This window comes from Diospyros lotus, chromosome 1 (assembly GCF_014633365.1).
Source record: "Diospyros lotus cultivar Yz01 chromosome 1, ASM1463336v1, whole genome shotgun sequence".
Taxonomy (NCBI): Eukaryota; Viridiplantae; Streptophyta; class Magnoliopsida; order Ericales; family Ebenaceae; genus Diospyros; species Diospyros lotus.
Genome location: NC_068338.1, coordinates 32296266 through 32440028, shown reverse-complemented (window position 1 = coordinate 32440028; position 143763 = coordinate 32296266). Strand labels below are relative to the sequence as shown.

Here is a 143763-nt window from a genome sequence, read left to right as displayed (position 1 = left end):
ATACTTGTTCTTGGAAACGGAACGTCTATAGCTTTTTACCTCTCTTCCTATAAATAACAGTGTAATAACAAGACTTATACTTATCCCTCTTCATCTGCAACCTATTTCTAAAACTAAGTTTTCATCCCATGGATGAACAAACACCACCGAGGAAAAAAAGGACTGGTGAGTGGACAATCCCTCCATCACCAAAAAGTTTGGAGACGATGTACTTGAAACTCAGGGAACAACATGATGAACTGAAGAATGAAAATTCGATACTCCTGAGAAGGATGATAGCTGATTTTGGGGAAGACGACGCGAGGGAATTTTCGCTTGAGACGTTTCCATTGATGAAGATGTATGATCTGTTTATGGAAGTTCTGCAGTCTATCCAAGAAGATAAAGATCGAAAGGATAATGTCATCCTGATCCCTGACACCAGCTCTGATTCTGTCAACCAGTGAAATGCTTTTCGTTTTCCCCTATTCATCTTTTGTAATGCCGAGTTTCTCATCGTATTTTGTAATGGGATCATATTTTGTTATGCTTGCGACCTCTTGTGAATCTAATTACAAATTTGGCTATTTTATGGTTTTGTTGTGTAGATTGTCTTTTGGCAAGAGTTGTTTCTCTGTTAATTGTCATTTGCGGCGGACTTAAAAATTAATGAGTCGACGGACTTAAAATTATATCAAGAAAACTTAAATGAGGTCCGCCCAGAACAATTAGGCGGACTTAATTTTTTTTCACGTCCGCTAGCAGACTTCAAATCAATTGAAGTTTGCAATTAAAGTCCGCCCAATAGTGTGCTGGTAAGACGAAAATGCCCTCACAAACTTAAACCATGATATAATGAGAGAGAAAGAGAGATTGAGTGACTATGAGGAAGATGACGTGGTGGGGTGATAGAAGGGTAAAATAAGATTTATGAAAAATGAAGAAAAATTTTGGTGGGAAAAGGCTACAAAGAGTAAAACCCTCACTGTGAATAGAATTTCCCTAAATTTAAATACACACACACACTCTCTCTCTCTCTCTCTCTCATTCTTTCTCTCAAAGACCCGCTCGATATCCGTTGAAAGACCCAGCGACCGTTCGACCCGCCGGCCACCGTGCCACGTTTTGTCCCTTGACATTTGTGAGTCGCCGACCATCGTGCTACGTTTTGTCCGTCGACGTCTGTGACCCGCGTGGCCCGCCGGCCAACGTGCGACATCTGTGAGTCCGCCCAACGACGTCCATCCTACCACCGTGCAACCACCAGTCAGGTAAGGATGTAGTTTATTTGTGTTATTTTTGGTGATTTTTGAGCATTGTTATATCCTAAACCCACCGAACCAATGAAGCCATTGCATTGTATCGGAAACTAGAAATGGAAGACGATCGGAAGATGAACGAGTTTCATTGGGCGGACTTTATAATCGAGTTTCATTGGGCGAACTTTATAATATAAAGTCCGCCCAATGAAACCCGTTCATCTTCCGATCGTCTTGGGCGGACATCATCCCATATGAAGTGCCACCAACCGGGCATTAGGCGGACTTCAAATGGGTTTAGAGTTTAAGGTTTTGGGATGAGGTTTGCCAATTTCAGGTGGGTCGATGATGTCCGCCAAGCGGATCTCATATAGTATAAGGTCCGCTGACTGCACTCTCACCCTGCAATTAAAACACAATAAAAACAAATCATAATAAAACTTTTATATTTTTTTTTTTATTTTAGTGAGAGGTTTATACTCGCCAGTGTACGAGTGCAGTTGTAGTCCAAATTTAAATTTATATTTTCTGGATGAATCCAGGTCGTCCACTGAGAGATTTATTTATGGCAAAAGAAAAAGAATGTCACACACACGCACACGCATTTGGACAAATTGACAACAAGATTTTTTATGGTTTTGTTTTTAAACAACATATACTAGAAAATAAAGTAAGGCAAAAATTGAAATAAACATTAAAAGTAAAAATATGAATTTGGATAGTACTTGAGTTAAGACAATTTCAGTACCAACCCGTTGATTCCCAAATTTTAGCATAAAAGATTAGCAACATTAATTTAATTTCAGATATGAGGGTTTGTTATTAAATGCAATTAAAGATGATGATAGTTCTAGGTTAAGCAATCCCCATACATGATATGCGGGATTCTAATTTAAGCAACCACCATAAATCCAATTGCAATTAATACACAAAACAACTAAATTAATCATCCGGGTTTGAGTATGATAGCGTTTCCAGTTCTAGTAACTCTCATACATGGCATGAAAGCTCTAAGTTAGGCTTACGCTCCAATCCAAACCTAGTGATTTTTCAATAATTAATACACACTCATACTGAAATTTAAATTAATGTTACTTATTTAAAACGCAGCTTTCTTTGGGAATCATTGGCGTTGGACACTGTCCTTGCCTTAACCCAAGATTAGATTTAGCTACTCATCTCCATTAAATTAATTGACAGGAATTTAAATGACATAATTTAAATAACAGAATTTAAATGACAGAATTTAAATGACAGGAATTAAAATAGAAGAAACTAACCGGCCATTTAGGCGGTAGATAATTAAAATACAAGAATTAAAATTGCAAGAATTTAAAGGCATAAACTAACCGTCCATTTAGGCGGTGAACAATTAAATGATAAGAATTAAAATTACAGAAATTTAAAGGCATAAATTAACCGGCCATTTAGGCGGTGAATAATAAAGTAATAATAAATGACATAAGAATTTAAAAGAAGAAAGGAAGTAAGTAAGATCACAAGAGAGAATACTAAAGAAAAAGGGAAAGAACAAGAACAATTCTCAAAGAGAGAATTATAAGGAAACAACTAAACTTTTATTCAAGAATAATAATCACACTTACAAATGCAATCAAGTGATCTATTTATAGGCCACAAGATGCAATACAAACCACACAATTTCAATTATTCAACTAGACATAATTATATCTAATGGGCACTCACACACTTAAAGTTAAATGGATTTTAGCTATAATACACACCTAATATTAAATGGATTTTAGCTAAAATACATACCTAATAAAGCACTCATAAAGTTAAATGGATTTTAGCTATAATATCCACCTAATAGTTAAATGGATTTTAGCTAAAAAACACACCTAATAAAGCTCTCACATAAAAAATAAAAATAGATTTCTATAAATTGGTTTTTAATCTTCATTAGGATTAAAAATAATCCTTGGGCCTTCTCCAAATAATATCTTCCATGGGTTGCTCAAATTGGGCCTTAATTCTTCATGGGCTTGAATTCTTCATGGACTTTAATTTTTCATGGGCTTGATTTCTTCATGGACTTGAATTCTTCATGGACTTTAATTTTTCATGGGCTTGATTTCTTCATGGGTTTGAATTCTTCATGGATTTGATTTCTTCATGGACTTGAATTCTTCATGGGCTTGAATGCTTCATGGGTTTGATTTCTTCATGGATTTGAATTCTTCATGGACTTGAATGCTTCATGGCTAAAAATAAAAAAAATAATTTAATATTATTAATAAATTATATATTATATATATGTATTACACATGGCACATATATATATTAGATTATATTAGATTATATATATATTACATGCATGCATATAATGATGTATATGTATTATATATAATTTTATATATTATTATTATTATTATTATTAAATTTTACTTTAAAATGTCATTTCATTCATTTTTCAATTTAAACTTGCATATAACCATAAAATATATATTAATATCTAATTTAAACTATTTTTAAGATCAAAAGAAGGGTATAATTATAACAAAATTTTTATAAAATTAACCACTAATCATCCGCCAAGCGGATATATAGTATAATGTCCGCTTGGCGGACATCATCTTCGATGAGTTCCCGCCCAATACCCGGGTGAGCTAATTTGATTATAAAATGAAGTCCGCTAGGCGGACCTTATATGGAATAAAGTCCGCTAGGCGGACATCATCGGGTATGAGTAGCGCATGATGTCCGCCAAAAGGACTTCATATTGTATGATGTCCACCAAGCGGACTTTATATTCGATTAGGTCCGCCAATCGGACTTCATTTCCTATGAATTTACCCAATACACTGTTGGGCTCAAAACTGAGAAGTCCGAACAGCGGATTTTATATCGTATGAAGTCCGCCAAATACTGGTATTGGCGGATTTCATACCGGATGAAGTCCGCCAAATACCGATATTTGGCGGACTTCATACCCATCTTCATTCTTATTAATTCAAATTTTAGTTTGTTGATACTGAAATTAATATGCTATACTAAAAAATATTATCCATTTGCTGTTTTTGTATTGTTTATTGTTTTTGCTTTTATTATACAGATGGATCTGCAGAAAAATAAATATACTTATATTCACGATCAAAGGGTACTGCCCCCTGGAACATGGGCTACTACACACTGCGGGATCAACCAACTGGGGCCAATTCGACTCGCTCTCAGCCGTTACAACATGTTGGAAGCATTTTTGTCAGGCCCACTCGGTCATTTCTTGCAGGAGTTCCTCCTAATTAGTGGACTTCAATTCGGCCCCGTAGATAAGAAAATTTTGGAAGCGGGGCCCGTAGGGGATGACAGTTTACGGACACGACTATTCCCACATCAACAGTTGGTGTCCGGGCAAGACATAAATTCCGTACTCACTAGAGAGAATCTGGCTGCAGACGATGTCTTGAAGCTGGGTTACATTTTTGTGGTGAACATGATATTGTTGGGGCACGATGAGCGTAAAAATGTGCCTGATATGTTGTGGACTATGATTGAAGATTTAGAAGCATTTCAGGCATTCCCGTGGGGTACCTATATATATAGCCAGAGTCTGTATTTCCTTCATCTGGCTACCAAGGTTGACAAGCTGAGTGGTAAGGTTGGAAAGAAAGTGAACATTTATGGATTTGTCTGGGCATTTCAGGTACGCTCAGCTACATATTACTCTATTTAAATACATAAGATCATTTATTGTATATGATTGTTTTGTTATCTTTTGTTTTATTTTTTATTATAAAACTTTTTTTTTTTTTTTTGTCTACAGTGGTGGTTGATTGAGACATTTCCCTGGATTCAAGGAAAATGGGCTCAAATAGTACCAGAATCAGGCATGATACCTAGATGCAGGAAGTGGCTATCTAGCAAGAGGCCTAAAAACATTAATTATGATGAATGTCTTAATAAGGTATGTGTGTAACCCAACATAGCCTATTATCGTTTGTTTTTTTTTTTTTAATATATAATATATGACCACCTATTATAACATTTGTAAGCACAAGGATTGAGCCAAACGCTTGAGCCCACTAAGGCAGAGAGGGACACGGAGTTTTGGAGGTCCTTTCACCCCCTGCACTGGGTTGGTGTTGATGTCTACAAAAATGGAGGTGGAGAGGGTGATGATCATGATCATGATCATGATATTGGAGGCAAGGAGGTTGGGGAGGAGGTTGATCCACCGAGGGTGGGCAGGGCTGAGGATGCAGGCAAGAAAGGTGGGGAAGAGGCGCAGGCAGTGAAGGCAGGCAAGGATGATGGTGCAAAAATGAAGGCGGTCAGGGGGTGGAAGGGGAGGATGAGGGGTATATTAGTGGTTATAATATGTCAGAGGCGAGACTGCCCGAGAGTACGCATCATGGCTATAATATGTCAGAGGTATGTTCGCTACATATTTTTTTTTGTGTGAAGAACAATTGTTTATTTATAATTATTTTTTCATTTTTAGTTTTTTTTTTTTTTCATTTTGTAGATGACCAAGATGCTGACTCAAGCACTTCAGTTGTTGCAAAGTATGGACTCTCGGTTGAGGCAATTTGAGAGGAATCAAGAAGATATGGATTGTCGGTTGAGGGAAGTACTAAGACATCAGGAAGCTCTGTTAGGCATGGACGCTCGGTTGATGCAAGTTGAGAGAAACCAGCAAGAACTATTAGTTGTGCTACGCATCTCGACCGTCTCTGACCCCCCATATCAGCAGCCAGCTGAGGAGGACCGAACATCCCAAGCAGATGTAAGCCCCAAATTTATCATATTTACATATGATTTTGAAGTATGACCATCTTATAATGGTTAATTAAAAACAGTTGCCGGAAGACGTGGTTATGAACGGTGGACGAATCGCGCGTGATCGCGCACCATCGCAATATTGTCGCACACTATTCATTGATCTAACGCAACATTATAGGAAGAGGAAGAGGATTAAGAAGAATGTCCCGGAGGGGGTCAAAGTGGATCCAATAATAGACAGGACTTTGTTGCCCCCCCAAGTGCAAGAGGGGACAGGAGAGGATGATCCTCCTCCTTATAGTGCATCGGGCTTGGACAATGAATTATTCCCCCCCGGATGGATACAATCAGTATATCAACTCAAAAGAAGAAATCGAGTAAGTATATATAACTAGTACTTTAATGATTTACATTGGCAATGAATTATCACCCTAATAATAATTGTTGGTTATTATAGGCGGGACACTGGTTTCTTGCTCAATCTATTACCGAGTCACCTCCAAGATTTAGAGCAATTGACATCATGGATGGATGGGTGCGTGATTGACATGTTTTTGTGTTGCCTTCGACGTAGGAGAAATGAGGAGTCTGAGCATCCTCCATATGATACCAACTATGCGGTGATGCCAACATCGTTTTTTGTGAGTGCTCAGCCCATCTAATTTAGCTATTTTTTATGTTCATTTGTATGTCGCCCGTGATAAATTTCAAACATTTGTCTTTCAGGGGTTGTTCAATTCCTTACTCAGTGGGAATGATAACTCGACAGCCCAATCAAAGCTGCTCGATTATATCTCAGGAAAGGCTGGTGAAGACATCGCTTGGTGGCAAGTTGACTACGTAAGTAGTATTTAGTTTTAATGATTGATTTAGTTAATTGCACGTGACATATTTTGTTACATGTAGGTCTTGGTTCCTATTTCTCAAAAGAACGAGCACTGGATCGCTGCCAAAATTTGTTTGAATGAGATGAAAATTGTCATCTACGACTCCCTGGCACGGTCTGAAGATAGTAGGAAGTACAGGTTCGAGTTCATGAAGCCATTCGGGTACCTCCTACCCACGATCCTGAGGCGCAGTGAATATTACAATCATATCTCCACGCTTGCGCCTCCATGTAAAGAATGGGAGCTGGAGAGTCTTGATCCGGCAAAGGTGAACATTCCACAACAACTGGATAGGTACTGCAACTTTTAAATTAAGTATTACAAAAGGCAATTGATTACATTAAATTGTTATCATCTAATGGTTTGACATTGAATTTTTTTATTTGTAATATAGTCACAGCTGTGGCTGCTATGTAATAAAATTCATTGATGACATTTTGAGACACAGAGAGGATCGTTGGGTCACTGATCAGACGAATGATGATACCCTTGCCCTTCGGAAGAAAATTGCATATTATCTATATAGATATAGTAAAGTAATTGATGATAATTGATGTTCGGTAAGTATTCTTAGGCTTTAGTTTTAATTCAATTGTTGTATCTTGTTTTATATAACAAACTATCTTTTCCTTTGTATGTGTAGTGGCCAGTGGGCATTATACCCAATTGTATTCCTGTTTCCTTTGATGAACGAACGAGGGAAAATGTGAGAATTTAGGATGTGAAAGGAAAATATTCCAGTTTAGTGAAAACCTCATATGGGTCTCTCCCCCCCCCCCTCTTATCTTTTTTTGCTTTCTGTTTCTCCCAGTGGGTTCTTTTTTACCACTTTATATTTTGTATTATTTTCTATACTTGTAAAACTTTTCATCATGATGAATATTAAATTGTAATTTACCTACAGCATAATTCTGTCAACGCAGTTGGCCAAGAAAACTTGCCAAATGCCATCGGAGAACTGCATGTGTTCTACCTAAATTACTTCTTGTAGTTAGATAGGTGGTATTATTATATGGTGATTTCTTGTAATTTTCATTGTTTCTTCTAGTTAGCTGTTGTAATTTTCATTGTTTTAATTTAATGTATTATAGGTATTTAAAATGAACCGGAAAAACATCCAATATTGTTACTGATTTTACTGTTCATAGAAGCAGAATGTTGAAGTCCGAAAGCAGACTTCATCTTGGTTTAAATCCACCTGGCGAACCTCATATTAGTTTAAGTCCACCATGCGGGGCGGACTTGATATTGTTTTAAGTTTGCCTAAACTATCCGATCGGACTTCATATTTGTCAGTCCGCCCATCAATATCCGGGTACATCGTATTGTTCGGGCGGACCCATCAACGATGAAGTCCGCCAGGACGCTCCCTTATGCGGATTTCATAATTGCCATCAAGGATGAAGTCCCCCCGGACAATTTGGAATGCCACTACTGCAACTATTTCGTGTTTCAAATAATGCATTGACAACGAAAACCATTATAACTTAAAGACTATCAACTATCAAAACAGAAATGAAGCTAAATGCATAACAATTTCTAAACTTCTATATATACCAACCATTCATCAAATCTCATCGCAACAACAATTTCATAATAGCTTGGCATACATTCGAGCAAATTTCTTTGTTTCAAGCACTTAATCATAAATAATTTCTAACATAAATCACTACATCAATTACAACTTTTCAAAATAACATTCCACTTAAAAAACCAAAAACTAATCCAATATACATCCTAAAATGAACAAATTTAAGCTGCTATATGCATAAGTGTCCTCCATTTTACCAGAGTTTGTATTTAAATCCGAGACAAAAGTACCGATAGATCTAACACTAGAACTTCCTTCTTCATTCTGATTTCCATCAAAGAAAGCGTAGAACGCAGCAACAACTTCATCCTTAGTTTTGAATGACTTGTATAAACTTCCACTAAAACCAATCACATATGGTGCACATTCATCCCAGCTGAAATATACCCCAGGTCGATTTCCTTTGAAAACAACATAGAACCTCTTTCTTTTTTCTTTCTTCCATTTGCAATTCCCAGCCATAGAATGGACAAAATCAACACCAATGTCGTTGGAAAGTGTTTCTTCATTCAACCTTCCTTCAAAGAAAGCCTGGTGCGCTTCAATAGCCTCTTCCTCACTTTTGAAAGACTTGTATAAGCTGCCCCTAAAACCAAGCACATGTGGTGCACATTCTTCACATGTTGAATAAATTCCAGGTATCATACCTTTAAACACAACATAGAGTCTCTGTTTCTCCTTGTTTTTTATTTCCATAATTCTCTAAAAAAATAAGGAGATAGAGAGGAAGATATGGAGATAGAGGTTGGATGAAAAAGAAGCATAGGATAGAGAAGAAATATAGGTTGGACTTGGACGAAGAAGAAGCACATAATAGCTTTTTGGGGAAGGCCATTGTTAATATTGATATTCTTAAAATTCAGTAAATAAAGTGAGGGAGAATGAAGCACATAATAGCTTCTTGGAGAAAGCCATCGTGACTCTTGGGATTCTAAGAATCCATTAAATCAGGGGGGACTGCAGATGCAGTCCACCAGCCCAGCGGGCTACATATGCAGTCCGCCAACACTACATTTGGCGGATTGCATTTAGATGTAGTCCGCCAATTTATGCAATCCGTCAGAAATTGGGGCTTATTTGATGTCTTTAGTGCTTTCATGCATCAATTAATTCGAGCAAAGTAGAATAATCCGTATTTAAAGCCATTGTGACTCTTGAAATTCTAAAAATTCATTAAATGAGGTGAGAGACTAAAATTTAAATTTAACAAGGAAGAGAGAGAATGGAATTTTGAATTGTGAATAGAAAGGGTATTGTTGGCAACCTCCAGATGTACAGATATATAGCATACGTTTTGGGATTAGGTAGATAATTCATGGAACACATAGCATACGTTTTGGGAATTTTTTTTTTTTTTTTCAAACGGACTTTATCTGTGTTGAAGCCCGCCCACACTGGGCGAACTACATCTTAGATGCATATCCTTGCATCTGCTAGGATGTTAGCGGGCTGCATCCCAGCGTCTTATAGTCCGCTGGGATACTGGCGGGCTGCATTTAGATGCAGCCTGCCAGCGGCTGCATCCTAGCAGACTGCATCTGCTGGGATGTTGGCGGGCTGTATCCCAGCTGCAGTCCGCTGGGATGCTGGCGGGCGGTGGCTGCATCCCAGCGGACTGCATGCTGGCAGGCTGTCGGTGCATCCCAAATGCAACTCGCCAACGATTGCATCTTAAATGCAGTCTCGAAAATTGGGATTTGCCTGAATTATTGAGCGGGTTTTATTATTGATATTTTTGTTATTTGATATTTTTAATAATTTTGTGCGTCAACTAATCCGAACAAAGTAGAATAATCCGTATTTAAAGTCATTATGAGTTTTGGGATTCTAAAAATTCATTAAATTAGGTGAGAGATTAAAATTTAAATTTAACAAGGAAGAGAGAGAATGAAATTTTGACTTGTGAATAGAAAATGTATTGTTGGTAAATAAAATGTTAAATGACATTCTTATCCTAACATTAATAATTGAAATGACAAAAAAAAACAATTTTATCTGGACCGATTCTATTCAAATAGCAAGGTCCTTTTAAAATATACTAACCATTTAAATTGTTTGAATGCTCAAAACAAAATGCACTAAATGTCAATTGCCTAAAAATAAGATAATAATGTCTACTTATTGCATCTTAATTATATTATCTTTACTCTATGATAATTATTATTTAATCAACAATAATAAGATATAAAGTTTTTTATCTCATCAAACAAGACAAATCACATTAACTATAAGCTCTTTCATCATTTTTATTTATGGTACGTATCTTTTCATACTTTTATAACTCATATTTTACTTAAAAATATTTTTTTTATCATTTTTTAAAAATATATTTGTATACCTCTTTTTCTAAAATTTATTACATTCCATCCACTGATGATTTGAACCTTTATTATTCTCTTTCTCACTTAGTTAATCACTTTAATTATAATTTATACAAATTAACTTTAGTTAATTTGATATGTTGATTATTTTTAATCCGAACTGTATTTATTTCTTACCTTTTGAGCTATGAAATGTCCTTAATAACTTTTTATTTTATATATTTTATTAAAAAGTATTTAAATTAATTTATAGTTCAAATTCTAAAAAACAAAAATAATTTTATTCTTAATCTTATTAGGAATAACATCATTCTTAAAATTCTTATATTTTGCACCACCTCTAAGGTTGACCCTTACAAGTAGCTGTTATGCTTGCCAAAGATGAAAACAAATAGCCAAATCTGAAAATTTAGATCCAACGAAACTAGCTACATTTTCCCTCGTTAAAAATTTGACAAATTTGACAAGTCTTGCCACAATTGGTGATCAAAATCTTGTCATCCCTCATCGCCATCTTCCCCCCCCCCTTCGAAGAGACGTTGAAGAAACGGTGACAACGGATCCAGATAAGATGAGTTACAGGCATAGAGGACAAATTGTAGACACTAGATCCAATGACGGCAAGCAAAACCAGTTGCTGTGGCGACGTCTTCTTCAACAAGAAACACATTGAGTATTGTTTTTGATTTTTGGATATTTTATATTTATTTTTGTATTGGATGAGTGATATTGTGTATTTGATTATTTTATATATTTAATTATTGATTTTGTGTGTACATGTATTTAATTATTTTGTATATTTGATTATTAATTTTGTATATGAATGTATTTAATTATTTTGTGTATTTGACTATTGATTATATATATGCATGTATTTGATTATTTTGTGTATTTAATTATTTATTTGGTGTATATGTGTATTTGATTATTTTGTATATTAAGTTAAAAGATAATCTCATGTTTAAATTAAATAAATTTCTAAACAAAATCTGACGGTTTTTGGAATATGACTATAGTTGGAATTTTAATTTTAAGATATTAAAATTTTAAATATATTATTATGGAATTATTTCAAATAATTTGGTTAAATAATTGTTTTAAAAAAATATTAGTAAATTGATTTAAAAATATAATAAATATTATTAATATTTAATATAGTAATATTTATTATTAAATTATAAAATATGTAAGCACCCCGCCCGGATATCCCAAGCACCTGGATTACCCGAACGGGAGCGCTTACGGGAGGAGAAAAGAATGAGACACCAGACAAAGACCACCCCGGCATGTATACACAAAAAATAAGAACAGCAGAAGCAAAGCTCGAGACATGCATGCACTATGGGTACCCCGCTAACACAACGGTCACAAGATAAATAAATAAACACAAACTCCTGTGCCGACATATACAAGACTCGAGAAAACACCTGGCACAATACGAAATAATAGAGTAAATTCTACTCAGACATCAGAGTTGATAGGGATTGACGAGACTGCCTGTACACCACATCGACTCTGTCGTTAACGCTGACTCCCTTGCCATGGCCAACGCCGCCACTACCTGGAATGATGGAAAGCAAGGTGAGTCGAGAGACTCAGCAAGCATAAGGAAGAAAAGGCAGAAGGCTACACAAAACCAGAAATCTCACCCCAGAATAAACCCCCAGGTACACACAAGTCATGAGACACTACAACACAACAGCTCAATAGCATAACAAAATAAAAGCACATACCGGTCCTTGGGGCCCACATAAGACACTTGGCACCCAAGTCCCATACCAACCTGCCGCTGCCCTGAAAGGCAACAAATATCTGCAACAAACCTGCGCGCGCTGTCCCAGGCCGGTACTCCCGTCACCTGTATCCGTCGGTACTCCCGACAACAGAGCCATAGGCTCCCTCGAAACGGTATTCCCGTCCGAGAACTAAATACTACCAGTATCCATGCAATGCACATAGAAATGCAATGGCGTAGTGAGCATCAACGTGATACAAGGCGCCCATACATCCAGGCATCAGGCCATGCTCCGCCCACATAGTAAACCACACGCCATGCATATGCTCGGGGTGGATGCAACCTAACCAAAATAGAATGTTCGTGCTCAAGCATACTCAATGAATGGATATCCCAATATGCATCCCGTACCCATGTGCATATCAAATCATGAACAGTAATACAATGTATCTAATCATGCAGTAAATCACTTACCGGCAGAGATAGTCAGCAATGCCCGGCACCAGTCAACGGCCAGTGACTAGGGGTGTCCACCCGACGGTCCACATCAGGGCAGTACCATAGTCTACCCCAACGTCACCAACAACCGACCCCTGCCCCACTGCTCAATAGCTCTAACCGAACCATAAATAAATCCGAGAAAAACTATAAATAAGCCCGATAAAATCATAAATAAACTCGTCCGTCTAGGAACCTAGTCCTCAAATTGGTTCAGCATCATTCCCGAAAGGAGTGGGGGCGGTACAAACCCCCATAAGCTCACAACAAATAAAACTCTAGAAGCCTCAGATTTAATTTAAATTAAAACAAATGAATAAGAATAACAAATAAGGTTAGGAGCCGAATTAGAGTAAGGGAGAGAATAAAGTACAGGAAATCACGGGGTGTTTCACGGGAATTAAAGATCAAGAAAAGAGGGTTAAGAGCTTGCCTTTACACGGCCGTTCCTTGCTTTTCTTGCGCACCCGTTGCGAAGTAAAACGTTCGCTGGCAATAAATAAAATCGCGGCTTTAATTAAATAAATCTACCGTGCAATATAATTAATTTAGCCGTCTAAAATCCCACGTAAGCGCACCACAATTAAAATCTCAACGAGTCTTATATTTATTTTAAATTAAATCACGCTAATAAAGCCAGCTTAATAAATTAAATTTAAACCAAACGACTCAAATGTCCATAATTAATAAACGAATCGAAACAGACGAAGGAAAGGTATAAAATACAAGAAATCACAGGGTTTCTCACGGGAATTAAAGAATACGAGGAAAGGGGTTGGAACTTGCTTGAAATTAGCTAATTTCGACCTCTCTTAAACTCCCGAGGCAAATTAAATCATTTCCTAGCAAATAACACAATCGGGACCCAAATTAATTAATTTTAATTGCGTAAAATTTATAATTTAAACATGACATGCTTCGACTAATTTTTACCCACGTACCTGATCACTTCCTTTGCCAAAAAATCCCAAAATCCCTTTATTTTTCATATTTTTCCTCTTCTTTTATTTTCTTCTTTTTCTTCTCCTTTTTTTCTTCTTCTTCTTCCGCGCCCACTGCTCCAACGCCTTCTCCTTCTCCTTCTTCTCTTCTTATTTCCTTCTTCCTTTCTTCTTCTTCTTATTCCTACAACAGCGCACCAGCGGCCGCCTGTCGCGACCGAGCTCCACCAGTCGCCACCTCGACCAGCACTGCCCTCGCCCGCCCCTAGCCGGCCTCCGCGTGCCACCGCGCTTGCTGCCACTGCCGCTGCTCGCGTCGTTACCTCTCGGCTGCTGCTTCCTCGCTCGGCTGCCATGGCCGAGCTCACACGGAGCTTCCATGGCTACCAGCTCCCTCTCTTCCTCGTTCTATCTCTCTCCCTCTCTCTCTCTCTTCCTCTCCCGATCTTTATCTCTCACTCTCTGCTCACTCCCTCTGTCTCTCCTCTGCTCTTCTTTGCTTTCCATTTGACAGAAATGGCGTAGCCTCCAAGCATCGCCCACAGCCACAAAATAATACACAATTTAATTAGTTTAATTTAATTTAATTAATTTCACTTATTATTTTTATGAATATATATATGTATATGTGTATTTATATATTATTTTAAATTAAGTTAACATAATTTACACATTGATTAGTTTTGGGATATTACAAAATAAATAATATAATTTTATGCTTGTAAAAATTATATGTAAGATAAAATAAATAGAAATGAAATTTATTAGATTATTCCCGACGAACAGTTATTTTGCTTGGCAAACCATGTAATAAGGAGCCAAACTCCAAAATCTAGCCATAACGGAGCTCGCTAAGTTTAATTCGCCTTGCAAAAAATTTAGCAAGCTGGAAATCCCTCGTCACAAGTGAGCAAGTGAAAATTTTGAATCCCTTGTCGCCATCCCTCCCTCCCAGCGGCCATTAACGACCATCAAATTTGTCAATAACCAGACATAGGGAAGACTGGATCATCTTAAGAAGAACCAGCAGAAACGACAAGGGTGAGAGGTCGGAGTTGGATGGAAAGAAAGATGATGAAGAGAGTGATGTAATAAGTGGTGAGATCAACAATAGGATTGCCCCCATAAAATGTCGTTGAGGATGACGAGAATGATGTGGATGAAGAGAAGACCAAGATTTCTCGAGGGGTTTGTGAAATTTTGATATTTTTTTTTATCTATTTTTGTATTAAATAATTAATATTATGTATTTAATTATTAATTTGTATATTTAATTATTAATTTTGCATATGTGTATTTAATTATTAGTTTTTTTTATTATTTTATGTATTTAATTATTAATTTATATATTTGATTATTAATTTTGTGTATACATGAAAATTATGAATAAGGTAAAATAAATATAATTTTATTTTATTAAAATAAATAAATAAAATAGAGAATGAAATAGAGATTCTGGTTACAGCACACACAAATTTTGAAGAAAAATTATATTAAGAAGTGAATTATTTATAATATAATAGAAAGTGAGATATGAAGGTGAGTTGGAGATAGTTTTAATAAATAAATAAATAAAATAAAAGTCAAATAAAGAGTATTGTTAGAACAAATATAATTTTTAAAATAAGATTAAAATAAAAAATAAATTATTTATAATATAAGAAATGAATTGTTGGTGAGTCAGGCTAATTTCATTACCCAATATTTGTGTTACACCGTAAACCTAGTCGTACAAAAAGCCGGGGGAGGGGGGGGGGGGGGTGGGGGTCAGACGTGGATCCTCACCCGACCCGCTTTGTATATCCCAGCCCATCAAGTCTCCAATAGGGTTTGCAAATAAATTTCGCCCAACTCCAGCCATCGCGGCCATTGTGCAAATATCTGACTGCCATCATATCGCTAGGAGAGAACGGTGGAGACTAGGGTTTGTCACTGAATCACCATGAGAGCTAAGGTAAAGAGTTAAAACTGTACTAGATGGATTTTGATTTTGAGTCACAACCAGTTATTCGAATCTAACTTTAAAACCGATTGTTGTGTCGTTTTTTTATTTCAGTGGAAGAAGAAGCGCATGAGGAGGTTGAAGAGAAAGCGACGAAAGATGAGGCAGCGATCTAAGTAACCTACTGGCTTTTCCAATAGCGTGGCTGGCTCTCTCCGCGTCGTCATGTTTCTTTTCCTTTCGAGTTTTTATGTTGTTAGGTTTTTGGCTTGTCAAGGACGTTTGGCTATGGTTTTATTTTCAATCGAATGAATTTGTAGCCAGATTTTGCGATTATTGCCCTCAATGAATTTTAAGCGATATTGATACAATTTGTTTCTGTTTAAATCATCTGGGTATCGTTTTGGGTTCTCACTTGTATAATCATTCTTATGCCTTCACTTTTTGATGCGTTTGCCTTGAATGCGAAATTGCTCTGAGATTTTATCTTCTTGCACGCAAACGAATTGTTCTGGAAAGTGGCAAAATCTCCGATGCCAAGGATTATGGCTTGTTTGTGAGTATGATGTGGTGTTGGTGTTTGGATTTTTTTTCCATTTTGAGTAATAATTTTCGGGGATGCTAATGTCTCATTGAGTGACCAGTGCTCTTGATTAGGTCTCTCTCTCTCTTATCTCTCTCGGGTCATGCGAGTGTTTCTTATGTAGAGGTGGATCATCTAGGTTCTAAACTCAAAAGCGTGAGATTGATTAGTGTGCTTACAATTAAGCATGGAAATGTAAAAGGGCCTTCTTCCACAGAGACTTAAAAAATTTGGATGTTTTGTAGAAATTTGCATATGTCATCACCTTAATTACTTGGTTTAAAATAAACAACTGCAGAAAGAGCATCCCTGTTAAAGTCTTGATTCTTTCTGATTTAAATTGATTTTAGCTTTATGTTTGTTTCATTTGTAGGCGATATAACCTGCTTAGCAAATTAGATCTAAAATAAGTTCATACTAATAACAATGCGACATTTATTCGGTTTCATGTTTTTAAGCATTGAAGTGCACTCAAGCAAACACTATGTTGTATGAATATGGGTGGATAATGCAAGCATAACTTGATAAGGCCGCATGGTGGCATAACTTGTCAGGCACACACCAATCATCTGTAATGGGCTAGGTGTTTTGGAAATTTAATATGGTTGGAGGATGGGAAAAAAGTAGAACAAAGTTTGGTATGGGAATACAGTGAAGTCATCGTGCATTGTTTCACATCCATCTCATTCCTATTTCAGTCTGACTCTTTGGTGACCCTTAGATTCTAATGTTCCTCTGCTAGTTTTTTGCTAAGGCACATGGTTTTGTTGAAGTTACTTTGGTACGATCAGTTCGCACTTCACCTATTGATTTTGCTTACTAAATGTATGAAGTCGTGCTTTATGGATGGAACTCGCAAATTTATATGGTGGTAGGGCGCGCACACTTCATTTTGTACAAATAATTGTTTTTGGGTCTACAACACTTACAGGTTCGCTGGAACCTTCACCTTATAGGCACTAAGAATAACCTCTCTGCTAAACTAGTCTACAATTACCCTTTGTACTAGTAATTTGCAATAAGGTAGTCTTTCACCCTACATACTGTTAGATCCTTTGTTTTCTAGCAAAGTGCTATTGTTTTTGTTGACAAGTTCCAACCTTCCGTAGTTCTTCAAATGCATGCTTGGTTTCTGCATCAAAGCCACCTGCAAACTGAAAAAGCTTTTTGTTATTAGAACAGGTCGAGGGAAGATTTCTATACAAAGGTCTTGTCTACCTGGTGTACTCGAAAAGCAAATCGAACACCTTGTAGCAGAAGGTCTTCTTGTGAAGATTCATTGTTCTGCAGTTCTTTGGCTACCCTTCTCATGTATGCCTTTGTCAATGTCAGTGAACTTAGCTTCATCTGTAAGTAAGTGCCAACAAGTTCATAGCAATATACTTGAGGTAGTGAGAGTCTTTATTGACAGATAAAATGCAGATTTTTTTTATGAGCGATTAGGAAGGTTGGATTTAAATTGGCAATGGTCAAGGGATTATGCAAAACATGTTATTGAATGATGAGTGGACATGGCATACCCTAAACGTAACAGATTGCTGTTTGAAATTTGCTTGGTAATGTAGCAGATCTCACTAACTTATTATACAATTGGTGGTAAGGTGGTATTTTCAGCCAAGCCTACATGCTTCACAATAAAACTCATCAAAGTACCACCTACCTGCCCAATCAGACCACCGTCTAGCATCCATCCACAAGGGATACAGAACTCCCGATATCTTTTGCTGGTACCTTCTCTGACTCTTTCAATGTTGTTAACACTTTGTTCCAATCTGCGAGAAATGGGATTTATCATGTAACTAAAAATACTTAAATTTAGTAATTAAGCAATAGAACCCTAGAATATACATGCTCGCCTGTCTTGCAATGTCTGCATCCTTCTTAGGGACTCTATAAGAAGCTGCTTTGGATTGTCCTTGAATGTTGAAACTTCGGAGTAAAGATTTTTCAGGTCCTGGTATGTGAAAGCAGCTTCTCTTAATGCATCTGCTTTTCTCTCTGGCCATTGTGGGAAGTGCTTCAATACAGCTCTTTCATCAACCAGGTGGGATAGCTCTCCATCCAGCCATTTTACAAATGCCTCCACATCAGACATTTCTGTAAAAGCTGCAGTCTCAACAGCCCTTGTTAAGAGTTTTATAGATTCCCCTCGAGTTTCCACATCTGACTTTATCTGCTTATGAAACCAATAGTGTCAGCAATATATGGAATGATTTGATAATTAAGAAATATCAAAGGGACTTTGCTTCGTTGCCATACTTACAGCCAGCAAATGAGTTGATCTGTTTTCAATTTCTCCTATCATGTTCCTTGGATTTATGTCTGGCATTGTTCCTGTCAGATTTGTTTTGTTCTCCTTCTGGGAGTCTCTCTTCATAATCATTCTGTAGAACTCTATCACCTCTGGCACGCGACGCACTGCTTTTGATCGAACTAGCAAGTTTGAAGGTAGTGGCGGCGGCGGCGGTGCTGGTGCTGACAGGACTTTGTGTGAATGGGTGGAAGTAGTTGGCATTTGGCCTGGTGGTTTTGGTACTCTCGCTGGCTTTCCCTTTTCAATGGCTGATTCCAGAAAATCTTCAACTGGCTTCAAATTCTCCACTTCAAGCCTTCGATCTGCAATTTCAAGTAGAGCTGATGGTTTCTGTGGATACTTATCTGTGTTTCTGCCATCCATAGAGTTCTGCAACTTCTTCCACAGCATGGTTTTCCTCTCATTATCATGTGCTTTGAGTGCGCCTACTTGTGCTTTTAGCCGGGCCACTTCCTGTTTTAGCTCCTGATTTTCTTTCTCCAGCAAATTGTTCCTTGCCAGAGTTGCTTCGAGTTCTTTTCTGATAAAGGATAATACTCTTGATTCATCGTTATCTATCGGCATTCTCTTTCCCTGATCTGCTTCAAGTGAAAGTCTAGCATGGAGAGGAGTCGTTATATTGGATTTGCTTGATTTTACCATTCAAGTGTGCCTTACCTCTCAAGGAAGGTATTCTCACCTAAAGCCTGATACATTTCATAAGTGCCCATAGATTTATGAGAAAATGGTTGATCAAGATAAGATAGTTCAGCTCTCAAGGTGGGTATTTTAGACAATTGGCACTCCTGATCTAAGATTTGTGGGTCTTTTTTTCTTTGTTTTAGCCTTCAATTTTAGCTGTTTGTGTAGGTGAGAGATTTCTTAAGTTTTCTAGCATTTGTTGTGTGTGTGACCTGGCTGCCCCCGGGTAGGCATGTTAGGTATTATTTAATTCTCCAGTCAAATTGACTTATGACTTGCTAAAAAATTTATGTGGGGGCTGCTTAGTTCATGAAAATCGTTAATTCGAGTCTCACCTACTTGCTGGAGCATCATATAAGGAACGGTATATCTTGTTGTATCTTATAATCCTTGTTTTTCATGTAGTATGGAGCATAGCTTTCCATGAGGTTTGATTGATTGCAAAATACTAACATTCTTTGTAGAACTTCCTTTCATGAATGCCCTGTTGTCCAAGTGGAAGCCCCAGGTTGGAAGTTGCAGGACATTAGGTCAATCTACTATGATTTCTAAGCCCATATTGGTAAAAGTATGCCAATTGATTTTGTGTTCCTTCTTGTTTTAAAATTCACAGCCTACTTTTTTGCTTGTGAAGCAATTGAAGGGGGGAAATTGGAGAGGCAAAGAGATGGCGTATAGCGATGGATGCCGACAACAGAAAATTAAACAAAAAGAGAAAGGTCTTGATTGTTACGGCCTATCAGAATGCAAGCCACCCGTTTTTACTTATTTTTTCTATTCTTGCCCTTCATTTTTTTAGTTTATACAAGAAAATGATGACGAGTTTGGGTAGGACAACCAGACTTTGTGTTAATGTTTGAATTTTGTTGCTAAATCTGGCTCTAATGTCAAAATGATGAATGATTGAATTTTGATTTATTAGTGGTTGGAGTAGAGCATAGAGATATATTGCTTGTAGCCTCATTAGTGTGGTGAAGAACCTGAAATTATTTGGTTGAGAAGTTCCTTTAAATGCTTTACTGTTCCCCCCAAGGTACCCCTAAAATCAGTTGGTTAATAGGTAGAGAATTGGACATACCCTTTACACCTTTAAAGTTAATATTCTCACCCTCATGGTGAAAAAGGGAAAAGAAGTGTCTTAAAAGCTGGAGTAGGGGTTGGTAGAAGCCAGCTTGGAGGTTCTTAAATTCTGCTTTTCTTTTAGTGTCCATGGCAAACTTGAGCCCTTAGGAGTCAATTGCCTAATGGCAGGGGAACCCTAGAGGGTGATGTATCAACAACTTGCTGATAATTGAAGAACATTAGAATAATGTAATACAGCATGGCTTGATGGGCATTTATCAAGTACAGTCCTAATCACCGTAGGGGGCTGACGAATCTCATACTTTTGGATTTAGGATTTGTGATAGGAAAATGATTTTTTTTGTATCCTTAATTAATGAGAAATTGCGGCTACTACCCTTTGGATTGCACCTGGTAAATTTAGCAGGTATATGCAATAGCTCACAAATCAAATGCACCAAGTACATAAAGATCTGTGTATGAATTTGTCTCTAGAAATGTTTGAACTCTAGTTGTATGGAGACTTTTACAACCATGAGGGGTGGAAAATTATTTTGCCATTTTCTTGTACGCCACAAATCCCTTGTTCCCCATTCATTGCCTAACCCAATAGGGATTTTCACTAATATGCTGTCAGCGCATGGTTTGGATCTTTCCTGGCTTGACAGTTGCACAGACTGGTGTCAATCAGTGAAACTTCAATCTTATTTTTCTCAGTTTAGCCCCATCTTACTACTATGTCCAGATTTTTGTCATTTTCTTTTTACTTATAAATTTTTGTTAAGTTTGATTATTAAGAGCGACCATATTGGCAATCAATTTTCACGTTTCAGGCATATAGCAGCTAGACAAAGTTTTGGGCGTATTTTCTTTATACATTGGATCATAAAATGGTGAAGTTTTCTGTACTTGCTTACTTTTACGCATCATATGGGCATCTGTTTAACCCAGTTTTAGCCTCAGTTTTGATTCACAAGCTGGGAGGAAAGGGAAAAGAAAAAGATAAAAGAGAGAGATGCTTAATCTTTTTGACTTTTGTATGATTGTCTCTCTTCGTCAAGAACACCACCAAAAGAAAAAGATTACAAATCCACTGATTCTGCTGGCAGTTGATGCTACAGGGAACCAGCCTCTGTGGTCCTCAAAAGGTTTTGCATGAACAAGGGGCTCTGATGTTCAAACACCAGTTTGATTAATTATTCTACAAAGATTTAAAATATTTTTCCACTTTCTGTTTCGATCTTGAGCTGAAGCCAAGGGTAAAATGAAATAGGAGTATGGATTACTAATTAAATGTTCAAATTTTATAAATGCAGACTAACTAAAACACAAAAAGTTAACCAGGATGTTCAAATTTCACCATCACAAATACATGCAAATGCAAATTGACATACCCTGATGGGGATTTGAGGCAAAATCTTCAGTTGCACCTCTCCCCAATAAAGATTATATTTTTTTTGATGGGTTTTAATTGGTTCACATACATCTCTTTCTTCTTCTTTTTTTTTTTGAATTAAAAAGACTTGATGGTTAGTTGGACGGTCGGTCCAACTAACCTATTAAATTTGATTTTAATAACTATGCTTTTGTATAAATGTTTGTAAAAAAATTAATGATAAAAACATAAATAAATAAATAGTATATTTAAATAGCATTTGTTAAAATGAACGAGATAAAATTGTATTAAAATAAGGTTAAAATATTTTCTAAATTAAGATATGAAATGATCAAGATAAGATTTCAGATTTTTTATTAAATTATTTGTTAAATTTTTTAAAATACACTAAGAATTGCACTGTTATGAGATGAGAGAGCATATAAGTTATTCTTTTAATTGTAAAATTCTAGATAAATTTTTTTCTCCCTCCCCTAGATAAATTTATTTATAAAATTTCAAATAAAAAATCATTTGACATCTTTTTAGTGAGTTGCTCGATAAATTTGACAAATATAATAGAAAATATTTTTATCTTGAATAATTTCAAAATCCCACTTTTTTCATTCCATATATTGATTAACAAACACTAGCATTAGCAGGAAACCAAGAATAGACATGTTACCAAAGAAGAAGATGCTTCAACTATACAATATATCCTCAGCATTTTTCATGGACATAAGCATAAAAGCAGAGCATTTTTCCTTCTCTGTTTAATCTTTACAAGGTCTAATTACATCACATGCACGTGTAGCAGGAAATCTGAAGCTCTCAGCTAAAGACTAAAATTGTATCTGTATAGATGATTCTGTAATCAATTTGTCATTTCAATGGCTGTGGCCTCCATTGCAATGCTGCAGGCAAGCTCTGTTTGGATGATGAATTCCGTATATATTATTATGCACACTTTCTCCAGAGGCTAGACATAGTAAATCATGCCAACTTCCAGCAAAGAAGTGTAAGGCACATCCAGAGAAACATCAGGTTCCCTACAGTTTTTGCTTAGGAAAGCATAGACCACATCAATGGCAAATTTCCTGAAAACAGACGATGATTTCTTTGCCTGTGCATAAGAATGCCCAAGGATATGGGCAATGCCAGACTCCCTAGCCCTCAGTATCTGCATTGACTCGTCTTTTAGAGACGAACCCTCCAGGTGCCCGTTCCCTGCTTCCATTGTGTTGAAATCGTGTATAGAGCGAACCATTTCTTCTCCGTGATCTGGATAGGAGGAGGGCAAGGCTTGTACAGGAAGATCCCGGGCTTCAACGTCTGGTTTCCCAAACTCAGTAGGTGATCCTGCCAGTGGTTGCAGCTCGCCTCCTTGTCCTTCTCTTTCAACAAATTGTATGATTGTGCACACCAATCTGTTTTCAAAATCATAGTTCTCCTGCTGCAGATCCTTGTAACCGTACCTGACAATGCACTTGAACATGCTGTACTCTTTTGGCCCCACCCTGCGTACGAGAAACCTATCTTTTTCACCGATATATGGAACTTGAACAGATTTGATGCAGATGAATATTACCACCTGGTGGAAAGCAGGTAAGTTGGTTATAAAATGACCAAAAACAGCAGGGACACCTGTCACCAGATTAGTGTAAACAAGTCCAATTCCAGGGACCCGAACCATGCCAAGGCTAGGCCCTAAGGACAGTATCCTAGTCATCAAAACCTTGTTTTCAACATCAAATTGGTGTTTCTTCAAAGTTCCATAGTTCCACAGAAACATAACAGACATAAAGATCGAAGACAGCACAAGCGGGACCCAGCCACCATCAGGAACTCTAAACAAGGCTGCGGAGAAGTAAAGAAGTTCCACTGATCCGAAAAACACCATAAATGCAATGGTTGTGAAGATATTCTGCTTCCACACAATTACCATCACCATTGCCATTAAGCAAGTTGTCACAAACATGATAGTCGTGACAGCAAGCCCTACAAACATGGCAATGCAATCCACTCTTAGTTAGACCACGAGGGCAAAAGAAGGCCTAAATGATAAATTCAACAATTTTCTTTTTAAACTGAAGGTATAGATTGATACCATATGCATGTCCGATCATGTTTGTGTCCCTTAATCCAATTGTCACGGATAAACAGAGGCACATTAACATCCAATTAATCTCTGGAATGTATATCTGCCCGCATATTTTACTTGAAGTGTGTACTATTTTGACCTTGGGAAAGCAACTCAGTGCACAGCACTGACTTATAATAGAGAAGGTAGCTGATATTGCAGCTTGACTCCCTATCACAGCAGCAAAAGTTGCCACTATGAACACCGGCCAGAATATTGGTTCTGCTGACGAGTTATGGTGTCAATGAGATAATAAACAAAGAACAAGACACAACTATATGGGTATCTCAGGAAAATCTTGCCTGGTATTGCTTTGTAGAAACTTCTCTGGATATCTTGATGATGCCTAGAGAGGAATGCGGCCTCACCCAAATACGCAAGAACCAAACAAGGATACACAAGAAATGTGAAGGCTATCTGGATTACAGAAAAATCTTACAATGTCAATATTGTATCTAAGAAATAAATGTGCACAACATTACTTTTGTACTTGAAACACTTACAATATCAGATTTTACAGTTCAAATTACCTTAATTGATAGTGCAGAAAAGTGGCCCAAATCAGCAAACATTGCTTCCACACCTGAGACAAAATTTGAGGTAAACAATTTCTTGTAGCTTTCTCCAGCAAGCTTAATGCTACATTTGTAACATAAATGTGAATCAAGATACCTGTGATTGAGAGAACCACTCCGCCTAGGGCCACCCAACCTTCAGTGCCTGTACTTCTGAGGAACTTCAACATGTAAGAAGGAGAAAGTGCATGAAGTATACATGGATTCCACTTGAAAATATTATAAGCTCCTATGCCACCAATGCAAAGAAGCCAAGCAGTGACAACTGGTGCAAACATAAAAGCAACTCTGTGTGTTCCATGATGCTGAAGAGAGAAAAGTCCCACTAAAATGATGCATGATATTATGACAATATAGTCTGGAGAGAAAGAAATCAAATGCATCAGATATTGATGGCATTTAGTACTAACATTTATGTTGTTGCAAAGGAAATAAACTTACTCTCATGAAGTCCTGCAAATTTAACTTTAACACCTGAAACTGCTGAAAGAACTGTAAAAGAAAGATCATTTCTTAGTTGCAATCATAAACTGAATCCTGAAAATTCAGCTTTTCTAAAAGGGTCGATATAACAATGCTAAACGAGCATATACAGGAAAGGAAAGGTCCATCTTCATTGCAATTTGAACATTCAAATCAGGATGTAAAAGGAAAGGTCCATCTCAGGACTCATATATGAAGCACGTCTTTCTGAGAGAAAGACAAACAGAGAGTTATTTTCACTTTTGCATCATAAAATTTAACCCTAGCTTATTAAAAATTTAGAAGACAGATGCAGTTAAGCGTGATTGCTCCAAATGTCCATTTCAGCTAATGCGATCTTTGATCAATATCCTTTACCTCCAATCATCATTAGAAATTCAATTTGACCACATGAAAGAGTAAAATTAATCTCAGGTATTGGCTCTCAGATTCTGGATAAGGACATGTCTCCATGAGAAAAACCACCAAGTAGAACTTATGAAGACAATCTGCTTCAGAAAATTTTGAGAGATATTCAACTCCCTAGATGCAACAAAGAACAACAGAATAGAGATTTACATATTAATCATAGCGGCAAAAAATTCTAATAAAAAAATTCGAGATATGACATAGGTATTCATTCAAGAACTGGATTCCTACAAATAGATGATTTATTTTATGTGAGTAGGCAATAGCCTAGATTATTAATATGGAAATCAGAGCTTCATATCTATACATATATGTGTGGGTACATATATTGCCAGGGGAGGAAGGGGGGTGGATGTTTGGTTGGCTCAGTTGAAGGATTAAGGTAGGCAGTTCAAGTCTGTTCCTGATAGCTGATCAACGGTTAGTTGCAAGAAACAAACTATCATGAGTTGATTCAAGAAAGCTTGTAATCTTATGGATCCAGGTGAGCAAACAGTATTGAAGAAACTACATCAGATTCAGTTACCTGATATTGCAGGGGTGAATATTCCATCATCAATTGCCATACATGTTCCCAGCAAAACAAAAATCAATAGCCCCTTACACAATTTTGGGTGCTTCTCAAAGAATGACTTTAGAATGGAACTCTGCCATGTTTCTACTGGTCTTTCTATAGCATATGAAGATAGTGCCTCATCTGTTTCTTCTTGATTGGGTAGAATGCTAAGCCTTGCATGTCGGCAGAGTAGAGAGTACAAAGCAAAGGTACCACCTGCATGACGGAGGCAAAGTCGACATAAATGATTTTCTCTTGCCTTTCTCCAAGTTTTAAGAACTAAGATTTGAACAAATGAAACTCAGGAGAATGCAATCAATTTGCAAGTAAGGAAAAATGATGCAGAAAAATGTTCCTGCATGATGAGAATGAAAAAACAGCTAGAAACCAAATGGTTAGCATGTCTAACACTTAACTGAGGGAAGGAAAGGTTGGGGGGGTGAGAACAGGACAAGTAAGGGTCTCAGTGGACCTAATGATATGTTAGACTAGAAGTAGAAAATACAAGTAAATAAAAACTAGTAATAACTGTAGACATATGGCAATTTTACAAAATTATATATACGTCATCTTCCTGAAAATACGAAGAACCTTGGCAGTTCATCATTCTGAGCTGATAGGTCTGTCAACCATGTGAACCTCTTCAATGAGAAACAATATCAGAAAATGCTCTAAAAAAAGGTGCATTGACTTTTTATTTTTATTCGTCATCTTCAGTTAAACTCCAAATTTGCAGGGAAACAGTTTCGAAGTCACTGGGAATCAGACCTAAGTCTTGCAAGCATAAATAAACATGTTAATCTGCCTTTCTACTTCCTTCTTGGTAATTTCTCATGTTGCATTAACCATTAGAATGCAGGGGTGCCAACTTTTAGGCCAGAAACTCAGTTTGTCTTCAACGAGCCTGTAAATAAAACAAGTGTATGAGAGTATACGCACCTTCACCATTGTCATTGGCTGATATCACAATGAAGACATATTTGAATAAAGCAATCAGAGTGAATGTCCAGAAAATAAATGAGAGCACTCCAAAGATCTCCTCATCATCTTCGTGGAGGCTCAATTTCCCAGAGAAGGTGGTTTTGTATACATAAAGAGGGGAGGTACTGAGATCACCGTAAACAACTCCAAGACTCTGGTAAGCTAATGTAAGAACTGTGGAACATGATACCTTCTTCACATTCTGATTAAGAAGAAATATCAATCAAAAATTTAGAAAGCAAAAGGAATCAAGACAAAGCCATGGAATCAAATCAAGACAATGCCATGCTTTTGATTGTGATTGAACCATGTGAACTAATTTGTGTAAAGTAGGGAAAGAAGCACGAATGGTGTTGCATACTTTAGGTCCTCCCATCCCACCCCCCAAACCACACAGACATTTTCCTTCTAGTTGGATTCCAAACTTAATCCCAGCTGGGTACTGCTGTTACTGTATACACAAACAAACCAATTAATTACTGAAACTTTGGTTGCATGCTAAATACTTGAAATACCATACTGCAATTAAATGCTGACAATTCAGCTTCAAATCAATCAAAACAATAATTACTAGTACTCGACTTTCTTCCTCTGGAAACCATGCTATTCTTTGTAGATAAATCCATAAGCAGCAGTTTCATTGGAACCACCATAAATAAACTCCACCCAAAACCTCAAAAATGAACCGAAGCCAACAAATTACACAAAACACCATCCCCACCTATTATCCTACTACCTTTTTGCCTTGGGTTTCCATGTGCATATTTTTACCAATGTCCATCTTTGCGCAAAACACCACTTATCCCAGAGCATTCAACTCAAAACCCTTGCAGGAAGCCCAACATCCAGAAACCCACAAAATGACTGGCATCCACTAGCCCATTCAACACAAACCCAGAAAACCAAAACAAAAATGACAAACAGCACAATGCAGCAGTACATTGGAAAGCATAAACAGCAAATTCGAACAATACTGGAGAGACGGAAGGAGAAGGAATGAAGCACCTGTTGAGAAATCCCATTTTCTAGAGATTCCAGCGATCTTCTTGCTTTCATCATTTGCCAAAAAGGGGACTTCCAGGCCTCAAGGATTTGAATGATGAGATGAAGACCCCAGAAGGAATGTGAGTGGAAACCGAAGAGAACCTGAATACTCCAAAATATATGAGAGAGAGAGAGAGAGAGCAGCAGCAGCAGCAGCAGCAGCAGTAGTAGTAGTAACAAAAGCAGTAAACGGGCAAATGGTGCGTGTGGGCAAGTAAGTTAGCAGAAAGCAAAGAAGTTGCAGAATGCATTCAATGCTTGTACGGTTCCAATTCTACCATTATTTGGGACTCGTGTTTCCTTTCCTTTCCTTTCTTTTCCTTTCTATTTGTGGGACTCTCTGTTTTCTTTCCTTTTCTTTCTTCTCCAACTCTAACTATTAACACTTAGCAGAATTAGTTTCTTATCCACAAAAAATACACTGAAAATACAACTAAATTTCCAACTCTAAGAACTACAAGGACACTTTCTGTTTGTGGGTAAATTACTAAAAAAATATTAAAATTTTAGCTTTTTTTTATTTTCAGATTGAATTTTTAATTTTTTTCAATAATTATATCAATTTTTTTCATTTTAAAAAAAGTTGAGATGGGAAAAGAGAGAAAATAGAAAGAGAGAGAAAGAAAAGTAGGAGGAAAAAAATAAATAAATAAATCAATGCATAACTAAAAATAAATTCTAATAATTAAATTCTTTAATCGACTTTCATCTTTTACCGTAAGACAAGAAGATCTTATTTAATATGGACATATATATATATATATTTTTATGTTAACTCTTTTTTTTGTTTCTCCCTTTCTCCCTCTTTTAAGATACAAAATTTGAAAGTTTAAATCCCATTATGATGGGTTTCTAAAAGCCCCTTCTATGGAGGATCTTGATTGCCTTTGGCCGTCGGTGACAAGGGAGAGTGAGAGAGGTAAGATGATTCGACCATTGTCAAAACTAAAGGGAGGAGAGGGGCTTTGTAAGATAACAATCAATTGTCATCCTATTTCCAGCTCCACTTTTCTCCATTGATACAGTAACATTTTATTTTACTATAAAAACTAATAGTGCTGCTTCACAATCAAAACTAAAAAAATAAGTTAGGCATAATTATTGAAAAAATTAAAAAACTATCCAAAATTAAAATTAAGCAAACAGTTTTACCCTATTATTTAAAAAGTTTTATTAGCCTTTTTCTATAAATTATGTCCTTTATGTATCATGTTATTATCTACATATCTTATAGTTGTTTCATTATATACAAAAAAAAAAAACATGAAATAAATTTATAATAAGGTAAGTGTGTTATTCTCGTATTTTACTTCAAACGATTTGGGACTTTAATAAAATTCTCCTCGGTGATCTTCTACTAGTTTATTAGGGCTTGAACCCAACTCCTTCTCATATGCAAACAATCAAGCTTTTGTCCTTTCAAACTTGTGAAGGGGTGGTTTCTTTCCACCTGAAATCCTTATTCCTCTCAAATTATTGATGGGTCTCATTAATTTTATTTATTTTATTCCCTCCATTTGGCTTCTCAATCTTTCCTACATTCTTTTATTTTTTTGCCATCACTTGAATTCAAAATTAATCTTAATCCATATAAAATACAATTTTTTAAAAATCATTTCACAATGTCAAAATGCAAGACCATCCCCATGGCTATTATATCCATATTACATATATTTGACTGTTTATTATATTTTAGACTTGTAAAATAAATTTGAAATACATGATGTCATTTTTTAAAGTTTTGTTGTTTAAAGATCTTTAGGATACAATTATATATATATATATATATTAGATTCGTAGAATCAATTAATTGGCCACAATAATGTTAGAGTTTGGACCACAAGGGAATTAGTACTTTGAAAATGACATAGAATTAAAAATCCAAACCTACCCTTCATTGCGATGCAACAATTGGGAGGTAAATCATATTTTTTGGTCAAAGTGGGATTTTAATTCAGAATCATGCTTAGATATATAACTATTTTATACATCTTGGACTACATATAAAAATATTATGACTAAAATATCCTGTACCTCACATGCACTTCACACGTTTCTATGCACCTCATGAGAGGCTTTTTTATTATTAATACATCTTTATATAGTCTAAAAAATACACAAAGATATACTCATAATATTTTTTTACTATTCATTTGCACTAGGGTGTCTACATCAGCTTCACCTAGCTGTTCAGCTAAAAATATTAAGTAAATAAATAGTTTATTAACCAGATTGAGGTAGGAGTGTTTGTGCCTCATTCAATCAGAAGTCAAGGAATGCATTCTCTGCCCATATCTTGTGTGGGGTCCCCTTGGCTTCCTCTTAATCCTGAAGAACTGCGGACCATTCTTTCCCTTTTCTATTTCCTCTGTTCCCACTGAAAAAATTTATTCACAACTCAAATTATTACTCTCCACGATTGGTTTCGTCAAAATTTATCATCTTTCAAAAATCTTATTTTACCCTTCACAATCACAATTATCTTTCTTCCCTTTTACTCCCCACAGCCATAGCCACATCCACCCATATGCTCCGTCAAAATTTATCATCTTTCAAAAATCTTATTTTACCCTTCACAACCACAATTATCTTTCTTCCCTTTTACTCCCCACAGCCATAGCCACATCCACCCATATGCTCCATCTCTCTTTCTCTCTCATTGCACCAATCTCTTTCACTCTTTCACGATGCAATCTTTTTCACTCTCTCACACTCATCTCTCTCTGTGTTCTCGAATATGCACACACACACACATATATATATATATATATACACACACACAAACAAACCTATATATATACACACACAAAAATATATAGCCACAACCATCAACAGAAGGAACCCTAATTTTGTACGGTCGGAGAACCTTGGGTTCCCAACTACTAACAGTCGGGAAACCCTTATGTTCCCCGACCTCTATGGGTCAAGAATACATATTTTTTATTATTTTAATTAAAAAAATTATTGTAATAAAAAAAATTAAAAAATAATACAAATAAATAATTTTTTTTAAATATATGTACCTTTAAGTAATTCAATAAAATAAATTAACTAATTTTAATTTTTTAAGTACTAAAAATAAAAATATTAAATTTTGAATTAAATTTTTTACTTCCATATCATTATTTGAATAAAATTTTATAGTGAAAATCGTATTTGATTATCATCAAAGAAAGAAATTTTTATTTTTTTAGAATTAAATCATGAATGATTTTTTTAAATCATTCATGATTAGGTGTTGAATTTTTAATACTTTACAATTTTTAAAATCAATTAATTTATGTTATTGAATTACTTAAAAATACAGATATTTAAAAAATATATTTATTTGTATTATTTTATTAAAAAATTTAATTTAATTTTTTATTTTATTACAATATTTTTTAATTAAAATAATAAAAAAAATGTTCCAAACCCATGAGGTCGGGGAACACAAGGGTTCCCCAACTGCTGGCAGTCGAGAACCCAAGGTTCTCTCGGCCGTGTGCAGTTGGAAAACCCAAGGTTCTTTGACCGTGTAAAGTCGGGGTTCCCTCCATTGATGGCTGCAGTCATGGTGGCTGGCGACGACTGTCATGGCTGCAGTCATGCATTTGTGTGTGTATATATATATATATCTGTGTGTGTTTGTGTATATATTTGGGGAAGAGAGAGATGGGTGTGAAAGAGAGAGAGAAAGAGGTGGATGCAATGAGAGAGAAAGAGAGATGAAGCAGATGAATGGCTGCAACTGTGATTGTGGTTGTGAGGAGTAAAAGGGGAGGAAGATGGCTGTAAAGGCTAAAATAGAAATTTTGAAAGGTATTGGTGAATTTTGAAGAAAATGACTCAGGAAAGCAATAATGTGAACTGTGAATGGGATTTTTCTTCTCACGGGTGCACAAAATATATGCACATATATGTATGTGTGTGATCCATTTCATGGCTAGACATTTGATTTCAAGGTTCACTCATCATTGACGACAGAGGGGAGGTTCAAATTAAAAATTGAGGTTGTTAGTAGATGATTTGATCGATCATCAGAAAGTGGGTTCGGGTGAGATTGAAGGCCAAGATCTGTTTCAGTCTCTCTTTCAACCAAACAATTATTTGGGAGATTGGGACTGAAAGTTGACGCGACCTGCCCTTTTTCTCATAAAAAATTAAATATAGACCGTACAATAAATAATTGCTAGTACATTGTACAGATGCATTAATCATGAGCTGGAACTAGTCACTTAAGATAGATGGAAAGAGTTGGGTAGGGTCCTATCAGGATTGTCAACAGTCCGGGCGATTTGAAAGAGGAGGCGTGGGGGGCACTCCCATAGCCCGCATCGGGCAACATATCAGTTCTTGGCGTTGCGTTCTATATCAAGTATTTAACAACTCACATGGACAGAAAGATATTGAACTTGGGAAGTGTTAAATAATAGGTTCATGGTTTACACGGATAATCATGCTGCCAGTTTTTAAACAAAGCTATGGCATATCCATCCATAAAACCCGAGAGTGCCAAGTAGCGAATGCTGCAATAGACCATTGATCAAAACCAAAGACTGAACGAAACACAACACACAACATGATCAAACGCCTAACCCCCCTTGCAACTCCAAAGAACCTTGCGTAAGCGTAGCAATAAAACGATATGAAAATGATGTGAAGCAAGCGAATAAAAAATTACATCTGAATGGAAACCATGTTTATACATCTACAATACTGCAGAGTAAACCATTTTGAGCAATGACCTGACAAGCAACTTACATGGGGATTGAAAAAAAGGAATTTTTTAAGGGTAAAAAATAAACACCTTGAATCAAGTGACTGAAACCATGACATGGAAACAGAACCCTTTTTGACCCCACTCGGTTGGAGGACTCATCCATATCGTTACCACCCATAAATCAGAGACCACTGCATCTGAAAATGATATAATACCTCAAGATAAGGGTAGTGAATAAGGCCATACCGTAAACCTCAAACAATATCGACATACTCCAAACTCCACCCACGTGTTGCCACAAACGTGTCCCCACCTTATGTTGAAGAAATAGGCTCCTCGCCCTTTTTCTCTGCCCCCACCTTCTCACTCTCAGTTTCAGATTCCTTCCCCTTAGCAGCAACAGGTACCTTTTCACTATCTTCGAGTTCGGATTTATTTTCTTCAACACTCAGCTTCTCAAGTAGCCCCGCAGCGGTAGATGCATCTATGTTTTCATCTTTCTTCCTCTGAGATTCAGCTACCTCTTGAACCATTTCCATGAAGGTTTTGCAGTCTAAATAACAAAGGGCACACTTTAAGATAAAAATGTCTGAAGCAATGATCACCAATACCAGAGAACGAATACGAGTTGGCCTGCAGGAACATTTATGCTATATTTGGAACCAATATTAGCAAAAAGAAAGAAAACAGAGAGGGGAAAAACATAATGAATGTACATGTAAAAATGCACGTATAGAAATACAGTCATTAAGTGAACTGACATGCCTATCATCATTGCATGGCGTAGCTTGTCCTCAACAGCAGATCAAATTAGATTGTAGAATAGTAGGCCTAACATGCAAAGAAGGTAAAGGCTGAAAGCGACCAAGTCATAATGCATGTAAGAACTACTGCATTAGCATACATCTTTAGCAACCAATAACTGATAGTTTAAGTTCCAGAATTTACACGGTTTCAAGGTACTTTTCAACAAGTGGTCCAACACATGATGCTAGTCCAAGCTTACAGTTGAGTGAGCGGATGGAAGCATTCATCAAGTATCCTAATTCACTTTTTGGTCCATCACACAGTATTGCCAACTAAATAACTAGATCAGAAATCATGCAGTGTTCCAAAGAAAAGTTAAATGAGACTTCAAAATTATGATTGCACATGAAAGTTGTCTTCTTTTCTCAAATGGAAACTTCTTTCACATGATATATATGGGGAGGGTTCTATCACTCTTCCATGTTCAAATCAATTGCACATGGCTCAACATATCAACTATAGAATAACATAAAGAAATAATTGTTGCATCAATAAATATGATAATACAAAATAGCAAGTATTAGCTGACCATGAATGACCAGACCATCAAATCCATCTTTAATCACCGGAGCAAATAAAATTTAATAGGTATCATAAAAACAGCAATCTAGGTGTTTCTCTAGCATCCCAAGAGCTACCTAGGTAAAACTCTATGCCTCCACTCTTTTCAGCTATAAAAGTAAAACATCATCAACGATAGCAAAGTCAGGAAGTTGGTAGTTTCTCACCATAAGCTTGGTTTTAAGATAAAGATCATTTGAAGCTGACGAAAAAAGACTTTATTGGTTGCAGTAAAAATTGTTGCAGCAATAAATACAATAATACCATACAAAAATTATTAGGTGACCATGACCAGACCATCAAATTCATCATTGATCATTGGAACGAATGAAATTTGATGGGTATCATAAAAACAATCTTAGGCGTTTCTCTAGCATCCCATGAGTTACTTAGGTAAAACTCTGCTTCCACTATTTTGCCAGCTATCAAAGTAAAACATCATTTATTGGCAGCAAAGCTGTCAGTGGGGTCTCAACAGACAAGCATGATTTTAAAGTAATGCTCACTTGAAGCTGCCAAAAAGAATTTACTGGTTAAGTATTAGGTAAAGGAGAATCTTGAGTTCACAACAACTCAAGGTCCTGGGGCCCTAGAATCATTGGTCTTCAATGAATCACAACAGATAAAATTGAAGTGCCAAAATAAGATACCATGAAATGTGAAGCCTCAATTTTTCAATTTAAGAAAAGTGAATTAAAACTGAATAAAAAGAACTAATTTAATTTAACCAGGACAGGGACCTGGTTGAAGCAAGAAATGGGCCGACATAAATGGCCAGCCCACCTCCATTTGAAAAGACCGCTAGACGTGGGGCTTGTGCAAACTCAGTCCATGTGGAGCCCATTAGGGCACCCATGTCCTGCCATTTAAAAGGCCCCCAAAGAGGGTTTAATCTTCATTTGGCTGCTTGTTCTTTCTTTCTCTTTCTCACGCCAGATCTTTCTCACTCTTTCTTGTTTATTGATTGTACCGCCCTAGTTCTTCGCATCATCTCTATGTGATGCTACTTCTGCACACGAATGTGTACATGCTCTGGTTCTGTGATCTTGAGACTTGATTGTGGCATTCTGGGGCACCTTAACCTTCCGTGTGCTCTGTCATTCACACTTACTACAGTTCACAATTCACGAAATCTTTGAGCATAATGTAATTATACAAGCAAGAATGGCACCGCCCCGTTGTTATTAATACCATACCAGATAATGAACTGAATTCGTCATTGGTTCAGTAAGGTACTAGTATTGGACAATACTGCATACCATTTGGATGTATCTTTGACTCAATGCCAGACCAAACACATGTAACATAAAATAGAGTATGGTGCCTCATACAGACATGATATGGTCAATCAAAGTGGCAAAATTGGTAAGGAGAAGAGCCATGCCATTTGAAATACAACAATGACAATGCAAACCTTAATCCCGTTAAGTGGTTTTTGATCTGACAGGTTATGTGTTGGCTCCATGCCATTTGAAATAAATAATGCAAAAAAATATGAAGGTAAAAATGTGAAATATAAGCGAAGTAGTAATATTTCATGTCATTAATTACAGATATATTTATTGACACGTTCTTGCCATGTTATTTTCTATAACAATTTGCCACATTCAGGCTGTATTTTTGCTTCCTGCCTAATCTTATCCTCAGTCCCTTTGTAGCAACTAAAGACTGACAAGAAAACAAGATGTGTAAATGTCAAGATTTCCAATGAATGAACAAAACATAGGAGCATAATAACAACTTCAATGCAGAACTTAATTTCTTTATGCCAGAAAAGGAAGTTTTCACATAAAGAATACTAAAGATCAGCAGAAACACATCCAAAAATATACTTCTAAATTCTTTAAAGGTCATACAATCAACAATATATATCATTTCTAATATAAATAGTATAATCCAAATGAAGTAAATAGAGTCAAGTCCAAGAAGGCTCTCTTGCCTCTAATTTCTCTTTACCTCCCCACAACAGCACTCTTTCTTCCTTCCATGAAAATGTTTGTTAAGATAAAGATGAAGAAAACCAAAAATCAGACATACAACAATACCAAACTTCAAGAGAAATATGCACCCCCCATCAGGGAAATCACAGAGGGCGTCAATAGAGCAAATAGTGATATCTACATCTACAAATGTCAAAACAAACAGACCTAATCTGACACCAACTACAGAATCATATATTGGAGAACTCTCAGCTATGGGAAATAACCTTAAATTTTAATGTCTAGATACATGGGGAGTGAATGGTTGTTTACGAATGCAAGTCTCTAGATACATGGGATAAGAAGTGAAGAGACTCTAGATATGTGTGTGACGACTATTTTCTAATATGAGTGTTCAATGTGTGAATGGTGCATATATGAATGAGTCTATAAATACCTAGCTTCTAAGAAGCTATGAAAATGCCATGTGTTTTTGAATGAAGTTATTTCTAGTGTGTTCCTCACTCTCGTGTAGTTTCTTGATGCATTAACCAATAAGATAGAGTGAGAAAACAAACTTCTTCCAAAATATTCCTCTTTTTCCAACAAAGAGATATCAGAGCAAGAAACTTGATCCTATCATCTAAAGAAAAGAATCACTATTGGCTGGCGCATATGCGCAAAAATAGTGTGCGCTACAAGTTTGGTGAAAAGATAACCTGTTCAGATGGTTGGTTGTGTGGAAGTCTCTAGGCAAAGGAAACCCATCAAGAGAGTGTGAATTCTAAGATTGACTCCACAAAAGTGTGAAGACAAGAGGTCTTCCTTGAGGACACTGAGGTGTTAGCAACAATCAACCGTTTGTGAAGTGTCAAAAAAATGTAAAAGTGAAGCTCCAGTTTTTTGCATAATTTGGTTCGATATGGTGCTCAAAGAACTCAATAAATTGAATCTGTTCCCCACTGTATACAACTCTGAAAAGTCTGGACAAAATCTTGCGCCTCAGTTTGTTGGATGCGTCCATTATAACAATGGGTTTAAATGGACATTCCAGTCTAGATTTGAGCCTGATACCAAGAAGAAAGAAGAAAACAACATTGCCTTACACGTAAATCAAAAGTTAAAATATCATTACAAGATTGTGATTGAAGATGCCAACTATTGTGAGCTATATGCCATGGATACAGCATCACAACAAGTTGGCAGGTGAGTTATTAGGCACAAGTGATGTAGCTGTCCCAACACAAGTGAATTGGGGCAGCATCAATAATCGTTGAAATTCTTTGAAGTAAAAGAGTTCAGCATAAGGAGAGAAGAAGAAATAACTTTAAACCTTAATGTCCAGATATATGGAATGGGAAGTCAATAGCGCCTAGATATGTATGTGTTTAATGTGTGAATGGTGAACATATGTACAAGTCTATAAATACCTCGTTAAGAAGCTAAGAAATATAGAGTCGTGAGTTCTTGAACAAAGCTCTTTCTATCATGTAGTTTAGTTGATGCACTAACCTAAAGTGATATTGTTGGAAATATGGCTAAAGTAATATGTTGGAAGCACGATGGGCTTTGATACCATCTTGTTGGAGGAAGAGAAGTATTTTGGAAGAGGCTTGTTTTTCTCACTATATCTTGTACGTTAATGCATCATGAAAACTACACAGAGAATGATTAACACAATAAAGATAACTTCATTCAAGAAAACATGGCACTCCCCTTTACAGTTCATAGCTTTTATAGACTCATATACGCATACACCATTCACATATTAAACATACACATATTAAAAAGGACTCATCACACACATATCCAAACACTATTTATTACCTATTTCGTGTATCTAGAGATTCACAATCCAAAACCACCATTCACTTCCCATGTATCTAGACATTAAGATTTAAGGTTGTTCCAAGATCCCCTCTGAATGTCAATGACCATTTGCTTTGAGATATTCAACTCATGAGCCACCTTGTTGTGACACTATACCATGTCACAAGGATTGCTTGTGTCTTATCAAGCTCATACATCATGACATATAGCCCTTGAGAGTTGACATCTTCAATCACAAGCATAATGATATCTAAACTTTTGGATTACACAAAGGGCAATACTGTTTTTTGCTTCCTTCTTGGTATCTGCCTCGAGCCCAAACTAGAATGTCCATTCAAACCCATTGTTATAATGGACACAAGCAACATACTCATGGAAATTTGGTCCAAACTTTTGACAAGTGTGTACTGTTTGAGGGGGAAGAGGGGTAGATTCAGCTTAATGAGTAGTTCTTTGAGCACCATCTTTGACAAAACTGTCAGAAAAATCGGTGCTTCACTTTCCATCTTTTCAACACTTCACAAACGGTTGGTTGTTGTTGTCACCTTAGTGTCCTTAAAGACAACCTCTTACCTTTACACTTTTGTGGAATCTATCTTAGAACTCACTCTCTCTCTCTCTCGACAAGTTTCCTTCAATTGAAGATGGCATGCAACCAGCCCCTCAACAGTATCTTTTTCCACCAATCTTGGAGATCACACATACTATTTTTTTCACACACGCTCTAATAGTGATCCTTTTCCTCTAACAACAAGATCGAACCACCAGCTTTGATGCCACATTGTTGGAGGAAGAGAAATACTTTGGAAGAAGCTTGTTTTCTCACTATATCTTGTAGGTTAATGCAAGAAAAAAACTACACCGGGAGAGAGAGAGAGAGAGAGCTTCATTCAAGAACACGTGGCACTCCACTCTACAGTTCATAACTTCTTAGTTAGGTATTTACAGACCTGTACATACATGCACCATTTGCAGGCATAAGAAAATACACTCATTATGCGCATATCAAGGCACTCTTCACTTCCTATTCCATGTATCTAGAAACTCATAATCCTAATTAGACACACACTTCCATGTATCTAGACATTAAGATTAAGGTTATTTCCAACATCCCCCATAAACTTAAATCTTTTCCTTTAACAAATGTCAACTATAATTGATACTCCCTCAATTCACTTGTGTTGGGATAACTACATTATTTATATCTGATCAATTGGTATTCGTGAGACGTACCATCTGCTTTAATGCATTTAACTCGAGCCCTCTCATCATAACACTATACTCATGTCTCCAAGATTGCTTGTGTCTCATCAAGCTCATGCCACATAGCATATAGCTCTCAGTAGTTGACATCTTCAATCACAATCTCACAATGATATCTTAACTTCTACATTACATGTAAGGCAAGATTATTTTCTGCTTCCTTCCTGGCATCTGCCTTGAACCCAGACTGGAATGTCCATTCAAACCTATTTTTATAATGGATGCATGCAACAAACTCAACTGCATGATCTGGTCCAAACATTGGCAGTTCTTATGTGCAAAGTTCAAATTTTAGAGTGTAAATTCTCGTCCATGAAATGCTAATACAACAATAACAATAATCCCAAACCTAAATTCCATTAGGTGGGAAACCATCAAATGCTAATAATTATATGACTTTATTATAAAACTTCTACTAATATGTTTTTTTACATAAGGCTTTGTTTGAAATAGAGTTAAGTAATGGAAATCAGTAGAATGAAATGTAAACTATTTTCTTCTTGTTTGAGAGAGTGGGGGATAGAAAGTAATATAAAAGGGTAAACAATAAGTTAACATTAATACCATCTTAATGGAAAGGTAGAGTTTTGTTAAGTCTAGACTCTAGGGCAAATTTAAACATCTAAAAGGGCATTCAGGTTAATATTGTTAACGCACAAAATCTAATTTTTCATGGTTTTAAAAATATTGGATGAGAATAAGAAGATTCAAAATAGATTAAAGGATAAAGAATTATCCTTGTAAATTATCATGATGCTTTGTATTATCCGGTTGTTACACAGTTGTATTTAAGTTAATTTAAGTTTGTATTTTATATATGTTTTATCTCCTAAAGTTTAGGAGATAGTTTTTCCTAATTTTTAGGATTAGATTATTCCAATCCTTTCCTACTCTATAGGAAAGAGATAGAGTTGTATCTTGTATATATTTCCTAGCCCCCTCAGTTTCAAACCAATCAAGCATTCTGTTTTTTGCTTGTTTCATGGTATCAGAGCATTAGGCTCGATCAAAAGCAATAAAATCATCATCCTTCTTTTTTTCTTCATCTCTCAAGATCATGGCTGATGTTCACCAAAACCCTACCCTAACAGAGGCATCCACTACCAGCTCTCCAGGCCATCTTCCTTCATCTGGTATGGTTTTCTCTTTTCCAAATCTACCAGCTACCCCAAATCGATAATCATCCTCTACAAATTACTTACCATAAATTGAATGGTAGTAATTTTAGAGAGTGGTTCCAATCTATGCTACTGGTGATCAAAGGGAAAGGAAAATCCGGATATCTAACTGGTGAAACTCATGCTCCTCCTGCTACAGCTGCTACCTATGGCACTTGGGAGGCCGAAAACTCAACCATAATGGCATGGTTAATCAATTCTATGGAGCCTAGGATTGAGAGAACTTACCTATTCCACAAAACAACTAAAGAGATTTGAGATTCGGTCCAGGAGATGTATTTCGACTTGGAGAATTCATCTCAAAACTTTGAAATAAAGTTGGCCATCAGAACGACCAAACAAGGCAACTTAAGTGTTACAGAATATTTTAATGTTTTGGTTGAGTTATGGCATGAAATAGATTTGTTCCAGACCATTAGTTGGGAATATATTGCTGATAGCATAAAGTATAATAAGATGATTGAAAAGGATAGGATATTTGATTTTCTCCATGGGCTTAACACTGTCGGATTTTAGGCACTAAACCCTTGCCATCTCTCAAGGAAGTTATTGCTGAAGTAAGAAGGGAAGAAAGCCGGCGAAAGGTAATGCTCAACCAACTCGATAATACAAATCTAACCCATCAGAATTCTGCTCTTGCAACTATTAAACAAGGGGACATTTTTTCCAAAAGAGGTATGAAAGGAGAAGCAGTGGTGTGACCACTATAACAGACCCTACCATACAAAAACCACCTGTTGCAAGATCCATGGAAAACCTGCCAATTGGAAACCTAAACACAAGAGAGAAAACACCTGATCAGCATATGTGGCTGAAATAGCCGATGAGATTGAAAGCAAGACTGATCTGAATGTAACAGAAGAACAGATCCATGTCCTTTACAGACTGTTAAACCAAGGTATCACCCCTGCCAATCCTTCTACTCATCAATCCACTGCATCAGTAGTCCAGAAAGGTAATTCTCATATTTCTTTGTTATCACAAAGACTTTCTAAGGATGTTTAGATAATAGACACGGGTGCATCTGATCATATGTCCAGTTCCAAAAGGCACATGACTGAATACAAGACGTGTGATACATTAATTGAGGTTAAAATGGCCGATGGCACAACCTCTCTTGCCCTGGGATGTGGGACTATTTGTCTTTCGAAACTAAAGCTTAAATCAGTGTTATATGTCCCTAGATTGAGTTACAATCTATTGTCAGTCAGCTGGCTCACTAATGACATGAACCGTAGAGTGATATTTTTCCCTTCCTACTATTTGTTTCAGGACCAAGCATCGGGGATGATGATTGGCAGTGCTGAAGCTAAGGATGGACTTTATTAGTTGACTGGAAACATTTCAAATTCTCTCTCTTTGAATAAACCTGTTCTAATTGTTACAACCAATGCAGAGGCTATGTTATGGCATAAACGGTTGGGACATCCCAGTTTTCCTTATCTTAGATTCCTGAATCCTCAAATTTTTATCAATAAAGACCAAAGTTTTTCTTGTGAGCAATGCACTCTTGCAAAACAGTCCAAAACTCATCATTCTATTCACCCTTATAAGCCCTCAACACCATTTCATTGATCTATAGTGATATTTGGGGACCCTCTAAACACCCTAATATATTTGGTACTAGATGGTTCATTACCTTCATTGATGATCATTCTAGAGCATGTTGGGTGTATCTTATGAAGGATAAATCAAAAGCTAGTTGCATATTCAAACGTTTTTCACAAATTTGTTTTGAATATGTTTCAAGCTCATATTCATATCTTGCATACCAATAATGGTCGTGAATACTTTTCCCATGACTTGACTAATTATTTGTATGAACATGGTATTTTGCATCAAAGTTCTTGCCCTTACACACCACAACAAAATGGTGTGGCCGAAAGGAAAAATAGACATCTATTAGAGGTGGCTAGGGCTATGATGTTTACCTCCCATGTTCCTCATTCATATTGGGGAGAGATTGTTCTTACAGTCGCTTGTTTGATAAATTGTCTTCCCTCTAAAACTTTACAATTTAGAACCCCTCTTGATACTCTTGAGTCTTTGTGACATCTATCCTCATGCACCATTTCTACCATCTCTTGATCCTAAAATCTTTGGGTGTGTGGTGTATGTTCATAACCACAATGTATCCCGCACAAAATTAGATCCCAAAGCCCTCAAGTGTGTCTTTGTTGGGTACTCTCCTTTTCAAAAGGGATACAAGTGTTATTGTTCTGTTACCCGCCAATTCTATGTTTCTACCGATGTCACATTCTATGAGAACCTCTCTTATTATTTGGGTACGGCTTCTTCCGCCAACTCTCATGACCCTTTGCCTCTCCCTTTACCTCTTCCTACTCCTCTGCCGGCATCCTGTCAAGGGGGAGAACTGGCATCTATCTCTAACAATGTACTGGTAGAATCAAGCCCTATAGTTCCCACTTTCTCAAACTTAGTTCCCACTCCTTCTTCTCAGCCTAAGACTGTTCCTTCTTCCTCTCCTAAGCCCCAAAATCAAAATTCCCCACTGTTTGTGTATTCCAGGAGACCCAAAGAACTTCCACAAACTCAGCATGGTCAATCATCAACCCTTGAAGCTAGTCCAATGGAAGGTGATAGTTATTCAGGGGATGCATCAGCAGGGGATAACATTGGAGGCAGGGAGGAGACTGAAAACAACACTGATAGTCATGCTCCTCAAGGAGATGGTTTCAATTGGGCAGTTAGCTCTGAGAAAAGGGGTAAGGTCATACGTTAAATACCCTATGTCAAATCATTTATCTTATGCAAAATTATCTCCCAACTTCAGAGGTTTTATTGCCAAACTTGATAGTACAGAGATTCTAAAAAATATCCAAGGAGCTTTGGATGATCCTAAGTGGAAAGATGTAGTTATGGAAGAAATGAAGGCCTTGATTGGGAATCATACTTGGGAGATTGTTGAGTTGCCCCCAGGTAAGAAAACAGTTGGATGTAAGTGGGTTTTTACTATCAAACACAATTTCGATGGGAGTATTGAAAGGTATTAAGCTCGATTGATGGCCCAAGGGTTTACTCAAACCTATGGGATAGACTATGAGGATACTTTTGCTCTTGTAGCTAAACTCAACTCTATTCGAGTACTTCTTTCTATAGCTGTTAATCTTGATTGGACCTTGTTTCAGTTTGATATTAAAAATGCGTTTCTCAATGGGGATCTACTTAAGGAGATTTACATGAAAATTCCCTCTGGTTTTGAAAATAAGGTGAACAATGGAAATGTTTGTAGACTCAAGAAATCTTTATATGGGTTAAAATAGTATCCTAGGGCTTGGTTCTAGAAATTCAACATGTCCTTAATCTGACTAGGATATGAACAAGGGAAATCTGAGCACACTTTGTTTATTAAATCCACTAAAGATGGAAAGAAGTCTATATTAATTGTTTATGTTGATGATATTATTGTGACATAGGATGATATGCAGGGAATTAAGGCATTAAAGAAGCAACTGAGGGCTGAATTTGAGGTTAAAGACCTAGGGCATATGCGATACTTCCTAAGAATGGAGGTGGCAAGAAGCAGAGCAAGTCTGTTTATCTCTCTGAGGAAATATATTATGAATTTACTCAAAGATATCGAGATGATGGCATGCAGACCAGCTGGAACACCATTAGACAAAGGCTGGAAATATGAGAGAAGGATGATGATATCCTAGTGGAAAAGGAAAGGTATCAAAGGCTGGTAAGAAAATTAATCTATTTATCTCTTACTAGGCCAAACATAGCCTATGCAGTAAGTTTGATTAGTCAATATATGCATTCTCCTACCAAAAGACATATGAATGTTGTTTTTCATGTATTAAGATACCTTAAAGGGACACCTGGGAAAGGTTTGATGTTTAAAAAGACCAAGGATTGAGGAATTTAAGGGTTTATTGATGTAGATCAGGCAGGCTCTTTAGAGGATAGCAGGTCCACAACGGGCTATTGCACTAAAGTATGGGGAAATGTGATAACATGGAGAAGTAAAAAGCAATCAGTGGTGGCTCACAACAGAGCCGAGGCTGAATTTCGAGCCATAGTCCAAGGAATTTTTGAGGTTATTTGGATAGAAAGGCTAATGGGGGACCAAAGGAAACCCTTGACTCAACCTACAAGGGTATACAGTGATAGTAAATCTACAATCAGCATTGTAAGGAATCCAATCCAACATCATCACACGAAGCATGTAAGGATAGACAATAATTTTATAAAACGAGAAATTGATGGAGAAGGGATAAGTCTATCCTATATTCCAACTGCTGATTAACTAGCAGATGTGCTCACAAAAGTCATGGTTAAACCAATATTTGAATCCTTGATTAGCTAGCTAGGAATGACCTGCATCTATTCCTAAACTTGAAGGGGAGTGTCGGACGAGAATAAGAAGATTCAAAATAGATTAAAGGATAAAGAATTATCCTTGTAGATTATCCGGATGCTCTGTATTATCCAGTTGTTACACAATTGTATTTAAGTTAATTTAAGTTTGTATTTTATATCTGTTTTATTTCCTAAAGTTTAGGAGATAGTTTTTCCTAGTTTTTAGGATTAGATTATTCCAATCCTTTCCTAGTCTATAGGAAAGAGATAGAGTTGTATCTTGTCTATATTTCCTAGCCCTCTCGGTTTCAAATCAATCAAGCACTCTGTTTTTTGCTTGTTTCAAAAAAGAATGGATAGGGAGTGTTTCCATCCATTTCTATCCCATTACTATCATTGATCGCAAGTGAGAAAAATCCTTTTCCATTCCATTCCCCCCCTCTGAAACGTGTTGTAAAGAAGGACTGTCTCTCCTAAACAATGAGAACCAACTCTCGCTCACTGCCATTCCATCCCTCACAAACACAATGCAGCACTCTACGTATCTTTATATTCACAGATAACAATCTACATATAACCAGATCAGCAAAAAATTGATAAAGATACTTACTCTCAACAGATGCAAATCTAATGCAGAACATTTCATCCTTCAACTCGCCATCAGCGAAGTCAGCCGCATGCCATACGCAAGACTTGTCGTTCCCGGCGTGCTCCTGAACTGACATTGTCGGCAGAACTGGAACATCATACATTCACGTATCGAACCAATTTCAAGATCAATTCGATCATAAGTAAACCTCAGGCAAAAATACGCAACTACGAAAGAGATACCAAAAAAGAAACAAAAAGACAACAAACCGAGATGATTGGCGCAAATCTTGAGAGTCTTCGATTGCCGCATAACTAGTCGAACCTTGCCCGTCTCCTTATGCTTCAAAAGCTTCACCGAACCAGCGCCTCTCTCCTTCCAATGATTGCCATCCTTATCGAACCGGTAAAGCTTGGCTTTCCTGATAAAGCAAGGAAAAAGGCATTACAAAATCAAACAGAAACAAAGTACTACAAACCCTGAAATTTAAGCAGATCACTTAAAATCCGATAATATGATGAGTACAGATCGAGGACGGCGTCTTCGTCTTCCTCGCCAGTGGTGACGGAGACCTCCTCGAGCTTGACGATCGGGGCAACCTGAGCACCGGTGTCTTCGTCTTCACCGGCGGCGGCGGCGGCTTCTTCCTCTTCTCTGTGCTCCGGGTCCGTGCTCGCCATCGAAATGAACGAGAGCCTTCGCTGAGACTGTTCTGAGAGAGAGACTACAGAGAGAATTTGAGTCGGTTTTTAGCAAAGCAATGGAAGGTAGGCATGACGTACATGACGCAAGAAAAGGAGGAAATGTGCTCGGTGTCTGTGACGCTTTTATTTTTTACATATTAAAAATATTTTTAAATCATTTTTATAATTTTAAAACATTTTATAATATTAACAAAAATATCATAAATATCTTTTCATTTCCGTTTACAAAGACATTAAAGACATAATAATTTCATTTCTAACTTCAAATTTTAAATTTTTTCCAAAATTTATTTTTAAATTTTGTTTGAATGTATTATTGAATTTATTTATGTTTATTTTTAAATTTAATATTTATTTTTTATAATTTTATATATTAAAAATTATATTTACAAAAAAATATATATTCTTTTATTTACACTTTTCCTTACATTTTTTATTTTTTTTAAACACTTTTTTTCCATTTCTATTTTCTATCTTATCTATTTTCCTTTTCCATTTCACCTAAATAGCATGGTTAGATTAATTTAAAAAAAAAAAAACTGTAATAGCATGTAATAGATATATACTTCAAAATTCAGCACAGCGCATATAGATGTAGTTAAAAAAATAAAAATATTATTGGTTTAGGGTTTTTAAAATTCATAACTATAATTAACAATTATAATATAATATTAGTTTTATATATAATAAAGTATTAATTTATATATATATTTATAAAATATCCTTAATTAGGTATTAATTTATTTACAATAATGTTTGATAAACAAAATTATGATATTAAAATATATCATATCAATACTTAAAGTGGGTTAGAAGAAATTATTGGTGTTATTGAGAAAATTAGGCAATATGGTGTATTGTATAACAACACCAAACAAAGTTTGAAAAGTTAATTTTACTAAGAAGTTAGTTATTGATTATAAAAGTAGCTGGAATTCTATTTTTTTAATCCTTACTGTTATTTTAAGTTATAAATGATATATTTTTAAATACTCATCTTAACAAGAGTTTTTATATAATAGCGAGCAATCTCCTAGTGATTGGAAATCGGTTAGGGATATTTGTGAGAGATTGAAGGTGTTTCATAGTATAACTAAATTTTTATATTTAAATTTAAAAAAAAAAATTAATTAACAATATAGACAATAGAAAAAGATCAGAAACATCAAAGTTGAATAAATAAAAAATTGTATAGAGCCCACGGCTAGGTCGTGCAAATTAAAAAATCATCAATTTACTTTGATTTTTTCTCTAACGTCGAGATTAGTGCGAATTCTTCAGATGAAATTTTTACCGTCTAAAAAATCTTTTTATCAAATTGTTGTCATAAAATAACATCACTTCTTACCTTTTTTTTTTTCGTTGCATTGTTATTTTACATATTACTATTTATTGTCTAATATTAAAAAATGATTCTTGGACTTGAAGAGTTGAGAGACCTTTTCATCTAAATGACACCTCATTATTTATTACCTAATATTGAAACATAATCTAAACTTGGAGAGGTTTGTCATCCAAATAACACCTTACTATTAATTGATTAACATTGAAAAATGATTCGTAAACTTTAAAAGTTAAGAGTTTTCTATACTAAATGAAACAACAAATAAATAGAAAATAAATTCAAACAAAAAACTATAATAAAATATAATTAGTAATTTTACACCTCAAAAATATATAAATAAATAAATTTTAATTAGTGATTTTAGAGCCCCTTCTTCTTGGGGCGTTCGGTATAAGCTTTAGTAATGTCTTTTGCTCGCACCCACTATATAGAGATGAAACTAAAATAATTGAAAATAAGGTAAGAAATCAACTTGGTAGGCATCAATTTGAACTTCTAATTGATGATCCAGATTCCCATATGACTAAATTTGATGTCTTTGTTTGACTCAATAAATTCCAAATATGAAATTCCAAATATGAATTTTATGACTATCTTCAATAAAGCTTAATACTTAGTACTCTTTGAGTTTTATATATTGGGTTGATGAAAGAATATATACCTTCAAATATCTTCTTTTTTTTTTTTTGAAGATTTAGACGTGGATGAGGTAAATTAAAATTTTACATAAAATAACTTCAAATTCTTATATTTTCTTGTAATTTGTCATATATTATTATAATGCTTTAACTTGATATATATGTATATATTTTTAAATATAATTTTACAAAACTCATGCTTTATCACAATTTCTTGGTAGAAGTACATTGAAGGCTTGCAGGTGGACAAGTTTCTTTTTGAAATATTTAAAAAAAAATTGTTTCTTTTTTTTATATTTTTAAGAGATAAGTGTTGTTTTAATGTGTTTAAGAGTTCAATTTTTTGGTAATTTAACGTGTTTTATAAGATAATTTTAATAATTTATGTTTTAATTAAATTGATTGAAATATGAATATTTATTTATTTAATCATGCTTTTGTTAAAATAATTTTATCAACTTTAGATATAATTTAGGCAACGGGGATTGGTGAAATTTTATCCCCGTTGATGAGAACATGTATAGATATATACAAATTTTTTTATTACTAACGAGAACGAGGGTGGGTATTGAAGACTCGAGTTGAAAACAAGAAAAGGGAGTGTTTGGTTTATTAATTTAAAAATTATTTTTAAAAAACTTAAAAATAAAAAACTCAATAATAATTGTTGATAGAAGCCTAACAAATGAGTTAGATTTCTCATTGAAAAATTAGCTTTGAAAATATATACCAAATGCTAAGGACTTTTTGTAACTGCAAGTTAACTAAAAAATCCATACCAAACTAAGGTTTAGTAGACTTACAAAAATCTTTCATGAATGCATAAAGAAAAAAAATTAGTATACATAAAGTTATCAAATAGTATTAAATATATATTTTTAAAATTCATAGTGAAATTCAAATAATATATTCAGTTTTTATTTTTCTAGCTGAAAACAAAAAAATCAAATAAAAAAAATAAAAAACAAACATATTAAAATTGACAAAATAAAAAACCAAAAGGCTCATAAACACTTCACCATTCAATAATAGAAGTGCCTATGCCGAAAGGTGTGCTGTGTCTTTCATTATTCTATTATTATATTTTTCCAACTTATTGGGCTGGTAGTTTCAAATAAGCGGGTTGGGCCTTTCCCCCAGAAGTGGGCCCAGTCAGAGACCCAACTCATCCAAGATGAAGCCCGTCTTCTATTGTTCAAAATGATTTTTCTTTTTTTTTGGACAATGCTGCTGGCTGGACACCAACGAAAAAGTTGGACATTCATTGGAGAATTATTGGGTTCACATAATTAATGGCAGACGGCCATCTGTCAACTATTGGTCTAATAATAAGTATTAAATTAAATATTAAAATACAACTAAAATTTTACTAAAAAATTAATTAAGATTGAAGCGTGACGCCACATGAAGACGAAAAAATGCACAGCAGGCCTGAAGGTTCACGGAAACCATCCTAGCAGTACGGATTGGGATTGGGATTGGGATTGGGCAAGGGAAGGCAAGGAATCTGGCGGTGGCGGGGAAGAAGCAGAATCCGATCTGGATTGAGTACTGTTGGCAGGGGCACCACTTCGGAGATGGGAGATCTGGGTGTCGTCTGTTGCGCAGTGAACCATAAAATTATTGTTCTTGGGGAATCTATTCTATATTCATGATACAAACATATATATGGCTTGGAATACATTAAAAGGCTAGGATTCCCAACTTTTCTGTTATGCCCTTCTGCTTCTTCTTCTTCTTCTTCTTCTTCTTGTCAACTCAAGCCACATCTACTCTACTATAAGAGCCGCACGTTTTTATTTTTTTTTAATTTATTTTTTTGTTGAGAAAAAGAATCTCGTCACCAACTCGTAGTGGGTTCGAAGTAGCTCACCACTCATATTTATTTATTTTTGGTAAAAATGATGTTTTCTTAAAGGTGAAGTATTGATCTTAACAAAAAAATTAGTGGAAGTGGGTATCGTTTCATCTTACGCGGCCAAGCCAGAGAAGCATCTAGAGACGGGGCCAAGTTCTAGAAAGAGGATTACTTAATTAGATAACCTCAAATTTGGGCACGAAGGAAGAGGTAAGGTGGTGAAATGAAATATCATTGAAAAAGGGGGCGGAGGAAGTTGCTGGAAAGACTAGAAGACTTGCTGGAAGCTTTAGCCTTTATGTGGGAGGGAAGCTTCTTGAGGTGGTTTGTAGTGACAAGGAAGCGTGCCGTGTGTTGAGGAGCATCTTCCTCGTTAAGTAACTGGCACTGGCTCTGGCTCTGGCTCGACTCGAGTTAGCTAGCCCGAAGCCTCTGTTTGTGGGCCAAATCATCACGTGGCGGCAGACCCCCGGCTTTCGTGTCGTGCCAATTGCGAACGCAGCTTCTTGCTATGATCCGCCCATGTGACTCCAGGCAGAGCTGGCTCAACTAATTTAGGAAGTTTTAGGAGAAAAAATTTATTAGTCTTTGCAAAGAGTATTAATTTTTTTATAAAAAAATAAATGATATATATTTTTATTAAAATTATTTACAATTTTATTAAATAAAAAAATTAATTAATTACAAAATACGATAATATCTTAACGATAGTAAATTTTTAATTAAAACATAATATTTGAGAGATAAAAAAAGTTAAATAATCTATTATAATAAATAAAGAAATGATAAAAATTAAAAAATAAAAAAAAAATTTAGGTTGCAATTGAAAGATTTATATTCAAAAATAAATTTACAATCTTAAAATAAAAAAGAAACAATGAAAATTGAAAAAAAATTAAGAACAATAAGAGAGGAGAACGTAAAAATTAAGAAAAAAAGTGGAGAAGACAAAACATTATAAATTGATTGTTAAGGTTAGGTGTACGTGAAAATTTAGATGAAAAATTAAATTTTATTTTGAGTTTAATTTTTTTAATAAAATATTTATTATTAAAAAAACACAAATATATATAAGTTATAAATTTTTGAAACTTTCATAAATGCAGGACCTTAAACGAACAGTTAGATAATTTTATGGTCGAATTGGGTCTATTTCGAGGATTTGCTTCATTGATTTATCATGTTTTTATTTCTTCACACCCTCCCCCACCCCAATCCTTAATTAACTCCATAATATTTAGATTTATGATCTCATTTTATGAGATTCAAAGTTATAATTGTTTTTATTGTATTTTTTTAAAGTTGGGTTTAATAGAGAGTGCAGATATTAGTAGAGATGGTTAGTGATAGTGCGAGAGTAGTGAGAATAAGTTTCATAGTCCCATATTATCTGCACAATTTTTCTTTTGATTACCCCCAACACTACTTGCTTTCAATTGAGCCGAAGGTGGGGGGAATTGAGGCTCTATTTTTCTTATAGAGCCTCTATTTATTATTTACCTTTAAAATAACACACTTGTCGTGACAGCCCACCACCAATGACAAATTCTTTTACGGTGTTCAACAATTGACTTTTCATTTCTGGGAAAGTCAGTTGTTATTAATGAAAAGGGGATGGAATTAAGGTGGAACATTGTCACGTGTATAGATTGAAATCTGAAATAAAACCCGAATGGTATATGCTGTGTTATATCCCATAACAATGAGCTACATGTTATCTCAAGGACGGACAATAAAAATATCATTAAAAAATTTACACCAGCTGTAAATTTCATCCGACAGCTCGAGCCCAGCTTGTCCACCCTGCTGTCGCAAGAATTATTATTAGAATATTCCGAATTTGGCCTTCCAGTTTGTGAGGCGTCGGAATATTCCGACTTACTCTTCTCTTCCGTTTCGTCTTCTGCTGTCGTAAAATTTGGATATTCCAAAGATGTCCGTTCTTCTTCGTCGCCGCAACAACACGAATCTGAATCTTCCTCTGCTCCGTCACTCGTCGCATTTCTCACCGTCAGCCAACCATCAGATTCCCAATTTGCCCCTGTCCTTGATGCTAATTTTCCGATTCTAGCTCTGGCGAGCCGAGTGACTGAGTCAGAAGGTTCGATCGATTGATCTTCTCCTTCGTCGTCGTCGTCTATGAAGTCTGAATTCAACCAATCGAGCACGCAACGAGGCGAAGGATGGGCTTTGGAGCTCAACGGTTCTGATGATGATACGAAGGGGTGGCGCAACAACTGATCGCAGTTCCATCGCTCGGTTCGGTCTCGTCGGAGACACTTGTCAAGGAAGTCCCGACCTTGTTCCGACAACCGAGCGGGAAGCTCCGGCATCTCGTTCGAGTAACCAACTCGCCGCAGAGTGTCGGCGCCGTGGTCCTCCCAGGCCGTCCTGCCGGTGACCATCTCGATGACGGTGCAACCCAGTGCCCACACGTCCGACTCCGGTCCCTGATATTCCCGGCGAACTACCTCCGGCGCCATCCACAGCGGGCTTCCACGCGGCGGCCCCGCGGCTGGGAACGACGTCGCCGACCCGAAATCCGAGAGTTTCGCGACCCCCGGCTCGGATCCCAGCAACACGTTCTTGCCCTTTACGTCGCAGTGGACAATGCCCAACGAGTGGACATACCTCAACGCAGAAACAAGGCACCGAGTGTACGATCGAACAGAGCCCTCGTCCACGTCACCGCCGGAAAACTTTGCCAGGTCAGCAGCTGTCCCACCTGGGAGGTACTCCAAGTGCAGGTTCCGAAACGCCGCCGCGGCGTCCTCCATCGTGGCGTCGTCACCGAGATAATCCACCACCCACGGCGACGAAACCCGCCGGAGAATCCGAATTTCGTTCTCCAAAGCCAGCAGTTGAGCCTCCAAGCACGACCTCACGTCAACGGACTTCACCGCAAAACTCCGGCCGTCCGATTTCCGGACCGCCAGGCTCACCGTGCCGTACGATCCTCTGCCGATGCAGTTCCCCCTGACCCAACTCGTAGTTCTCTTCACTTTCTCCATTTCATGAACCCACAATTTTAGAAACACCACTTTTTCGTTTTGGTCTGTCTCAGCTTCAGAATAGACCGGCCCGTTATATATATACACACGCACATGGACATGGCCGCGTGCTTGTGCGTGGAAGCGTGAAATTGGAGAATTATCCTAAAATGAGGGCCTACGATCCCGGGTTTTATCCTTATCCATGTTCGGATGGGCAGATCTCCACCGTTGAATTCGTAAAATAACCGGGTTTTCGACAGGCGATGTTAGTCTACGTCATGCGTTACTCGGCCTTGAACATGTGGATGTGGTGTTAAAGGTCGCAACAGCGACGGCTCATCCGAGCCCATGCTGAGCTGGAACTGAACAACAGCCCGCGGCGCCGCTGGATGGGCGATCGGCGCTGTTTCAACGGCCGCGATGCGTTCAATTGGATAGGCGGAGGGAAAAAAATTCCGGAAATTGGAGCACCACATGGAGTGGGAAGCAGGGTGGGGGCCGCGAAATACTGAGATGGCAGGGTATGGTAGGTCCACGTGGCGGGGAAAGAGGAGATGCCAGATGCGTGTCGCGATGTGGCCACAAATACGACTGGGGGGGGTATCTGGAGAGAGGGAATTGGGTCGACGTGCACGACCAAACTCCATTGGTATATGTATATTCAATAGCACAAAAATACTGAAATAGATCTGGAAACAAGCAAGGTGGTATTGTTGGTGTCAATCTTGCTCCAGACCATGCCTGCCTTCATATTATTGTCAAGGAAAAATATTATTGGTATATTCATTTTGTATATTTTGAACTACATAAGAAGGTATTATGACAAAAAAATATCTCATAAGGCGCATAGAGCCGCGTAAGGCGCATATGAGGCGTAGGATATTTTGGTCATAATACCCCCTTATGTAGTCTAAGATATACAAAATAGGTGTATACCTAACATGATTCTATTGTCAAATTCGTTATCACTACAACTCTACTACTACTATTACAACCAACCAGCCACCTATTGTTGAAATTTTCATGTCAAAAACAAATTCATATATAGTCACTATGTTTACGGACTATATATATATATATATATCGTGAAGATATATTAATACTTTTAATTTGAAGTTGGAAGTTGGTTTCCTCCTTTTAATGATAATATTAATGCCTTGTTTCAATTAATCATTCAAGATTCTCACCAGATGTTTTTCTTACAATTTTTTGGGGCAACACCAATATATACGTGAGAAACAAAACAAACAAACAAAGGTCTCTTAATATTAATATTGTCGTTGTACGTAGTAACCTTTGCAACGCGTCAAATTTGGAGCCATGACATTCAGAGCTGAGGGCAATTAATAATTATTGTGAGAAAATATTGGTAAATTTCATTGACATTTACTCTTTGTTCAGCCTCTGGTGACGACTATTTTATGTAAAAATAGTCTTTTATAAGAACCATTTTTCATACAAAAGCATTTACAAGTTTAATACATCCATAATTAAAATGTAATTAAAATCCATAAATAATACATCCATCCATTAAAAGTTCAATTGTAAAATTTAATTATAATATCTAATACTTTTTTTTTTTGGTGTGCAAAAGTTATTATTTAAATTAATATATTAAATTTAAAGCATATATTAACTCTTATAATTTAAAGCGAACATGGTATTATCATGTTAGAAATTAATGTTATAATATTTTAGAACTTCTACCAAATGGACGGGATAAAGGATTGCAAGAAGACAAAAGGTATTTAATTCCCTTATATAAAATTAATAAAATATATATTTTAACTTCTATATTTATATTTATATATATATATTTTATTTAGACATTGAAATTTTTTATTATTTCAAAAACATTTCTGAACTTGTAATTTTGAGTTAATTGCACTCTTAATTTTTTTGTTATTTTAATTATATTCTTTAAATTTACAAATCGATGCATTTTATTTAAAAGAAAAAAATCAAATGAAGAAGAAGAATAAATCTAACTCATTTATTCTCTCTTCTTTTAAGTTGAATCCACGTGGCAGTAACCAGCTTGATATTCATTCACAACAACACGACCCTCCCTGGGATCTTTACGGTGACGTGGCAGAGTAGTGAGAGTCCAGGAATGGCCACGTGGCGGAGCAAAAGGAAATCGTGGGTGTGGTTGTGGAATGGATAAGCGAGAATATTATAACAGGAAGAATGGGTTGGAGGGAGAAGAAGAAAAGGAAAAGAGGGCAATGGATGTTCACATAATTAAGACCCTTATTTGCGCCAAATGGGAAGGGAAGGTGTAGGAAATTAGGAAAGGAGGAGTGGGGGTTGTATTTAAATTATGATGATATATTAAATATTAATTTTTTAAGAAAATATATATCATAAATAAATAAGTGCTCGATCAACTGTCGCTGTTATTATGGAATATGAATGAATACCCAGAAACGAAACCAACCAACCAACCCACCCAACCCATAATGGTTGTCTAACTTGTGAATGGAAGAAGTTATCCAAATTGCATCGCCTCAATTCCAATCCCTTCTCTCATGTTAACATCGGCTACTAGTAGTGGGCTAGTGGCTGTAGATGACTGCAATTCTCCAATGAAATGACATGTTCACAGTCATTTTTGCTGGAATTTTGCTTTTGGTGGATTCCCCCAATAATGCCACCGCCTGTTACTATTATTATTATTATTATGTGACTCAAAATTTCTGAAAAGAGTTTAAATCGTGAATAAAATATTAAAAGTTAAGAAATTTGTTTTACTATTAGAATTCTACCTCAATTGTTATCTTTGGAGAGGCCTAATGAGTGAATAATAAAATTCATATGTGAGATGTGAATATATATGGTAACTAAAAAATTATGTGAGATTCAGCTAGGTTTAAGAAAACTTGTAAGGGCGGATTGGGTGTTGGAGGGGGGCTTGTCGAGGGAGAGCAAGACATGAGGGGGCATACGAAATCAGGCGGCCGACAAGCACAGCTTGCTCTAATCCTCCAAACACGAGATATTATTGGGCATGCAAGCCAACCAGTTAAGCTCAACCCACCCCCCATCAGCTTTAGCTTCTTCTTCCATGTTCATGCATCAGCCGCTCAAAAAAAAAAAAAAGGTTGCTCATTATTATTTTAGTTGAATGTTGTTTGATCATACATATGCTTGATGACCCAAGAATCGGGTTAAGATTCGGGTGAAAGGGATGCATGCAGGTTTCAAGTCCAACGAATACTTTGTGAATAAAAAAAGCGGCAAGGGCAACAACTACAAGGGCGGGCGGCGGGCGTGATAGAAAAGCACCGAACCGAAAATCCACCAAGTTGGCTCTTGCAGCAGACAAAGGCCACGGGCCACAAACAGCGAAATTGGAACGTGTAATGCGGGAAAGAAGCAAGGCCAATGCACTTGACCCTGCGATGTCCGACGATTTTGATGTCTCAGAGCTTGCAGGCGCAATTATGTTATGGTCATGCATCCTGCCCTGGAAAAAGTACAAAATCCAAATGACAGCTGTGTTAAATGAGTGGGGGCAATTGCAATGGTCGGCAGTCTTCGCCTCCTTCCGGCATCCTTTTCTTGACAAAGATTTGGTCGGCTTTTCAAAGTCTGTTGACCACTTCCTTCTCATCTTCTTGTTCCTGTTTCGGTACACAACCATAGGCTTTCCGCTAATCATTTGCTCCATCTAAACCCAGGCAGTGCGTTCGAGACCACCGCGACACGACACTCCCGCACTTCTCCGGCGGCGAAATCGACGGAACGGTGACTTTGACGTAAAAACGGTATACCTTTCAATCTCCCACACTCATTTTTGTGCTCTGTTTTTTTTTTTTTTCCTTAAGCGTGTTCTTTTTTTCTTTTAAGTTTTGTTTACGCACATATATAATTGTTTGCCATCACATAAATTTTGGTATGCCAAAGGGGGTGTTTGGCTTACTGGTTTAATTGTTTATAAGTTATTGTGTTAGTTTATAAGTGTTGACATTCAGATTCAGCCGACCGTAATTCGTAGGCCCACGATGAATGAACAAGTCCAAGTACAAAGAGAAAGAACAAAATAGAAAGGATACAAAGAATTTTTACGTGGTTCAATCAAAATAATGCATACTCCACAACTGTTCTCTAGGCATTCCAATAGAGTAACATTATGGTATTATCCGTCTTCTGCCTTTACCGTAGTGTTATTGACCCCTATTTATAGTGAAGGGTGTTTACAATTGCATAAAATATGAAAGTGTAGAGATAATATCATGGGGGACAAGATATCTTTATCATCTACATAAAATCGGGAGTAGGGCTCCGTATTACCAGGGATATATTTTGCCTCACAAAAGTAAATGGGTCCCTGCCTCCGGTTATTTAACAATCTTGTTGCTATACGAGCTGAATAGTTTGACTGACGAACTATATGGTTAGGCCAACGAGTTAAAAGCATGGTTGGGAGCTTGTTGAGTGTATCGTTGAGAGCTCGCTGGAAGCCTTACTAGGAGCTTGCAGGAAGCTCGCTTGGCTCCACGATCTAAGCTCAGATCTCAGCGACGTGTGAGCTTGCTCTGATGAGCTCGACTTGGTTTACTGGGCCTGAGGCGATTGAGTCGATACCGTTGGATCAAGTCCAGCCCATAAAGAGTAGTGCGAAGAATATGTATAACAATAAGTTACGTAATTTATTTTTTTTATGCGTTTAACAATATTCAGGAGATTAAACGCTATTATGCTTTTAAGTTATTTCAACGATGTTTGAGAAAAATTGGTCCCAGCTTTTCCAAATAAGCTCTTGAGAGTTTTTTGTATTGACCAATCAGAATACAAATTTACCCTCAAACAAAACACACATTTCCAACATCTATTTTCTTTATCCCTTCGCATTCTCTAATCCCACTAGCATTAGACCCATCTTTAGTCACCGTCATCGTTGTCGTCTTCCATGTCTATCGCCTTCGCCTGTCATCCGTCGCCTCCTCTTCTCACCGTCGCCCCCAGTTGCCATTCTATTCACTATATATATGTTAATATATTGCAACCCTATTCAATTGGCCAAACCAACCAAGAGAAAGCGCAGTAAAATAGAAATAGAAGAACACAAAGCTTTACGTGTTCGGATCCAAACGAATTCTACTCACGGCAAAGGCTCATCCGTCTTTAGTCAATCCACTATATGAATATAAACAAGGGATTTACACAATACACACACAAAATCCTCTCGGCCACTCTCAAATCAGAAACCAAACTAAGAACAAGAAAATAGAACAAACCAAAGTACAAAGCTCCAAATACCTAAGCAACCCAGCACTCATACCTCACCAATCTCTCATAAAGAAAAATCCCAAGTAATACATACTTACCATGAGACGAGATTGGAACAACCTTACCGTCTTCTTATTTGTTCTGATCTGCAGAGAGCGCATTCGATCTTCTGTGTTTTGTTCTTGCATGTTGCCTCTATTCGTGCCTTCTATTTGCTTTCATACCCTTTGCCTTTCATTTGCCCTAAAACAACCATATATATACATGGGCCAATGGATACATAACAGAATTTAAGGGCTTAACATAAACATGAGCTTGGGCTTCAATTGACGGCCCACAATGAAATCGGCCCATATATATATCAAACCCACTTTATTTATATACATGTACACAAATTCAAATGAAATAAACCCATATGAAATGCAAATGTAATACAAATAAAATACATCAATATATTTTGAATCACAAATATTAACAATATATATAACATATATATTTAATGCATATACATATATATATTTAACTATATATAATATATGTTTATATTTTTTATTAAAAATTAATATTTTTATAAATTTTATTTACATTATTCAATATGTTTATTTTTATATTTTTATCAAGTTCTGATAGTTTATCAATTCTTTCAAATCAAACACATAATTATTAATTGATAGTTTGAAATCATATTTATCCAAATACGTTATCGGTTTAAACGTTACCTAACTTTTAAGTTTTATATAACTTAAAAAATTATTAAAAAAAAGAATAAGCCAAACACCCCCTAAACTGCATGATAATAAAAAATTTCAGAACAATTAAACATGCTATCATCTCATAAGATTGGACAAAAATTGGTCACCATTATGAAAGTAGACTCTTTTGAGTACAAAGGCTAACATTATAAATAAATGGTACAAAATCTTAAACTCTCAATTATTTCCTTATTTACAATCTTCAGGCATCAAAGAGTGAGTTCATCACATAATCAATCGGGACGATATTGACTCTTCAGTTTGTGGGAAATGATTTTCAGTTTTTCATCTCTAATTTTTATATAAAAATAAATTTTAAAATTTCATTTTCTATAAAAAATTTAGAAAACACATTCAAATATAAAAATTAAATTTTATATGTAACGTGGGTTACAGAATGAGTCAAGAGACAATAGAACTTATTTGACTAGTTTTGTTAACTTTAGTTTAATTTTTATAGTTAGAACAAATTTATAGCTTCTCATTTTGTGTCCATCCTTACTTAGTATTGATGACTTCTTGCGGTGTGGGCTTGTGCATCACCAACAACCACCGCGCACAATAACAGAGATTCCATAATGCTAGTTTCCTTTGAGAAGAAAATTAAATAAGTTTCTTTATTATTTCCTTTCAGATTGTAAACGAAGAAAGATCTGAGAATAATCCAACTGAGAATTTATTTAGATCACTGACTAGTTACAGAGCTACAGGCGCGACTAGTTCCAGCAGAAATGGTCAGAATTAACTATACTAGGCTAACTCCCAGAGCTTCCACTGTCATCGTCAAAAACGAATATGATCCCTCCCCCCCCCCAGATAGCGACTAAAGAATGAATGAGTTGGTGAGTGAGCCTTGCAATTTACCGGCGAGAGAAGCGATTGCAAGCAAAGAATCTTCAGTTTGTTAGGCATCTATTTTAGCGATCGTACTGGCCCCGGGCCATCAAGTTATAAGCGTCCCAATAGAACCAGCATCACACTAATGTCGTCCATGCAGCCTCGCGAGGAAGAGAGGGCTGTGAGCCTCCTACAAGCCGAGAGCAGTTCTGGCTTGTGGGTGCCGATGCACAGAGGCCGGGCAATATCTACCGCTTCTTGATTACTAACCTGCAGGCCGACAGGAAGAAAGGGTCAAATAAAATAGCCTTGAATGTTGTTCTTTCTTTTTTTTTTTCTTTTCTTTTTCATCATCAATTAAGCCTAACAAGATAAACATGGTTGGAAGAGAAAATCATAAATGGCATTCATTGGGAATGATGCATTACCTTATCCCACAAGCCATCAGAAGCAAGGATTAAGAACTCAAAATCGGGTTCCATTTGAAGCACTTTTGTTTCTGGCTCAGCTGTTACCCATTGTTTTAGGTGTCGATCACCAATTCCTCGGGACACAGCCAGGGATCCCTGAATTCTCCACACTCCATGGCAACAATCCACATAGCCACCCTAAAAGTTATATCAAATAATAGGAGATGAATTTCAAGAAAAAGCTCAACTCAAAATGAAACGTGTACAATTAAATTAAGCACACTAGCTGCTTACCGTGGCCTCAATTCTTTCCTTCTCATCTTCTCTAGAAGGCCGGTGATCGGAGGTAAGGGCCTCGGCAGTTCCTCCTCGGCTCAATACGGCACGGCAGTCACCAGCGTTGGACACCACGAGATTGCCATTCCTTATCAGTGCTGTGACACAGCATGATCCACCACGGAATTCTTCCCTCAGGAATTCAGAATCTGTCTTCAAGTACCCATGTTTAACAGCCTCCTCTATTTCTTTTTCATCTCTTCTTTCAACTTCATGTAAAATGTTCTTATCCAATTTCTCTGCTGCAAATTCAGCAGCCTTTGCACCTCCATGCCCATCAAAAATGCCAAAGAAAGCCTACAAAAACACAAGACATAGCATATCAGGCTCCTTTCCTTAAAAAAGGATGATTATCCTGCTTCAGCAACTATATATATGATTCAATTGGTAGACAACATGAATTGGGAATTTCTCCATTCTCTAATGCATAAAACATTAATATGTCATTGGGATCCAATTATCTAATTGCTCACATAGTTCCCAAATTTTGCCTACTCTACTACTCACCAACGAGTCAATTGTTGAATAGACGCGGTGGCTCCCATTATAGGTTGCCCCCAAATGTTTTTTAAGATCTGTATAGGTCCTTCTACAACACTGCCGGCTTAATACGGTTTGAGTCTGTAACGTTATTATGTATGTGATACGCTTTAATACATACAACCAAAGGCTACAGCCAAATCGTTCCAATTCTAATAATATGCTTTTTCCTTCTGATCCCATCATAAGTTCAATTCTGAACTAAAACTTAACAAGAAAAGCTAACCAATTTCTTTTAAGAGGAAAATGGAGTACAAAATATAAATGAAACTAAGACAAATAAAGAAGTCAGATTAAAATTACCTGTTTGGGATCTCCTTGAAGATTGACGACAGCCGAATATCGATCCTCCATGGCCTCTCGCCTCCCCCTCTTGCAACACACGGAGTACCCGTCCCCATCGCCGTCAAACTCCACCACCGGCCTTCTCTCCCCCACGGTCGTCGGAGTAGCAGCACCGCCACCGGAGAATCCGACAGACGAGGCCGGAATATCGAGCCTCGCGGGCCGCTTCCTCTTTAGCAGCGACGGCGGAGACGAAGCCGAAACCACGGCATCGATGGACGCTCGGTTGAGGCCACTGGGGGGCTTCTGGAGCCTGAGTCTCAGCGGCGAAGACGGAGACGACGACAGAGAAGAGGAGGAGGAGGAAGGAGACAGGGTTAGGGATAGAGTTTTGTCGGGAGAGGAGGAGGATTTGCAGAAGAGAGAAGAGGGAACCCTGGACGGTGAGAACACCGGGGAGTTAGAGATCGCAACGGTACACGACATTCTCCGATGCGCTCCTGTTTAATCTAACGTTCGAATTTTCTGATGTTAGGGTTCGATGCGTTGTCTTTTGGTTTTGTTAGGAGAAGAGGAAAGAGAGGGCGTTTATGCATATATATATATAAAAGAGAGAGAGAGAGAGAGAGAGAGAGAGAGAGTTTGGATGGTTGCTCAGTATCTTCTTCTTGTGAGAATGGGAGCGGGAGTCAAAGTGGGGTCCACCGACCGTCCGTGTTTTGAGCCATACAAAATACGATACAACACGACAGCGTATCGTTTTTCTCTCTTCATTTTTGACTCCTCCATTCCAAATCTGCTCCTTTCCAACTTCAAAACAAAAATATCTTAGCAATCTTATTCACACACAAACACGCGCATACATACTTGTTTTTATTGAGTTATTATTATTGTATAATAATAATAAAAATAACACAAAATTGGAAGATAAATTTATAATTACTAATTTGTTTATGCTTATTTGACAAATTATAAATGTAAAGTAGTAGTTCATAAATTATATATATCATATAAGTCAATTAACGGTTGACACGCTTGCTTACGTCTTCTAAAAAAAATTATTTTTTAATACTTAGTATGAAAAGTATACCAACTTACCCAACCAAATAAAATTATTTTGTTTGTTAGTTGTAAATTTATCTTTCTTTTTTTTTTTTAGAAATTATATATATATATTTTATAAATAGTAGTAGATTTAAAAAAATAATTTTATCATGAACCAATATTACTCGGGGTAAGAGGTGTTGTATATGGAGAGTGGTTTATGTATTATTATTAGATTACTAATATATTTTTATTATTAGTGCTTATAAGTACCCAAGAAATATGACTAGCCTGGAATGCCACACTAGGGATATATATATATCTCAGCTTTGTGATATTTGAATATTTTTACTAGTTAGTAAATTATTTTAAAATATGATGTGTTTATTATTAATTAATAAAAATATTATAAAACGGAATAGATTTATAATCAAATAATAAAAAAAGTATTTAAAATTTAAAACAAAATATAACAAATATAAATACTTTGTATTTGTTAACAAAGATTGTTACGAGGAAGGTATTATGGTTAAGAATATGGAGCGGAGGGGAGGGGGGAGGGGAGGGGGAGAAAGAAATAGAAATAAAAATAGGTCAAAACACGTAATAAGAATAGAGATGCTAACTTACGAGAGAGGGAGAAGAATTAGAAAGAAGGGAAGAAAGCTTTGACTCTTGAACTCACTGTTATAACCCTAAACGAGCACAGGTGGCGAAAGCAAGGAAGGTGGGCAGAAGTAACCGTTGTGAACGCACGCAAAATCAATTGATAAAAAAAGGGCCAGCTGGCCCACCTCTCATTCGTCAGCCGCGGTTACCGTTGTGACACTGATACTTCTCTCTCCTCCCTACCCTAAACCTAACAGCCACGGCCACGTCATCATCATGCTTCTTAACGATCAATTAATAATCTTGATCTTCTTCCACCCACCCACTGTCATCACCCTCCAATCCATGCATTCTCCTCGTCAACACCTAATTTGTTTTTTTTTTCTAACTCAAAATGGTGGGCTCAAACAGTGCGTTTAGTTGGGTGAAATGGCTGTTACAATGTTCTTTCTTGTGTTGTGTACTGTTGCCTCTCGGGTATTTGATTGACGGGTCGTTCTATTGGGTTAGAGAGTCTTAACTAGCGTCTCATCAAATAGAAGCAAAATAACGAATTTACCTCCGCCCATTTTATAAATTTACAGAACAGGCCACTGTCTCTGCCCCTGCTCTATTCTCTCCTCTCTTATGGTCGTCGTCGATCGATTGTCGGCGAGACGTCGATGACAGTGAAATAACGACAGCTCATATGGTCGTCGCCCATCAATTGTCGACGAGGCGACAACCATGGGAGGGAAAAGAAGAGAACAGGGGCAGGGCAATCTATGAGAGGGGAAATGAGAGAGTAGGGCAAATTCATCTTTTTACCCCTTTTCAATAATCCGATCGATAAATCCGTCCGTCGAGCTCTTTAGACTTTTCCTTGACTGACAAACTTGATTAATTTAGAGACTCGCAAACTTAAAATTGTATTCCATGGAGGTAAGCATGCTCAAAAAGTATATTTATATTGAGTGTAAATAGCTTAATCAATGTATATATGTACACTATTTTAATAATTGATCACAAATATATTAAGAATTATTTTAATTTAATTGTTGTGACACTCTAACTCTTGAGCTCATGATCGTCACACATATTTTTGATATGATTTTTTAGTAATTAAATTAAAAATAATTATTTATAAATAACAACTCTAATATAATTAAGATTTTTCTTCTTATAATTTTTTCATATTACAATCAAATTAAGACTTAATCTCTATCATATTCGAATTCAAGAAGTTTAACAGCCTCAAGTTCTTGCTAACTTGAGAAATAAGATCTTCTAAGTATAGATAAAGAATAATGACGAAGAACATATAACAGTAAATGGGTGATATTTGTTATTTATGTTTTGAGAATCACAATGAAGCAGTGTTATGGTTTGAGATGTTATAAATAAAAAAATAAAAACAAAAATTTAAATAAAAATCAAAGATGTCAATAGAATAGATAAGAAGGGTATTTATTATTATGTTTAATTTTAAAACCTGCCAGTGCCATGCCGACAACTCAAAGTTGGTCTACGTTTCAAGCAGTCATCTCATCCGTGATCTGGCATATAGACTGACATTCCTTGTAATGAAATTTATTATTCTTGGTTCTTCAATGAAGTAACCCGCGGGGCACCACATGACCAATCCGCGGATTGTCCGTTTGTTTCCACACACGTTATTATTAAGCAAAGACTAAAATTCTTTTTAATTTTGACTATAGTTGTTTTTTTTATAATTTAAATTATAAAATATTTTTAAATATCATTTAATAAAATATATAAGAATAAAACTCTTATGAGTATTTCATGGATCACTTTTTATGGGTTAGAGACAGTCTAGAGGACTGGCCCAATCTCTCAAAACCCAACAGGGCCAAGGTCGAAGTTGTCGGAGCAAGGTCGCACGTCATCGAAACCCGAGTTCAGACTGCGAAATCATGCGAACTCCCAGTAATACTTTCAGCTCATTGGTCAAACTGTTCACCTCGCATAACAAAAAGATCACGGAATAATCAGATAATAGTCATGGATTAGGCGTCATTCAGGCTGGACCATTCGAGCCCGATCTAACATCTCCCTCTCGGCCCATCCCGATGCCATCCTGGCCCTACACCAACCTACAACAATATCATTGCAACTTCCATTGGGTATCTGCACGCCTGCCTCAGATTTCATTCTCATTAATGATAGATCACATCCATATTAACGAGGGTCCTATCAACACTATGTCGCCACTGACGTCGGATACTCAGTTTTATCACTTGCAAACATACGACGCATGCAAAGTAGAAGGACATCACCTCCTCTTATATGAGCCAGTTCTCTTAAGAGCCAAGGTATATTTTACTCTTTAACATACTAATATACTGTCTTTTCCTTATTCTCTTACTCATTCAGACGTCAGAATGCTTGCAGGTGCCAGTCGTCTCCTGGACAAACCCATCGCCAAAACCTGTGTCCCATCACTGCAACCCTTTTTCCAATCGTTCCCCTTTTTGGTCAAGAAGGAATAATGGCCAAGTCGCATAAATTCTTTTGTGTGCTTTCTCTTCTCTACTTTCATGTTCATCTTCTCAATGCGAGTAAATAAATCACGATTGATCGATTCTCAACGTCAATAAAAATATAATTATTATAAAAAATAAATACAATTTGAATTAAAAATAATCAATTTTTTTTAATAATAATAATAATAATAAATCAACTATTAGCACGTCTTCCAAAGAAGCCGGGCTGGCCAGGTCAGGCCAGGTGGTGAGGTCTTCTGCTTTATCTCGTGTTGTATAAATATACGAATCAATAATTTGATTACTATACAATAATGAATTCAAGTCAATATCATATGTGGAAACTTGACGCAATTATATTCTTCTTGCCATGCCCTTGACGGATGGATGGATGGATTAGGATTTTCCCCAGGCGCGTTTCTCACTCACACTTTCACACCACCCACCTCCTCTCATTGTGAAGTCGCTACGTTCACAATTGTTCTGTCTATAGAAAACAACACCTTTTTTTTTTCTTCATAGAATTTTTTAACAAAAATTTGAGAACAAATTAATTACAGAAAAGTTTTCTAATTTCAATTAGAAAACAGCCAGTTTCATTTTAAATTTTCCAATTTCATACGTAATAAATATTCTTAGATTTTTTTTCTTCTTTATTGCCAATTCAAAGACAAAAGACACAAAAAATGTTAATTTATTGCCCTTTCCTCAATCTTACCAACACCTCACCTCCCTTTTGCTGCATCTGCATGTACCACAACAAACAACCTTCCTGTAAAGCAAAACCAGCTTACGATCAGCCCAGGCCCAGATCCATTTGACTGGTGAATTTTAAAAACGAAGTCAGAAGGGCACGTCAAGCCTACCTCGCACCCCGGCCCAGATGGTCCCAGGCCTCGGGACCGCATTGGGCCCAAACTACTGAAATTTGCACACTGCCTCAAAAATTTCTGACATCTTCCCCAGCCCACACCCACACACAGGCAAACTTCACGCACAATGAACATGGTGTAGTATTTGACGCAGGCTCCACAAACAAATGAAAGAACTTTGATCATATTTTTGACTTTCATTTCATGGGTTCCGAGTTTTGAACACGTTTTCATAAAACTGGAGACTTTTTACTCAAGAAAACATTATTGATGGTGAAATCATGAAAAAAATGGAAATTTATAATATCTATCCTCAATTTCACGGAAGGAATTTTCATGTTTGAAACTATGAGCCATGAGCTCCTGAAATAATGTAGTTCCCCAACGTCCAAATGCGCCACAAAACTAGCGACACTGGATAGCGAGGGGAACGAGCTCTTATAGCTTCACTTGCGAGCTTCGCCAAACAGACCAGCGCAATTTTGGCGACATTGTGAAAGCAAAATGATTCAAGTGAAGCCTCCGACAGTTTTCACTCCCAACCAAATGAAAAGATCCAAGAACTCGGTAAAAAACAATCGAAAATAAGCGAAAAGGGTGAAGGATATATGGTGAATCAAAGAGGCAACTCAGTCCCTTAGATGTTCGTAAAGAGTTTGCGATCATATCCGCAAAATCATTACAGGTCTGTATTGCTCATCACCGTTGCACTGATTGATTCACTACCTGCCCCTGCCCTAGAAAGAATCACAACACACACAGGCGCACACATACACGCGCGCGCGCATATAAGAAAAAGTTAAATTATTTATGTAAATATTAATTGGAATGGTGTGAAGAATATAGTTGCTCCAGCGTTCTCCAATGGCGGACGGGAAAAGAGTGCCGTGGAGTGATAGAGAAAGAACAACACGATCCCTTTCGCTTCAAGGGAACGAGTCGGTCAAGAACAGATAAATCTCGCCGACCAGATTGCGAAGCTTCTTTATCTCTCCATTATATAATTCATACACAAAAAACTCTAGAAAACCCAAATAAAAAACGAGAAACAAAAATCGAAAGATCCAGACGAGCGACCGAGATTGAAAATTGATAATAACAAAGGCACAATAATCGTTGGGCAGTGGAGTAATCCACGCGAAGCCAGGCGCCGCCGAAGTCGACTCAGAAACCCTAATCCCCGGACGAGCGCAGCTCGTTGGCGGCTGAACCTGGAACGAGGGGGTTTGCTTTTATAAGGAAGGGATTTTGAGATCCGACGGTTTATGTTATGTCGTGCAGATGTACGGCAAGGATTTATTCCATAATTTGTGGCCGTTCCCAGTTATAAAAACCCTAATGTGTATGTGAGGCCAAGAGTAATGCTATTCGCCACCAGAAAGCCACCGCGATGTAATTAAAAGGGAAATTCTATTTACAATCATATGATCTCTATAACTCATTTTTAATATTTTAAAAATATTTTAGGATAAAAATTTATATTTGTCTTTCATTTAAACATTTGACGTTCAACCATCCATCATTACTCTTCAAGCGCGTGAACTCAATTTTTCAACCACCATCGCCATAGCCACTTTCTCACTCACAACTGAATGTCGCGCAATCATTATTATTCAACACCGAGCAAAGTCACTATTATTCAACACCAAATATTGCTCAGCCGAGTTCTTCTTGCCATAGTCATTACTATCAACGATAGATGATTATTATCTGTAAATGTTTAACAAATAAGATAACGAGTATTCTTATTTCAACAAAAAGAAAACACAATTTATAACATCTATCACTAGTTTAATTACATAATTTATATATATATACACGACGGATGAATTAAAAAAATAAGATTAATTAAAAAATAAAAAATACACTGCCTTGAGAGCTAGGGATGCCCTGAACCCTAGGGTTCGGGGCTTGGGGGATGTCCCGAACCCCAAGATTCGGGCCTTTTGGGGTTCCTTGAATCCCAAAGTTCGAGAAATCCCTAACTGGCCGAACCCCAGCAATTTAGGTGTTTGGAGAATCTCGAACCTCAAGATTTGATAAGCACCCCGAATCCAAAGATTCGGAAAAAATCCATTATTCCAAACTCATGAGTTCACGAAAAAATCATTTTTCCCGAAATCATGAATTCGGGAGAATGCAATTCTCCTGAACCCATTGGTTCGGGGCAGGAGAATGTAATTAATTCTCCCAAATTCAATCTAATTCAATTATATAATATATATGTATTATATAATATTATACTATATAATATGTATAAAGAATGCAATAGTATCCATTCTCCCGAATCCATGGGTTTGGGAGAATGGATACTATTATATGTATATCATATTATTATATTTATATTATACTAATATATATTATAACTATATACATATATATAATGATTTTATATATAAATTATTTCAAATGTATATAAATTATTTCGAATCATTGTGCCTGAATTTTTGGATTAATATTATATTTATTTTTTTTGAATTAATATTGCTTTAATCTTTTTTTTTAGTTAATTTTAATTTTTGATACCAATATCTTAACTTAATATGATCCAAATTCCATCGTGTAAAATTAGATAAGTTCGATTTCAATTTTGTATATCATTTACTTTCATACTTTTTGAAAAACCACTTACCCCCGAAGGGTGAGATTTGGGGAATCCCATACCCCCGAATCTCATTGTTCGGGAAAGTCCATACCCCCGAATCTCGTTGTTCGGGGGGTTAGGGGTTCCCCGAACTGCGAGATTCAGGGAAGCCCTCACCCCCTAAACAGTGAGATTCGAGGGGTGAAGGGTTCCCCGAATCTCGCGGTTCGGGGAACTCCTAACCCCCGAATGAGGGGTATTACCTAGTTCTGCGATTTTGAATAACTCCAATGAAGAGGGTGGGTGAGGCAAGCAAAATGGGCGAGGACGAGAGGTCTGCAGTGGTCTGAAGAAGAAGAAGAAGAATAACAGGGTTTGATACGCGAAGAATGAGAGCATGAAGAAGACCAGGATTTGATGCAAAGAAGAACAACTTGGATGCGCATGGGGTGTGTTTTTTGAGGGATGAATATTTAGAGGGTATATTTGGTATATAAATGGTTGGACAAAGTAATAAATGTGGCTGCAAATAGTAAAATTTAATATTTGATGTGTAGTGGTTACGAAGAGCAAAATTTATGGTTGCAAATAGAATTTCCTAATTACAAATCTACCTATTGTTGCAATTACATATATACCCTCAATTTAAATGTACCCTCAATTCAGTCGCCTCCTTGTCTCTCGCGTGCGAGGAGGGGCGTGGTTCAAAAAAATTAGGGTACCATGAAAATCGGCCAAATTGAACTGAATGAGACCAAATTGGTCAATTTTTTATTTTTGCGGTCGAAAATGATTTGAACGCTGTACAAATCACACAGTTTGCGGTTTGTATAGTTGGCGGTTTGATTTTAAATCGAACTGTCTAATAAAATATAAAAAAATTCAAAAAAATTTATTATTATAAAAACAACCCTCAACAGGTTAATTTGATAATTTATTTATTTTTTAAATAGGTTAATTACATAATTTATTGCTAAACAGATTATTTTCTACTTTTAATGTTAAAATGTTGTATGTTAAATTACATTATTTTGTCTTTATTTTCTGCTATTATTTATTTACCTTTGATTGTCTTTATTTACCAATATTTGTGTCTTTATTTATCATTTTTAAATAGCATTTTTAGTGGTTTAAGGTTCACTTGTACCAGAATTTCAAATTATCGTAAATCGCATCAAATCATATTGCAAATGCGTTGCGATTTGGTGTGATTTGGCCACACCCAAACCAGATCGCAGTCTAGTTTAGTCGAAAAATCGCACTAACAGTTTGGCATGCTGAAAATGGTTCAAATCGGCCAAATTGCACCGCACACACCCCTACTCTCTTTCACTGGCTCTTGCAATTCTCTTCTTCTTCGGTAGTCAAGCTCGTCGTCTCTTGCTCGTGCAACCGAGCCTCCGGAGTTCTTTTGTCTCCTTTCGATTGTTTCTTTCTTCTTCTCCTGCTTGTGCGACTGCGTCTTTAGCATCCCTTTTACATGCTCCGACCCCCTCTCTCTCTTCCGTTCATTGCACGTCTCAATTGGGCTCGATCTACAAGGAAGTAAATATTTTAAACCTATTCACAATTATTTTCAACACGGATTCATGATATATATGTATATACGCGTAATTTGGGTGTAGTTGAAAGTTTAAACTTAGATCTATAGAAATTTGACCCTTGAATCTTGTTGGTTTTTTGGTATGTTGGTTGATGGGGATAAAGGTGTTAGGTGGTTGCCTCTGATTGCCAAAAACCACCAGCCACAGTGGCGGGTGGCGACTGTCAATGCGTTTTTCTGTTTTGACTGAAAATTAAATATTAGATATACGAAAATCTGCCATTAATCTGGCCCACATTTGTGTATGTTAAACCCTTATTGACTTGGGATTTCTATTGGAAGGCTCTCATAGTGGGAATTTTCGGCGAGTGATGGTCATTGACTATTGTTAATGGTGATGGTAGTGGTTGGTTAGATTGTTTTTGCGCACACACATATATATATATATACATACATTTATATATTCCTTTTTCTTCTACTTTAATTTTTCTGTTTGCTTTTGATATTTTTTTTATGATGATGATGATTTGGGTGTTGAAATAGAAATTATAATTGATATATCAATAAATTTGTAATATAATGGACATTATTCTCTATATTTTTTTGACTATCAATATTAGAGAGTCATTGATTATGATATTCTTTTTTAACTTAATTCTTCAAATGCTCTTATATGAAAACTCTTATTTACTCTTTATTATATTTAGTTACTTAGAGTTTCTAAATCATCTCACATTATTTTATATGACTACCATGTATTTGTTATTATCACTCAACTCCTCTAACATCTTTCTTTTATTATGTGTCTTTGCATTGTTACTAAGCATTATTTATGACCATAAAAGTGAAGTTCCTCACTTTAAGAGATTATGTAGTTCAGTTCTGAGATTTTTACAGAAGAGATTAATCATAAAATCCAACAAAGAGATTCAAATATGGAAACCCTAATCGGTTATATAGCGGCTAAAGTCCAAAGTTTTTTAGGACCAATTCATATACGGTCTCAACCGCTAAGTTATGTTCGTGGGGTTGTTACTAAGCATTGTTATATTCACATTACCACGATTTAACATATTTATTCAGACGATACCTAAATTTTTAAATAGATGTAAAGTAAAATCAACCTTATTAATAAAAAAATATCAAAATAAACCTAAAAAAAGTAAAAAGCGCCCAAAGCACCTATGCCTAGGATCATAAACCCACAAAAATAAGAAGACCACCTGGGCGTGACTATGGCATGAATTAGTAGAAAGGAAAAGGGGATAAAAAATAGAATAATAATAGAATAAGAGGTGGAAACGTTCTTAGAGACACCATTTGCGATATTTCGCTGCAGATCCGTCTCTCATTTCATTCAGCAGTTCGTACTGTTCGCCTTCGTCCTCTCTCTCTCTCTCTCTCTCTTTCTCTCTCGCTCGCTTTAGATCCAATTTTGGTAGGATGAGGTTTTGATCTTGCTGTCAGTGCTTTGTTGAAACTACCGCTTTTTCCCGAGCGGCTTAAATTGGATTCTCTGTACTTTGTCTTGATTTGGGTGGATTCAGCGATTTGGGGACAGAAATGCAGTTCTTTGGAGGGTCGGAGATCAGCCCATCGCCGCCGGCACCGACGGCGTCGGGAAACAACTGCCACATGATGTACGTGTTCAACAGGAACGGCGTTTGCTTGCTCTACAGGGAGTGGAATCGCCTGCTCCACACCCTCAACTCCCAGCAGGACCACAAGCTTATGTTCGGCCTACTCTTCTCTCTCAAGTCCCTAACTGCAAAGATGGATCCCACTAGGTATTTTCGAGTTTCAATATTATTCCGGTACGATTTCGCATTGACATGAAAATTTTCGTCTTGGATACAATTTCATCATGTGTTTGCTACTCTGATTGAGCCAGTCTTGTTTGGTTTTGGAACGTTATTTTTATTCTATTAATGCCTAATTGCGGTGCCAGATGCTGTTGTTATAGATCTTTGTTGGGGGTGTTATGATTTCTACATTTTTCATTTGGGCAGTGCAGAGAAAGGAAATCTTGGGGTGCCTCAGTTGCCTGGACAAGGGTGCTCATTTCACAGCTTTCGAACAAATACATACAAACTTAGTTTCATGGAGACTCCATCTGGTATAAAGGTCAGTAAAGTATTGATTTTGATTTGGTTTTATATATCTCCCTAGCATATACATGCGAGTTGCTGCGGATGTGAAATTCAGTTGAAGCTGCAACATGCTTCATCTTGTAAGATCTCCAGTTTGATCATTTAGATTGAGCTCAAAAATATAGATGTGACTATAATTCTTGGAGAAAGAAGAAATTGGATTTGTGGATTGGCAGAAAAGTGTTTTTCAGTATATAAATATACAGAACATAAAATTATTTTCAGATCAATTAAAATTATTCTTTTAAAAACACTTTTACAAAAGTGATTCTCACGACAACAAAATTTTACAGCATTTAAGACGTATTGGTTGGGACATGCCAATCCCTATGTGAGAATGATTCTGTTTTGAATTTTATACGCACCACAATTTGAGGAGACTATAGAGCCTAGAAGAGTAGCAGTCCAAATGAATGCACTTAATTTTGGTTCTCATGTTGTTAAGGCTTATTCTATCTTTTCCATGCATTGGTTTCTAAGAAAAAGTGAATATTAAAAGGGAAGTCTTTAGGCTGCTAACATCAATTGGTAAAATTGCTATCTTTTACCCATAATTCTGTGATAGGAATTTTTGATTGCTGAGGTTTTAATGTTTTCTAGTAGAAATTAGATTATGTTGTTTATATATATATATATGTATATTAGTAATGAGCTGATTACATGGATCTCTATCTTCTGAGCTTTGATTAACCTGTTTGAACCTTTAATGTGAGAAATCTCCCTGAACTGCTAACAAATGTGAATGTGATGTTAGCACAGTGATTCCAAGTACTCTAATTTTTCTGGTAAAAGTTTGAAATTATATCATAAGTGAAAAACTATAAGCTTTTTTTTAATCTTTTGGGTTATGTTGGTTGTTTCTATTAATTTAACTGTTTATGGCTTGGTTGCTCATACAGTTTGATTGTTTATAAAATGGAATATCAACTCTGGCTTTATTTTTGTGTTATAGCACTTATTTGGATGGCGGAAATTCTGTATGGGTATTTAACCATGTTAATATTGAAATATTTTTATACCATTTTCGTTAGGGATGAGAGTTACTGTTTTAGTGGGATGGTTATATTTATCATCCCACTTCACGAAACTGCATGAGATGAATTGTGAACCTCCTGAATAAATGGCTGAAGATTTCATACACCATGTAGTTTTGATGTACCAGTTTGTTTGTATGACTTTTTGTGCAGATCATCCTTGTTACACATCCCAGAACTGGTGATCTAAGGGAGTCCTTGAAGTATATCTACAATTTGTATGTTGAATATGTTGTTAAGAATCCACTCTATACTCCAGGAACTCTAATTAGGTGAGTGATAAACTTCTTCTTTATGTTGTGTGACTTGTATATGGTGAACCTATTAGCTGATATTTTATTTTCTTCTCTTCATAACTGTCTCTTTGAAAAAGAAAAATGCAAGGGAAGGTTGCATACAAATACGACTCTCCCCCAACCTTGACAAAGCAGGGAGCTTTGTGCACTGGGATCATGCTTATATATATGTGTGTGTGTGGTTTTGCTGCATGCCACCATTTAGATTTCTGAGTACATGTTATTTTAATTGGCCTGCCCTTCCAGACAAGCCAAGTAACGTCTTGGCAATTATATTGTTACCAAAATATAATCAAATAAAGAAAATACTTGGATATTCATTTCAAACAACTTTTATTGTTCCTAGATTTGAGCTGATTAATTGTTTACTTTAAAGTTGTTATTTTTCTTTTCTAGCTTGACAAATGTGATATTTGTCATTTATCTTGCAAAAGTTACCTGTTCATTATACTCCCAAAAATATTAGCTATTTTACTAGTTAGTTTCTTGATCAAAAAGGTTTTGAAACTTGCAATTTGTTTTAGAATATAAAATAGAGCAGAGTTAGAGGCAGATGCAAACTTGAGACTTCATGACTCCATTTTCTAGAGGACAAGAAATAATTTTTCTTTCTGATCTTCTTATGTGTAAAACTATGGTTAGGTAGCTTTATAGCTTGTTTAACTATATATTTCCAGAAACAATTATGTGTGGGATGCTTGTCCCGAGAAAATATGATATTATTTGCCTATGCTTTTTAACTTTAGCCATCTATAATTGTTGTACATACAACTTTAACAAAATGGAAGCGTGATATTTGTTCTCTTGAGGTCATTAGAAAACCTTTGTTTTTAACAAACAAATTAACAACTGAAATGCTTGGGCCATGAAAATGACCCCCTTGTTGGGTCTTCTAACACATACTGGGATGGGCAACCGAATTGGGAGAAGAGTTAAGAAAATCTTTACTTGGTATATGAAACCAGAATATCAATCAGTTTACTGTTTAGTTGGCTTAGAAATTGGTAAGGGCCTGTTTTAGTGAGCTGTCAATTTTTAATTTTCAATTTAGTTTTAGTTCTTGTTTTCAGTTTTCTATGTTTAGTTTTCAAAATTTTAAAATTAAAAGCTGAACATGTTGTTTGGTATAAAAAAGATTACTTGGGGGTGAGCAATAAGTCAAATAATAGACAATAGTTGAACGTTGATCTATGGGTGAAGCATAGAGATGTCAAACAGGTTGAGCTACATGCAACCACCCTGGCTTGATCACTGGGGACAACAATTCTGTGGGATTTTGATGGGATTTACAAGATTAATTCTGATAGCAAACGCCTTAAAAGTTAGATCATGACTAGCGTAAAATCTTGTAGCCATTGTGTGGCTAAAAAAATAACTTGATTCAGATATACAAAATAAATTGATTTTTAACTTTAAGGTGAAAGTTATTTTGAAGTTACAAAATATATCATAGTTTAAAAGTAATAAAATAAAATCATCTTGTAGTCAAGGCCCACGGGCTTGTTGGACTGGGTTGAGCAGTATGTTTGGGACGATTGGAAAGTCCACTATTTGTAGAGGTGGCTACATCAAGGAGGATGCTGTTCACGCCAGGTGATTGGCTGTTCGAGGTCTGATTATCAAGTAGTGGAGACAACAATGGCTAGTAGTGGCAGCAACAACATTGTTATCCATAGGTGTGCGGAGATTGTAGAGATGTGGTTGTGTGTAAACATGGCTTTGCAGCTTCTCTTCCAGTGGCACCATAATTCAGCATTTTATCCCACGAGAGCACTGTACTAACCACCTTGATAAACTTCCACTTCTAGCCACCATACCACAAACCCCTAATAATCTAATGTAAAAAGAAGCCTCAGTGATAGGCAAAAGTATATTTTGCTAAAACCCAAGGGGGCATCTTAAAGGTGTTTTTTGTGTACACAATATGGTACAGGAAATGCTGACCCCCAACAAGGAAAATGCCCTAGGCAAGGTAGGTCCTTAATGGCTTCCGGCCGAGGCCATTGGAGGAGAAGGTCCGAGGCCAGGTAGATGCTGTGAGGATGAGGAATATGGCAGGGACTTAAACGGTGTTGACTGAGTACTAGTGAAGGCTGGATAGATGTGTCTACTCCTGACTAATGTGAGATGAATTGTCTTCCATACATATGCACCAATCAATTAATTTATTTATTGTATTTTAAGGCTTAATCCTGCAAGGTGGGTTTGGCTACATATCAATGAATTCAATGAAAATATTTTAAGGTGGGAGATTGTGCACATGCGACTAGTCTGGAATTGGCAAGATCACATGATGATTAAACAATTCTTCATGTACTATTATAGTTCACTTGCTTATTCATTCTTTCCTTATCAATGATAGTCAATGGACCATCCACTCCAGTTCTTGGTATTTTCCTCCTGCTTTTTTTTTCCGTTGTTCCGCATTTACTGTATTTTCTAAGAACGGGTAAAGCGTTCCAAACTATTTTCACTAAAATAGAAATGATCAAGATAAAACCTACTCCTAACATTTACTAGAACAAAGTAGGACATTCTCCCCTTGAAGCCTATTATGTGTGTGTGTGTGTGTGTATATATATATTATGACCTATCCAGAAAGAACTGATATGATCATGACATTTTCCCCTTGAAGCCTATATATATATTATGACCTATCCAGAAAAAAACTGATATGATCATGCTGAGCCATGGTTGCCCTCACTGGTTGGCCTCAAAAGGTAACTTTTACTACCTTTTCTTTACCCACCCATCACTCTTGTCATCGATTGTTGTATATCCATGAATATTTTGCCCTTGGATTTGCTTTGAACCTTTTTTTGTGGGTTTAAATGTAACAACTTTGTTGATTGGTGAACTTCTGTTTTCAACCTATCTCCTATGATGACATGTTATCAGGTAATATAGATTGTTTTGGCTGATTTGAAAAATTCTGGTCCCTAATTGAGACTTATTTTAGACGTAGCTCTTTTCACATCAGTGGATAAAAGTGAAAAGCCACGTAACTGAAAGCACACCCTGAACTGCCTAATGTGGTTTTTTTTTTTCTTTTCCTTTTTTCGTTTATACTAGCTATCTGCTGACCCAATTAGGACTCGGGATTGTTGTTATTGTTCTTGGTTTATACTAGGCACCTGATGTGATTGTTGGATGGTCAACAGTCACACATGTACCCTTCATCTACCGAATTAGTTGAAACAATTCTAGGTCCATGGCAATTGGGACAGGCCTTGTTTGTTATCCAAACAATAATCTAAGCTTAATCCCACTACGTGGGTTTGGCTAACAGGACTGCTATTTGATATTTTATTTAATTGCCACGAGAAGTATTTTTTTCCTTTTTGGTGGTTGTGTAGAGTATTGATTGATCCTAACCGGAAGTAAGCCGTATTTGCTGGTGCAGGTGTGACCTATTCAATAAAACACTTGATCAGTACGTACGAGGCCTTGGATAAGTTTTGAGGTGCCTTTCTGCTTTCTGATTAGACTACACCTGCACTGGCCCCTCGGTAAAGGATGCACGTCTTGTCATGTGAAGTTCACCAAAGCCACTTGTGGAATGCATACCATGAATCGAATATGATTCATTAAAGTTGTAAACTTGTGAGATAAGGATATTCTTAATTTGTTGATATTGGCTTAGCGTCTTGAGGCTGCGCTTCCGCTTTAGGAAACCTCAGCTTCTTCACTCAAAAAGTAGCAGACGATGCTGCATATGGTTGTGGAAAAAATACTTAGTACTAGGGATGATCGCTTTTGTGTAGTCCCGTCGCTCGTGCTCTTTAGTTCAGCATAGGAGATAAATTGTTGGTGGAGACTTTGTTTTATTGAGTAGGATAAGGAATTGAACCCATGACTTACTAATGCGAATTCCAGTTTAACGTGACCCACACTTGATTTGTGCCCTAAAAAAACAAAAAAAAAAAAAGACTTGCATATATGGCAAGTGATCTTGGGCTGTAATTCGTTAATTTCTTTCGTGTCTTGCTTCATTTATATAGCATTATTTATTTATTTGAGCTATGACATCAAATAAAGATAAGGGAAACCACACACAGGATAAAGAGAGGAATCAGTCCTGAATCTGGATAGCGGGTCTGAATACCCAAAAAGTTCTAGAATAAGGAACTAAGCCCAAATGATAGGTCTCAAATCATTGTTTTATTTTCAGCTTCAATCATTGAGCATTTTGCTTTTGAAAAATTCTTTGATTCGTTTGAGTAATGGCTTCTCGGGCAGGAGTAATTGGGGGGGGGGGGTTGTTGTAGCGAACCAAGTCGGGAATGGTCAACCTAGTGTTGGCTTCAGGCATAGGTCGCTGTATGGCTTAGGGCCTCAAAAAAATGAGAAGAGCAGAGACCCAAAACAAGAGATGTTGGAGAAAAACAGATGAGAGCCAAAGGAGACCAGCATAACAGATGTAGAACAGCCAGAAGAGACGTTGGAGGATGGCAGGAGATGCCAGAGAGAGGGGACGATAGGAGATGTCGGCACTAGGGACTAGGGGACACTCGACGTCGGAGGTGGAGGACGGGACGGAGGAGACGCGGTCAGTTGGTCACGCACGCAGGGGGGAGAGAGAGAGAGAGGGAGCTGATGGGTCAACCACAGTGGAGTTGCATGCATTGTGATTGGGTGTTTGCAATGTTACAGAAGGATATTAAAGTGTGTCTAAGTTGATTGAATGATATGCTCTTGTTCGTTTCGTTTTGTTTTTTTTTTTTTTTTAATATTCCTAGGTTTGATTGACTTTGTTCATTTGAGAACCACAAGTAGACTACTAAACTCTCTATGATTTTGATTTTTTTTATAATATAGAAAAATTAAAATTACTCGACAATGATAATTTTAAAAAAATTGTTTAAATCTTGATTTTTTTTTTTAAAATATGACATGATTTGATTGTTTATTTTTAGAATTAAAAATTTAAAAAAGGTATAACAATAGAAATAAAAACATCTCTTGTTTTATTAAATTTTATAATTTTTTTTAAATACATGAATAATTTATAAAATATTATTAATTATTCTAGTAAGAACTTTTTAAAATTAAAATTAATAAAATTTTATTTACATTTAATTATGTTGATTAAGTAATTTAGTTATATTGTTAATTAAAAAAAATTATTTTTTAAATTTGAATATAAAAATTTAATTAGTAATTTTATATTTTTAATTAGTAATTTTATATTTAAAAAGTAAAAAAATAAGTTTTTAATAATTTTTATTATATTAAATAATTACTAAAATAATTATTAGCTAGTGTCTACTTAATATCATCATCCTTTCTTTAATAGTTAATCGTCGACGGAATCTATTTCCTTCCTATTTTTAGTACCACCATGCCCTACTCCTAATTCTGCACGCGTTGATTTTCAAAGCCAACTATGAAGGTGGATTCCCTTCCTCGATTTGGTTGCGGGATGTGGACGTAAAGCCAACTATGGAGGTGGGTTCCCTTCCACAATTTGGTTGCGGGATGTGGACGTCTCGTTTCTTTCTAATTAGTACTTAATCCACATAATAGAATGACTCATGATTTGGTAAATTATTCTCTTTTCTAAGTTAAATATTTAGTGTATCAATTATGTCTACTTGAAGGTGGCAATAAGGAAAGAGCTATTGTCTCAAAATATAAATTGAGTGGCTGGACAAGTATAAATTGAGTGATCACATAAGTGATATCTCAATATCATTTCAATAAATATAGAATTCCATCTTTACAAGTCTTTATTGCTCATCACGGTTGCATCGATTGATTCACTATTGTCCTAGAAAGAATTACAACACATGCATATAAGAAAAAGTGAAATTATTTATGTAAATATTAATTGGAATGGTGTTAAGAATATAGTTGCTCTAGCGTTCTTCATTGGCGGATGGGAAAAGAGCACCATGGAGGGACAGAGACAGAACAACACGATCCCTTTCGCTTCAAGGGAACTAGTCGGTCGAGAACAGATCAATCTCGCTAACCAGATTGTGAAGTTTCTTTATCTCTCCATTATATAATTCATACACAAAAAACTCTAGAAATCCCAAATTAGAAATGAGAAACAAAAATCAAAAGATCCAGACGAGCGATCGAGATTGAAAATTGTTAATGACATAACGATAATAACAAAGGCACAATAATCGTTGGGCAGTGGAGTAATCTACGCGAAGCCAGGCGTCGCCGAAGTCGACTCAGAAACCCTAATCCCCGAACGAGCGTAGCTCGTAGGCGACTGAACTTGGAACCGGGGGGGGGGGGGGGTGGGGTGTCTGGTTTTATAGGGAAGGGCTTTTGAGATTCGACGGTTTCTTGCGGATACCTACGACAAGGATTGTTCCATAAGAGTTATGCGTGTTTTAAACCTTTGCGAAAGGTTTAAAACAACAAGCTTAGATAAAAGTTTGTGTTTATTTAATTAATGTACATTGTGATATGTGAATTATTAGGAGTGTTACGTTGTAAATAGACAATGGTTACAAATTCTTGTAAAAAAGACCTTACTAACAAATTAAATTTCAGCATTAGAGACCCTTGGACACTAACATCGTCCAAAAGCCAACAGCCACCTAATTCTTTATAACGAATGTCATAGGACAAATTAAAGATGCTAAAAACATAATAGAGCACAACTAAGTGTCGATACAAGCAAATATACCGCCCACGGCACACCTAATACCGCAATGCATCGCAGCAACAATAAATTTGCAAATCAACAGCAAGAAGTCACCCATTAAGGTAACTAGCAGCAAGTTCATCTAAAACAAAAGTAACTGGCCGCCCCAAAGCCCATCATAGGCAAAGACCAAGTCTAAGATATGTATTCATTGGCGTAAATGGTAGTAGCAGACACTAGTAAGACCTTCAAAAGTAAATAAAACTACTGAATAAAGAATAGCAAATAATTGTCTCCACTGTCTAATGGTTTCCATTTGCCACTGCCCCATACTCTTCATGAGACTGGTAACCCCTGCTGCTGGGTGAGCTCCCCATATCCATACCATTTGAACTGCTCCACCCATCATAGTTGGTATTTTGAGCATTCCCGTTGTTGACATTACTCTGCAAATTTCCACCTTGGTAATACCTGCTCTGCTCATTTCCCATGCTTGTGTAATCGGATCCATTCGGCATGGCTCTCATATTTCCATAATCTCCCGGTTGCACATTCTGCATATTTCTGTACGGAGCATCATGATACTGTATTCCGTTTGGTTCTCTCATACCATGATTTTCCACTGGAGGTTGAGTACCCCTATTGTAGAAGTTCTGGTTTTGAATGGATGGTGGTGTGTCTGGAGCCTCGAAATTACTATTTTGCACAGGATATTGCATGGTTCTACTCTGATGATTCCAATTCTGAGCTGGTAAACGCGGGTTCCTATTCAGAATGTTACCATTGCTTGCAGGAGGAACTACATCCATATTTCTGATATTTGGATGCTGCATGCTTTGTGGTGCATGAATATTCTGGACGTCCGGATTTGGCATCTGAGGTGACATATTCCTATTCTGAAAATCATTATTTACCACTTGAGGTGGCATCCCCATTCTCTGGCCATCCGGATTCTGCATTTGTGTCGCCATCCCCGTTCTCTGGCCATCGGGATTTTGCATTTGTGTCGCCATCCCCATTCTCTGGCCATCGGGATTCTGCATTTGTGTCACCATCCCCATTCTCTGGCCGTTGGGATTCTGCATTTGTGTCGCCATCCCCATTCTCTGGCCATCGGGATTCTGCATTTGCGGTGGCATCCCCATTCTCTGGCCGTTGGGATTCTGCATTTGTGTCGCCATCCCCATTCTCTGGCCATCGGGATTCTGCATTTGCGGTGGCATCCCCATTCTCTGGCCATCGGGATTCTGCATTTGCGGTGGCATCCCCATTCTATGGCCATCAGGATTCTGCATTTGCGGCAGCATTCCCATTCTCTGACCATCCAAAACCTGCATTTGAGGCGGCATTCCCATTCTCTGGCCATCGGGGTGGTTCTGCATTGGAGGTGGCATCCTTGTTCTCGGGCCATCGGGGTTCTGCATTTGAAGCTGACGTTGCACATTTTGATTTGAGAAATTTGGTAGTGGACGTTCCTGATTTTGATAACTTGGTTTTGACATCAAATTCTGGTTTCCAACAGTTGAAGCCAGGGAACTGGTGTTTTGTGTTGGTGTAGTAGGTGGATTTGGAGCACGTTGCATACTCATACCCTCTGTTCTCTGAATGTTCCTTCGTCTGTCAACATCTCTTGTTCTATCCCTTCTGTTGTTCTTTCTCATAGACTCCTCATGATTCTTGACCCACAATGCGTGATACTTAGGGTCGTAGGGAACGGCTTGACCATTAATAAAAGGCTCACCTGCAATGCATAACAGAGTAACAGTAAATAAATAAAAATAGACAAATGGATTGAATAGAATGAAGAGATTAATAAGATGCTTAAGGAGCACCAGTTCAACAGCATAGACATAATTGGCTCCTATGTATTTTAAATCTCTCACGAAATAAGCACAAGGAAAAGATAACCTTCATTCATATTTTATGGTTGCTTTTCAATCATTAGAGAAAATATCAAAAAACACCCATTAACAATTAATGTTTATTCTATTTTTGGATTTCTAGAATCAAGAGAAAATCCTCATAAAATTTTAAGGGAAAACTTGTGCACTCAAAAACACTCAAATACGATGAATAAAATTCATCTTAGTAACTCTTTTAAGAAATAAAAAATTATATTAATGTTTCTAAAGCTTTATCTTTCAAAGAAAATATATAACAATCGTCACAAGTTTCTACAAAATCACAATGCTAGTTTATTAATCAATCATAAAAGTATTCTCATGCATTATATTAATGTTTTTCATGAACAAATTTGGCTCTAAATCACTTAGTTTTCTTACATCAGGTAATTTTTTGGACCACATTTCATGTTTTGGTTTCAAATATTTGCAAATATGAGAAATACCAAACAACAATGGGTAGACATTGGGTTGGGGAAAAAAAGAAAACACAACAATGTTCTTTCCCTGTGAAAGAACATCAAAGTCAAGATTCAAAGTGGAAGATATTAAAGACTCAAACTAACCTCCATAATCCTTGTTCTTAACATCCAAATAAGAATCTGGAAGAACCCATCGAACATGTGGCAGCTCTGCACTCAGAATAACTTACTAATCAGACCAACAAAACATATCTCAATGATTGTGAAACCAAAAGAGCATATGCATCATGTCTAGAATGCTCAATAGTCAACACCGTATCCCATGAGTTGAACTGATAACATGGACTTTAATGCTTGCTTACATTTGTTAAGTGGGAGGTTTCTCCATTCCATTCAGCATGAGACAAGCAGTTTCTTGATATTAGAAGCCTATTTTTGCATCTTGTCAATATTTTATATAGTAATGATTTTCTTTTTAAAAATTATAAATGCCAACAAATAATTCACAACTTCCCACAAACCACCAAATTGAAGTAGATAGCATCTTCTGCATAATTTACATGCCAACCAGACAGGACCTATGAGCTAGATGGTCAATTTATGGAAAATACTCTTTTTTATTAAATCTGCAACAAAATTCATGCAATCCAAAATTTAACTTTGGAAGTATATAAACTATAACCCCAAACTTTTACTATGCCCGATAATAACAGCTTTACCTGTTCAGACTTCAGATCAACTACACAACCTGTAACCACTAACTGTATCTGGTAGTATTGTGTGTAAGAAAACAAGTGGGATTTTTGGCTTATTAGCTTGTATACATGTTTTCACAATAGCTGAATGTAAATGTAGATCCATTGAACGATTCCAATAATTTATCACTGCTCCTTCAAAAGAGGAATGGATTTCTGCATGTCTAGTATGCTAGAGAAGTATAGCATTTTTTCTTAGAATTTCAGGACCATCGGGTAATCATGTCATCCAATGTCATTTGCCTTCGCTACAAGCAGGAACTAGTAGAGCCATTCCTATAAGTGCCAGGCCTTGAATAGCCTAAAGCTCATTCCATGATCACAAAGTATCAAAAAGAGCTTTCAAAAATAAAAGCACAACGCTGTAACCTCATCCATGCAACAGAGTATGCTGAAGACAGAAGGTTTATTCATTTATATGTACTATCCGTCAGGGACAAAACATGTTTTTAAACTCTTTAGGGGTTTATGAAAGTAGTTGTAGAAAAAAAATCATCTGTGTAACAGAATTTGATGACTGAAGGCCTTTTTAATTTTTACATGTGCATAGACACACACACACATGCAAATTTGTAACAAAAACTCTTTCGCCTCGACACTCCAGGGTTTTACAGAAGTTAATTATGTAACTTACAATACGTAACTAAAGTTCTTAAAAGCAAATTAGATATTCATACTAGTGACAAGGCTTCGAAAGAATACATACACACACATATATATGGAAAGGATACAAGACCCATACAGAGTTTTTCAGTTTGGGTGTTACCTAAGTCATGAGAAAACTTCAGCAAGATGAATGTTTAGAGATGTGTGTCTAAAACAATAATGAAAGAGTAAAAATGATTTAAATAAACGAGAACGATTTTAAATAATAAACAGGACTGTTTAGTTTTTAAATATTCTCTAAAAGTGCAGCACCACACCACACATATATCATAAATATACACTAAACTTACATGTCATGCTTAGCCAAGAAAAAGAAGTATATATTCGTGAATAAATCAAAACAAATTCATAATGCAAAGGTGAACAGATTTACCTTTAATCTTGTAGGAAAGCTCCTCGGGAACAAGGCAACCAAAGGCAAAGTAGTGCTTCGTCGAAACCGAGTATATCTTCATCCGAGCCTCCTCTTCGCTGCATTGCCATCAGAATCCAAACTCAAATTATCAATGCAATTCAGAGTCCGAACAAACCAACACGCTAACACAAAAATATGCATACGCAACGCAATTCATACCTGCCAACAACCTGAGCCAAGGTTTTGATGTAACTATCTATGATCTCATCACGAGTAAGATTGGGATCCGGCGGCTCGACCACAACGAGCCAGTGCTCGAAGTCGCAGCCGTCCAGGAGTATGGTCTCCTTGGGTGGCCTGTTACTCGAATCGTTCATAGCCCGTGTAGCCATGAACCTTGCACCAGTTAACCGATACATCAAAGCGCCAGTCGAAATTGAGCTCGAAGGCGACGAGCCGTTGCGACAGACAAACAAACATCTGATATCAAGCCGGTTCTGGTTCCGCGACTGTAACAAGGAAGATGAGAAGAGTCTCGTAGGGTTACAGTTTGGAGCCGTAGAATGTGAAAAGGAGGGCTTCGTGCTGCGATGCAGAGAAGCTAGGGTTAGGGCTCTGCGCCGAAGCATTTTTCTCTTGCTCGTCAGCTCTTCTTCTCCGATTGATCCCTAAAACCCTGAATTTATCCAGCCCAGCCCAGGGAAGACTAAGAGGGTTCTAGAGTTTTCTTTGTGTGCAACAAAGACTGGAGGCTATTGGTACGAGTGCTGGGAGAGGAAAGATCCTGGCCGTCGATCAGAAACGCCGGTATGGATTGACAGACGATGAATATAAATTACACAAATCGCTTTTGGGGCGCTTAATCTTTAAATTATTTAGTTTTAATATGTATAATATAAGCTTCAAATTTTAATTTTGTTTAAAAATAAAAACTTAATAACTATTTATTTTGGCAAATAGTGTAGAGAAGGTTAGTTAAAAAATAAACAAAATTCATTTATATACGTTATTGTTTATAGAGTTTTATAAATAATGAAATTATTATAAACACACACCTAAGTGAACAAATAATTATTTTCGAGAAAAATAATAAATTAATAAATGAGTGAGCCAAAATTTCAGAAATTTATGAGACCATTTGGGCTTAGACAAAAGACCCAAAAAAGAATAACAACAATAACGGCCATGTCCATGTTCCATTCTGCATTAATTAATTAATAATTATAGTTAATACACAAAAAGAGAAGACGCCTCCTTGCAAAATATCCAGGGCTAGGGCTAGCTGATAGCTGCCAACTATATACATAAAAACCAATCACTAGCAGCCAGCATGTTTATCATGCAAAACAAAACTGGAAGCAAATCGGCCGACCTTTTAACCTTACCAAACTGTCGGCAAAGAGGCAAAACAACCAAAATTGGCCGATTTCTTTTAATCTTACTTAACTGTAACTGTTAAATAAAACTACTACCAAAAGTTTATAAGAAGATCATCATCATCATAATCATCATCTCAAGGGGCCTCTCAGCTTCCACAAGCGGAAGCCAATATCTTCCTTCGCTTGTAGCACTTGAAAAGGCCAGTGCTGCTGCTGCTGCTGCTGCTCTTCTCACCTTCCCCGTGTTCGATTGAGCACGTCCCACAGATACCACCATTTTGGCAGTTCATGCATTCGGGAGTTTGTCGCTTCTCCTATGAATATGCACGCATATCCAACGTGTCACAAATATGATGGGATGAAAGTTGAGCACAAATGAATAAAAATGATTGAAATGATTAAAAGGGAATATAAATTCCAGACGAAAATTAAAAGTACCGGCAAACCCAGGGGGGCTGCGCTAATGCTGCCATCGCCGCCATCACCTGCTGCAGGTGCTCTGTGAAATTGCACTGTCAATAAATTGGCCAATACCTTCTAATATGTGCGCGCGCGCGTATTTCTATTTTTAGTATACATTTTGTGGTCAAGATGTGATATGGATTCCCAAAATCATATAAAAAAAGGTGGTGTCTATTTGAATGCTGAATAGAACGGTTGGCTTCATAGTTTTCTTGTTAATGCTAGAAATCAACCAGGTGGCAAGGACAAGGACATTGTGGCAGATGAGTTGAAGGCACATGAAACATATCGGAACAAGATGCCTATATGGTTAGAGGATTATGAATTGTAAGAGACGACAACGAACTATTGGCAAGTTAGTTCATAGTTTCTAGTAGAATAAGAGGCAAAAGACGAGGTCGTTGAACGGGAACGAAAAAAAAAAAAAAAAAAAAGAACACGATCACTCTCCTCTTGTATTTCTCTAGACCTTTTCAAGTCTCCCTCTACTCGGAGCTTTCTTTTTCATAGCAATTCCAGTGAACATTTCCTTCATTCCAGAAAAGTTGCTGTTATATTGACTCTCATCCATGGCTCACAATACTAGACCCAAAACCCTCGACAAAGCTGTCAATAACTCCAAGAATCAACAGGAGCTCACTCTCAAAAGCTGGTAAAGAATTATGCATGATAAGGGATCAAATAGAAATTCTGACTACTTAATTTCTAGCAGAAAGGCATGCCCTTCATGTTAGATCTTGACACGACCCTAGGGGTATATCTGTAATTGGAAGGCAATAATCTTGTATCAGCCGATAGTGCTAACTAAAGGGGGGGTTAGGCAGTTGGGGGAATAACTAACTGTACAACAGCTATTTGTTTTGCTGTTATGTTAGTTGGATGTTTGAGGTAGTTGATGTATGGTTGCTAGAGGCTCTATAAAGAGACCTACGGCAGTAAGGAGGAGGATATGGAAGATAATATCAAGATCCTCTCTTTCTCTCTCTCTTGCATTCTGTTCTGTTCAATTTCCGTAATTGCCCAGCCCTAATCAAATGGCTTGACAATTGGGGTATCAGAGCCAGACAATCCAGCTGTGGTGTTACCGGCGGGGATTATCACGGCGAGGAGGGTATCGGAAGTGACTGGAGACGGCTGTTCCGGTGCAATCAGAGAAGGGCAGCGAACTGCGGGGTATAGTGTGTTTGTGGATCAAGGCGGAATGGTGGAGGGTACCAGACTGAAACAAGTGGAAGTTAGGATGGAGGCTTTGGAGTATGGGATGTCACAAACCCAGGAGGCAATGGTCCAAAGTAGGGAGGACATGGCGGAATTAAGGGAAACTGTGCGAGGGGAGTCGGAGAAACACCGAGAGGCATTGGAGCGATGCCAAGAAACTATGGATCAGTACGGGCAGAGGCTCAACAGCATGCTGTCTTCCCTGCCCCAATTCCAGTTGTCATCGGAATTTCCGCCAAGGAAGACCTCTGATCCAATTCTACCACACCAGGGCAATTGTCCAAGATCGCAGGGGGTTCTTGAAGTAGAGGACCAGCCTACGAATCAGGAGACAGGTGAGAAATATACAGACTTTGACTCATAATCATCCTCCTATGCCGAGATTGGAGATTCCGATGTTTGAGGGGATGAAACCAAGGTGGTGGACAAGGAGATGTGAAAGATTCTTCCAGTTCTATAGGATCCCAGAAGAGCAGAAGATCAATTTGGCTGCGGCTTACTTAACGATGCGGTCGATTCTTGGTATCAAGGTTGGATCCAAGATGAGGGGAATCAGGGTAGTTGGGCAGATTTTGCTGAAGGGTTGCACGGGTTGCGCGAGCGATTTGGAGAAAGAAGCATGGCCGATGTGATTGAGGAATTTAGTAAATTGAAGCAAGAAGGGTCGGTAGTGGAGTACCAGGCCAAGTTTGAAGAATTGAGATTGATTGTGTGTACTGTGCAGTTGGGATTGACAGAGAAATATTTGGTATCCAACTTCATTAGTGGGCTGAGGGAAGAATTGCGGTCAATGGTGAAGATGATGATGCCTGCATCAGTGAGGCAAGTAGCAGAAAAGGCTCGGCTACAAGAACTAACATTAGAAGCCATTTTCAAGAAACACAAGGTTCCCTACAAGCCGGGTTTATTGGCAGGGCAGCAAGAAGGTAGAAGCAATGGTGGAATGGCCTAGTCCTAAAATAGTGAAGTGATTAAGGGGTTTCTTGGGATTGACTGGTTACTATCGGAAATTTATTCAACGTTATGGCCTGATCAGCAAGCCCCTCTTGGAGCTGCTCAAGAAGGAGGGATTTCAGTGGAACCCTAGAGCGGAAACAACTTTCCTAGCTGTAAAGAAGTCCATGACTATGGCCTCGGTGTTAGCTTTACCTGATTTTTCCAAACCCTTCATAGTGGAGACTGATGCGTGTGATACTGGGATTGGAGCTGTTCTTGTGTAGGAGGGTTGTCCATTAGCTTTTATCAGTCAAGTCTTGTCCCAAAAACACTTGGGACTAAGTGTTTATGACAAGGAATTGTTGACTGTATTGGAGGCAGTAGACAAGTGGCGCCATTACTTGGAGGGCAGTCCGTTTGTGATCAAAATAGACCATGAGAGTCTACAGTTTTTATCCCAACAGAGGCTGCATACACAGTTATAGCGAAGGGTGTATCCAAGCTCATGGGTTTCGATTACACCATTCAGTACCAAACACGTGGTGGCTAATGCTCTGTCAAGAAGGGAAGAAAAATGAGACTGCCAAGCCATCACAGCTGTAATTCTAGAATGGGTGAAGGAATGGGAGGCAAGTGTATGAGTGGCTTAAGGAGATCGTAGCACAATTGGCAGTGCAGCCTACTGGATCTTCAGGATACACACTCTCTAATGGGCTGGTGAGGTTCAAGGGCAGATTAGTGGTGGGGGATGACAAACCTGTCATGGCTGGGCCGTAACAATGGTTGCTCTCCTAATTCAGTTTGAATTAGGAAGATGCAGTAAGGTTAGAAGCAGAGTAAGAACAGAGAGAAGGAGAGAAAGAGAGTTAGAGAGAGATGAGAGAAGGTAGAGGAAGGATTCAGAATTCTCTTCTGATATTTGATAATCTCCTCCAAGAGAGCTCTGGGGAGTATATACAATCTGTTAAGGGGGGACGCTGCCACAACAAATCCCATCCTCCCCTTCAGTTGTAACCACCTATTTTGTCCTATTCTAGCCTTTACACGTGGGTACCCTCCAGGCTAACAAACTCATATAGTGGAATTACAGCAGTAAAAGAAATAGCAAAAGTTACAGCAATAAAAAAAATCAAAATTTTTGTAACCCAGGATGTGTCTTGTGACAATTCCTCCTCCCATAACATATTTCTTGTCCTCAAGAAATCCTAAGGAGGCTGGAAGATCTTGAGAACTGCTTTAAGTAAATTGGGCAAGTACTCACAGGTGTTGCTACCTGTTGAACTGTTCTGCCACTTTACCAAGACTTGGATGAGTGGGACTCCCTAATTGTGAACCACTCTTCTATCTAGTATGGCCTCTGACTCTTCCACCTTACTCCTCTCCTTAGGAAGTGAAGGCAATGCTAGGTTCACCTGCTCTATGCCTACTGACCTCTTCAAGAGAGAAACATGGAACACCGGGTGAATGTGGGATTCCTTAGGGAGTTGCAAACGATAAGCTACCTTCCCAACCTTGGCCGTTATAGGAAATAGCCCCAAATACCTAGGGCTGAGTTTGGACATTGGCCCTTGGGTGATAGATTTCAAATGAGAATACCTCAACCTTAGATACACCTCCTCCCCTACTGCAAACTCCCTATCACTCCTCTTCCAATCAACAAATTGCTTCATTCTATTCTGAGCTAACGCCAACTCCTGTTTCAGCTATTGCAATACCGTTCTCTGCTGCAAGTACTCCTCAACTAAAGCTACAATAGTGTTCCCTTATAGCTTGCAAAATGGGAGGTTTGTACCCAAATAGAGCCTCAAATGGAGACATCTTCAAGGAGGTGTGATGGTTAGAGTTATACCACCATTGGGCCAAGGAAAGCCACCTATGCCAGCTTTTAGGTTGCACAATACAAACACATCTCAAATAAGTTTCTAAACTCTGATTCATCCTCTCAGTTTGCCCATCCGATTGAGGGTGATAGGATATAGACATATCCAACTTGGTCCCCAATGCCTTCATAAGTTCCTGCCACAAGAGGCTCGTGAAGATTTTATCACGATTTGAAATTATAGACTTAGGAATCCCATGCAATGCCACCACTTGATCCATGAATACCCTAGCCGCCTCTTAGGCTATTTATAGGTGTGCTAGCCCTATAAAATGGGTAAATTTGGTTAACCTATCCACCACTACTAGTATGTTATCCTTCCCTTATACACTAGTCTAAGCTTGATCGAGTACTAGTAGGGGTTGTAAGAGGCCTGGATAGGCCACATTTTCATACTTACACCTCTTACAGGTCTCACAAGCTAGCACAAACTCCCTTACTTTTACCTTAAGCTTGGGCCAATGAAACAGTTACCTCACTCGAAGGTAGGTGTTTTGAATCCCAAAGTGTCCCCCCCAAGGGAGACTCATGCAGGGCCTGTAAAATTCTCCTTTTGAGATCCTCACTATCACCAATAACAATCCTGCCATTATACCTCAACATTCCTTCCACCAACGTGTACCCGTTAGCTTCCTTAGGTCCCACAACCAACCTTTCTAATATTTCCTTCACATTTTCATCTCCTTCATAACTGTCTATCACTTCTTGGCACCACTCTGGAATTACAGTGGTTATAGCTGTAGCACTCCCTTCCTTGTGGCACCTTGAGAGTGCACCCGTTGTCACATTTCCTTGCCCTTTTTTGTACTATATTGAGTAGTTTAAACCCATCAGCTTGGCCATTCCATTCTTTTGCAATTGAGTTTGCAATTTCTGTTGTAATAGAAATTTCAAACTCTTATGATCCGTCTTGATTATGAATCTTCCTCCTAAATAGTGTTGCCATTTTTCAACAGCCACTAGTACAACCAAAAATTATTTCTCATATATGCTGAGGCTAAGGTGCCTTAGGCTCAAGGCCTAGCTTAGGAATGCCAATGGCCTACCTTCCTGTATCAACACTGCACCAATCCCTGCCCCACATGCATCTATCTCCAATACAAAAGGTTTGCTAAAATGGGGCAACGCTAAGACAAGTACTCTACTCACAACCCTCTTCAAGCTTTCAAAAGCTTCCTCAACCTCTTACCCCCAGCTAAAACTCCCTTTCTTTAAAAGATCCGTTATGGGTTTATTGATAACATCATACCCCTTAACAAACCGGTGAGAGTATCTAGTAAGCCTAAGGAATCCCCTCAAAGCCCTTACCATAGTTGGCTTGGGCCAAGCCAACATGGATTCCACCTTCCTTGGGTCGATGCTCACCCCATCTCCTGATATTAAGTAACCCAAATACTACACTTGATCCTGACCAAAGGCACATTTAGACCTTTTGAGAAAGAGCTGGTTAGATCTAAGGACCTCAAAGGTGGTTCTTAGGTGAGTCAAGTGCTGGTCCAAGGTTTGGCTATAAATAAGGATGTCATCAAAGAATACAAGTATGAATTTTCTTAGATATGGTTTGAAAATTCAGTTCATAAGGGACTGGAAAGTGGCTAGGGCATTGGTGAGTCCAAAGGGCATCACCAAGAATTCAAAGGGCCCATAGTGTGTCCTAAGGTTGTTTTATAAACATTTTCAGGCTTCATCCTAATTTGAAGGTAGCCTAAGTGGAGGTCAAGGTTGAAAAAGAATTTGGTATTGTGTAGTTCATCCATTAGGTCTTCCACAAGAGGTATAGGGAAATTGTCTTTGATGGTCAAGGTGTTAAGTTGGCGATAATCCACACAAAAACGCCATGATCCATCTTTTTTCTTGACTAATAGGATAAGGGAGGCAAAAGGACTTTGGCTAGGTCTTATGAAGGATTGGTTTAGCATTTCCTTCACCATCTTTTCAATCTCTGTTTTTTGGATTGGGGAATAACGGTAAAACCTAATGTTGATAAGTTTAACATTGGGTTTGAGATTAATTGCATGGTCTAATACTCGAGTAGGGGGAAGGGTGGTAGGTTCAACAAAGAGGTCCCTAAATTCTATCAGCTATTCATTAATAAGGTGCAGGGGTTGTACCTAGTCTAGCTTTCCTTGATGAGTGCTGACTGTTAAGTGGAGTTCTCCATGCATCGCCTGGTTAGGTCCCTCCTCCACTGCCACAATCAAGAACAATTGTATAGTTGTCACCATTTGTTCTTGAAGACCCTCTACAACCTCTTCCCAATGATCATTTTGCATGTCCCGAACTCCTTTCCCCCTAGTAAGAGTCATCTTTCTTCCTCCATTCTCAAAAGACATCTCCATTTGATTAAAGTCAAAGCTTATGGGGCTCACCCCTTTCATCCAGTCAACCCCTAGAACCACATCACAACCTCCCAATTGCAGTAGCCTGAGATCGGCCTAAAACTCCTTCCCTTGCATCTCCCAACAAAAACCATGGCAGGCTGATTTTCTTAGCACTCTACTACCATTAGCTATTATCACACTCAAGGGTTGGGTTCCCGTGAGTGGACCAACCTCCTAACTGTGCCTTCATTTAGGAAGCTGTGGGTGTTCCTACTATCAATCAAAATCATAAGGTTGCAGTCTTTCACCTTCCCCTCTACCTTGATAATCTTGTTATTAGTTACCCCCTTCAAGACATGTAATGATATCTCTCCGTTGCCTTCTTCCCCTGACTCCCCAACCTCCTAGTTGTGCCTTCATCTGAGAAGCTATGGGTGCTCTTACTATCAATCAAAATCATAAAGCTGCAGTCTTTCACCTTCCCTTCTACCTTGATAATCTTATTATTAGTTGCCCCCTTCAAGGCATGTAGTGATATCTCTCCATTATCTTCTTCCCCTGACTCCCCATACTCTTCAATCCCTTATTCTTCCAGCCTTTCTCCAATATCTCTTTCTAACAATAACAATTGACGCTTGCATTGGTGTTCGGGATAATATTTATCCTTACACCTAAAGCATAAACCAAGCTGCCTCCTTTGCTCAATGGCCCTTCCTCCTGAGCTTGATCCCCCCCAAATTCTTCACCCTTGTGTTGCCCTTAATCAACTCATGATTGTAGCCTTTCCCCCCCGATTATCCTCGATACACTGCGCCATCATCATGATCCGATCCAACCTTGTTCGCAGGATGGCGAACTGTTTGAGCATTTCTGCTACGTTGCGGTTTATTGTTTGAATCTCGCTCCTCATTGTGTCTACCTTCTCCTCCAGGTCCCCTACCCTCTCGGTTAAGTTCACCATGGTGATCGACGAATGCTCTGATACCAAATTGATGAGATTCAACACAATAGGTAGGACTTTCCAGAGAATTAGGTGAGTTTTCTGCTATATTGCAACTCTCAATTACAAGGAGAAACAATGGAAATAAGCAACAAAACTGGGCATTCGAGAGGCCCAGGACTCTCCTACCAGAAACTCCAAATTCTTCACAATTTGTAAGTTTTGTAGGTGCAATTTTACCCCTTTGCAAATACCAGCCCCTTGCACCGCCATTCCTATCCCCATGATCACCCCATAACCGATAGTTTCTGTTCTTGGCAACCCCAACCGCTGCACCAGTTCTACAGCTATAAAGTTGTGCGTTGCCCCTCCATCAATAAGTACTACCACTGGTTGCCCTTCTATATCCCCTTGTAGCTTCATTGTTTGCGGTGTTGTCAACCCCACCACTAAATTCATGGAGAGTTCGATGACCTCACTGCCATGCCCAACTTCCTCTTATTCTTCTCTTCCATCTCCTGTTTCCACCTCAGCTCCTTTCTCTTCCCTTTCTTCATCATAAATCATCATAACGTGCAGCTCCTTGTTCTTACACCTGTGGCCAACTGAATATTTCTCATCACAACGAAAGCATAATCCCTTTTCCCTTTTGGCTTTCCACTCGGCCTCACTGAGTCGTTTAAAAGAGCCATTGTTGCCACTACTAGCCGCTAGCAGCTTGTTGCTCACCTGACCAAAGACTCTCGAATGAGGAGTCGGGCTTCTTGATTGTATGGGAAGGGTTCGAACAACGTTGGTTGTAGAGTGGGTAGGAAAATTGCTCCTCGCTGGTCCGAACGCCCTACTGCAGCTGAGTATGGTTGCATTTTTATCCTCGATACACTGCGCCATCATCATGATCCGATCCAACCCCCGAGGTTGCAGCACCCTGATCTCCGCCTTGATTTCTGGCTTAAGGCCGTTGATGAAATGGCCTTCCAAGAACGCCTCGGAGATGTCCGACACTGGAGCGGCCAAAGTCTCGAACCTCAGCCGGTAATCCTTGACATCACCATCTTGTCGTAGAGCCAAGAACCTCTCCTCTAGCGACCCCTCTTGAGTTGAACGGAATCGATTGAGAATTCCCTGCTTGAGCCCTTCCCAACTGCGGATCCCCCTGCGCCTAGACTCCCACTAGAACCAAGTGAGGGTCCCTGCCTCGAAGCATAACGCGGCGGACTCGATCTTCTCATCATCGAACAACTGGTTGATCGAGAAGTACCTCTTCGCCCTGAAAATCCAGTCGCCCGGGTTGTCTCCCACGAAGGTTGGCATTTCCAGTCGCCGACCTCTCCCTTCCTGATGCCATGCAGCACTCATGCCCCCCTCCATTCCTTGGTTCCTGCCGCCCCCCGGGGTCACTTCGGAATCTGGGGTAAATTCCGTTGGCCATCCACCCCCATGGGCCTTAGCCTTCCTCTCTCGTTCCTATTCGTCCCACCTTGTTTGCAGGATGGCGAACTGTTCAAGCATTTCTGCTACGTTGCGGTTTATTGTTTGAATCTCGCTCGTCATCGTGTCTACCTTCTCCTCTAGGTCCCCTACCCTCTCGGTTAAGTTCACCATGGTGATCGACGAATGCTCTGATACCAAATTGATGAGATTCAACACAATAGGTAGGATTTTCCAGAGAATTAGGTGAGTTTTCTGCTATATTGCAACTCTCAATTATAAGGAGAAACAATGGAAATAAGCAACAAAACTGGGCATTCGAGAGGCCCAGGACTCTCTTACCAGAAACTCCAAATTCTTCACACCCTTCTCTCCCTTCTAACCTCCTTTTTATAGGTTGTTATCCCTTAGCCCATGCACATGCTGGTTTGTTACACAAACCAGCCAAGTGCCTATTCTACCCCTGACGCACATGCTAGCCGTTACTCCCCTTCGTTGTGTCACCCATATTCCCTTGATCCTTGTTATGCCTTTGGTATGTTTGCCGTATTGGTGGCCTAACAGTTGCCTCCTTTGCTCAATGGCCCTTCCTCCTGAGCTTGATCCCCCCCAAATTCTTCACCCTCGTGTTGCCCTTAATCAACTCATGATTGTAGCCTTTCCCCCCCGATTAAAAGTTCCCAATGTCACAGCCTTTTGCTTCCTCATCAAGGCTTCCACTACCATCTCTTGCAGTCGTGCACTCTCTGCTGCTTGTTCTATAGTTCGGGGCCTAATCATTTTCACCATAGGTCTTAGATCATCACCGAGGCCACTCAAGAAACTAGATACGAAGTAAGCCTTCGAGAGGTGTGGGTTGTGGTTAATCATTAAGGATCTTAGTTCCTCAAACCTCCTTAGATAGGCCCTTACTTCTCCAACCTGCCTTAGCTTGTTAAACTCTTCTATGATATCCGACATACTTCTCTCTCCAAAGCTTTCACACATTTTATCAGAAAATTCCCCCCAAGTATAATTCTCCCTCACTCTAGTCTACCACTGGAACCAAGCATTTACCACATCATCAAAGTAGGCAGTAGCTAAAGTCACTCTTCTACCCTTTGGTACACTATTCCAGTCAAACATCTGCTCACATTTCCTCAACCACCACCTAGGGTTGGTCCCTTCAAACACATGGATCTCCATCTGAGGCATGGGAAACCTTGGATGTTGAGGATTGCCTTGTACCTCACGCCCTCTGTCCATCATCGCTTCTACTTTTTCTTCCGATTCAACCTCAATTTCAAAGGTCCCATTCATCCAATTCATCCTATTGTTCTGTAAAATCGGCTCTCTTCTATCCCTAGGAGGAAAATCAAGAGCAATTCTTATTGAGTTCTGGCAAATGAACATCACCATGAATTGTTGTAGTTGTGCTCCCATTTCCTCTCTCATTTGCGTGATATCCTCCTGCATTTGAGAGAAAGCTCCGTCCAACCTCCTTTCCAACCCCTTGATTGAGCCTTCCCCCTTACGATCTACTCCCACGATCACCTTGTGGTTTCGTTCGAACCCAAGCTCCAATTGGTCCACTCGGTTCTAGAACTCAGTCATGGTCGAGTTGACTTGTTGTAGCTGCGACTCGAAGTTCTTCATATGGGTTCCGTTCTCCATCATACCACCACCAAAAAGAACTTCGGCCGGGATCAAGCTCTAATACCAAATTGTCATGGTTGGGCCGTAACAATGGTTGCTCTCCTATTCGGTTTAAATTAAGAAGATGCAGTAAGGTTAGAAGCAGAGTAAGAACAGAGAGAAGAAAGAAAGAGAGTTAGAGAGAGACGAGAGAAGGTAGAGGAAGGATTTAGAATTCTCTTTTGATATTTGATAATCTCCTCCAAGATAGCCTTGGGATCCGTTAAGGGGGGACGCTGTCATAGCAGATCTTATCCTCCCTTTCAGTTATAACCACCTGTGAGGTTTTTGCATGGATGATTCTGTCTAGAAGATGAAGAAGACATTAGAACCCGTTATAAGAATGAGTGCGACTGGAATTTTCTAAGTTAGAGAGTAGTTAACTTAGATGTTTATTATAAGGGATATTTTAGTCTTTGCGTAGGCTAAATAATAGGTCTTGTAATTAACGCCCCCTATGGTCTATAAATAGGAGGCCAGGGCTAGGTAGTTGGACATAACAAACTTCATTCATTTATGTTTCTGAATACAAGTGAGATTGTTAAGAGGAGAGAAAAGGCTTTGAGAGAAAGTTAGTCTTTGTAATCTCTTATGTGCGAGGGTAGTGGACTTGTGTGATAGAGAGTTAAGAGTTCTTGTAATCTGTTTTCATCGATTTCTGGTGGAATTGCTCTCGGGATTTGCAGCTGGATGTAAAATTGATCCTTGATCAGTTCGAACCAGGATATATGTGACGCCCCGGCCCCCATTACTAGGTGCCACCATAATCCATGATACAACCTCGGCCTATCTTGAAGGACGGTTATGCCCTGCCAACGTAAAGTATTAAAATAATATGAACGCCTTGGATGGGGTCCAGGCTTCATCGCCTTCGTATGGTAAAGAACTCGGGTTTAAAATGCACAAGTGTGGAAATTCACCCAATTCTCGTACCCGATTAGGCTCTTAAAATATAAATCCAATTTCAAATAAATTAATGCCATCATGCCCAATAAAATACTCCAACCGTCAAGCATACCTTATAATTCCGACCGTGACCAGTCAGTTCACACACACTCTGAATTACTCATAGTGGGAACCTTAACTTGATCTTAGCCAAATTTCATTTAAACATAAGCCGTCACCCGTAGTTAAACACAAAGCATTTATATATTACATAAGTGATGCAAGAATTCAACTTGCATCCTCACCGTTTGCAATCATGATTAACTGATGTCTCTTCCACCAACACCGCCTTCCTTTCTTGGACCCAGAGCCATCTATTGGGTTAATGGGGGTAAAGGGATGAGTTCGGGGACTCAGTAAAGGCAATATGCAGTGCAGTAAATTAATAAGCATAACATCATAGATAAAAATGAAATGCAGCGTGCATGCAAGCCTATCCACTGCACCCTGGTCCGGATTTTGGTGGCCCCACTGATTCCATTTAGGATCCCATCTCGAAACTCACACGATCCATTATCTATAGCCTCATGCCTAGGCACTTCCTCAATGTCTTATGCAAGTCATGACAAAAATAATTTACACACAAAGCATATTAAACCCTTACATTGATCAATCTAGAGGAGAAATCGGGAAAATATCCACCCGACGTTGCCTTCTAAACTGCCACCTCGTGCCCAAATTCCCATTTTCAAGCCTCTGGCACGTTTCTCGAACCACAAATTAATTTCCAGAATTTCCTCCAATTTTTATGAAGCCACCGCTGGCCTCCGCACTGCCGTCGCCGGCCATCTGCCCCTAGCCGGCTGCTTCTAACTGCATCACGACCGCCATCGCCGGCCACCTCCGTCGCAACAACCCACGGCCAGCAGCTCCCACGCGCAACTAGCTTTTGCGCGACTGCCATGGTTGCTCCAGCCACTAACCCCGGCCAAGCCAGCCTCCCGTGCCATCGCAACCACCGTCAGCTGCTTCTGCTGCTTTGATTTGCACCATCGCCGACCACCGCAACCGCTGCTACTCGCCTCTGCGTCCGCCATGGCCGATCAGCCTTGCTTTCCCTCTCTCGATCTCTCTCCTCTGCCGAGCCCTCATCTCTCTCTCTCGCGATCCCTCAGACTCTGCCTCTCCTTTCCTCTGCTTCTCGACCAAGCTCTCTAATTGAGAGAAGGAATATCTAGTTTTGATGCTTGGCCTCCAAGCACATGCATCGCCATACATACATATATATTTCACACTTATATAATTCATTATATAATAAAAATTACATATAACCCATAAATTAGTTATTTTAAAGTTAGGGGTGTTACAATATATCTTGCACCTACTGATTTGGTTTGGTTGTATTTTTCTTTGTTTAATTATGTTCTTGCATTTCTAGTTTATATTGATTTTTGGGTGAGGAGTGTTGAGAGATTTAGCAAACTAAAAGTATTGGATTGAGTTTCTATGAGCTCCTAATCCTAACACCATCTCTTTTGTCCTATTCTAGCCCTTACACGTGGGTACCCTTCAGGCTAACAAACTCATACAGTGGAATTGCAATAGTAAAAGAAATAGCAAAAGTTATAGCAATAAAAAAAAATCAAAATTTCTGTAACCCAAGGTGCATCAGGATACACTCTCTAATGGGCTGGTGAGGTTCAAGAGCATACTAGTGAGGGGGGGGGGGGGGGGGGGGGGGGGGATGACAAACCCCTAAAGGAAAGATTTCTCAAGGCACTTCACTATTCTCCATTGGGAGGCCATTCGGGAGTCCGTGCTACTTATCATAAGGTAAAACAGATATTTTTTTGGCCTAAGTAGAAAAAAGAAGTGTTAGAATTTGTGTTGTCTTGTGCAGTGTGTCAACGGTGTAAGTAGGAACAAGTGGCTTACCCAGGGTTGCTCCAGCCCTTGGCAATGCTTGAGCAGGCATGGGAGGGAATCTCCATGGATTTTGTGGAGGGTTTACCAAGGTCTGAAGGCAAAGATGTCATATTGGTGGTAGTGGACCGCCTTACCAAATTTGGGCATTTTATCAGCTTATCTCATCCATTTACAGCCTAAGAAGTGGCACGGATATTTCTAGATACAGCAACAAAGATCCATGGTATACCTAAGACCATTGTATTGGATAAGGACAAAGTTTTTACAAGTTCATTTTGGCAAGACTTATTCAGGAAGATGGGTGTGGGATTATGTATGTCTACTGCATACCACCCATAAACGGATGACCAAATGGAGCGGGCCAATCAATGTCTGGAAGCATACCTGAGATGTATGTGTTTCACCACCCCCGAGAGCTAGAATAAGTGGCTACCGTTGGCACAATGGTGGTATAATTCCAGTTACCATAATGCTATCAAGCGAAGCCCTTTTGAGGCTATGTTTGGATATAAGCCTACAATTCTGCCAGCCATTTCAGATTCCTCACCTACTATGGTTGTAGTGGGACACTACTCCCAACAAAGGTAGTAGATGTTAACAGTGCTTAAGAAGGAATTGGCTATAGCCCACAACTGTATGAAACAAGCAGTGGACAGAAAAAGGAGTGAGAGGTCCTTTGAAGTTGGGGATAAGGTTTACCTCAAGGTTAGATGGTTTCTGCAACATCCCTATACCTCCCTACCAGCTTTTAGCCTTAGTCTGAAATATTTTGGGTCTTATTCTATTGTAGCCAAGGTTGGTCAAGTGGCATACCTGGTTGCAGCTTCCAGAAGGAATGACAAACCATCTAGTTTTTTATGTTTCATTGTTGAAGAAGGCTAAAGAGTCCGTTGTTTCTACTAGCCTAGACTTGCCCCTTAACGTGGAAGAAGTGGAGGTGGTTGAACCCCATGTTATCGTGGAGAAGAGGGTGTTGTATCAAGGAGCCCTACCCTTAACTCAAGTGCTGGTTTAGTGGTCCCATCTTCATCCGGATCACACTACTTGGGAGTACCTACTAGATCTATTGAAGCAATTTCCCTGGGTTGTAGGCCTACTCTGAATTCTCGAGGACAAGAATTGTTAAAAGGGGAGGGGATTGTCATGACCCTAGGGGTATATTTGTAATTGGCAGGCAATAATATTATGGGAAATTCTATTTACAACCACAATTTTTGTTCTCCGCAACCAGCATAAGTAAAATATTAGTTTTTACCATTTGCAACCATCTACATTCCAAACATATCCTCCAAACACCAATTCCTCAAAAGACACCCCCCATGTGCATCAAATCCTCTTCATCTTCAGACCACTCCTCACATCAAACCCTCTTTAAACCACCGCCCTCTTGTCGTCGCCCTTTTCGCCAGAGTCGCTTGCCTCACCCGTCCTCTTCGCTAGAGTCCCTCGCTTTCTTGCCAAAATCGCAGAAGCTAAGTAAATTTGAAGATTTAATTTGATACTGTTGGAGCTGGACATCTAGTACATCTCCATCGCCATCGTGTGATACTACAAGAGCTAGACATCTGATACATCTCAACTCTCGACATAATCAAGTTCAAGTTCAGTTCGACTAGTTCAACCACCAAGAGCATCGGGAATTACTTATAATTGTTATTAGTTGTTATTTGTTGTATTACTAGAATTATAACTTTTGAATGTGGATTAAGTTATTTGTAATGATATTTCATTTTAGTATTTACTGTTAGATTTTATTTTATTTATGAAAAAATGTCACAAATTTAATATAAATTTTAAAGAAATAAAAATAAACATAGTTTTATTACAATTTATATTTAACTCAAAGAAAAACTAAAATTAAATAAACATTAACTCAAAAAAAATATATAAAACTTTAAAAAAAAACTCACTTTACTCACATTATTATTAATTAAAAAATTAAAAATAAAATACCCCCGAACTTGGAGGTTCGGGAAAGCCGAATGCCCCTAAACCCTGGGGTTCGGGGAATGCCCCCGAATCTCGAAATTTGGGGGGTTCGGGGATTCGAGGTTTGGGGGATGCCCCAAACCCCAGGGGGTTCGAGAGTCCCCGAACCTCTCATTTATATATATGATTGTGTGTGTGTGTGGATTTTTGTTGCAATCTTGCTAGCTGTGCATGAAGTAAAATATAGACAAGCAGAGAGAGATATTAGCTGTTCAAGCTAGCAAGGAACACATGATCTGGCAATTAGACCTTCAATTAATTAACATCCCCACCTTCTTGTTGGGAATGGGATTCCCTCCAGACATCTAATAATTAATATAAAAATTAGCTGATTTATTATTATAGAATAAAAAATATCTCATTAACGATCACATATTCATCACTTGTCAGAGTTTTTTAAGCAATTCAAATAACTATTAAAGTATTATATAATTTTTGTACAGAAAAATCTCTGAAAGTGCTTGGCACCATTTTCTTTTAATTAACCACACCTAATTTTGAAAGATACAAATTCCGCACTCAACGCAGGCACATCAAATTTGAACAGTAGCTAGGAGAAGCTGCTAGCTAATTACTTGAGTCCCCCGAACTGAAGGATTCGGGGGATCCTCGAGTTCCCAAATCCTTTGGTTTGGAGACTCAGGGAGTCCCCGAATCGTTGGATTCGGGACATATTGACTCCCCTGAATCTAAGGATTCGGGGGATCATTGGGCTCCCGAATCCCTCGATTTGGGACACATCGACTCCCTTGAATCTTCATCTTCGATTAGGATACTCAAAGTGCCCCGATACTCAACCTGCGTCGCCGGTTGATTCAGTGTGATTAGATAAAAAAAAAAAAAACTTCAGAGATACAAAAAAATTTCAAAACCTCAGAGATTTCATCTTCAATCGATTTTTGTTGTTTCTCGTCGGAATAGGAATACTTGTTACCTTCTTCGTCAAACTCTAGGCATAAACATTTGCGTATAATAATCTTTCATGGATGACAATAATTGTTAAATGGCTATAACAAGGAGAACTAGGCTGAGCAATGTTTGGTGTTGAATAATAGTGGTTGCGTTGGGTGAGTAAAGTGGTTGTGGCGATGGTAGGTGAGAAAGTGGGTGCACACACTTGAGGAGTAATGGTGGGTGGTTGAGCGTCAAAGATTTAAATGAAGGGAAAATATGAGCTTTCATCTCAGGGTATTTTAGGAATATTAAAAGTGAGTTGCGGAAAGAAAAAAGTGTGGTTGCTAATAGAATTTCCCTAATCTTGTATGAGTCGTTAGTGCTAACTAAAGGGGGGTTAGGCGGTTAGGGGAATAACTAACTGTAAAACAACTATTTGTTTTGTTGTTATGTTAGTTGGGTGTTTGAGGTAGTTGATGTATGGTTGCTAGAGGCTCTATAAAGAGACCTACGACAATAAGGAGGAGGATATGGAAGATAATATCAAGATCCTCTTTTCTCTCTCTCTTTCTCTTTTGCCTTTTGTTCTGTTCAATTTCCGTGATTGCCCAGCCCTAATCAAATGGCTTGACAATTGGGGTATCAAAGCCATACAATCCAGCTGTGGGGTTACCGGCAGGGATTATCATGGCGAGGAGGGTGTCAGAAGTGGCTGGAAGACGGCTGTTCCGGTGCAATCAAAGAAGGGCAACAACTTGTGGAAATCTTCAATCGGCTTGTGGTTATCTTCATTTTGACATCATTACTTTAGCCATATTTAGGACTCTAGAAACATATGTGAAGGGTTTCATACTTGCCATTTATCGTCACATCTCTATGAAAACCTTTTCTCTATTTCTTCTTTAAAGCACCGCCACATACTTCGCATTCTCCTGGTAAACCTTACAATAATTGGACTGACATTAAGACACAAGAATTCCATATCTACATCCATTGCACAACAATGCAATCAACTGTTGTTTACATATCCTTCAAATATAACCATCTAGGTATTCTAGCTCATGTCATTAACAACGTTTCTATATATGAAGGCATACATGCTTTCCGTAAATAAACACCATGGATCATACTCTTCTAAAACAACATAGTAAGGTTACAATATCCGAATCCCTAAAAATACATCATCTTTCACTATTTCCTTTGATTATACAAAAAAGCTACAAAAAAATTTCCACAGAAAACATAATTTAGCTCCAGCAAGAAGAGCTTTTCTTTGCAAAATATCTGGCTTCTTGACTTAAACATGTTAAACATACAACATGAGCTGTCAAGCACAGCGAGAGGTTTAATTAAAACAATTAATCACAGAGGAAATGTCATTACATGCTCATGTGCTTTGATTGCAACATAAATCGTATTATTTCATATGCAATGCAACTAGCTCTCTTTTTGGGAGGAAGCTTTTCCATTTGCACCCTACAGCGTGCCAGAATTTTCTATCTTGGGACTGTCACCCCTGAGTTCCCACAGCTTAGAACTGGGTTGAAATCCATCATCAAAGGTGATTACTCATGCATCTCCATGCAATTTTTCAGAACATTAAACACACACATAAGCATGCTTTTCGCGTAAACATGCACATTCAACATAAAGCATAACATCTCCCTTATCTTTGTCTCTAAAACTTGCTGTAGCAGTTGATGCTCTCTTTGGCAGGAAGTTCATTCCCCCCCCACCCCCCCCAACACACACAGAGAGATAAATATATTTCATTCAAATACTTCTAGTTCTAGAGACTAAAGTGATTTATTGCATATAAGGCTCATATTTGTTGATCTCCTAATCCTAAACTAATTCTGGCCATCCATTTCATCTCTTGATCCAATGGTTAGAAATTAAAAGGGGTATTTTAGTCTTTTTATCCTCATGTTACACTAGTCAAATCAATCTTCCTTACATCGTATTATGTCACATCCTCTAACTTTATGTTGCAACAATCCTACTTTATGCCATATCAACCAAAAAACTTTATGTCACACCCCAGGTACTAAATCCACCGTTCTGACGTTTATCATCCATCATTCATCACTATCTGCACAACAAATATAATTCTACCAAGACCTGAGATATACTGTCCAGACCTAACTCGCATATCTTTACTTACCAGATTCTTATTTCTCCATGGGTGTGACCACTAGACTGACTCATCTAAACAAGAGGAATTCAAACACAGCATTCATTGTGACATTCATCTATCCCTGAGGGTCATTATCTACCCTTTACAAAACCCTTGGCCTAACAGTTGAATATTCATTTGGCTGGTGATCAGGCAATTTCATCAGTCAACTGTTCTGCCAACTGATCAATCCACTGGTTTTCAACCCTCGCCAGTTGTTCTGTCAGTTGACTGTTCTTTTAACAGCCACTTTTCCTGCTTCATTCCCACTTTATTTTCCTTGACTTTTCTCCACTTGAGTCCTTACTCAAAGCATCATCAAACTTACTACACTGTTCCCAAGCAAAACACCAGACCAATATCCTCAATATTGTGATTTATTCACTAATTAGTCTCCAAGTCTTAAGTATATTTCTTGAGGACCAGAGTATTACAAGAACAATCACTCTCCTCTTCTAATTAACTTTTTCAAGCTTCCCCACACTTGAAACTTTCCTGTACTTGACAAGTTAGTTGGTGCATCAAGATGAATCTTTTAGGACACGGATTTATAAAGTTTAGGAGAAAAGATAATGTTAAAATAATCACTATTCCTAATTTTCTTAATAGCCTTAACCTTTTTACACAGAGCTGGAATACATAGCTCATGAATCATAACTTTTCTATGCAAGTTAACAATCATTTCATTGTTATGAATTTAACCTATAAATAGGAATACAATGTATTAAACAAATTATTAATATTGAATATAGATTCCTGCCACCTATTCTCTCTCTCTCTCTCTCTCTCTCTCACACACACACACACACACACACAAACACCTTTTTGCTTCTTCTCAAATTCGTCTTCTTAATATTTTCTCTTTCTCTTCAATTTTCTTCAATGCCTTTTGATGTTCAGCACTACTATTATAACCAAAAGGCCTTATTGAATCCACCTACAACCAAAATGTTTATAGTTGTGCACACAAGAAAATTTACCCAACTTACTGAATATCTAAAGATAACAATACCACAAGAAACCAGGTTACAGAAAAAATTTGCAGAATAAACATGTTCTATGCTAACATAAGTTCAAAAGCCTGAGAATAGCAGGTTATTATCTGTTTTTAGTACCTTTCATACAATGTAAATTCAGTAAAAACAACATTCCTATTCTAATTTCCTTGTAAAAACAACTACTAGATACCATGTTTCAATATGATGGATCCACCCCAGGAAGAGCAATTCCCAGGACATATTGTCCTATCTTCCAGACTCAAATATATTTATTTAGTGTTGTGCAGTTGATTTGAGTATGATAACAGTAACAGATGAAATGTCCAATCTCTTTATATACACATATATATGTATCCATTTATTTATCTCGTTTACCATTCTACTAACTTTCATGAGACGAGACTGAGTACATACTCAATTGGTCCTTGGTCCACAATTTCACTCTCCTCGACTTGGTCCACTTGGGATACTTCGGAAACAGCACTATTCCCATCCAAATCTGTATTATCAATTACAGCTACAACATCATGACTTTTTTGCTGGTTTCCTACATAAAAAAAAAAAAATAAAAGAAGTGTTAACATGGATGTTGGTCTAAATAATGTTCTTAACCATCTCTAAGGTGGTTGTGGACACACCACATACTTGTTAACAGGTTGGATTCTGAAGTAGGGATATTTGCCAAGAGTTTCTGGCACATGATAGTGCCCTGGAAATCAAGGAAAGTGTAATCCAGTAAGTTTAATCTCTCTGATGCTGTCATTTTTGAAAAACCAAATGAGGTAGTCCAAGTGTTCAGAACAGCAGGAACTGCGGGCAAAACTAGTCTCTCCACGCCAAGTTCCATCAGCCGCTGGAAAGCAAAGTGGAAAGTAATGGTGAAAAATGAGAAATTAACGATTAGATATCCTAGCTTATAAGTATGCAAAACATGTAAGAACATTGCCCTTCCCACATATGTCAAAAAGGCTTTCTACTGTCAAAAAGGCTTATCCTGCTGGGACTCATCATATTTACCATTAGCTTTTGGCAATTAAACATGTATAGTGGACCTGCTTTTCAAATGATATCAGCAAAACCAGAGAAGGTTCAGTTGCAAAGAGCAAGCAATTAAAAACTCTGAGCATGATGACTGGGTTTCTGGGCAACCAGGGGGATGAAAAATAAAACAGTAAAAAGAGATCACAATCACAGAGAGAGTATTTCAGCTCAAGGTGCTATTAGCAAGCCAAAAGTGAAGTTTGAGGCAGCAGACATCCCCTTTGCAAACATTCAAATTGCAAGGTGAGGTTATTAACCTCAGTACTGCAATATCATAAGCAAGAAGTAGATGGCGTGATAAATCGAACTTAGATTTATTTTTTAAAAGAATGTTTACTGCAGTTCTCTAGATGTCCAAGTTGATTGGCATTTATAACCAATTCTTAACATTTCTAAGAATTCACTAAAAGCCAGACGCACAGAAAGAAGATAACCTTTTCCAGCTCATTCATCAAGATGCGGCACATGCCAAGTCGGCGATACTGAAACCTGGTAGCAACAAGTGGTACTTCTGCCACCTTTTCTCCATAAACCCTTGAGAAAAAAAAAAATCCTATTAGATTACTGTAATCAAATAAAAAACAAGAAGCACAAGAACCTGAGGTTGTCTTTTCTTTAATACCTTACATTAGCTACTGTAATTAATTCATCATTTCGCTCCAAAAGTACAGTATAAAACCCTTGGAAATTCAAACGATTCAGCTCTGACCTGGAGAAGAAATAATAAGGTTAGGCTTGGAGCAATAAAAAAAGACCTGGTGGATAAAGGATAAAGGAAATTACATAGAATTTTTGGAAATAGAAGTTGCTGAACTTTATAACACAAACAGTGACAACATTGCTATGAATGGCATCAAATATGGCTAATCAAGCTGGAAACTGGAGTAGAGTTCATTCTAAACAAAGTTATTGCCAGATATCTCTTCCACCAGAAACTAGTCAGATTTTAGGACTGGGTACCCAATTCAACAATAGAACCTGCATGAGGAAAAGGCCCATTAGGGCTACACCCACTACCCTAATATTGTGTTTAACGATAGTCGCATACGTTCTGAAACTTCCAAGAATTCCCACTGCATTTTTCCCTCCCATTCTCTAGAAATCTCTCTGAACACAATCCAAGAGCATGGATTCGTGGTGATTTACAATTTAAAACAGTGATTGTTCTAGTAATAATCATCAACCATGAGCCCAGAAGAATTATTGTTGGTAAATGCGGAGGTAGCTTTGTAGTACAATCCCAAGTCTAACTCTTGGCAGAAATCAACTCCACGAAGGAGATGATTTTCTTTCTTGTGATAGAGAACTAATTGTTATAGTACTATTAACAGTTGTCTATGATAGGCACCTATATTATGACATTGGTCCAAATTTTTCATTCACGGCATCCAAGAAAGCCCAAAAACTCCCCCCCCCCCCCAAAAAAAAAAAAAAATCTTCTCAACATTCAACTTTCCAGTAAGGTAGGACTAGGAGGTTATAGACTCAAGGGCAACTGCAATTCAGAACCAAAAGCAGTTTGGCATGGATAGGTATCTTTCTCTTGAGGAGGAGACAACAAAAGAGATGGATGGTTCATAGATCAGGTGAACAGAGGATGTTGATATACGACTAACTTGTCTGGATAGGCAGTGGACGGGGGGAAGATCATTCATGACTATGAAATAACAATCAAATCTTGACAAGACCAAGGATGCAACAGTCCTATTAGTATGTTATGATGGGGGAGGAATTCTATAAGAAAGAAAAGAGAAAGAAGTTGAAGTTGGCCAAATGTTAAAAAAAATAAAATCCTACAACCTACAAAATGGGCCATGAAAGTTTTGTACAGCAATCAGAAAAAAGTTGGTTAATAGGTACAATTGAGTTAAGCATAATTCCTTATTGCCTAAACTACAACGTGGTGACAGTCAGTTCTAAAACAAAAAGGCATCCCAATGCACAGGGCTCTCTGCTTTGCTAGAATCAATAGAGGTTGCTTTTAGACACAGAGTTACCTTGCTTCGCAAAGAGACTGTTTCCCCAAGGCAACCCAATGGCCTTTTAGTCACAAAAGAATGATCTTATCATTACTACAAAAGCCTCGCCCTCTGACAAAGTTGATTCTCTACCAAAAACCAAACTGAAAGAAGGAAAAATGGCATCGAATGTAAAGTAGAAAAAAGAATATCTCAGCAGTCAGACCCATTTGTTTCCTAACATTAATTGCAGAAAAATACATGTTCCCTAATAAGGGGGAAAAAAACAAAAGCATAATGAATATCTTTCAGCAAACAAAATGCTGGTGTAATCATGCCTTGCTAGAAGCCTAGAACAAAAAAAGCCACAATTGTAGAAAAATCAATAGAAGCATAGTTGGAACTAACACAATTATCGAATATGATTGTTGAATTTTTAACCACCATCTCATTTAAAAGCTTAAGTTGTTAGAGAGTTAAATTTTAACTCTTATATTATTATTTTACTCTCAACACACCCCCTCACAAGTGGCCAAGGTTCAGTATATAATTAGTTTAGACACGTGCAACTATTTAAATATTTGATTAGCAATGAGGTTTGAACTCAAAACCTTTGTTTGCTCTAATACCATGTTGAATTGTTAATCTCCATCTCATCTAAAAGTTTAAGTTGTTAGATAAACGGTTAACTTTATATTTTATATTATTATCTTACCATCAACAATGACAAGCATTTAATAGATCAGGTTAGAATGGAAATGATGAAATGCAGAATACCTTTCAAATTAAGCAAGTTCAAAGAACAAAATTACATCAAATCAGAAAAACTATAAAAAAAGCAGTTAGTACACAAAATTTGCATGAAATTTTCTATTTGAATCAAGCAAAAAAGGTACGACCATATTTTTCAATATGACATAACAACACTATGAGAATGACTGGATTGGCAAAATAAGTGATCTTACCATCTACTAAAAATAACATCTTCCACAAGATCTCTCCTGGTAAGAGGTTCTTTAACAGGCTCAAAACACTCGTGCATCACAGAAAGAGCAACACTAAGTTTGCTGAAGTTCTCTGTTAAAGCTTCCTGATCATCATGATCACCATCTTCATGTTTCACATATTTCAACAAAGTCCAAGTTAAATTATCAATCCCAACTGAGACAGATTTTCCCAGAAGATTGTGGAGACCCAGAAATATCTGCAATAAGAACCAATGCACATCAAAAGCCAAATTTTCCATCGGAAACAATGGATGCATCCAAGAGATGTATCCAGAAATTCTGCAGATTGATACAAACACAATTTTGCCATGTACTTTGCTATTTTGCATGTTAGACCAGCGAAATTGGACAAGGAATGATTCAAGCATCAGGATCTTATTGCTTTTCATATGAGGATGTCTAATTTGTAAAAAACTCAAAAGACCACATACTGTAGATTTACAAATTCTCCAATAAATCTAACATAGAATTGGAAACAAAACCATGCAAATGCAAAGTATAGCACGGTTGGATAGGTGCAAAGGGACATAAACCAAAAACCTTAGTAACATCACAAATATGGGTTATCACTGCAGTGACTGCACAAAGGCACATAAACAATAAGAAGTTTCAGAAGTAAAAAGTAAAGAACCACTGATGCAATTATTTTACAGCGAGGGAAATTATCAGAGCAAATCCTAAAAGACCACGATAAATATGGACATATGACCTTATGTGACTGCATATTTCATAGCTGCATAAAATAGAGGTCAAAGGGTATTTCTTAGCTGCATTAAGCGACTGAACTTCTGTCTTTAGTTTTTTTTATCTTTTTTTTCCATCTCTTCAACTTTATGGTTCCTATATTTGCCTGCACTGACCAATATATAGCAGTTTTGCCCTTAAAAGCAATTCTCAACAAGTAGTAATGGCACAAATACAAAACTTCAACTGGTAAAATCATGCCATGGAGAAGACAATTAACAGGTAGATAGGTGTTGTGCTAAAACTAGCATTTTCTCAAATGGATGCAAAAGGCTAAATGGGGAAACAAAGGTGCTAAATAGAAGAGGTACCTCTTCACATCTTCTAGTGCAAAACCAACTTCCTTTGGGTCGACAGTCCACATTAGTAATACCCATTTCCCTTAGGCACCCAACATGATCTACAAAGCAATAACACATGAAGTTTGGAGTATATTGGATATATAGCTGAGTAATATAAACAGCTACGAACAGGATAGAGATGCATACACTGATGCTCACACTGATCACAGATGAGAACACTGTCATCAGTAAACTGCTCCCTGTCTTTATTGAATATGCTTCTCCCACAAATTCCACAGCAGCAAGATGAACAGTACCAGTCACCATCTGGAACATCCTAAACAAAGAATAAAGCAAATTCCAAACTGGATCAGAATGAACAGTTATATTTATAACTAGTTAAAAAAAAAAAAAAAAAAGTCAAGATGAGTATGACAACAGTTTCAAAGATCCACCTTCAAACCCAGGCAACTTATGTGAAATGACGATGGGCATTGATCACATAAAATTAATTCACCCCCAAAGTGACAGACAGAACATATGTAGTCATTTGTGTTGCTTTGCCGCCTACCCTTGACCTTACATGGATCTGTCATAAACTTTCTTGGACTAATTTTATATTTCAGTTGTGACTGACAATCTAGCAGAGATCTCCCATCCTCCAAAAAGATATGTGCTGCTGGTCTGTGATTGTTACTGCCAGCATGAATTTCAAATTTACCAAGAGTAAAGACCTTCTGGCAACAACTGCACTTGATCCCTTCACGAGTTATTCGCCCTTCTGCCATTGGAGCACCACCCTTTCTGCTGATATAATGTACTTTTGATCTAGGCAACACCACATTATTTTCTATTAACCAAGATAATATAGTTCTAGGATTCTGATAAGAAGAAGAAGGATGCCCCACTGCCAAAGCTCTTTTGCTAGACCGCAGCACATGCATTGGACAATCACTACCCAGATTGTCTCCATCTTTAACCAGTGACCTGACCGGCCTCTTTTTCTTCCACATTTGGTCGCCTGCTGTTTGATCCTTCCTGTGCAGTCTTTTAACTTTCCGAATTTCTCCTTTACCAAGTTCAACAACTTCCCCAGGCAACGAAATATCAGCAGGTTCTATTAGAGAATCCTCAGACAGTGCATAACAAGATATCAAATGATTGTTAAACTCTGCATCAGTTGATGACAAAGAAGATCCCCCGATAACTAACTGGCCCCTAGCTTCCTTCCTGATATTTCTTTTTCTCCTTTTCTTAGAGGTTGAAGCATTACAACCATGGAGTCCTTCATCTATACAGCCTTTGCAAGCTGCTCGAAGATTATAATAGGACCTACCACTTGGCGAAGAATACCGCATTGTCTGCCTCCCTCTAGTCCTATTGTGCCAGATATACCACCCAAGACCAGACAAATGCTTCTTTGCTTTAAATTTCAAATCATTAACTTTATGATTTTTATACAATGCTCGGTTATCAGTTTCTGAACGCGATCCAAGTAAATAGTACTGCACAACAGCTTCAGGGAAATATCCAGATTCAATCACATTACAGGTAGGTAACACAGATACCTCCATTCTTGTTTGTGGATTTTCACAACTGTTAGATGGGAAAGGACTATCTGGCACAGCAGCTGAAACTATTTTGTCATCTTGGAAGACATGTGAAATTTTTTCTAGAGTAGGTTGCCCCAGAGCTTTACAAACCATGAGCAGTGAATAGTACACTTTTCCATCAGGTGAAAAGTAGCGATTTCTACACGCACCTCCAGCTCTCGCAAATTCAATCTTCCAGCCTAAGTATGCAAGATGCTTCCACACATTCAACTTCAAATGAAGTGAAGGCCTACGGTTAGAGTTACAGACATCATGATATTCACTAACTGCATTGGGGATATATTCACCACTAGGAACAAGGTCATTTCCAGCAGGCATAAATGATGTAACTGATGTTGCACCAGCTAAAATTCTTTTGTCATCTGCAGAAGCATTGGAAAGATTTCCCAGTGAAGGTTTTCTTAAAGCCTTACAGACCTTATTAAGTGAATCATAAGATTTTCCTTCAGGCGAGGTGTAACGCATTCTAATAGAACCTCTGTCTCTCATAAACTCAATCTTCCAGCCCAAGTATGCAAGATGCTTCCTCAGATTTGACATTAAATGACCTGAAGGTTTGCGGTTAGAATTAAAAACAAGGTGATATTCATCAATTGCATTTGGGCAAGACTCAGCCCCAGGAACAATGTCATTTCCAGCAGGTAGCCACCTACTACTTATTCCCTGTCTCTTTCCCAATGGGGCTTTGGTGCAGTTACTAGAAAATCCTTTACTGTTCAAGTTTGAATTCAACCTAGAAGATCCATCTGGATGAAAAGGTGAAACTGATAGCACGGGAGGTGTAGCACATAGCATTTCATCGTGGAATGGTGCGTTTGAGCTAGTTAAGAGACTCATATCAAACATGTCTTCCTCCAGGATGGAAATATTGTCATGCACGTTGGTTTTATCTGCAACAGCTGGAACAATAGCATTACCTACATCAGATGGCAACATTCTGGAAGAAGAGCCATTTTCAACTGCTACGACACCAAGAGAGTTGGCCAAATCAACTTCAGGCCTCAATACAACATCGTAAAGAGTTTTGGATAATGTCAGCAGGTCTTCCTGTACCAATTCGCCTGATGAATCCAATCTCTGGAGAAAGTGATCTGCGGCAAGCTCACAATTATCACAAATCACTTCCAACACTAAATTTTTCCACATATCCCCATCCATAGAAGTCCACTCCTTAAGTTTCTCAAAACCCTTCTTTGCTCGAACTTCATACCATATTTGCCTCAGAGATACTGGAACTGGCCACTCTCGCACGAATTCCTCAACTAACTCGAGAAATAACCAACTTCCACGAGGCCTCCAGTCCCCACTAAACTCATCCCAGTCCAGAGTAATCCGCAGGTCATCAATTGTACAGTTCATATCATCACCGATATCTGGGAAGAAAATTGTTCGATTCTCAGAACCATCGTTGTGGTCAAAGATCACACCTTCCCACCATCCATCTTGGTAATAAACATCAACGCACTGCCCATAGCAGAAAGACCGGCTCTTACAATCAAATGGTGGTGGCAATGGTCTTATCAGACCCCGATAGTTTTCCAGTGCACTGCTGGCCGGTATGATTCCATCAATCATAGGTGAAACTTTTATGCATTCAACAAGTCTTTCAGAACCATCATCACACAAAATATGATCGTATTGGACTTCACGAGCATTCTTTTTGCAAGAAATCACGATTCCAGAGTGCCATGACCCGAGGAATCCCTCTTCAAGACTCCTTACCTGCACCAATGCAAGATTAACAATGCAAATAAGATCATAAATCCAGGAAAGAGATTAGAATTGCTAACAGGGGAAAGCGGAGACTGCTTGTGACCCCATTAAACCACAATGATCAGAAAAAGAAAGCATTAACGAAACACCAACGCTTGTATTTACCCAATTGAGACCCCAGATTAAACATTGCAAGTACGATAATCCAAAAAGAAGGCATTAATTGAAACCCACAAATTGATCATTGCATGAACGCTAAATAGAACCATCATGCAACCATTGACAACTACATATACACACATATATCAAGATAAGAACTGAATACCACACCACGACGCAGGCGAAATCGAAGCGACAAAACCACTCTCGGAGACGACAACATCGACGATATACAGCCAAAAATAAAAAACAGAAGAGAATCCCATCAACCAAACCCACGAAACAATCAAATTGCAAACACGTACACAATTAATTAGACACGAGGAAAACAATCTGAATGAGAACAGAAAGAAGGCGAAAATACTTCGACTTGGTCACCAACAAGAAGCTTCGGGAAATCGCTGGGTCTTCTGCGCTTCCTCTTCCTCTGCGAACAACCCACTTCCCCAATGTCGGCCGCCATGGAAAGGAATCTGCGAGGAGCGAATCAGTTTTGTGAAGTTGTGTTCATAGGGCAGTCATGATACTGCGGAAGTAACGCCTAGAAAGAGAGAAAATCGGAAGCCCGATTTATTTGCAAAAATTCGTAATTACTGAAACTTGGTTATCAAGGAATACTTGCCATGCCAGCCTACACTCATCCCACCGTTGCGTTGCTCTCCCTCCCTCCCTCCCTCCCATGATAACATGTACATAGATTCATAAATTAGAGAGAGGATTCCTTGCGCTCGGGTGCACCATAAGGGAACACCTGATTGGCGTTACGACGTCCCACTCTGCACATCTATCCATGCGAACTGCCCAGTGTCCACGTGCATCGCCTCTACTTGTCCATCAAGAGAAATCTTTTACCAGTCTATCATTTTTTAAAATTTTTTTTTTTTGTTAAAATACCAAATTCCGCCAAAAATAATAACGGGGATAACACATTTCGGCCACGCTCCGGGGCCTATCAAGAGAATATTTTATCAATTTACCGTATTCTTAAATTAAAATTTTCACTCAAATACCAATCTTCCCAAAATAATTATCAATGTTACGACCTTTGTATTGATAAAAAAGACGACACTAAATTTGACAATTGACCTTATAATTAAAGTTTTGATTGATTTAATTGAACCTCTAAAATTTATTGAATTCAACCTTCTTAGTATTTTAAAAACAAAAGTTAAAATCTACGCCTGATGTTCTACTCAACTAATTTGATCGATTTAGAATTTGAGTTTTCAAACAGTTTATAATTGATTATAAATTTAATTATAAGACTATTAATACTATTTTTCTGTATGATTTTTTTTTTATTAAGTGTCACTTTCACATATTATATATTGCAAGTTTTTAATGTGTGGAAACTTATATAGGTGCCATTTTCACACACAAGTTCAATTAATTCAGTTCGGTTAATTTGATTTAACTGAATTTTTGTTTATCTCCAAAAGTCTCCTAAGCTGACAATTATTCTAGCTTGACAATTGACCAATTGCAATACTATACAATAGGTGATACACCTACGCACTATCATGTATTGCCATGCTCCATGATATAAGACGTAAAGATATATATATAAAGGTCATGTAATTCCATTGACCATTTGTCTCGTGTCTTGTCCCATATATTGGCAAAGTATTGCTAGTGATGTTGCTCCCAATAAAAAAAGGGGTGATCAGTTTAATTAATTAGTGTAAACTCATATTTGTATTAACATCAAGGAGGATATGTTATACTGGGTTGAACTAGCTCATGACTTGGAAGCAATACGTATATATAGTGTGTCACCAATGATGTTGGAACAAATGAGCTAGTGGCACTTTCACACTCCACAAGCTCTGTCCTTCCAAGCATATTGTCAACAACCAATATTATAAGGGACATGTACAGCTACAAATTAAGTAACCCACAAATATCAAAAAATATTTATATAAATACAATAAAATGTGTCAATGTGAAAATAAGAACAAGCATATACTTATTATCTATTTTAACTTATCATAAAAATGTGAAGAGCTTGAGGGATGAGGTTGATTAATTAATCTATTAATGCATGCTCCTATTAGGATGGCCCCGTCATGTAGTGTGATGTTGGGCTTGTTCTCAAGATGAAATATTTAAGTATCTAATCTTTGCCCCTCAATCAATAACATGACTAATGTTCAATCGATTTGAAGCCTAATTCTAAGCCTGTGAATGTAGTAAAATCTAATTGTTACATGCTTGCCCAAACCATGCTAGAATCTTTATGGTTTATCAATGGATTTGAAAAAAAGGATTGGTAGATTTAAAATATTTTGAAAACATTTTTTTTAAGATAAATACACAAATTTACTTTGAAGCAAGGTATAATTTAGGAGACCTTTAATCCATTTTAAGAAATTACATAGACTTTCCTTTGACCCCTACATTTTTTTTTATCCTCATTTCTCTCTCATCTCATTTTAAAAAAAAATAAAAAGAAAGAAAAGAAAAATACCAATGGTGGTTGATCGTTAATGGAATTTAGCAAACGAACCCTAGTGCTTACTAAGTTCCCTAACAATAAAGTGAGAGAGAGAGAGAGTTGGGTTCACGACATACCCATTTAGAAATGGAGAGAGATGAAAACAAAAATAAGAATGATAATGGGAGAGAAGTTGACATGACTTGATTGGAGAGAGAGAGGCAAATAAGGATGATTAATAAGACATGAGTTGATCTGCCCCACCTTACCCTACCCTTATGCCATTCCACTTAAGTATGTTAATTGGTTAAATGGGTATATGAGTTAGATGAGTATCACCTATATATTAACACATAGGTAAGGTAGTTGAAACTCATTTAGGACCCATTCACCCATTTGCAATCAAATTACAATATTTCCCTTATACTAATGATATTTAAAAAACTATCACTCTTGTTAAAAATGAGACATTTTGCATTCTAGCTAGGATTTCACTTTCCTTGCAATCGCCTCTTGTCATCTTTCCTTTCATCTACCATAAGGCAACTCTATCTCTCTTGCCAATCTCACATTTTGGACTCTCTCTCTCACTCAACAATTATTGTTTCGCTTAATATTATGCTATCTCCCATTCACCATCTCTTTACAAACCCTTCCACTCTCATGTCCTCTCTAAAAAAATCCCCAAAGTCTCTACCACCAAATTATTAGTGGAAAGACCCCAATGAAAACCCTAATCAACTTCTCTCCCCATCCTTCAATTTTTCTTCAATGACTTGTAAATTCTATATATGAGATCTCTATTATTTCACTCACATCTCTTCTTTAGCTGAACACTTTCGTCACTCCCTATTCCTAAACTTTGTGACTATATTTCCTTGCCTGTTTGTTCTCTTAATTTCTTTCTTTTGATCCCTCGTCATTATTTTTCTCTTGCTCCACCAATTATAGACCATAATGGCACCCTACCACTCCCTTTCTCTACCAATTCTCTTTTATTTCTTTCGTTTATAATTATTTCCCTTTGTTAGAATTAGCCAGACCAATTATCTTCCACTTAAATATTTTTATTTTTGTTATTTGATTTTGGCTATTCAATTAGGAGGGTATTCCAGTTAATTTAATTTGTATGTTCTCTTTTATCTAAGTTTGATTTAGTTTTCTTTGGGACGGATAATCAGGAAGAGCTTGGAAGATGGGTCATTAAGGTATTGAAACGGTAAATTGGGGATTAATCAGATCATGAGGTGGGGTTAATTGGGGGTGAATTAACAAGGTTGTAGTTATTGGAGGGTAAACGTATATGAGTGGCTCTTAAATGGGTCGAGGCAGCCTGATACCTTTTACCCTCATACCTGACCTATTGTCATCCCTAGAAACAAAGAGTGAAAAGCAATCGAGATGGAGGGAGAAGCTAGGTGCAATTGAACCATCATTAATTTGCACACCTCTATAAATTCTCGATAAAGATGGCCCAAAAAATGCCTCTAATTCATATGGAAAAAAAAAAAAAAACAAGAAAAGGCCTCTGATGTTTTAACATTGAGGAATCATGAATGGGTTCAAATATTAAGATGCAGGTATGAGCAACTTGAATACAAACCTCAAAGGCTTTAATGATGCAACCACAATGGCAAGTGAAGCATCCAATTCTGAGCTCCCTTCTTCCAACCGGTACCCAATGCCAAATGTCATTGTAGAGAGTCAAAAGATCTTATACTCGATCGCGATTATACATTTGTTACTTAAGGACTGATATATGATCAAATAAATTCATTAACTGGTTGGGTTTTAAAATAAAATGATCAACGAATTTAATTTCTAAACTAAAAAATAAAATGATTAAGATAAGGGTAAGAAATATTATGAGAATTTTATAAGATTATTTGTTAAATTTTTTGAAATGCATGGGATATGTAGGTTATTTTTTCTTATTTATAAGATTCAAGATAAATTTAATAACTATAATAAAAAAATATTTTTTATCTCAACTATTTTTAGCTCATATATTATAAACAAAACTAGCTAAATAGGAATATAAAAGGAAGAAATGTAATTTGGATTTTGGAGCGCAATATATTCGGAATCCGAATCCAAGCCCAATTTTGGAGCGCGTGCGCAACGATTCTTCCCAATTTTTTTTACGTAATTTCATTGTTTGCCAAAACAGTAAACAAATCATCTAATAAATATGAGAAGAAAAATGAAATTGGAAGAGGTAAAGAAACAGGAGCGTGCAAGAAAATAGATGGAATTCAAGAGTCAAAAGCATTGCTTTCTATATATGTGTAGTAAACTTTGAAGTATTGTTTGACAAATTGCAGAGGGGAAGAAGGAAGAACATCAAGAAGGCTCGCTGAGCTTGAACCTATCGAGGCCGACTTTGAATCCGACAGTCTGCAAGTCGTGTTGCACTTGCGCTCGGAATTCGTCGTAAGTGAAAGGCTTGTAGTTGGAGCTCTGGATCACGCCGCCTTCTGCCGGAAACACGAAGTAGCCGATTGATATTCTTTCCGCCCGTTTGTTGGCCTTCACTCTATGCTTCACGCTCTTGTACTCGTCATTGCTCATGGCCTATCCAAGTGCATTGGATAATAACAATCAAATCAATCAAAAAGTGCGATGATATAGTGAATGATGCCTTGCCTGGTGAGGCAGCGGGCCTCAAATTCTTAATTCCCAAGATTACATTATATTTGCCATTTTAAAGATCTTTTTTTTTTTTTAAACTTATATTTAGTCTCATTGAAATTGTTTTTTATTAAAAGAAATCTGGGAAAGTGTTTGTTCCATGTACCTGCATCATGTCTCCGAGATTAACCAGCAGGGTGCCGGGAATAGGCTTCACGTCAAGCCACCGCTCATCTTTCTGGACTTGTAGCCCGCCCACTTCGTCGTGGCTCAATACCGAAATCACCGAGCTGTCGGTGTGGACGTCCATGCCCCAGTTCCCGTCGGCGTCGGGGCAGCGCGGATACCGGTACACGCGTAAGAATCCGGTCGGCGGAGATAGATATCGCTTCCTTTGCTCTTTGCCCAGTTCCAGGCTCTCTGCAATAGCCTTGAAAATGGTTGTGGCCACTCTAGCTTGGTGCCTTCCATACTCCTCCAGAAGAAGCCTACATAGAAGATGTATTATGAATACAAACACGCACGTACGTACATGAGCAAATTATCAATAAACGAATTCTGTAGAAGATGTGAGAGAAACTGCACTTATGGGCCATGCATGTCCTTGCGTCAATGTCATACTATTATTTATGTATAAAATAGTGTTTATATAATCAAACTTTCCATGCAACTTACAGCTAGCCGTGTTGTTTTATATCAATGTCATTTTTCGCAAGTGATCATATTCTGTACGTTCCAATGAGAAGACCACTTGTTAAAAGTATACGTCGCCGTCAGGATCTTTTCAGGATCTTTGGCCGGACCAAAGAGCCCTCCAAATTAAGGGGAGAGGACCTCCAAGTTTACAGAGATTTCATTTAATTTTAGGAAATGGGTTTTGGACCAGAAGCAGGAGGGAAAGGAAAGGAATTAATAATAATTAATTGTACACGTGAAGAAGACAGCTACAGAAATGCCAAAAAGGAGAGCTTCGCGGCAGGATGAATGAACATATGGGGACTAAAGCTACATTTCCAGTCCTCATCTTATGATTGCCATCTGCCCCACATGAATTGAAGAAGATGTCTACCAAACCAATGGCTCAATCATGTGGCCGAAAAGATCACTCGATTGCAATTGTACAAAAATCTCAGAGCTACGCACCCACGTCAAGCTGGTGACAGACGACACCGACAGCCTAACGATATTCTATAAGCTTCGATGAATTATTATTGGGCACTAAAATGAAAAGACGCAAGTCAAACTGGGAAATTAAGAGCTTGATTAATTAATTTGATTACCGGAAGGAATCAAGCGCGGGATCTTGGGCTCGGAGGTCGGAGAGTTGACTCAGGGCGACATTAAAGCCTTCGACCCAGTTGACGTTTAGGGCGTTGGGACCCCTCTGTAAGGTCATCCCAGAAGGAGAAAGCGCAGGGTTGCCCCAGAAGTAGGCCATAACAGGGCTGCCGCCGCCGCCGCCGCCTCCTCCTCCTCTAAAAAGGGCTCTTTTGGACTCAAACGGCAGCCAGAAAAGCTCCTCCGCTTGGCGGAGGAGTTGGCTCAGCAGCCTCACTGGAATCCCGTGGTTGACCAGCCGGAATACGCCCCACTCTCTGCAGGCTCCAGCCAGCCGCCGCTTCTCTTCCTCGCTCCCCACTGCTTGCAGGTCGATCGCCGGCAGAGGGTCGTCGGAATCCTGGCAGTAGGAGCCGGCGGCGTCCCCTCCATCAACTCCGGCGACTAGGCCGCTCTTGGGGCGGAAGGGCGGTGGGTAGGACTCATAGTTGTTCATTGTATTTGCCCAAAAGAGTGTGACCTTCCCTAGGAAATGGTTGCTAAGCCATCAGCCACGGGAGTTGCACTTAAATATATGCAAGTGTATTTGTACTTATAATTAAGGTTGGTGGGGCTATTGGTATAATTTAATTCATAAGAAGAGGTGGGCGTGGGGTAGGGGGCGTAGGTCGTTACACGTGAAGACGTGGTCCCTGTGCGCAACATTTCGGATCTTCCATGTCTATGGATTGTCGTTTCATGGCTCCACAAAATATCGAGGTACAGATGGGCGGCTACGTAACACACTAAGTAATTATTATTTAGTGATCCCTCGTGTCTGATTGTGAGCTTGATTTTTATATAAAGTATTCATATTTTTTTTTTTTTAAATAAGAATGAGAATAGATCTCAACTATTCTATATCTTGACCGAATATAAACATAAAATCTAACGGTGGAAATGAGGATCTCTAAACTTGTACCCGTGCCTTAATTAAACAAGGATATATATTGCCAGATCACACAGCACAATATTGCAGATCAGAGCAAATTAAGAATGTTATCTGTTTACAACTACCCTACTTATAAGAGATTTATATAAAAACACATACCACGTCAATGTAAATATATGTATATTATATTGATATAAATAGAATTTATAATTCTAGTTACAATTCTACTTACATTTTATTCTCTATTATTATTACTTCACCTATATTAAAAATTTTAGTATAGTCTAAAATATTATCACACCCCTCGATCGTGTAACAAACTAACAAGAACTTTGTATCAAATCCTATCGATGCAATCAAGTCCGAGCATTGGATAAAACAAACATTGCATGTGAGACCATAGGAAATTTGTGGTTTTAAAAGTGTTATTTATTATTTGAACGTCCTACTTTTTTATTTTTATTTTTGCAAGAAACAACTCATGTAAGGTTTGTATTTGAATAGCAGTTTTATTTTTGTTCACATCAAATATTACAAAATTTTGGTGCCTTTTCTATTTTGATTACTAAACTTTAATTCTTTGTAATGTAATCACAAATATTTGAAATTTTTTATAGTGTGATCACATTATAAATTTTTCAATAAACCCCTTGTCAGAGTTGATAAAACACACTTGCTAATTGTGCAATAGCTACCAATAAGATGCTGCCATGTGTCAGTCCAACTCTCCATAATGTTGAATGTGGAAAGGCAAAAAGAGTTGTAATTTTTGACAAAAGAAAATTAGGCAAGTCACAACTTTTGATAATAAAAAATTAGGCAAGTCATAATTTTTGACAAATGAATATTTTAAAGAAAAATATAAGAAGATAAGAGGTGAGGTTCAAGTATAAATACCCCATCTCCATAAAATTTTGGTATCCCCAATCATCCAATTCTCAAATCTCGTTTCTCATTGTAAGAGGTGTTTTACTCCTATTATTAGAGAGAATGATAATTGTTTTCTCCTTATAATTTGAGAGTAGTTTTAATTTTTTTTTTTTTAGTGAGATTTTTCTTTCACTTGTCCATGGACATGCTCTATATTGGGTGAACCACATAAAATTTTTAAATTTATTTTATCTTCAATTTTTCTCATTTTAACTATTAGTTGTGACTATCTACGACCCATTATTTCCAACACATAAAACATTTCTTTTTTTCTTTCTCTTTCTCACTCTTTCTCTATTTGTTTTTGCTCGCCCAAGACTTCTCCTCTCATTCTAGTCGTCATTCGTTGTTGTTGCACTCATTGTTGACTCCTTTATCATCGTTCACCTTCGCCATTCCAGCCATTGTTGCCTCCATCGTCGTTTGCCTTTGCATTTCCAGTCGCATCGTTGACACCTCCATCACGGTTCGCATCCACAAGGATGATTTGGTAGCTATTTTTTCATTAATCTTTCATCCATTTTGAAAGTAACTTCTGTTATGAAGTAAACTAATCGTGTTTTGAATTAAGTGAAAATGGTCCGAGCAGAGCAGATTTCACTTGTATGATCTGTAGAATTTGATGAAATTGTGTTTTGGGGAGTTGGAATAGAAAAATACACGAGTGATTGCTCAAGGGAGAGTCGCGGTTTCTGCTGCATGTTTCCTTCCTTGTATCAAAGATTAGGCCAAATGCAGCATTCAAAAGAAATAATAGGTTTAAGTGGTAAAAATAATTATTTTATTAATTAACAATTTGGACACCATTCAAGTGCCGATGGTATTGGGATGTATTTCTATAGACTAGGTTAAAGGCAGGGTGGGTCCCACTAAAGAAAATACGATTTTGCTACTTTGTCAAAATGGGTTACATATAGGTTTATCGACACATGCCAAAATGACGAAAATGCCTTCACCCAATTGCAAAATTATTTTCCCTTCCCTTTGTCGCCTCCTCTCTCCTTTCTCTCCCTTCCCATGGTTGCCTCTAGCAACTGCCTCACCTCTTCCATGCCGACCGTTGTGATAGAGATAAATGATGCAGTGATTGTCGGCGTGTGAGAGGCAAGGCGACCAAGCGGCAGTGAGCAAGCCAAAGGCGATGTACAAGCCCCGACAAATGAGTGACACCTTGGCAAGAGTACAAGTCTCGGAAGATGAGTGAGCCAGAGCCGGTGTTGTAGAACTCCTCTTTTTCATTGAAGACTAATGATGTGGTGAAGCAGTTGAGCAGGGCAAAAGTGGTGTCGGTCGCCAGGGTGAAGGGGGCAAAGCAATCGAGGCTGAAGCTACCGAAGTTCTGCATGGAAGTGTAGTTGGACATGAGAGGATTGATGATATGATGATAGTGCTGGATATGGAGGTTATGGTGTAGACGCTGACGACGATGGAGAATTAGAGGGTGTCGATGGATGAGCACTTGATATAAGTGGTGAAGGTGAGGTGGCCACATCCGAGGTCAATATCAAAAGGGTATTTGACGGAGAGGGTATCGCAGACATAATTTAAAATATTCGTGATTTTCGCGATATTTTCCTTGATATTTTCGTAAATCAATGGTACCAATATAGATAGGGAGTATAATCTCTTATTCGTCAAAATATCCTAAAAATATTCAGAAATATCTGCAATATTTTCATAAAATATCTTTTTCGTGAACTTGTAGTATAAATTTTACAAAATATCGATGAAATATCCGAAAATATTAGTAAAATATTTGTGGAATATCGATTAAATTTTCATAAATGAAAAATGAAATTTAAGCTTTTCAAATAAGAATTTGTTAAGTTTTTATCAAATAAATAAAATAAATTTTCAACCCATGTGAGTAATCTCATTCTCATTAAGAATCTCATTATTAATATTCTATTTTAATAGTCAAGTATCTCATTATTAATATTTCATTTTAATAGTCAAACATCTCATGATTAAATATTCTAATTTAATAGTCAAGTATCTCATGGTGCTGATGATGGTGATAATAGTGATGGTGATGATGATGACAATTGAGAAAATAATTATGCTTTTATTCAAAAAATTGATACTGATACAGGTTTGTCATTGAATCCATTTATTTGTGAAAAATAATACACTCATTGCACACAAAATGAAGACCATGGGTGTTGAGCTAGGGTCCAAGCATAGGGGCTATTGATAAGGATTATACAAGGAGAATCCATCAAATGCAGTTAGGGATGTTATTATCCAATGAAGATAACATTTCAACCACTTTTGAATCCATTAGTTTATAGACTAGAAATGATGGCTATAAAGGTTTTGGGATCTCTAATGATCCTGATACACAATTTCCTATATATGGACAGATGGTAGGAAGAAATCAAGAAGTTTATTTATGACATGCTCGTGATTATATTTAAAATCATTCAAATTATATGTCATGGTATCAATATTGTATAAATCAAGATACTGGCCACATCATGTATGAATCACCTAGGACTTTATTTTGATATTAAAATTTGCATGACTTGTGTAATGCAAATTAATTGAAAATTTTTAATGGAAGCTTTTTAATTTTTTATATAGCTCGTCTATATATTATATCCATATTTATACATTTTAGTTGTTATTTGTTAGATATAATATGATTTTTTAAATATAATATGATTTTTGGTTGTAGATATGATTATTTTAACATTACTAAAAGTTTCATTAAAAAAATATTATGTTTTAAACTAAATTTTCGTACTTTTCATAAATTTTATGTAAATATCCATTGATATCGATATTTCTGTCAAATCACAGTACTGATATTTCCATCGATATCGATATTTTCAACATTAACTACAAGTGGGGTGGCAAGTGGCGGGGGTTGTTGGGCGAAGATGGGCGATAAAGAGGTGGAGGAAAATGAGGAGAAGTGGCCATGGACGATGAAGATTTAGAATTGATATTGGATTTGGAGGCGAACAACGATGGAGGCATCGGTGGTGGCTGCAATAGTGGCGAACGACAATCAAAAATAAAGGAAAAGCCATGGGTGAGAAAATATAGAGAGAGAATGAAGAAGAAAAAAATGAGGGTTTTATGGGAGTTGGACTAACATGTGGCAGCATCTTATTGGTCGCTATTGCACAATCAACAAGTGAGTTTTACTTTTTACCACATCAGTGCCACATCACCAATTTCGGGGAGGGGTTTATTGGAAACTTTTAAGTGATTACATTGCAAAAAATTTCAAACATTTGTGATCACATTGTAAAGAATTAAAATTTAATGATCAAAATAAAAAAAATAACACCAAAATTTTATGATCTTTGATGTGATTTACCCTTATTATTTGATTCAACATGTTCATTAAATTTGTGCATCTGCTCATTCTCATTCATCACAATGTACATTATTTGGTAATTGATGTGTCTTAAAACTCATTTTGTTACGCTCTTTGACATATTTCTGGTATTTGGTTAATTTTTTAAAAACATATTATAATAAATTTGGGTTATAAACTCAAGTTGATTTGTCCATAACAGTCTCTAGATCTAGTTCTAAATCTAAATTCAAATCTACAATTGTTATGTGCAATTACAACGGGAATAACTAAACCCATTTTTACCAAATGTGAAGGAAGTGGGTAGATGGATTAGCATGCTTGAAGGAAGTGTGGTTAGTGGATATATATATATATATATATATATTACTGTCAGCCCAACAATGGAGCCATATATGCGGGGGCATAAGGCCCCCAAAATTAGAAGGTCCCTAATTTTAAAAATTTATAATATATATATTTAATAATAGATTTTTTATTAAAAAAATTAAATACAAAACATAATAAACCCTTTTATCTTCCCTTCTCCATTTCTCATTTTTTTACCATTAGTGCTGCTCCCAAATCCCAATTCCCATAATCCCATAAAATTCACATTCCTTTTCTAATTTTTCCCTCTTCCCCCCCCCTCTTTCTCTCGCATGTTTGCTTGCGCTTCGACAGTCACTGCACACAGTACACTCATTGTTTGCTTCAGCCTTTAGGCTTCACTTCAGCATCTGTCACCTGTGATCTGTATTATTGTATTGTGACTGTTGGGTCAACTCTGCTCACCCTTGGCAGCAACAGCGAAACAGCCTTTCCCATCGGTGAGCCTGCAGCTGCAGATGCATCCCCAGGTCCCCGCCGAGGCACCAGACAGCAGCGCCCCTGCTTTGAAAGTCACATCGATCGCTGGTGTAGTCGCTGCGACAACAAGTTTCTTTTTCAGCTTTAACTTCTCAGTTTTGTTTTTGAGGCTTTATAGGTGTACTTGTGGGAGTGTTTTTTTGGCTTTGATTTGTTATGAACTTGTGAAGTTGTGATTTGCTGTCTTTTATTTTGGTTATTTGATTAACTGATTCTAGTATGTTAGTGTATGCCTATGCTCTGTTTATGAAAATTACTTTGAGAAAGAAACGAAATGTTTGTGTAAAAAGGTGTATTATTTATTTTTTTTTATAAAAAAATAATACTATTGAGAAGGTCTCGGCAAATTTTTTTGTCTAAAGCTCCTAAATTTGTTGGGCCGACTCTTATATATATATATATATTTGTTAAGGAGTGACGCCGCCCAAAACTCGCGATGGTATTGGTATTGGGAGATCCTCAGGGCGTAAGTCTCGCAATGATGTATGTATCTGCTAGCCCGCCACCTTTAACCCATTAAGGGTTAGGGTAGAAGGGGTAGACCGCGTTTAGCAAATGTTTTGCCTTCAAGGGGGAGTAAAATCCCTGCCCTGTACCCATGCCAATGTCCGCGCCCTCTTCCCACAGAGGGATGCTCGTGCCCTTTTCTGGAGATGATATCCATCACATAGGGATGGACGTATTTACATTTTAAATAAACTATATATATATATGAGACTAGATCACTTTAGAACTTCTAGATTAATTATGACTCCTCACCCAACTATTATGTCCTCGAAAAGCTAGACTATATTTATAGGTATTTAATTTCTTGCAAGCACTGCACGATCATTTTGGTTTGGTAGCTTTTTAGTGCTTCATGTCTGGATTATATATATTGTTATTTTCCTAGAATTCTAATCTTGTACTAGAACACTGCATTGTGATTCCAATTCTGGATTTCCAATGGGGTGGTCTTTCTTCCCTTGCTTGATGATGTAAACTTAAACAGGTAATCTACCAAATATATTTTTAAAATACGATTTGGTTTCAATAATAATTGTTATTGATTTGAAGAATAATTGCTATCTTTAGCTAGCATCAGCAAGGGAGGGTCATATTGAATTGAATCAAATTAAATATATATATATATATTTTTTGTAGCTAATTGCAAATATAACACTTTTGGTCTCATAAATCCACAATAATTTATAATAATTAAATTATAAACAATAAATTAGCTAGGGAGTAGATCGTGGGCCTAGGGCCCTCCTCAACCCCCTCAACTGACTCTGAAAGGTGTGTCCATACGTAAAATAGATTATTTAAAGCAGGGGACCTTCTCCATTTTTTTCTTTTTTTTGTTCTTTCCTCCATTGCGCTCACATTGAATAATGAATTTAATTTTTTATTCTCATTCAATAAATATCTATAACTCAATCAGTTTTATGCAAAAATTAAAAGTATTTATCAATAAAAATTATTTTGAATTCTTAATCATATATTTTTTTCATCCCAGAATGTATCTCTTCTTAATCAATTAACGTGCACTTTATCTTATTTAATAAAATTTATTATTTAAATTTATTTATTTATTTTTCTCATCCCAATCCAATCTAATCTAATTCGTTATCTTATTTTTTAAGTTGCTCGATCATTTATATCAATATCCATGAAAGAAGATAAATTTATTTAGCATAAAAGATTTTTATAATACTTTTTGAATCTACATTTAATTTGTATTTTCTCTTCTCTTTAAATGTTCTATAATATTAATAATTGTTGGTGATTACGACTACTCAACTCACTTGTTTTTATTAATGATTTTTATCAACTACTCATTTCTTTTTCCACACTCAAAACTTTCTATGTTTTTTTAAAAGAAAAAGCAGAGAGATTGGATTTGGGCCATCGTGCTTCGGCCCCACTCCCCAGAGGCCCAGCCTTCTCCAAGTTTCTCGAGCACTCATCTCTTGTAATATATATATATATATATATATGCTCCTTTCCAGCGGAGGACAATAATTGTCCGCCTTCTCTCTCTGATCCTCCGTCGCTCTGCGCCTCCAACATTCGAGAAAGTTTTATCCCAAATACCACAGTGCAGGTCTCGGTTTCTCTCTCTCTCTCTCTCCCTGTGAAGATTATTAACTTCTGTGTTATATCTAGGGTTTATACTTGTTCATTTTTTGCATATTGAACTCGGTATACCAATGGAAATCAACTCTGCCTTGAATCTTGTTAATGTTATCAAGTCCAAACATTTCATCAAACATATGTTGGATTCGATTTCGTACGGAATTGATGGTTTTGCGAGTTTCATATGTTTTATTCGTTATTTTCTTACGCGAGGCACAGTTCATGTAGGGTCCACACTTGAATAAGAGTTTGGGAAATTCTATTTACAACCATACTTTTTACTCTTCATAACCCACTTTTAATATTCCTAAAATACCCTAACATGAAAATTCATATTTGCTTTTCATTTAAATCTTTGACGCTCAACCACCCACCATTACTCCTCAAGCGCGTGCATCTACTTTCTCACCCACCATTACCACAACCACTTTCCTTATCCATAACTGAACATCGCACAATCACTATTATTCAACACCAAGTACTACATAGCCACTATTATTAATACTGAAAATTATCAATTACTGTCAGCGATGTCAATGAAAGATTATTATCTGCAAATGTTTACGTCGGAGTTTGACGAAGAAGATAATGATTCCAACGAGAAACAACACAATTTATAACATTGATCACTAGTTCAATTACATAATTTACATACACGATAAATGAATTAAAAAAATAAGATTAATTAAAAATAAAAAATACTCCTGTCTTAAAGCCCCGAATGCTAGGGTTCGGGCAATTTGGGGTTCCTCGAACCCTAGGGTTCAGGGAGGCTTTCAAACCCCGAACCCCGAAATTCGGGGAGATTTTCGAACCCTGAACCTCGAGATTCGGGGACTTTAAAAGCACCCGAACCCATGGATTCGGGACAAATTAATTCTCCCAAATCCATGAATTCGGGAGAATTGAATTCTCTCGAACCCATGGGTTCGGGAGACTGTATATATAGTTATATAATATAATATTATATATTATAATATACTATTATAGAATTCCATGTTAAATTATAATATACTATTATAATAAAGAATGCTATAGAATTGCATTCTCCCCAACCCATGGGTTCAGGAGAATGTATATAGTTATATAATATATTATTATAACTATATTATATAATATACTATTATAGTGATATATTTTATTATAACTATAGTATATTATAACTATATAGAAACTATTATATACATTACATATTATAACTATATACATATATATATAATATAGACGTGATTTTGTATATAAATTATTCCAAATAAAAGATTCTTGTTAGGTGGGAATTGCAAATGGCCAAACCCAATCAAATGTAATAATATTTTATGAGAATGACTTCATATTACATACATATATGCCATACATTTATATTACATACATATATGCAGCGATATTATATTATATACATATATATATTGTGTTTCTCCCGAATCCATGGGTTCGGAAAAATTATATTTTCCTGAAATCATGGATTCGAGTGCTTTTAAAGCCCCCGAACCTTCGAGTTCAGGTGCGATGATGAGTAAAACACTTGGCTGCAAATAAAATTTTCTTAAATCTTTCTTGCTTGGCTTCTGTGATTCTGACAAGAAAGCGAGGGACTCCAACGAAGAAGGCAAGCGACTTTGGCAACGACGAGATGGCAGTGGTCTGAAGATGGTTTGATATGAGGAGTGGTGTAAAGAGGATTTGTTGCGCGTGGGGTGTCTTTTGAGGGAAAGGTGTTTGAAGGGTATGTTTAGAATATAGATGGTTGTAAAAAGTAATCACTCTGGTTGTAAATAATAAAAACTAAAATTTTACTTACATTGGTTGTGAAGAGCAAAAATTATGGTTGCAAATAGAATTTCTCTAAGAGTTTTTATCTTTAAGTTTGCTAGCTCTAGGATGGTTCCTTGTTATTAAAATTGTCTGTTTGTTCGCTCGTTGTTTTGGTTCTTTATGTATTGCAAAGCGAAGAGAGACAAATAGAGATATATCATGAAGGATTGATAGAGAAAGTGTTTGGGGTAGTCAGGAAGGACGAAAAACTATAAGGAAATCCTGAGCTTACGAGGAAGACTTTCATTTGAGGCCAAGGAAAGGGTTTCACTAGAGAACCGCCACTGACGAGCTTTTGGATATCACGCTAGTCTTTTTTTTTTTCACCTCTCCATTTCCTATTCTTTTCTATTTTTGGTTTTTGCAATTTCCTTTTTCCTTCATCCACCTTACTACGACTAGAATTGCTTGATCTCAGCTGGATATGCGAAACCCAAAGTTACAATTCCACTTCTCTTTATTGTCTCCTTCCCTTCTCATCTTCTCCTCCATCGTCGTCACCATCTTTAATTGCACCATATTCTATCGAAGTTAGAGCTGGTGGCACGAGATTCATAATGTCAAAAATTTGCACTTATTGCCCTTCTGATGCAATTGTCTAGCGAAGGAATGGTAAGATAAAGTTCAATACCATCTTCATATAAAAAAAAGTTTCATCTTCTCTTCCTTGCTGTGTTATTTTATTTTGGGGCCTCTGCAAGCAAGTTTGTCAACTCTTTGGAACCCTAACTTGTTCCAAATTGATCCCACCCAGTCCCTAAACTTGAATGTTTGGAACCCTGATCTGCATAAACCCTATAAATTTCAACCTTGTCCTACCCATTGTCAAGCCAGAAACCACTCCAAACCTAAAAAACCTAATCATACTTTATTCAAAAACCTATGAGCACAAAGAGCCAATGTTATACGCCATATGGGCACATGTTAGGGTTAGAAATTAGTGGGGGTTAGGGTAGGATTTGATTTAGGCAACCTTAGTTAAGTCAGGATTGATTATGTAGATGGTTTTGATTGTATATAGCTGATTCTGTTATTTGTATGGCATAAGATCATCAGAGATGCGCATGGTTGGGTCCAAACTGAGTCCTCCTATATGTTTGTGATCGCTGAGTGGATAATTTCTGTTGTGTTTTTATTTTTTTTAAGACTTTAATATCATACATGTTTTCATCTGTACATTCTTGACTCAAGTGGTTAGATTTTTTCTTTAATTTCATACCATTAGTTTTTACTATTTTCAAAATAAACTTCTTTCTTTGAATGAACAACATAAATCTATTTCTCCAATACTAGAATTTTTTTATTGAGAAAACTTGGGGACAAGCATGTTAAAAAGATTTCTATGTTAAATGCAAATCTTGAATTTGTTTGATCACAGTAATGAGTGACGAATCATCTAGATGCTGTGGTGTTGGATATCTTAGATGTTATACATTGGTATAGATTCCATACATGATAGATGTTTATGTTGTGTTGAACAATTAGATGTCTGAAAAGTCTGCTTCCTTCTTAGTTTCAAACATGATGTTTTTTTTTTTTACTCCATATGGTTATATATTACATGTAACCCTTATAACCTTACTTTGGACCCATATATTTATAGCCTTTATTGTAATGTAAATTTCATAAATAAATATTCAGATAGAAAAACTATTCTGCCTTTGGGAAGAGCTTACCTTGGACACTGTAGCTAACAGTAGTGGATGTTAGCTGTAGTGCACCGTGTTTCAATCCCTGTTTGTACCCTATTTGTCAGCTAAGACCCGTGGATCTTTTTTTATATATTTGATTATTGCTTACTTAGCAGGTTGGTTGCTGATGTTTGGGGCCTTTGGGCTTTAAGCCTGTCTGCTCATTTTTTGTTTGTTTTACTTGGCATAGACTTGTTTATATCAAATCTTCTTATTATCAACTTTTGTAAAACTATTGAACCTTTTCTTTTCCCTACAAACTTATTTTTGAAATACGCAAATATTTTATTTAACCCTTTTTATCTAAGAAGTATTCCTAAACAAGCCATCACCTGCATGCTTTCTTCCTTTTTCATAAAATTTGTGCATCCACTTGTTCTCATTCATGATAGTATACATTGGTTGCTTATAGATGTCTGGTAGACTCATATTTGTTACCTTCTCTGATAATTTTCAGGTGCCCATTTGATTGTTGGAGACTACTACTACTTCAACATAGGAGCTATTTGGTTTTGGTAGGGTATATCTTCTGCTCACAGTACCCCTTTGCCTTCTGTATTCTGATGTTTGCTGCATAGTTGTGCCTAATTGATGCTTGCTTATGGTACCCATGGTTTTTCCCATCCCTGCTGTCCATCAGCAGTGATGGGGGAAACCCATTACAGCTGCGATGGGTGCATTCTGAAACCCTATCGCTGTTGACAACAAATTTTTTCTTTTTCTTATTTTCATACTAGCATATGCCCGTGCCTAAAGGCACGGTGTAAATAATATTAAGATTAAAATGCAGTTATAATTTATACATATTATGTTGTAATAATTTTGCTTGTATTAAACGATCTACAAAACTCAAATAAGAAACAAACATATAAAATTTATAATGCTCACTAATATTGCAAATCAAAATATAAGAGCAAGTAAAAAAAAAATTTTAAACACTGAACAAAAAATAGAAATTAAAGTTATTGTATACTTGTTAACGTTTTATAATAAAAAGAAAAAAAATTACTAAATCTATATAATAAAGCACATTAGAAAGTGTTCTACAATCTGAATAAATTAAATTAAAAATTAAATATCAAACAATACATATCAGCCACCGCCGGCTGCCATGGCCACGGCCATCAACCGGGGGAGGGGGGGGGGGGGGAAACCTCGGTTTGGGGTTGAAAAACCTTAGGCTCCTCGACCATGCTTGGTCGGAAACTCTTTGATTTTTATATTATTTTAATTTAAAAAAGATTTTATTGTGGCTAAAATAAAAAATAGAATTAAAAAATAAATGAATTCTTTTTTAATATTTGTATATTTAAGTAACTCAATATGATAGATTAACCAATTTCACATTTCTTTAAGTATCAAAGATTCAACACTTAAAAATAAAAATATTAAATTTCGAATTAAGCTTCCTACTTTGATATCATTATTTGAATAAAGTTTTACACTAAAAATATTTGATCATCAATGATTTAAAAAAGAGATTTTTATTTCTTTTGGAATTGAATCTTCCATGTCAAATTCTTATACATTAAAACTTACACTGTTGGTTTTTTTTTTTTAAAAAATTAAGTATTAAAACTTACATGATATTAAATGCTTTAAAAATTAAATTTTAAAAAAATTAAAAATATCAAAGATTCAACACCTAAAGATAAAAATATTAAATTTCGAATTAAGCTTCCTACTTTGATATCATTATTTGAATAAAGTTTTACATTAAAAACAATATTTGATCATCAATGATTTAAAAAAGAGATTTTTATTTCTTTTGGAATTGAATCATCCATGTCAAATTCTAAATGTCAAATTCTTATACATTAAAACTTACACTGTTGATGTTTTTTTATTTAAAATTTACATGATATTTCAAAAGCTTACATTGTTGATATTTATAATACTTAAAAATTAAGTATTAAATGCTTTAAAAATTAAATTTTAAAAAATTAAAAAAGAGTCCCCGGTCTTGTATATTAAATTTAAAAAAAATTAAAATTTTTAAAAAAAAAATTTGGAGTCCTCGATCATCGCTGGTCCCCCAATTTTACTACATAATTATTCAATGCGAAAGACGTTTTATTTAGAAATTGAACAATTTGAGTAACACTGTAACTACTAAACCAAATCAATTTCAAAGAACCTAGAACTTGGAGCCTAATGATCTCAGAAGGCATCAATCACAAACAAATTGAAACATATTGAACCTAACAGATGAGATGAAAACAAAAAGAGTAGAGAAATCAAAGAATTTAACACTTATTGGAAGCGAATTATAGAGGCTAATTTGATCACTGGAACTTCCCTTTTCGTCATTCTCCCCCCGGCGCTGCAAGCATTCAGAATTATTCAACGGCTAGGTCTTGTGATTCTCACCTTGTTTAGAGAGACCCAAATTCTCCATTGAGCACCATCTGCCGTGCCCCTCCCTCTGTCGCTCGCACTACCTTTTGCTGTCCATCACCCCCTTGTCGCAAGCACCGTTCGTCGCCCCTTTGTCGTGAGCACCATCCGTCGTGCTCCTCCCTCTGCTGCTCGCATTGCCTCGCCCGATCACCCCCTCCACAGGCCACAGACGGTCGTCGCCCCGCCTTCCCACACCACCTCTCGGACTGCCATCACCCCCCATGCCAGCCACTCGTAGTGCCTCACCCCCACCCGTCGTTGTCCCTCCCGCCCCCCTCCCCCCACCCTCTGTTGTCCCCCCCCCTACCGCCATCGACCCTTGCTTCCACCCCCACCAACTGTCGTCACACCCGCCGATGGCGTGGGTGGGTGGGTCTGTGAGAGAGAGAAAGAGAGAGAGAGGTAGTGAGTGAGGGAGTGGGAGAGAGGGTGCAACAGGGAGAGAGAAAGGTAGTGAGTGAGGGAATGAGTGGGTGGGAACATCATTCATCTCAGCCATTGAAATGTCTTGCCATTTTGAGACATTTTGCAAGAGGGTTTTTGAAAATGTCTCAAAATGTATGAGAAGAGACATTTAAATGGTTAAATGGCTGAGATGAATGATGTTCCCGCCCACTCACTCTCTCACTCACTACTTCTCTCTCACTCCTTCACTCACTGTCTCTCTCTTTCTCTCTCACAAACCCACCTACTCAGGCAATTGACGGGTGCAACTGCGGTTGGTGGGGGTGGGAGGGAGCGTCGACGACCGGGGGGGTGACGACAATGAGGTGGGGCGGGAGGGACGACGACAGGTGGGGGCGAGGCACTGCTAGCGGCTGGCAAGGGGGTGATGGCGATCTGAGAGCCGGTGTGGGAGGGGGCACGGCGGACAGTGCTTGCGGTAGGGGGGTGATGGAGAATCACAAACAAAAGGCAATGCGAGCGACAGAGGGAGGGGCACAGCGGACGGTGCTCAATGGAGAATCCGGGTCTCTCTAAACAAGGTGAGAATCACAAGACCTGGCTGTTGAATAATTATAAATGATTGCAGCCTTGGGGGGAGAATGCCGAAAAGGGAAGTTCCAATGATCGGATTAGCCTCTGTAATTTGCTTCCTGTAAGTGTTAAAATTCTTTGATTTCTCTACTCTTTCTGTTTTCATCTCATCTGTTAGGTTCAATATGTTTCAATTTGTTTGTGATTGATGTCTCTTGAGATCATTAGGCTCAAGTTCTGGGTTATTTGAAATTGATTTGGTTTAGTAGTTGCAATGTTACTCAAATTGTTCAATTTCTGAATAATACGTCTTTCGCATTGAATAATTATGTTGTAAAATTGGGGGACTGGTGACAGTTGGGGACTCTAATTTTTATTTTTTTTTAATTTTTTAAAAAATTAATATACAAGGTTGGGACTCTTTTTCAATTTTTTTTAAAATTTAATTTTTAAGTATTCTAAATATCAACAATGTAAGTTTTTGAAATATCATGTAAGTTTTAAATAAAAAAAATCAACAGTGTAAGTTTTAATGTATAAGAATTTGATATTTAGAATTTGACATGGATAATTTAATTCCAAGAGAAATAAAAATTTCTTTTTTAAATCATTGATGATCAAATGTTATTTTTGTGTAAAAATTTATTTAAATAATAATATCAAAGTAGAAAGTTTAATTCGAAATTTAATATTTTTATCTTTAGGTGTTTAATCTTTGATATTTTAAACTTTTTTATAATTTAATTCTTAAAGCATTTAATACTTAGTTTTTAAGTATTCAAAACATCAACAGTGTAAGTTTTTTAAATATCATATAAGTTTTAATACTTAATTTTTTAAATAAAAAACACCAACAATATAAGTTTTTAATGTATAAGAATTTGACATTTAGAATTTGATATGGATGATTCAATTCCAAAAGAAAGAAAAATCTCTTTTTTAAATCATTGATGATCAAATGTTGTTTTTAGTGTAAAACTTTATTCAAATAATGACTTCAAAGTAGGAAGCTTAATTCGAAATTTAATATTTTTATTGTTAGGTGTTGAATCTTTGATACTTAAAGAAATGTGAAATTGGTTAATCTATCCTATTGAGTTACTTAAAGATGTAAATATTCAAAAAGAATTTATTTATTTTTTTAATTCTATTTTATTTTATTAATTATATTTTTTATTTTAGGCATAATAATTTTTTTTTTAAATTAAAATAATATAAAAATCAAAGAGTTCTTGACCAAGAATGGTCGGGGTGAACCCATGGTTCTTTGACCCCGAACCGAGGTCCCCCCCCCCCCAGTTAATGGCCACGACTAGCGGCAGTTGGTATGTATTGTTTGATATTTAATTTTCAATTTAATTTGTTCAAATTGTAGAGCACTTACTTATGTGTTTTATTATATAGATTTAGTAATTTTTTTTTATTATAAAACGTTAACAAGTATACAATAATTTTAATTTTTATTTTTTATTCAGTGTTTACAAATTTTTTTTTACTTGCTCTTATATTTTGATTTACAATATTAGTGAATATTATAAATTTTATATATTTGTTTCTTATTTGAGTTTTGTAAATCGTTTAATACAAGCAAAATTATTACAACACAATACGTATAAATTATAATTGTATTTTAATCTTAATATTATTTACACCGTGTCTAAAGGCACGGGCATACGCTAGTTTATATATATTTAGAAAGTAAATTTTATATTTCTCTAGTAGTTTCTTTAGGAAATATATATTTCGTAAATATATTCTCCGTTTCTCTGTTAAGTTCTTTTCACAGCTAACTTCAGTTTGAAGAAATCTGTTAAGAACTGGAAAATGAATGGAATTTACGTTTTGTGTAATACATCTCTCTTTTCCTAAGGCATTTTGCTTGGAAAACGAAATATTTGAATTGGTAATTGAATGATTTAACACATTTATGTTTTTACAGTAAATTGGAAAAGCTTATTTACCACTTGTTTGAGAGAGGGGGATGGGATGGGAATGGGTGGCAGGGTTTATTCCTATTTGGGAGAGAATAACAATCGAATGGAATGAAAATGAAAATAAATGGAATTTGACAACATTAATTTTAATGACAAAAGTTTGTGTATCCACTAAGAGGATATAATTGCTATTTTTCTTCTATTCCATCCATTTCTACTGTTATCTAAGTGAGGAGTATTTCTTATTCCAGTCCACACGTTTCCGTTCCACTACTTTCTCAATAACGTTGCCTTAGATAAGAAGAAATATTTGAGTTATCTGGCACAGTAGGTGAGACCATGTTCTTGAACTTCAGAGTTGTTCTCAGATTTGTGACCTCAAATGGTAGGTGCAAAGCTTACAATGACCAGACCTTTTCCTTGCTAGCATATATTTTACACTTGAGTGGACATAGACTGCTAGAATTGAATATTTATTTGGGGAAAACTATAACAACGGTATTCTGTTGTCTTTTTTAAATAACAATAATAAATATTTTGCAGCAGAGGTTGAATCTGAAACACCAAAAGAATGAACAGATGCATCTTGTCCTTAATTCTTCCGATTAGTTTGGGGGTAATAATTACGCTGGATTCGGTTTCCATTCAACTCATTGATATATGTGCTCATCCCCATATTGTTTGAAATTCAAACAGTTAGCCCCCTGCCCCCCCCCCCCCAAAAAAAAAAAAAAAAATTTACTTCACAGTTAGTGACCAAACTTTTGATTAATCAATGTCCTCTTCCTGACTTGAAAATCTTATTGCTAGTTAATTGCCTTGCCGTTCCTTATTGTGAAGCATAACCATGAGTTTATTTGTATGCAGGTTACCATAAAAATTAAGGATCTAAGACCTTTTTTCTTAAAACATGGCCAAGCATCATCCCGATTTGATTATGTGCAGGAAGCAGCCGGGTATTGCCATTGGACGGCTATGTGAGAAATGCGATGGGAAATGTGTAATTTGTGATTCCTATGTGCGGCCGTGCACGCTGGTGCGCGTTTGCGATGAATGCAACTATGGATCCTTTCAGGGACGCTGTGTTATCTGCGGGGGAGTGGGGATTTCTGATGCATATTATTGCAAAGAGTGCACGCAGCAGGAGAAAGACAGGGATGGGTGTCCAAAAATCGTCAATCTAGGGAGTGCCAAAACTGATTTGTTCTACGAACGTAAAAAATATGGATTCAAGAAAAGATGATGATGATGCTGAACTATTCTGTTGTTAACTTGTGCTGGTTATCATTAAAAAAATTAACATACATACTTCTAGGGGATGGGCATAATTAGAAAATGCTGGATCAATGTGACTAGTTAGTTATTATGATCACTGGTCTCTGATCTTGGACCGGTATGTTGGACGGCATTTGAATTCTTCATGATAGTAAAGGCTATTAAATTTAGAGTTGGGACTTAAATATAAAAGCTTTCAAGTTTTGCTGCTGAGGCTAGAATGGTGCGGAGCCCCTTAAGATGATGATTGATGGCTCGGTAGATGACAGTAGGGTGCCAATTATTTTAAATATATTTTGCTTTTATATTTGTTATTTCTGAATATTAAGATATTTTTGTATTACATGAGTTGAATGCCAACCAAGAGCTAGAGGGTATTGGGTGACCTTCATCTGTCCCTCACTGAAAGAGGAGAGCGTTGTTGCTATTTGCTAATGGTGGCTGCTTTTTTGCGCCCATGTTAGTCCCTGAGCGCGTGGCACTTAGCGTTGAATTAAGTGTTCTTGATGCTAAGTAAAGTCTTTCTCTCCTACCCTCGCGAGTTAGCTACTTTAGATGGGTACTTTAGAGAGAGAGAGAGAGAGAGAGAGAGAGAGAGAAGTTTTGAAATTTTTTGTTTGAATAAGAAATAAAAATGAGTATAAAATGAAAGAGGTGAGGATATATATAGTCATTTTACTTATTATAAAATTCTTCATTATGAATATGTTCTCTCAATTGCTAGAATTAATCTCTCAACGACTCCATTTATATAGAATGATTTAGAATATAGTAAAAGATAAAAAAAAAAAAAAAGAGACTATTTAGAACGTAAAAACGCTATCTAAAATTACTTAGATAATTTTAAAATATGTTGAAATAAACTTTGTTGTATAGACGTTATATTGGTTGCTCAATTGACAAAGATGAAATTCTGTCGCCGGCGTAGAATTAACATGAAAGTCAACGTGACCTGCTGCACTACAAATTGTGGTGCAGGAGCAGCACTGCCAACAGTGGCAGGCTAAATTGTTGCCTTGATAGTGTTTTTTTTTTGGTTGCTACTGGCTATAGCTGTTGCTAATGAAACACCATGGGGGCGGGGCCGTGCGTTGTGTTCTGTTCAATAGAATTCATTTCGTCAGCGGCACAAATATGTCATGTTTTGAGTAGCATTGGGAATTTGACCAGCCCACTAATTAACACTGAGGGTCCTCAAAAAAGAAATACGTTCAATTAGTTTTGTTGATGACAGAGATATGTATTGAGCAAATCGAATTAACTGAATTATTTTATTGTGAAATGGGAGAGTTTAACCGTTTTAAACGATGTCACTGAATTATCTGGGACGTATCAAAACAATTGAATTGTAAGGCTTTTCGAAAGAATGGAAATGAGGGCGAGGAGGCTAAGAAATATAGAAAATTGTTTTGAGTTGTGATAATGGGCATAAGCTACAGAATGCAGACAACAAAAGTGGGGGTGGCCGGGTGGGGGCACGTTGGCTTTGACTTTTGATGGATGCTCCACTCGATCGCCAATCCATGTAATCTTACTTTAGTACACAGAAAAGAAAAGAAAAGAAGAATAGTTTTGATGACTTGACTTGCATCATTTGAGCCAGAAGCATGGGTTGAACGAGAGGCATGATGGCAAATGGCAATATTGCCATTTTTGGGTTAAGCAAGCGCCGTGACAGGAGGCTCCGATTCTATTGTTGGTTTTCCTAGTGCGTGAGTGTAAGTGTGTGGATGATTGTCCCACATTGATTGTGTGAGTGTAAGTGTGTGTGAGTGATTGTCCCACATTGATTGTGTAAAAAGGTGAGAGTGGGTATTTATTCTCCTCTCTCACACTAGGGTTTGGGCCCTAAGGGCCACTCAGATTTTGTGAGTGGGTGAACCCTTTGGCCCACGTGCGCTGCCGTCGTTCGGGTGGGTTAGGACATTAAGATATATTTTTGTATAAAGAAAATAACAAATTAAATATTTTCTTTTTTTTCTTCTCTTTCAGTGGCTTCCCGAAGCGTCCCCATTTAATTCCGAGAAATTATTTCTGGCCGCTTCGTCTTCTCCAAGCATCGGCATTCATTCCGACCTTCAATGCTGCTTTGATGGCAGCGTCTGTTCGGCCTCTTCGACCTGCCTATATAAGGCTTAGTCGATCTTCGTTGAGAGGTAGAGATCTTCATTTTTACTTCTCGTGTGTCACCAACAGAGAGCGAGTGCCTTGCGAGTTCTGCTAGATCCGGTTGAGCTTGGTCGCCGTTCCCCCGGAGTTGGCCGTTGAATCCTGCGTTGACAGACGCCGAAGCCTGTTGGTGATCGGAGCAGGGCGTCACTGTCTTCAGGACAGCGCTTCAAGCGTGCCTCGGCCTTCGTTGTTTCAGTTCTTCCTTCGTTGATTTTCGGGTTTGAGTTTCTGCTGCTGATATATATATATATCTCTTGCAATAAATGCGATTTCATATCTGTTGCTGTGAATCTATTGTTGCTGGCTGCTAGTTGTTGAACTTAATTTGATCTGTGTTGCTGTCATTTTTAAGTGGTATTTTGCATTACTTGCATAGTGTTGGGGCATTGGTTATCTGTGTATTTGCCATACCAGTTGTACCGTGGTTCTAACATTCTGAAGACGGTGAATTTAAAAAGAAAATCATCTTCAACTTTTCAAAGTGAATATGGCTGCCCCTAACACCAACGTCCCTACGGCTTCTGTTGCTATTTCGGCCGCTGCCGTTGGACCAATTGCTACCAAACTAGCAACTCATGTTGAGAAGCCACAGCAGTTCAATGGGGAGGATTTTAAGAGATGGCAACAATAGATGGTATTTTATCTGACCACTCTGAATTTGACGCATATCCTGAAGGAAGCATGCCCAGTCACTCCGGAGAATGCAACTGCAGAGGAAGTAGTTGCCAAGGAAGCATGGATGCATACGGACTTCCTGTGCCGGAACTACATCCTAAGTGCCTTGGCGGACTCACTGTACAACGTATATTGTACTGCCTACTCGACAGCCAAGGAACTGTGGGATGCTCTGGATAAGAAGTACAAACTGGAGGATGCTGGAACTAAGAAATTCCTCGCGGGGAAATTTCTTGATTACAAGATGGTTGATTCCAAGTTGGTGGTCAACCAGTTGGAAGAACTGCAAGTACTCTTCAGTGACTTGCTGAGTAAAGGATTGGTCATAAATGAACCATTCCAAGTTGTCGCTGTGATCGAGAAGTTACCACCCTCGTGGAAAGACTTCAAGAACTACCTCAAGCAAAAGCGAAAGGAGCTATCCATGGAGGATCTGACTGTCAGACTCCACATTGAAGAGGACAATCGGAAGGGAGATAAAGCTCATCTCAGGCTGGAAGCAAGGGCCAACGTGGTTGAAGCTTCAAAACCTCAGCCCAAGAAACAACAAGGCAAGAAGAAGAACGTGAACATGGGTCCCAAGAATAAGACCCTCACCAAGCGCATCCAAGGGAGCTGCTGGGTGTGCGGCAAGACGGGCCATAAGGCCATTGACTGCCGTCATAAGAAGGGACAGAGCTATGGCAACAACCAGCGCAAGAACAATCAGGCCAACATGATGGAAGAAGATGTCGACCTGATTGCAATTGTCACAGATGTCTGCATGGTGTCGAATGCCAAGGGCTGGTGGATAGACACTGGGGCTACCAAGCACATCTGCAGTGACCGGGCTCTGTTCGCCACATATGAAAGTGCTGACGGCTTTGAGAAGTTGTACATGGGGAATGCCTCTGCATCTCCTGTGGTCGGAAAAGACAAGGTCCTGCTGAAGTGGACCTCTAGGAAGATACTTACCCTCAATGACGTGTGCCACGTGCCGAAAATCCCGAAGAACTTGGTGTCTGGAACTCTGCTGAACAAGAATGGGTTCAAACTTGTATTTGAGTCAGACAAGTTCACTTTAACTAAGGGGGGTATGTATGTGGGACGGGGTTATTTACTTGATGGTATGTTCAAATTTAATGTACTAGCCCAAGTTCCCAAATATAATGAGAATAAGAACAAGGCTTCCGCTTATTCTGTTGAGTTGTGTGATGTGTGGCACTCGAGGTTAGGGCACGTCAGTTATCGTTCTCTCCAAATAATGGTAAATTTAGGACTGTTGTCTAACTTCAGTATTGACAAAGGACATAAATGTGAAGTTTGTGTCGAGTCAAAATTCACGAGGAAGCCGTTTCCATCTGTGGAAAGAAACAGTGAGTTACTCGATTTAATTCACATCGATCTATGTGACATAAAAAGTACTCCTACTAGAGGTGGGAAGAAGTACTTTGTCACATTCATAGATGATTATAGCAAATATTGCTATGTGTATCTGTTACACAATAAAGATGAGACCTTAGATGTCTTTAAGACATATAAGACAGAAGTTGAAAATCAACTTGGGAAGAAAGTGAAGGTGTTAAGATCAGATAGAGGTGGTGAATATGAGTCAACGTCTCTCTCTGAATTTTGTGAGGTTAATGGTATAATCCATCAAACCACAGCACCGTATACACCACAACAAAACGGTGTAGCCGAAAGGAAAAATCGAACTTTAAAGGACATGGTTAACTGCATGCTTAATAGTTCAGGTTTACCCCACAACTTGTGGAGGGAGGCTTTGCTTACAGTAAACTTAGTTTTGAATCGAATTTCACATAAGAAGACTGATAAATCTCCTTATGAAGTGTGGAATGGAAAGCAACCCTCGTACAAAATTTTGAAAGTGTGGGGGTGTTTGGCAAAGGTGCAAGTTCCTTTACCGAAAATGGTCAAACTTGGACCAAAGACGATAGATTGTGTCTGTATTGGCTATGCACTGCACAGTGCTGCCTATAGATTCCTGGTGATAAAATCAAAAATTCCTGATATTAATAATAACACCATAATGGAATCTATAGAAGTGGAGTTCTTTGAGAACATATTCCCTTTTAAGGAAGAAAGACACAGTGATGGTGGTTCCAAGAGGAAGTACGAAGCGAGCTTTTCTGAGGGTCAAATTGGTCAGGAAACCGAGGTTGAACCTAGAAGGAGTAAA

At 37.4% G+C, this 143763-nt stretch overlaps 11 protein-coding genes, 1 long non-coding RNA gene and 2 other non-coding genes across 23 annotated transcripts; 3 read left to right on the top strand and 11 right to left on the bottom strand.

Annotated features, from left to right (window-relative positions):
- Nucleotides 1-8585: 8585 nt before the first annotated feature.
- Nucleotides 8586-9152, bottom strand: LOC127788602 (uncharacterized). The gene has a single exon (XM_052317118.1). The coding sequence runs from the start codon at nucleotides 9150-9152 to the stop codon at nucleotides 8586-8588; it is 567 nt and encodes a 188-aa protein (XP_052173078.1).
- Nucleotides 9153-15719: 6567 nt separating this feature from the next.
- LOC127795422 (uncharacterized) lies at nucleotides 15720-19950 on the top strand. 2 transcript variants are annotated; one of them, XR_008021795.1, is made up of 3 exons: nucleotides 15737-15905; nucleotides 16008-18203; nucleotides 19936-19950. It is a non-coding gene; the product is annotated as an uncharacterized LOC127795422 (long non-coding RNA). The 2 variants fall into 2 exon arrangements; XR_008021796.1 differs by lacking the exon at nucleotides 19936-19950 and having other exon boundaries at nucleotides 15720-15905; nucleotides 16008-16283.
- Nucleotides 17488-19599, bottom strand: LOC127795400 (protein CHUP1, chloroplastic). 3 transcript variants are annotated; one of them, XM_052327066.1, is made up of 5 exons: nucleotides 18740-19597; nucleotides 18333-18649; nucleotides 18137-18248; nucleotides 17724-17823; nucleotides 17488-17630 (listed from the first exon to the last, which is right to left on the bottom strand). In XM_052327066.1, the coding sequence occupies exons 1-5, from the start codon at nucleotides 19430-19432 to the stop codon at nucleotides 17614-17616; spliced, it is 1239 nt and encodes a 412-aa protein (XP_052183026.1). In that variant the 5' UTR covers nucleotides 19433-19597; the 3' UTR covers nucleotides 17488-17613. The 3 variants fall into 3 exon arrangements, with proteins under 3 accessions (XP_052183026.1, XP_052183019.1, XP_052183034.1); XM_052327059.1 differs by having other exon boundaries at nucleotides 17695-17823; nucleotides 18740-19594; XM_052327074.1 differs by lacking the exon at nucleotides 17488-17630 and having other exon boundaries at nucleotides 17695-17823; nucleotides 18325-18649; nucleotides 18740-19599.
- A 2629-nt stretch (nucleotides 19951-22579) lies between the features above and the next one.
- On the bottom strand, nucleotides 22580-28432 carry LOC127794341 (potassium transporter 1). Its single transcript, XM_052325742.1, has 9 exons — nucleotides 28057-28432; nucleotides 27010-27253; nucleotides 26041-26286; nucleotides 25065-25115; nucleotides 24721-24981; nucleotides 24579-24631; nucleotides 24351-24465; nucleotides 24016-24270; nucleotides 22580-23906 (listed from the first exon to the last, which is right to left on the bottom strand). The coding sequence occupies exons 1-9, from the start codon at nucleotides 28108-28110 to the stop codon at nucleotides 22888-22890; spliced, it is 2298 nt and encodes a 765-aa protein (XP_052181702.1). The 5' UTR covers nucleotides 28111-28432; the 3' UTR covers nucleotides 22580-22887.
- A 4302-nt stretch (nucleotides 28433-32734) lies between these two features.
- Nucleotides 32735-46046, bottom strand: LOC127808362 (ran-binding protein 1 homolog a-like). Its single transcript, XM_052346881.1, has 4 exons — nucleotides 45796-46046; nucleotides 45540-45691; nucleotides 45292-45417; nucleotides 32735-33350 (listed from the first exon to the last, which is right to left on the bottom strand). Exons 1-4 carry the CDS (start codon nucleotides 45948-45950, stop codon nucleotides 33112-33114), a joined length of 672 nt encoding a protein of 223 aa, XP_052202841.1. The 5' UTR covers nucleotides 45951-46046; the 3' UTR covers nucleotides 32735-33111.
- A 5256-nt stretch (nucleotides 46047-51302) lies between these two features.
- Nucleotides 51303-52896, bottom strand: LOC127796436 (mitogen-activated protein kinase kinase kinase 18-like). Its single transcript, XM_052328588.1, has one exon. It carries the CDS (start codon nucleotides 52824-52826, stop codon nucleotides 51318-51320), a length of 1509 nt encoding a protein of 502 aa, XP_052184548.1. The 5' UTR covers nucleotides 52827-52896; the 3' UTR covers nucleotides 51303-51317.
- A 6553-nt stretch (nucleotides 52897-59449) lies between these two features.
- LOC127793561 (probable protein phosphatase 2C 25) lies at nucleotides 59450-61783 on the bottom strand. The gene is made up of 4 exons (XM_052324318.1): nucleotides 61222-61783; nucleotides 60337-60675; nucleotides 60061-60240; nucleotides 59450-59902 (listed from the first exon to the last, which is right to left on the bottom strand). The coding sequence occupies exons 1-4, from the start codon at nucleotides 61687-61689 to the stop codon at nucleotides 59744-59746; spliced, it is 1146 nt and encodes a 381-aa protein (XP_052180278.1). The 5' UTR covers nucleotides 61690-61783; the 3' UTR covers nucleotides 59450-59743.
- A 4797-nt stretch (nucleotides 61784-66580) lies between these two features.
- Nucleotides 66581-66734, bottom strand: LOC127793603 (small nucleolar RNA snoR136). Its single transcript, XR_008021448.1, has one exon. It is a non-coding gene; the product is annotated as a small nucleolar RNA snoR136 (small nucleolar RNA).
- A 100-nt stretch (nucleotides 66735-66834) lies between these two features.
- LOC127793606 (small nucleolar RNA SNORD25) lies at nucleotides 66835-66921 on the bottom strand. The gene has a single exon (XR_008021449.1). It is a non-coding gene; the product is annotated as a small nucleolar RNA SNORD25 (small nucleolar RNA).
- Nucleotides 66922-71639: 4718 nt separating this feature from the next.
- LOC127788692 (uncharacterized) lies at nucleotides 71640-77708 on the top strand. Of its 2 annotated transcripts, none has more exons than XM_052317268.1 (4): nucleotides 71640-72152; nucleotides 72348-72462; nucleotides 73676-73794; nucleotides 77222-77708. In XM_052317268.1, exons 1-4 carry the CDS (start codon nucleotides 71902-71904, stop codon nucleotides 77271-77273), a joined length of 537 nt encoding a protein of 178 aa, XP_052173228.1. In that variant the 5' UTR covers nucleotides 71640-71901; the 3' UTR covers nucleotides 77274-77708. The 2 variants fall into 2 exon arrangements, with proteins under 2 accessions (XP_052173228.1, XP_052173238.1); XM_052317278.1 differs by having other exon boundaries at nucleotides 71652-72125.
- Nucleotides 77709-80568: 2860 nt separating this feature from the next.
- On the bottom strand, nucleotides 80569-85247 carry LOC127788538 (multiple organellar RNA editing factor 4, mitochondrial-like). The gene is made up of 4 exons (XM_052316952.1): nucleotides 84744-85247; nucleotides 84543-84640; nucleotides 82893-82958; nucleotides 80569-82166 (listed from the first exon to the last, which is right to left on the bottom strand). Exons 1-4 carry the CDS (start codon nucleotides 85151-85153, stop codon nucleotides 80728-80730), a joined length of 2013 nt encoding a protein of 670 aa, XP_052172912.1. The 5' UTR covers nucleotides 85154-85247; the 3' UTR covers nucleotides 80569-80727.
- A 20543-nt stretch (nucleotides 85248-105790) lies between these two features.
- LOC127812622 (uncharacterized) lies at nucleotides 105791-114700 on the bottom strand. The gene is made up of 9 exons (XM_052353084.1): nucleotides 114513-114700; nucleotides 111119-113998; nucleotides 110871-111000; nucleotides 110694-110782; nucleotides 109597-109835; nucleotides 107296-107382; nucleotides 107108-107207; nucleotides 106278-106485; nucleotides 105791-106179 (listed from the first exon to the last, which is right to left on the bottom strand). The coding sequence occupies exons 1-9, from the start codon at nucleotides 114609-114611 to the stop codon at nucleotides 106022-106024; spliced, it is 3990 nt and encodes a 1329-aa protein (XP_052209044.1). The 5' UTR covers nucleotides 114612-114700; the 3' UTR covers nucleotides 105791-106021.
- A 4117-nt stretch (nucleotides 114701-118817) lies between these two features.
- On the bottom strand, nucleotides 118818-121070 carry LOC127796921 (gibberellin 2-beta-dioxygenase 6-like). The gene is made up of 3 exons (XM_052329326.1): nucleotides 120494-121070; nucleotides 119380-119701; nucleotides 118818-119156 (listed from the first exon to the last, which is right to left on the bottom strand). The coding sequence occupies exons 1-3, from the start codon at nucleotides 120985-120987 to the stop codon at nucleotides 118926-118928; spliced, it is 1047 nt and encodes a 348-aa protein (XP_052185286.1). The 5' UTR covers nucleotides 120988-121070; the 3' UTR covers nucleotides 118818-118925.
- Nucleotides 121071-128430: 7360 nt separating this feature from the next.
- On the top strand, nucleotides 128431-138941 carry LOC127793594 (PHD finger-like domain-containing protein 5A). Of its 6 annotated transcripts, none has more exons than XR_008021446.1 (3): nucleotides 128431-128615; nucleotides 132608-132670; nucleotides 138408-138556. XR_008021446.1 is itself a non-coding variant. In XM_052324376.1 (3 exons), exon 3 carries the CDS (start codon nucleotides 138373-138375, stop codon nucleotides 138703-138705), a length of 333 nt encoding a protein of 110 aa, XP_052180336.1. In that variant the 5' UTR covers nucleotides 128466-128615; nucleotides 132608-132665; nucleotides 138330-138372; the 3' UTR covers nucleotides 138706-138941. The 6 variants fall into 6 exon arrangements, 5 of the variants coding, with proteins under 5 accessions (XP_052180336.1, XP_052180335.1, XP_052180338.1 ...); XM_052324376.1 differs by having other exon boundaries at nucleotides 128466-128615; nucleotides 132608-132665; nucleotides 138330-138941; XM_052324375.1 differs by having other exon boundaries at nucleotides 128466-128615; nucleotides 138330-138941.
- The last annotated feature ends 4822 nt before the right edge of the window (nucleotides 138942-143763 follow it).

Coding starts and splice junctions, on each gene's coding strand:
- LOC127788602 (XM_052317118.1), bottom strand. CDS start 9,152: ATGGAAATAAAAAACAAGGAGAAACAGAGACTCTATGTTGTGTTTAAA.
- LOC127795400 (XM_052327059.1), bottom strand. CDS start 19,432: ATGGTAAAATCAAGCAAATCCAATATAACGACTCCTCTCCATGCTAGA. Junction 18,650..18,739: donor GATCAACTCATTTGCTGGCT/GTAAGTATGGCA, acceptor TTTCATAAGCAG/ATAAAGTCAGATGTGGAAAC. Junction 17,824..18,136: donor ACGGTGGTCTGATTGGGCAG/GTAGGTGGTACT, acceptor ACTTACTTACAG/ATGAAGCTAAGTTCACTGAC.
- LOC127794341 (XM_052325742.1), bottom strand. CDS start 28,110: ATGATGAAAGCAAGAAGATCGCTGGAATCTCTAGAAAATGGGATTTCT. Junction 24,982..25,064: donor ATTTGCAGGACTTCATGAGA/GTAAGTTTATTT, acceptor CTTTCTCTCCAG/ACTATATTGTCATAATATCA. Junction 24,632..24,720: donor AGTGGTTCTCTCAATCACAG/GTATCTTGATTC, acceptor ATTTTGTCTCAG/GTGTGGAAGCAATGTTTGCT.
- LOC127808362 (XM_052346881.1), bottom strand. CDS start 45,950: ATGGCGAGCACGGACCCGGAGCACAGAGAAGAGGAAGAAGCCGCCGCC. Junction 45,692..45,795: donor GAAGACGCCGTCCTCGATCT/GTACTCATCATA, acceptor TTGCTTTATCAG/GAAAGCCAAGCTTTACCGGT. Junction 33,351..45,291: donor TAGATTTGCATCTGTTGAGA/GTAAGTATCTTT, acceptor TTTGTTATTTAG/ACTGCAAAACCTTCATGGAA.
- LOC127796436 (XM_052328588.1), bottom strand. CDS start 52,826: ATGGAGAAAGTGAAGAGAACTACGAGTTGGGTCAGGGGGAACTGCATC.
- LOC127793561 (XM_052324318.1), bottom strand. CDS start 61,689: ATGTCGTGTACCGTTGCGATCTCTAACTCCCCGGTGTTCTCACCGTCC. Junction 60,241..60,336: donor AGGAAAGAATTGAGGCCACG/GTAAGCAGCTAG, acceptor TATAACTTTTAG/GGTGGCTATGTGGATTGTTG. Junction 59,903..60,060: donor CTGATGGCTTGTGGGATAAG/GTAATGCATCAT, acceptor GTCGGCCTGCAG/GTTAGTAATCAAGAAGCGGT.
- LOC127788692 (XM_052317268.1), top strand. CDS start 71,902: ATGCAGTTCTTTGGAGGGTCGGAGATCAGCCCATCGCCGCCGGCACCG. Junction 72,153..72,347: donor CGAGTTTCAATATTATTCCG/GTACGATTTCGC, acceptor TCATTTGGGCAG/TGCAGAGAAAGGAAATCTTG. Junction 72,463..73,675: donor AGACTCCATCTGGTATAAAG/GTCAGTAAAGTA, acceptor CTTTTTGTGCAG/ATCATCCTTGTTACACATCC.
- LOC127788538 (XM_052316952.1), bottom strand. CDS start 85,153: ATGCTTCGGCGCAGAGCCCTAACCCTAGCTTCTCTGCATCGCAGCACG. Junction 82,959..84,542: donor GCTTTCCTACAAGATTAAAG/GTAAATCTGTTC, acceptor TTCTGAGTGCAG/AGCTGCCACATGTTCGATGG. Junction 82,167..82,892: donor TAAGAACAAGGATTATGGAG/GTTAGTTTGAGT, acceptor TATGCATTGCAG/GTGAGCCTTTTATTAATGGT.
- LOC127812622 (XM_052353084.1), bottom strand. CDS start 114,611: ATGGCGGCCGACATTGGGGAAGTGGGTTGTTCGCAGAGGAAGAGGAAG. Junction 111,001..111,118: donor TAAGTTGCCTGGGTTTGAAG/GTGGATCTTTGA, acceptor TTCTTTGTTTAG/GATGTTCCAGATGGTGACTG. Junction 107,383..109,596: donor GATGTTATTTTTAGTAGATG/GTAAGATCACTT, acceptor TTTCTTCTCCAG/GTCAGAGCTGAATCGTTTGA.
- LOC127796921 (XM_052329326.1), bottom strand. CDS start 120,987: ATGAACAACTATGAGTCCTACCCACCGCCCTTCCGCCCCAAGAGCGGC. Junction 119,702..120,493: donor CCCGCGCTTGATTCCTTCCG/GTAATCAAATTA, acceptor TCTTCTATGTAG/GCTTCTTCTGGAGGAGTATG. Junction 119,157..119,379: donor ATCTCGGAGACATGATGCAG/GTACATGGAACA, acceptor GCACTTGGATAG/GCCATGAGCAATGACGAGTA.
- LOC127793594 (XM_052324376.1), top strand. CDS start 138,373: ATGGCCAAGCATCATCCCGATTTGATTATGTGCAGGAAGCAGCCGGGT.